Here is a 128735-nt window from a genome sequence, read left to right on the forward strand (position 1 = left end):
GACCACCTGTGACAGTAACTACCTTCTATAGGGATAAGCCCTATCTTTAAGCAACACACACACAAGTTGTGATTAGCAAAAGAAAATACGGTTCCACCATTTTGAAACTGAAAATTTAAAGATGTGAGGTGGGACTAGAGCAACTCATCCGGGAGATAGACTAAGGATTTAGTTTCCTGGAAAGTTGAAACTTTGCTGGTGAGATTACCTATGAGTAATTCCAGATGCTTGGCAAGAACAAACTTATTTTTTTAAAACAAGAAGGAAAGTATGGCCTCAGAGTGAAGAAGGCCTGTCTCCAAGTCCTATCTCTGACGTATATTGTGGGATCATGGCCAAGATACATAACCTTTCAGTGCCCCAGGCAGCTTTCTAAGTCCAAAAGGAATTGGTGATTAGAGTTTCCATACCAAGCATTTCCCTGTGCTGAGAAATACTAGGTCTGAAAAAGAAAAATAATAAATACAGAGAGGTTGTGATCAAGGACAGTGGAAGGAGTTCTGAAATCATGAGACTTCTTAATTATTGAAGAGTATGTATATGTGTATATTCCATTATATACAGATTGTCCCAAAAGTCTTAGTGTAGTTTTAAGCTTTAATAGTTTAAAATGCACTAAGACTTTTGGAATACTCTTTTTGTATACCTATGTATGTTTAAAGAGTTATACACATTTCATTATAGAAAAAGTCACCTTTTTATTCATTTCTTTTTTTCCATTTGCAGTCTGGACCATAGATGAAAGCCCAAGTAATTCCATTTTTTTTTCTGTTGGTCTGTCCATTTCCTTTCATTCCCTTCATTCATCACTTACTCTGCTTTCAAAAGCCTCCATGCTCTTTCTCTGCAAAGGAGAAATACCTTCATAAACTCTCATCTATTTTCTCTGCTTCCTCCTCACACACCCCCTCTGAAATCATTCCACATACTGATTGCAGATCAACTAGCCTCCTCCACAGAATTTCCCAGAACAAATGAACACATGCAGCCCTTTTTTTTTTCTCTTTTTTTGAGCCAGGTGGGGACATGTAAAACTAGCAGTAAGAAAGCAAAAAATTCTGTCTTGAAGGAGGAGTTTTTGGACCAAGATAGCTAACTAATGTTAGATAAAAATGATTATTCCTCTGGATGGAATGTTGCTATTTAGATTATAAACCACATGAATTATTATTTTCCACAAACAGACAGTCCTCAGCAGGCATGTTATAAAATCATATTACTATGATTGGGTGTTTGTGTTGCTAGAAATGCTTTGAAAAATAGCTTTGAATGTATGTGAGATAATACTTACAGGAAGGAAGCTTGTGTCACATAATGAGAATCTGAGTGGGAGTCAGGAGAGCTGGTCCTGGTCTTAGCTTCACTTTCCTAACTACGAGATCCTGAATAAGTCATTTAGCTTCTTTTTTTATTTGAAAATTTGAAAATAAACATTGGCTTTCCCCTTCTCAAGGTTTGTTTATAAGGATCAAATAAATCAATGAATGGGAAATTGATTTTTAAAAGATAAAGCATGATATAAATATTAGCTGCTGTTATATCAAACTCCATATTTACTCATACATATATGATATTTATACTGTAGTAGGTCATCGATAGATGGCTAGCCTTGAAATAATCATGAGTAATCACTAAACTCTTAGACCCTGCAGACAACTCTTTGGAAGACGCTAATTCACAGACGAGTAGCTGATTTCAATTGCTGGAAGGAGTTTGTTCAGCAGAAGTTACTCACACTGGTGAAATCTCAAGTCCAGCCTCGGCTCCTCCTAAATCTTATTATATATAAATTCTATCCAACTGTATGTGTACATGCACATATGTTTATGTAATATATGTCTCTATTGCTAAATGTAGATAATTTCCTAAATGAATACGTGGTTGATAATAACTGTTTATAAATCTACTTTACATAAGTTCAAGTTACTTTTAGCAGGAATAAATGAGCACTATTTAGGGAATCCAACTACCTCTTCTAGAATAACACCTACACACACACACACAGAGTCACACACATACATAGATGCATGTTTATACACACATACATGCACACATGACTGTAGCAATAGAAACCGGTTTAGTGTTTTCTGAGTTTTTAAGAACATCTAGCTATCAAATTGGATTATTCACTTTATGGATTATCTAAAGCAGATTTAAAACCTTGTTTTGGAATTCTCCTGCCACCTGCTCTACCATGTCCAATTAATGTGTTTTGGGAATCCAAACAAATTTTAACATCAACCTAAGCAAAGTGAAATTTAGATCTGATAGGTCTGATGAATTTAAACACACACACAGCCCCCCCCCCCCTAGAATTTATTCCCAAGTCAAGGAGAAATGGTTTTATACCACCCCTATCTTTTTAACTTTCTCCAAAGGCATTGATAATCAAGAACTGATTATCTTGTAAAATCAAAGCTTCAAGATGATTGTATTAGGTAGTCAATCAGTCAGGGATCATAGATTAAGTGCCTTCTGTGGCCTGGGTACTAGGTTACCTGGGCAAAGAAAGAAAAAAGAATCCGTGCTCTCAAAGAGCTTTTGCTGTAATGGGGTCCAGAGACTAAGATATTTAGTTCAATCTAGCAAGTACTTATTAAGCATTTATAAGCAATTCTAAATCTGGGTAGGATGTAAGAGTCAGCTCTGAGGAATACAGTCCCTGCCCTCAGAAAGCACATATTCTCATCCAGGAAACAATATATGCACTCAAAAAAGTTAAAAATGATCACAAGAGAGTATATGTTAAGTGCCCAATGACCTTTATTCCATGTAATTCACAGACATATGAATGTGGGTATGGTAGTTTGTAAAAAAAAGGCAGTTCCTAACGTTTTTCTGTGTCATGGATCCCTGAAGTATATGGATTTCCTATAAGAATAATGTTATTAAATAAATTAGAACATGTTAAATCTCAGCTAGAACTTGCTGAGAATAAATAAGTATTGTTTCCCAGCCAAATCTACGGATTCCTTTGGGGGCCTATGAACCCCAGATCATGAATGCCAGTTCTAAAAGCTTTAGCAAACGGATCTTTCGCCAGCCAAATTTCAGAAAAGCAGGGACCCAAGGCATTGTGGTGGAAAGTATATGTTTGCTCCATCCTTGAAAAGCCTGCCTTTAACTTATTGCTGATCCCACTGTGATGTGACAGGCCCAGTGCCCAGAGAGATGCTGTCTTTAAGATAAGACATAAACACTAGCTCTATGGAATGCCTCACTGAGAACCATGATAAGTGGTGTTGAAGTGAGTCATTAAAATTACAGCAGAAGAGATTTAATAGCAACTACATAAAAGACGAGATAAAAAGTTTTATTGAGACAATTAAACTTCATGGTAAAGATGGATAAGGAAGATAGAGCAGGAAAGAAATCATAACCAGTGAGAGTGAGGCACGCCACAAATTCTCATTGGCTAAGCAAGTTTCTAGATCAAACACAATATTGAGGTGTTTGAGAAATCCTCTCTTTACATAGAAACCTTCTTCCAGACCTCTATATCTAGCAATTTTGACATAATGAATAAGGACAGCTCTTCCTTGGCTAAGGAGATCAGAATGTTGGAGCTAAATCCTGGTGGGAACAACTCATCATCATTGTTATCAATAATGATGACTAATATTTATAAAGGTGCTTCAGTGTATAAGCAACCTTGCAAGGTGCTGAGGGTAAAAAGAGGGATTAGACATGATCCCCAACCTCAAAGGAACTGACTCTTTAAAAGGAGATAGAGAACATATACATGCAAAGACAATAATTATCTTCTTCATCCCTTCCCTTACTGTACTTTCAGCTGAATCCGTACTTCCACACAGGAGTCAAATCCCCTTGGGTTACAGATCTAACAGGATTCTGAACAACTGTTAGGTTAATTCAATAGGAGTTATAGACATGCACGTAGGCAAAGTAGTAATATTAACTGCTCTCACTTAGTTAGCCTTTTCCATGCAATTACCTTGTGAGGTGGATAAAGTGCAATTGTCTCTTTACTCTGGATGAAGAAATTAAAGTTTAGAGAGGTTGGGCTTATGCAAAGTCAATAAAATATAACTTGCCAGAGCTCAAATGTGAACCCTGGTCTTTCTAACTCTTAAATCTAGGAACTCTTTGCATCCTTCCATTCTCTTTCTCCCTGGATGATATGGGGACCATTAAAAATTATTCTTATCTGTTCTCTGATTCTTTAACAAGGTGTAAGGATTGAAGGATATTGTTATGGGAGTCCCTGATTTATTTGACAAGTTCCACCTATTAAGACTATGGCCATGTAAAACCCAGTGGAATTGTGCCCTGGCTACTGGAGGGGGGTGGGAGGAGAGGAGGGAAAGAACATGAATCATGTAACCATGGAAAAATGTTCTTAATTAGTCAAATAAATAAAATTAAAAACAAAACAAAACAAACAAAAACAAACAAAAAGACTATGGCATCTTTGTTTGGAGGCATCTGAGGGTCACTAAGTAGGTGTGCCCACTAACACTTTGCTGTCTGGAATTTTTGAAAAAAACTCTAGATAACTGGCTGATTGTAAATTTTTTTTCTGTCTAAGAATCTATTTTCTCCATTTTTTGAGGGGTTGCCTATCATTTGGGGATGTTGAACAAGTTGTGGCATATGATTGTAATAGAATACTATTGTGCTATAAGAAATAACAAGCAGGATCTTAGAAAAACCTGTAAAGACTTATATGAACTGATGCAAAGTGAGGAGAACCAGAATATTGTACACAGCAACAGCAATATTTTTTTATTAACAACTGTGAATGATTTAGTTATTCTCAGCAATTCAATGATCCAAGATGATTTCAAAGGCTCATGATGAAAAAGGCCATCTTCTTTTAGAGAAAGAACTGATAGAATCTTAATGGAGACAAAAACACAGTATATTTCACATTCTTTCTTCTTTTTTTGTTTGAGTTCTCTTCCACAATATGACAAATACAGAGAAATGTTTTATATGATCAAACATGTAAAAATGTATATCAGATATCTTACCATCTCAGGGATTGAGGAAGAGAGGGAGTGAGTGAGAAAAGGTGGAAAGGAAGGAAATAATTTGAAAGTCAAAATTTAAGAAAAAATTAATATTAAAATTATTTTTACATGCAATTGGGGAAAATAAAATACTACTTTTTAAAAGTCAGTTAACAGATGATCTCTCTTCCCCTGTCTTCCATGCCTCCTTATCTAACTTGTTTGCTATCTCCTCTTGCCCATTAGTCTTTCCTTCTTTTTGTTTCTCTGTTCTATAGCCTTCTTTTGCCTTAACCCTTACACCTTTCTTCCCAGAGGAAGCCATATTTCCTGGCAAATATTGGTACTATAGAAATACTTATTACCATTTCTTATAAAGTTGAGGGGTGGGAAGGACAGGAAGGAGGAAGAGATCTTCGTTCTTGCTTCCATCCCACAGTTATTGAAGTCTTGGAGCTAAAACCCATATGGTATGAAAGGAGACTTTCTGAACCCTAGGGACTGATTAATTATTCCCATTTCAGCATTAGTAAGTGACACCCTCCTAAACCAATAGGACTCAGGTAAAAGTCAGGGCACCAAAAGAATTTATGCAGAAGCACATAGCACAGACAATGCTTACAAATTCCCACCTATGACAGGGAGTCAGGGCATTTTGAATTTATTAGGTATTGTGAACTAAAATGAGATTTCTTGAGCTGCACAGGCTTTGGGGTATTACCTCATAAGTGATCCCAGGTTTAGTAGTTCCCAAATTGAAGAGTTCAGGGAACAGACTGCTTAGAGAGAGAAATAGATTTTCTTAAAAAGTTGGAGAATAAAGAGAATTAACCACATAGATCTAGATCAGTGTCCAACTTAGATCAAAGTTCACAATTTTTTTTTTGAATTGCTTGTCCAGTAGGCCTCAAATAGCACTTATCCTTTGAGGAGAATCTAAATAATAGGATGATAAAACAAGACTTGGGGAGGACTATAGAAGACTTTGTAGGAAAGAGGGACTTAGTAGAATGTCAAAGCATTGCTGAAAAGGCAGGTCCCAAGTTCAGTTTTCTTCTGAAGGGAACTAATGGTTCTGTATTTGTTTATGGGCTCATATGCATCCCTTGCATCTTTGGATCTGCATGTAGTGCTTTCTTTGCTTATATAGCAGCTAGGGAATGCTTTCCCATTTTGGGAAAACCTAGAAATAAGCACTATACCAGCTTTCCTTTGGATATTTTCTGGAGTAGCTTCAGGTATTGGCAATGAACAAAAGAAAAATGAAGCTCTTGGATAAGTTCCTAGGATGGAGCCAAGACTGTTCTGAACTCTTTGTCTTGGATGCAGAAAGCATCCTAGACCACCAGTTACAAAAAGACAAGGTGTTTCATTCCACTAAAATTAGATATTAGATTTAGAACATTTGGGGGTAAGAAATTGTTTTTAAATTAAATTTGTACTTTGGAAATGGCTATCATACCTTTCCTCTTAGAGGATACTTTGAAAGGTCACAGAAGCAAGGAGAAGAGATTTGGGTTAGATGACTTATAATGTCCTTTCCATTTCTAAATTCCATGATCCTGTGACCTGTTGAGCAAAGCAAAACTCTAGCTGGGAGATAATTATATCTATATGTGTGTATATGTAAACATAATAGTATAATACTATACCAGGATGGTAATGATAAAGAAAGAAAGAATAGATTCAAATGATTTTGTGGAGATAGGATTGATATGACTTTGTGATAGGAGTTTAGGAGAGGAAGAAGAGAGGATTAAAGATAATCCCAAGATTTTGACCATGAAAGACTAGGCGAATATGATACTAACAACAGAAATTAATCAGAAGAAAAAGATTTTGGGGAAAGATATGGAATCAAACTTGAAAAATGTGCCATTGGAATATCTTAGAAGAGGTATCTTATAAATCGTTGTAGACATGGATCTGGGGTTTCATAGGATATTCAAATTTGAAAGATACATTTAGGAATCATGTATGTAGACTCGATAGTTAATGTTACAAGGGTTGGTGAACTTGCCAAGATAAGAAAGAATGGGATTAAGGAAAAATCTTTTCACAATAACAGAATCACCAGTTGAAAAGGACTTCAGAATTTATACAATCCAAACCATATCTGAGCAAAAATCTCTTCTATATAATACTCATTGTTTGGCCATCCAGATTTTACTTGAAGACATAAGTGAGGAAGAACTTTTAAAACTCTCATTTTCTTTGTTCAGGAGAATATTTTGCTCCTGACATTCCACCTTAACAGAATGACCTTTCTATACCTCTCTGCCTATCCATTTTGCTATTCATGCTACACGAGCCTGCTCAAATATTTCCATTTCTGTAAAGCCACCTCTGTGCTTTCCTTCCTGATGTCATTTCTTTCAGGTAAATTCTTAGCACAATTATCCTCTGTATAATTCATTTGACAATTATGCATAGCTTTGTGACATCTATTCTACCGCTTACTTAAAATGCTGCTGAAATAATTTGTTATTTAACTTTTCAACCAATTATAGCTAGTCATAGAATCACAGATTTAGAGCTAGAAGGGACCTTAGCACCTATTTAGCTTAATACTCTCATTTTAAAGAGGAAACTGGGATCCAGGGAGTTTAAATGATTTACTTAAGGTTGCACAGATAATAAGTAGCAGAGGAAAGATTTGAACCCATGTCTTCTGACTCCAGGTACTATTTTCCTTCTGTTGTACTAGTCTTCCTCTCTACCTCCAATCCAATTGAGGCTTGAGGATATATACTTTTGTAAACCTCAAAGCAATTACCACAGGTCTTCATATATAGGAGGTGCTTAATATGCTCGGTATTCACTTTTTATATATTTTGTTTATACTTACATGTTTACATGTGGTTTAGTTTTATTTAATAGAATGTAGACTCCTTGAATAAGGTACTGTTCTTGGACCCCTAGCATCTACTACATAGTAGGTACTTAATAAATGCTTAAGGATTTGCAATTTAATTCAATAAATATTTGTTGAGTGCCTATAATGTGCCAGTCACTGTGCTAAGTGTTGGTGTTAGAAATAAGAGAAATAGAAACAGTACTTGCCCTTAGGGAACTTAGAATATAATGGGGGAAGACAACACACTAAAGGAGGCTGAAAAGTGGGGGCCAGTGAGGGAGTTATCAGGGAGTAACCAGAGTTAAACCCAAGGAGGAGCCACTGGACAGTTCCAAAAATTCAGGGCCCTCCAACAAGGAAGGCTTTGAGAGTTTACTGCTCTGCCCTCTAGCTCTGCCTCAAAGTGTTGCATTTCAAAATCTGGGGTGTATGGGGTATGCAGGAGGACTAGCACCTGTTGTAGGTGAGTTTCAAAATGTTTCAAAAATTTTTTCAATTCAATTTTCAATTCAAAAAATGTTGTAGGTGAGTATCAAAAAATCAGGTCTCCTGATTGGTTTATATAAGGGCCATTCCTGTGCTTAGGGAGTGGGGCTTGCTCTTTCATGAATGAGGGTGGTGAATGGGGGTAGTAGAAGTGAAAGTGTGAGTTAATTTCAGCCAGGGGAAACTCCCCTTGCCTTTTGGTTTTCAATAAAACTTTAGAAAGACCTGAGTGAGATAGGAGTTTTCTTTCTCATTTATGGGGTTTTGCTGAGCCCTTTTCAGGGCTGCTTTGGTGTTTGGTGTTTACCTATCACACAATTCAGACCTGTGGCTCTAAGAAGCTGTAGCATGCTCAGCAACCACATCTTGGTAAAACTTTTGGGCAATTTGCTGGTGATGCAGGCATTGAGAAGCACTCAGAGCTTGGTTAGATACAGAAGAAGCCAAGATTATCTACTGCATCCCAGGTCATTGCCAATCTTTCTGACTTTTGTCTTGACTGGCAAGTCAAGACATTACAGTGTGATGCCATTGATCCTTTTTGAAATAAAGGACGAACAACAATAATTAAAAAAAAAAAAAAAGTGAATCTGCATTACAGGTGATCGGCTTTTCCTGGGTGAAATATGATGCTCTGTGCAGTTGAAATCAGGTGAAATATTCTGCTTGAAGTTTAGTAGTTTTATTATCAAATCTTGAATCTATTCCTTTGCTGCCTGAAGGCAACTTGTCATATCTTGACAACATTTGTTCATTGCTTGCACGTCTTCATTTATGCTTTCAAGCTTCTCCTTTACTTTATTCAATATGCTCACAAATTCTTATTGATGGCTACATTTCTGTGTTCAATATCTCCACAGAAATTTCTTCTGGTTTGCCAGCTATTTTCCACAAAGAAGGCTGAAAGTGCCTTGAGAGATCCTAGCATCATCTTGTCATTGTTAAGCCATGTGTCCAGCATCTTACACCGCTTCTGTGATAACAGGACTATTGGTGAGGCTACCATGAGAAGGGTGAGATAGACACCTTTATGGTGCTCTCCAGGCTAGTCACTGTCTGTGAATTCATTACTTTCATACTCTATTTCTTCATTCTTAAGTGTTTTCCATTAAACATAATAATTTAGAGCTTAAAGGGACACAACTCTTGCCCAAATCACTAATTTTACAGATGAGAAAGTTGAGGCCTAGACAGGTTAAGTATATTAGCCAAAGTCACACAGCTAGGTAAGGAAATTATTTGGAATAGAAATGGATTACATTCCTGATCCAGTTTATTCCCCACTATAGATACCAAGCCATCTTCTGTTTCTGAAAGATTACCATGTTCCATGACAGAGATAGCAATTATTAACACACTAATTGATTTATTATGTGCTACGGTTTGCAGGTTTGCACATAGGAGCCAAAGTATTTACTGTGAAACACAGGAGATTCAAATTACATGGATCACTTTTCATACTCCTACAAATGTTGCCGTTGTTAAAAGAATTGGACACAGCATGTTTTTTTTTCTTTTACAGAATAACTAAAAGAGGGATTTCACATAGCTCATTATCTTACCAGGCTTATTGTCTCAAAGTAAAGTTTCTAGATCTCCCGAAAAAAAAAAATTCTATTTCAGTGACAGGGCAGCTCCAAATAGAACACAAAGTGAGAGACAGTCAGCTCTCATGGACATACCCAAAGCCTGTAAGAATATAAGAATTTGTGTCTAAACTCAGATTCAGCTCTTCGAGGTATCGTGGAAAAGCCATATGATAGAGTGGAAAGAATTCTGGATGAAGACTTGGGTCTCAGTTCTGCTTCTGACACTTACTGTGTGATATTGGACAAATCATGTAACTTCTCTGAGTCTTGGTTTTCTCATCTGTAAAAAAAATTAATTGCTATTAAGCATCTCCTGTGTGTATGGTGCTGTCCTAAGTGCTATGAATACTAAAAAAGGGCATACATTGTCCCTGACTTCAAGGATGGGACAGACAACATGTACACAACTAAATCCACATAAAACATATAGAAGCAAACAAAAGGAAACAACATTGAGCAGGGAGGGAAAGGAAGGAAGGGTATAACACATAATCCATGGTTCTTACATCATAAGGATGTTGCAAATTTCAAGTGAGATCATATATGAAAAGTGCTTTGCAAAGTTTAAAGCATTATAGTAATATCAATTATAATTATTGTTTGATTTCATATCTCACAGTCATCTTTAAAATATGGGCAGTAGTGTCTTCCTCCTGCTTCAGCTAGGTAACCAGTGGATAGAGCATCAGACCTGGAGTCAGGGTTCAAATCTGGTCTTAGTTACCTACAAACTCTCTGACCCTGGGCAAATTGTTCAACCTCAGTTTCTTCAGCTTTAAAATGGGGATCATAATATTATCTATTTACTTGAACTGTTGTGAGTTTCAAATAGGATACTATTTGTAAAGTGCCTGTCATATGGGAGGCACAGAATAAACTCTTCTTTGTTTCTAGAAAATTTTCAAGTACTAGTGAAACATCTACAATGTACTTGCTACTCAGAATCATTGTACAGTCATTGAAATCAGTATCTGGGTCCTCTTCCCAGCTCTGCTCTTTATTTCTAAGAAGATAAGCAAAGTTATTTCAGCTTTCTTTACCTTTGTTTCCCAATTGTGTATTAGAAGAGATGTTGTGTATTAGAATAAATGTTCACTTAAGTCCTTTCCAACTCTAAATGCTATGATTATTTTATGCCCCTTCTACATTTTATATTGTAAACTCCTTGAGGACTGGGACTATTTTTTGCCTCTTTTCTACTCCCAGTGTTTAGCACACTCCCTGTTACATAGTAGGTGCTTAATACACATCTATTGATGAATTGATTTGGGAAGAAAATGGAAGGAACCACAGTGCCCTGTCAGTTCTGTGCAAGGAGTCAAGTGTGCTGTTGTTAGGTCATATTATGCATCATTATGCTCCTTGGAATTTTGGGAGCAGGGTGGAAGCTAGAGCTACTGGCCTAAACATCATGGGAGAGGTTACATTTGAATTCATTAAACTCTGATTAGGGAGAGTAGCACGTTACACTATGTCTAGCATAAAACAGGAAAAAATAAATATTTTTCAAATTTAAGAGACTTGTTGAATTGACTTGAAGAAAATGAATTAAACCAAAAGTGTATGAGCCCACTTTACCAATCTTATTGCTCAGAATATCCTTCCAACATCAGAACTCTAATGAACATGAATGGATCTTGCATGGTAAATTTATTAACTAGAATATTTACTCTTTGGGGTTCTTGACTTACTTTAATCATCATGCTGTATAAATTCTGTTGGAACAGATTTTTTTTTTTTGTAAGCAGTGAGTAGTATTACAGTATGAGTCAATATAATTTACATAAACTCATTTTGTGGCCATGAAGATAGGTATTCTTGTGCTTCCTTCTTAAGAACATAGTACTTCAATAATCACCGCAACCTCTGCTGCCTCACGGTTCATAGTAAATAAGTGCAGGAAAGCAAAGGAAGAAAAATTATAGTCATATGCCCAAACTCAACGTGCAAAACCAATAAAACTTAAATTCTGAATAAAATTTTAGAGGCAGAAAGCCATCAAAAGATGTTTGTTATGGCTATAATTTCTAATAGAGTATGTTATCTTCTCATTCCTTTAGTGATTTTTTATCTCCCTGACATACAATCCCTCTTCTGTGCTTGCTTGAAGCCTAAAAGAAAACCAAAGCATTTTCTCTTCAAAAAGGTACTTTTTATTTATTGTTGTGTAGCTTTAATAATTTATTATCTTGCACTGCCACAGGTAGCCTTGTATAGCTATGAGTAATCTTTTTTGTAACATAATAGTTTAATAAATCAACTGTAGGGATAGATTAGGTCAGTCCAGTAGTCTTAGAATATAGATATTCAGCAAAGTAATTGTACTGAAGAAGCTTCTATAGTATCAGTTAGCCTTATGTCACTATGGGCTGTAGTACATTTCTTGAAACCTAATGGACACAGATGTACCACAAAGAAGTCTGAAGTACCATCAGAGGAGCATATACCAGTCCCCTTAAAGAATCTAAGAAACAAAAAAGGAAGACAGTAAGAAGTATTTGGCCCCTATGGGCATGTAAGCTTGCTATTTTTAGAAGGAAGACAGAAAAGAAGGAAGGAAGAAAGAAGGAAAAAAGGAAGGAAGATTGGGGCATTTCCCCTACCTTACTTTCATACTGTGTCTTTTCAGAACACAAGAGGATTGTTTGTTATTCTTGAATTGTCATTTACTGACACTTTTCAGCATATAATAAATTTTACAATATGTTCATAACTTATCTACTTGTAGTTTCTTCTGAACTTCTCTGTTCATTTAAAAACATTAATGCCCCTCTCTTCTTTTGCATCACTATTGTTAACACGGGCAGCTAGCTGGCATAGTGGACAGAGCACTGGGCTTGGTATCAGAAAGACATCTTGATGAGTTCCTATTTGGTCTCAGATACTAACTGTGTGACCTGGGGCAGGTCACTTAACTAATAGAGCATTATTAATATCTCTAAAACAAGGTAGAATGAATGAATGAATGAATGAAGGCTTGTCTTAGTTCCTCATCTGTAAAATGAGCTGGAGAAGGAAATGGCAACCACTATCATATCTTTGCCAAGAAAACCCCAAATGGGATGATGATTGAAACAACTCAACATCAACAAATTGTTAACTCCCCCAGCTAAAAATCTCAGAGAAAGTAAAGACATCAAACTCCATCTAACAAAAAAGTATAGTTAAGTAAAATGAGTCCACACAATGACAAATAAAAAAAAAAACATGTCTTTTTCTGTATGTCATCTTTCTGTCAGGAGGTGGGAAGCATTTCATAACTCTGGAAACAGGGTTGGTGATTACATAGATCAGAGTTTTTAAAACTTTCAAAATTATTTTTCTTTAAAAATGGTCATATCTGTATAAATTATTCTTCTAATTCTCATTTCATTTTTCATTAACTCATAATTTTAGGGCAAAATTCATAATGATTAGTGAATAACCAAAGAATTCAATTCACCCATCTTGAGCAACTTCATGGTGCCTGATTTTGTACAAAGGTGCTGTAGGTACTTTCTTATGCATTCATGTAACATTTATTAAAAGCCTACTATGTGCAAAGGAGTGTGCTAGGCATCAAGAGAGATATGAAGATAAATATGAAACTCCCTTAGTTCTCAGAGCTTATGTGCAAATAGAGAGTGTATCTATTGACTAAATAGGTAGAATGAATGAGTGAATGAAGCATTTATTACAGTCTTACAGTGTGCAAAGTGCTGGGCATACAAACAGAAAAATAAGACAGTCCTTGTTCCTAATGAACTCACACTTGAATAGAAAAGACAACATACATAGAAAGTTGTAGCTGCAAGTCCTATGGTCTGTAGAGTACAGGAGCAAAGAAAATGGTAATGCTTCTTCTTTAAAGTCACTTCCACTAATAAAATTATAAAAGTTTCTGATATTAAACCATCTTACATTGCCAAGGACTTTGAATAAAAATTTTCTTTTTGGGGCCTTCAAGAGATGCGACTGGAAACCAAGCTATATCCTCATCAGGATTGCTCCCCAGGATGATGACTTATGAGCACTGGGCTATTCCCAAGGCTCTTGGGTTCAAGGTCCTACACTATCTCCATCAGGGTTGAAGGGGAGATGGATGGTTAAGACTATTGGTAGTAGTTTGACTTGTCCGGCAAGTCGAATTGCTTTTTGTCTCTAGAGTGCCTTGCTGCTTCAGCTAGAATATGATACATGAATAAAGAAAGTATGGAAAAATACTTGTAAAAGCTTAGTAAAAGTAGAGACTACTTCCAAGGAGAGGCACCAAGGAAAATTTAATGGAGGAGGTGCCATTTGATTTAGGTAGAATTTTATTTAAAAAAAATTTATTTTAAAATATTTTCCATGTTTCCAGGATTCATTTTTTTTCTTCCCTCTGCTCTCCCCCTCCCAGAGCTGACAAACAATTCCACTGGCTTGTACAAATTTTATCACTTAATATCTATTTCCATATTATTCATTTTTGATGTAGAGTGATTTTTAAAGCCTAAACCCCAAGTTACATACCCATTTATACATGTGGTAAATCATGTCATATGTTTTGCTTTTGCATTTCTACTTCTATAGTTCTTTCTCAATGTGGATAGCATTCTTTTACATACGTCCTTCAGGAGTGTCTTGGCTTGTTGCATTGTTACTAGTTGCAAAGTCCATTACATTGGATTTTCCCACAATGTTTTACTTCTGTGTACAATGTTCTCATGGTTCTGCACATTTCACTGCATCAGTTCAGTGAGGTTCAGCCAATTCATACAGAAATCCTCCAGATCATCAATCCTTAGAACACAATAGTATTTCATTATTATCATATGCCACAATTTGCTCAGCCATTCTCCATTTCACGGACAATCCTTCATTTTCCAGGTTTTTTTGCTACTATAAAGAGTGCGGCTATGAATATTTTTGTACAAGTCTTTTTCCTTATTATCTCTTTGGGGTACAAGCTTAGTGGTAGTATTGCTGAATCACAGGGCAGGTGTTTTTTAAAAAGCCCTTTGTACATCAGTCCATATTGCCTTCCAGGATGGCTGGTTTAAGTAGAATTTTAACAGATAAGAGGTAGGGGAAGGATATTCATAGGGAACAATGTGAGAAAAAGCAAAGTGGCAAAGAAATAGGTATATATTTGAGACGTGGCAAAGTCTAGTTTGGCTTGAATAGAGAGTCTAGATGGCTGACTAATGATATTACCTGTAGAGAGCCTTAGATGCTTTGTAAGGATGTTGACTGTTATTTTATAGATGAAGTGGGAAGAGAATTTTGAAGCACTGGAGTTGTGTGATTCAATCTGTTAGGAAAATTAAACTGGTGATGTCAAGTAGCATATATTGGAGAAAAGAAAGAGACTGAAGATAGATTTAGAGGCAATAGTTCCTATGCCACAGAATGAGGGTATGGACTGAAGAAGTGCCACTCTGGGAATAAAAAGATCATATAGATGGAAGAATAGAGGTAGAATGAACAGGACAATTCTTTGATTTGAGGGACAAGGAAGAGGGAAGTACAAAAGATCATGTGAATGTTTTTGTTGTTATTGTTACAGGTATTATAATAGAGAAGTTTATTGGACTTAATTGTTGAAGATAGATCAGTATATCTCATGTGTCAGGTTAACTATAGGTAGTTGAGAAAATTGTCTTAACTATGACACTAACCTCCTGCCATTTGTACCTTAGAGAAGATTCCTCTTGGTCCTTCATTACCATTCAAAAAAGAAGAAGAGATCTATAGCTGACATGATTCTCATTAACAGGGGAAAAACTATTTGCTGGACAGAACTTAAGGGAATTCTGGGGGTGTGGGGTTATGACAGAAGTTGTGATAGCAAAGAAGAGGAAATTCAGGCAGTCAGTCTGATAAGCAATCTAGATTTCCAGAAAGAAAATTTAAAAAGTTATTTAGGAGAGATAGCTAGGATTCCATAAACTAAAATTCTATGGAAGAAATTAACACAGGAGGGGTGAGAGAACTTTCAAAAATATAACAGGAAAAAGGAAAATAGGAACGAATTCCTATGAAGAGGTAAAAGATATACAAAGCAACCAACACAGATGCACAGGGAACTCACCAGCCAACTTAGATATTTTAAAAAGATGTATGATCACCACCACCACCACCACTACTACAACTATGACTATGACTACTACTACTATTACTACTACTACTACTACTACTACTACCACTACTAAATAATGAGAATTTATATGTTTGTTTTTCAGTTGTTTTTGTTATGTCTGATTCTTTGTAACCCCATTTTCTTAGCAAAGATACTGAAGTAGTTTGCCATTTCCTTTTCCAACTCACTTTACAGATGAGGGACTGAGACAAATGGGATTATTCATTTATTTACCAAAGGTCACACAGCTAGTAAGTGTTTGAGGCTAGATTTGAACTAAAAAAAGATAAGTCTTCCTGACTTCAAGCCTGGCACTTTATTCACTCTGCCACCTAACTCCCCTTAGAATTTATATAGCACTTTAAGAATTGCAAAGTGACCTACTGATATTATCTTATTTTATGCTCACAAAAGCCCTGGAGATATGTCCTATTATTATCCCAATTTTTATTAATGAAGAAACTGAGGCAGAGATTGAATGGGTCACACACATACTAAGAGGCCAGATTGGACATCAGATCTTCCTAATTCTAGGTCCTGTGCTCTATCTATTACACCACTTAAGATTTTGATCAGAGGACAGAAACAAAGACAAGTAACTAAAGACAGCAAAAACATGACATACTCTTGTAAGAAGAGTATTAGCAGTTAAGGACCGTCAAAAGCTTTTTTTTTATTATAGTGAGGTTAAAAGGAGAATAAAAAATTTGCCAAGGAAAATCACTTTATGATTGGAAAGGACAGAACTAAAATGGCTGGTAGGGAACTGATACCTAGAATAAGTATGGAAATGGTAAAGACAGTGTCTATCTGCACTTGAATTCAATACCCTGCCTCTGGTGAACTATATCCTTGGGTCCTGAAAGAACTCATGGGTGTCACTCCTGAACTACTGTCAGTAATATCTGGAAGACTGGAGAAGAAAGATGTAGTACTAGAATGGAAAAGGCAAAAATGTCCTAATTTTCAAAAAGGGAAAGAGAATCAGTTCATCAATTCTAACTTCATTTCTTAGAAAGAATCTGAAATATGTCTTTAAAGATATGATTAGCAAGTTACTCAAAATCTTCCTCTTGGCATCCCCTCTATAAATAGCAAAGTTAGGGTATAGAACTGTGTCCAAGGTGCTGACATCTCAAACATTATTCCTCCATATGAGATGTTTTTCTTTCCCCAGAGAGTGTACTTCCACACTTCTTCCCTATATTCTTTACCAGAGCCTCTCTGGAAGGTGGAAAATTCTTTCCCCAGAATTACTTTATTCATAGTCAGATTATCTATTGCTCATCTATCCGTCCTTCATTGGACTCTTCTGTGGGTACTACACTCATTTAATCAAAATTTCCACTGGTGAAGTTTAAACTAATTATAGACAGTTGAGTGTTTGTAGTGGAGAAGTGCACTAGATTTTGGGTCAGTAGGAACTGAGCTTAAATCCTGCACCAGACATCTATAGCCATTGTTTAATTTCTATCAACCTCAATTTTCTCATCTGTAAAATGGGTATTATAATAATAGCCCCTTCTTTGAAAGATTGTGAAGGCTCAAACAAAATAATCCACATACATATATAATTATAGCTGAATGCTTTCATCATTATCATTATTTTTATCATTATATGTGACATTATCTTTCATTCTTGGACAGCATAGTGACCAAGACTTCCTACATAGCTCCGAGGAATGAATTTTGCCCAGCTTCTGGTAATTTTTATGTAGCTTGCATGAAGGGGATAAGATTTAGATGGAACAGCCCTTGATGAGAACTGGAAAAGAGAGGAGTGTGTTTTTGGTAATGTGACAATTAATAGTGATTTATGTATACTTTAAGCAATGATCTTTTTGGTTATATTTAGATAAAGAGATTGAAGTCTTTTACTTGTTTTCTTAAGGGAAAGAAGACATCATGTTCACATTTTCTTTTTGCTGGACAAGACACAATTCTCAATTTCCTTTCCCCATCCCATCAAAAGGAAAATTACTGTTATTTTAAAGTCACTCAACTGAGATCTTCAGAGAGCCAGCTGAATTTTAGCCTAGTGTTGAATGTTCTTTAGAGCAACAACTGTGCACATTTTCTGATTGCCCTAAACATGCCACTGTAGCAAAAATTACAGGACTAGCATAAGACAACATTTCTCCAGAATCTAGTGGAGTCGATCTTCAATTATCTTTCTGTTCACTGATGCCTGGGACTCAACTTTATTCACTGACTTTGAATTGCCTGCTTCATTCATGAACTTGTACTTTAGCCAAGTGCTTGCCTTTTAGAAAAGACTTTTGCTGAGTCAAGTTATTTTAAATGTGTCATTAGCTGCTCACAGAATATGACTTATTCTTGGTTGGTTATCACAATTTCTTAGAAGAGTACATAATGTTACAGGATGTTATATGAAGTGCAAAATGCTGGCGAGGCTGTTAAATAAAAGACACAATCACCCTCAAAAGCCAGAACTGCCCACACAGTACTGAGCACTAAAGAAAATTCTATGATTTAAAAATACTTGAAAGCATTAAAATTTGAAGAAATGCTTCGAGGAGACTGATTTTTTTCCCTTCTAGGTATTATACCTGGTGCTAATGCTTTGGCAGATGGAATATCTGCAAGATACTTAGGTTCTTTTCCAGAGGTAGTTGTTTGATATATGATAAAGCAAATATTTGAATGTTTTCTACATAAAACTACATTGTTGTATTAAATTAACAATAGAAGTACCTAATCTGCAAAGCAAAAGTAAAAGGAAATACCATTTGGAACAAGATTTAAGAAATATCAACACCTAGGAATTAATATGCATTCTCATGAAATTCTTATCTTTGATTAATTTACTTTTGTCCTATAAACATAAAGTGTAAGAAACATACAAGTTATGTTTGTAACTATTATTGCAATCTCATTGAAGATATGATACAACACATGAAACAAATGACAAAACATATAAATGATTAAGTAGCATGGTAAGCAATAGCAATTAATAAGTGTTTGGGGAAGGATTTTTACATTGACTCCTCTGTACTTTTCTTTTATATGAAATGAGAGGACTGAACTAAATGATCTTTAAAATCCTTCTGATGATGAATCTGTGATTCTGTGAGCACTTTTCCTCAACCTGAACATGCTACATTTTCTCTGAATAAGCTGAGGACAAGGGAGAAAGGCAAGACAATAAAAAAAGAGTTGCTAGTGGTAATGATGGGAAGGAATTTTGGCTAAATTGAGGAATGAAAATTAAACTGACAACAGATAAAATGAGGAGCCATTCAAATTCCATTTTGCTTCCCCCCCCCCCCCACAGAGAATGGTCTTTGAACAAAAGGGACAGTAAAAAAAAGGCCACCAAGAAGATGATACCAAGGTATGAAAGGAGATAGTGAAGAAAGTAAAGGGGTCCCTTCCACATCACAACTTCATCCTTCATGGTTTTGATATATTGTGGGTCAACATAAAAAATTAAATGGGAACTTTTGGGGGTTTTTGCAGAAGCCTCAGACAATATGAAAAAAACCTGTAGATGACAGAGAAATTCAGTAATGCATAAAATATATGTGGTATTGTATAATATAAACATATTTTATGTTTTAATTCCATAAATATACATAATTTCCTTTTTAAAATTAAAATAACTAAAAAGTTAAATTTTGTGAAAAAAATGTGAAAGCCAGAAGATGACATACAAAAGCTAGAAATGTAGAGATTTCTTTAAAAGTTTAGTAAATAAAAAATGCATAAAAAGTATGTATTGTTATGTATAATATTACCTGTATTGTATGTTCATTATTATTCTCTTCAAAATTTTCACTTAAAAATTCATATTTATTTAATATTTAAAATTTTCTTTCTCATATAGTATTTTTTACTTAACATTGACCTACATATAGCTCATGATCAAATACTTAATCCAAATTTTATAATTAGGTACTGTAAATACTCCATGTAAGAAAAAAAAAACAATTCAGATTTCTTGTCTAGTACAAAGGGAAGGCCAAAAAATTTTATGTAGATATGGAAGGGCCACCTGTACTTTCCTATCTCAGTCTCCAGACTGATCACCTGCCTAGATCATTGATCCTTAAAGAACCAGTGAATTTAATTGCAAAGCCACCATCAATGATATTTGAAAGATACCAATAAATAGTAGTACCATAAAACATGTTCAAATTCTGCTCTACCACTTCCTCCTTTTGTGGCCTTGGGAAAGTTATTAAAAGTTGCTCTATTTTAGTTTCCATATCTGTAAAATGAAGAGATTGGACGAGAGAATTTCTAAGATCTTTACTATCTATAAATCTCTAATCATCTGAACACCTGGCACAGTCTCTGGCACAGAGTAGGTGCTTAACAAATGCTTATTGAATGATTTTTTTTGAAGACTGAAGTATACTTTGCAGTTTAATAAAGGGAAAAGAATGGAATCTGCAAATAGTAGGCCAGCAAGGTTGATGTGATTTCTGGAGAAATTATAGAATATATGGTAAGTGAATAGTTAAAAAAGTAAACAGTGATCACAAAGAATTAGCATGACTTCATTAAGAAGTGGTCATGTCAAATTAACCTTATTTCCCTTTTTTTTGACAGAGTTACTGAACTGATAGTTTAGGGAGCATTGTAATTAGGTTTTTGCCAAGATTTTAACAAAATTTTTGATAAAATCTCATCATACTATTCTCATAGGAAAGCAAAAATTTATAATTAGATGGATTCTGGAGTGATCTGTTTGAAAAAGTAATTACTGATGATTCCATGTCATCTCAAATGGAATCTCTAGTATAATTCTTTGTTCTCTGATTTTTAATATTTTTATAAAAGACTTGAATGAGGGCAAAACCAATTTCTTTGTCAAATTACAGGTGACATAAAACTAGGAGATAGCTACTTCACTGCATGACATTAGAATCAAAAAAGTTCATACTATACTAAAAGGGCCAATTTTAATCACATAAAATTAAGGAGGGATAAATGTAAAGTTTTACACTTGGATTCAAAAAATAAACCTCAAAGAAAAAACTGGATAAAAGATTTGGAGTTTTCAGTGAACTTCAAGCTCAATGTGAATCAGAGATATGATATGACAGTCAAAAACCAATAATATCTTGGGTTGTATTTGATTTTCAAAGCCTCTGTGTATAAAAGTTGTTTGTCCTTGTATACACAAGGTTATAGGATTATTCCTGATCTCATTATCACCTCCATTCTTTTTAACTCTGATATTTTATATAATAATATAATCTTTCTAATCTTTCCAACTTTCTCTGTACTTCACCTGCCCTGAACCTTTTCTCCCTCATCATTTGAAGCACTAGACACTCTTTTTCTATCTTTCTAATATCATTAGCTCCCATGAGTTTATTAAATATAATTTTCAAGTCTATACATCCAGTCTCAGTCTCTCTTTTGAGCTTTAATCCCACCATATCAACTGCCTATTAGATATTTTCAATTCGATTTACAGGTGGAATATCAGATTAAAAATGTCTAAAACAGAATTCATTGTCTTTCCTCTCAAAAATTTCCCCTCCTCCTAATTTTCCTAGTTCTGTTGAGTCAAACCACCATCCTTCCAGTAACCTAAGTTCAGACTTAGCTGTTCTTGACTCTTTCCTTCTCCAAGCAGTTGCCATGTCTTGTTGATTCATTTTCTCTAATACACATCAATATATTATCTCAATATTTCCCTTTGCCAGGCACAATCCTAGTTCAGGTTCTCATCATCTCTCACCTGGATTATTTCAATATCTTTCTGGTTGATTTCCCCTGTCTAATCTAACCTCCACCCCTCTGCCAAATGGATATTTCTAAAACAGATTTGGATTATGTGACTTTCCTGTTCAAGAAGTTTTAGTGGCTCCTTGCTTCTAGGAGAAAATAAAAATTCCTCTTATGGAGTAATTTAAGGAGCAACTCCTTATGATACCACTCCTATTTTAAGGCCCTTTATAGTCTGACTACAGCCTACCTTTCCAGACTTATTTGCACATTACTTTCTTTTGGACATTTTGTTCTGTTTGTGCTGTTTTCCATTCTCCTTCCATTTCCTGTCTCTGTGCATAGAACGAGCTGACTCATAACTGACAGACATTTTCCCTTTTCTGTCTTAAGGCACTCTTTGCTATTGATGTTGGGGTGTATGGGGTGTTTGGGGGGTAGCACCCTTGGTATGGAGGGCTTGTCGTGCCCTCCTAGGGCAGCTTTCCAGCCTCTGACCCCCACCTGACACCCAGCTCTCACTTGTGGCTCCCAGTAGCTGCTAGCATGGGGCAGTGGCCACACCCCGGGCAATGGCTTCGACAGGCTGGCTAAACCTTGTGAGGGTAGCTATCAGGTCGTCATGGACCCCTGATTAACTAGGGCTTTGCTCACCCAGCATGTGAAGACTGCTTCGGCGGAACAGACGGAAGAAACCAACAAGAAGGTTCAACGGCTGAGATGGCGATGCAGCAAGGCACTGTGGAGTGCTTAGGGCATGTTGGAGCACAAAAGACAACACGGCCATCCAATGCAGCTGAGGAAGTCTCCAGGTGTAACAATTTTTCGTGCCACTGGACCCAGGCTTCCAACTCCGAGAGAGTGGGACTGTCTCTGTGCATCGACTTTTCCACTTAAATCTCCTTCACGCACAAGTGTATTTGTGCATGCTATTGATGTTGATAAGTAGTTTTTCAGTCATGTCTGACTCTTTATGACTTTATTTGGAGTTTTCTTGGCAAGGATTTTGAAGTGGTTTGCCATTTCAATCTCCAGCTCATTTAAGGGATGAGGAAACTGAAGCAAACAGGGTAAAGCGTCTTCCCCAGGGTCATGTAGCTAATCAGTGTCTGAGGTCAGTTTTAAACTCAGGTGTATGAGCTTTTTCTGACTTGAGACCTGGTATGCTGTCCATTGTACCATGCAGCTGCCTTAGTTCCCTCTCAAGCTCTGGTCAGGGCATTTCCTGAAGGTAGAAGAAAGTCTTCCTTCCCAACCAGGCACTGTAGAAGACATCCTCCTAAAAGTTAGCAGTGTTTCCTCGTTAGTGAAAACTTATTATGTATTACAAAATTCCTCTTGGTCCCTTTTGATTGATGGTGGCAGTTTCCCCTCTATTGGAGGAGAAATCCTTCACCTATGGTAAAAGCTCAGAGGGATTAGAGACTGTTGCTGTCATTTCATTAGAAAAGAGAATTCTTATTGGTACAAATTGACACTTCTGCCACCTATAATCACAGGATTAGTTAGAGCATAGCTGTCAAACATGCTCCCTCAATGCTTTCCAATGTGGCCTAGATAAAAATGTAAATGGAAAATATTTAACAAAATGAATTAGATAAATAAAAATGTAACAAAATAAATAATTTAACAGAACAGAAAATAACAAAAACTACTTAAACAATTAAATCAATATGATGCCATAGAGATCTTTATGTATTGATTAGTAGTCCTCATTTCTATTTGAGATTGATATCATTGGTCTAGAGTACTAGAGAGTTAAATGACTTGCCCAGTCACATATCCAGTCTAAGTGAAAAGTGAGACTTGAACCTTGGTCTTTTTGGCTTTGAAGCTTACTCTCTAAGCACTATATTATGCTGTCTCTCTTTGGAAATACTATTCTTTATTGAAGAAAGAATAGAATAAGACTGGTGGTAGTAGTCTCTCGGTAACCGAGGATGACGATTGTCTTTGTGTGTTTTTGTGCACAAAGACACCTGTGCATGAAGATTTAAGTGGAAAAGTCGATGCACAGAGTCAGTCCCACTCTCTCGGCATTGGAAGCCTGGGTCCAGTGGCACGAAAAGTCGTTACACCTGGAGACTTCCTCAGCTGCATTGGATGGCCATGTTGTCCTTTGTGCTCCAATAAGCCCTAAGCACTCCACAGTGCTTTGCTGCGTCACCATCTCAGCCGTTGAACCTTCTTATTGGTTTCTTCTGCCTGTTCCGCCGAAGCAGTCTTCACATGCTGGGTGAGCAAAGCCCTGGTTCACCAGGGGTCTATGGCCTGATGGCTACCCTCACAAGGTTTAGCTGGCCTGTCGAAGCCATTGCCCTGTGTGTGGCCGCTGCCGCATGCTAGCAGCTACTAGGAGCCACAAGTAGAAGCTGGGTGTCAGGTGAGGGTCAGAGGCTGGAGAGCTGCCCTAGGAGGGCATGACAAGCCCTCCATACCAGAGATACTACCCCTCCCTGAGCACCCCATACACCCCATAGAATAAGACTAATGGTAGAAATAAATTAAAAGAATGAAAGAAGTTCATCATAAACAAATTAATGTTTTATAAAATAGTCATAGAATTCAGATAAATGATGTTTTTTAAAAAAGCCATAATAATGTCTTAAAAAAGCTCTTACCTTCTGTCTTAGAATCAATAATATTTATTGGTTCCAAGGCAGAAGAATGGAAAGGTATAGACGAGGCAGGGTCACACAGGTAGGAAGGGTCTGAGCTCAGTTTGAATCTAGGGCCTCTCATCTCTAGGCCTTGCTTTTAATCCACTGAGTCACCTAACTGCCCCCATAATATTGTCTTTAACTAAAACTTCTATCATAAGCTAAATAAAATAAAATAAGATATTACATTAGGGTTAAGATCAGGAGAATAATTTAAAAATATTTAAGTATTTTTCCATCGTTACATGATTCATGTTCTTTCCTTTCCTTTTTCCCCTCCCTTCTCCCAGAGCTGACAAGTAATTACACTGGGTTATATATGTATTATCACTCAATACCTATTTCCATATTATTCATTTTTGTGGTAATCTTTTAAAAACCCTAACCTCACATCCAATATCCATATAAACAAGTAAAAAATCCAATTCTTACCATCAGGAGAATAATTTTGCTAAGATGGCACAAAATTATTTCCCATGCAAACATTTCAAGAAAGAGGACAAATGAAGTCAATTTGAATGAATTAGCCATTATCTATTAGTGCACCACCTTAAACAAAATTGCAAAGGAACAGTCAGTCTTTATCTCTTTGCACTGCTCCCCCATCATTTGTCTTCTTTTCCCCCAACAAAGCCTACCAGAAGTCTGCCCTCTTTGTCTTCATTGTGTCCTGCTGTCTCTGGCCTCCTAGGGCTAGCCAGGTCCAGGTTCCTTTCAACTCTTGGTTGAAGTTACCTGCCCTATATCTTAATGTTTTAGAACTTGAAGTGTGGATAATTAATCTGATGAAGGAATCCATGTTAATATACTAATTAAGGGTGTTAAAGGAATGCTCCCAGTTGAAATGTATGTATTCTAACTATGACATTTTATAATAAACATGCCAGTTTTTAATTATCTAATCTACTGATTGGAATTTCATGAGGAAGATTACTTGCGGGCAGGAAGGTCTTCCATGACCATTCCAATAACAATAGGAAATACACTGTTGCCTCCAGTTATGCCAAGGACTAGTCCTTTCTATAAGTCAGGATAACCCAAGTCTGCAAACACCTGGGAAAATGATCCAAAGAAACTGAGCTTCCATGGAAGGCGTCATACAAATTAAAAGCATTTCTATTTTTATTGAGTTTGTGATCTGTGAGGTAGTTCCTTATTTAAAGGCTAAATTTCTAGTCTTTCGGTTCAAGAATATTCAGTGCTCAGTGGCTAAACAGACTATTGAAGGTCTGCCTTCTGTACAGAAAACAGCTCAAGGAGGGGATATGTGGAGGAGAGGAGAATTAAAGGACAAGAAAATAAGCTGGTTTAGAAAATATCTCTTCCCTCTCTCAGGAGGGGGTCATTGATGTTAGAGTCATGTCTTCATTTCCTCAGCAACAAACTCTGATGTTTGCTCTGAATAATATAGTTCATAGACAAAGTGAACCTCCCCATGGATGCATGATCTCAGTACTCATGGCCAATGTTCTTTTGGGAAAGAGCAGACTACACAAAATCACTTTAAGACATACAAAAAAGGGTTTGTAGGTTTTCTGACTTTTCCAAGAAATATATTTGCTCTTGGGAGTTTGATCTTCTGGGAATTGTAAGACTGGGGTAGGGGTGATGGTAAGGTCAATAATGAAGGAGGCAGTAATTTCCCTGTTTTTCTATCTCATTTAGAAACATCTACATACATATATATATATATATATATATATATATATATATATACACACACACACACAAACACAACTACAATACCTATTATTTAGCATTGTTTTAAGAATTGCCATTATTTTAAAGCTAGTACTAATTAACTTGTAAGAAAATATTATTTTTTTTCAACTTTCAGTTTCTTTAATTCAATTCAACAAATATTTACTAAGTACAAGGGTACTTTGCTTGATCCTGGGAATATAAAGTCCTGGAGAAATCCCTCTGTGACCTGGAGCAAATAATTTTTCTCTATGAGCCTCAATTTCTACACATATAAAATGAAGATTTTGGACTAGATGATAAGTCGTTACTTCTAGCACAAAATTTTTCTTATATGTCATATAGACTGAATTATGTCTATAATGAAACAAATTTTTGAACATATGAAAAATTTTCACCAAATCACATATATTTACTCCATTCATATTTATAAATACTTTCCTTATTCTCAGCTGAACTCCTTTTTCTCACTATATATCTGTATTACTGAAGAAATTTATTTTATAATAAATTTATTTCATAATAAATATATTAAATTTATATATCACCATATATGCTTGTATGTTAATTTTATACATTTCTAATATTTCAGAGTAAATATATTAAATATAGAACATTTCATAATAAATTCATAATGAATATTTTAAATATGGAAATAATATATCCAATTTATTTCATAGCTGCTTAGTTTACTATACCTATAAGATAATCAAACATTTATTGAGTACCTTATATAGAGTGGGTAGCTTTTACATTCAGAGACAATTTAAGGATCAGATAAGAGATTTATGATAAGAGGGGAAGTTAAAAATCGTTTAGAGAAAGATACTAATTTTATACATGAAGAAACTGAAACCAAGAGAGGTTAAGTAACTTGTCTAAGGTCCCACAAGTAGTAAGTGATAGATTTCAGTTTTGAACCCAGGTCTTTTGATTCCAGAGAGTAGTATAGCACCAGTCTTGGAGTCATATGAATTGGGTTCTCATTCTAATTCTCTTAGCCTGTATTACATTAGGCAAGTCACTTAACTAGTCATACCTCAATTTCTTCATCTCTAATTTAAAAGGTTTGGATTTGATGAATTTTCAGGATACTTGCAGACATTTCTATAACCCTTCTTTCTCAGGTTCCCTTACTACTTTTAGTTCTTTTAATTCATTCAATGCTAGAGAACAAAATTTATGAAGTACTGACTATGTACAAAGCACTCTGCTTGATCCTGGGATCATTACTGAGACAAAATTCATGCCCAAAAGGATGGAATTTGGACAATCGATTGTGGGATTCCCACATGTACCAGATAAGTAAATATAAAGTAATTTAAGGGGAAAGTTTGCTGTGTGGAGTCAGAACAAGACTGATTCTTATTCTTGGTTCAGGGTTTTAGAGGTTATTATAGAAGATGGTCCCAGTAAAGCTCATGTGTTTAGAGTGATCTTTCTAGTAGTGGGTATCGGTGTTCCCTCTAATTTTTAAATTTATTAATCAATTTTTTGATGTTTATTTATCAATCAGAAACAAAATTACAAGAGCAGACAACCAAAATGCATGAACAACAACCTCTGCACCCTACATATAGATGCTGAACTTGGTATTAAAGTTAAAAGAAAGCATTTTAAAGTCAAATATTCATATGGCATTGGGCTATATGACAATTGGAATAAAAAGGAATCATTTCACAGGATTATAATTTGAATGACATTTTTACACAGTCAAACAGTGTTTTTTTCTCTCCCTCACTGATAGTTTTTGGAAACATTTTGGTGCTTTGAAAGCCTTAAGATTATCCATTACAGGTCAAGGTATATGAAGAGGCAGTTTTCATATGATGAAAGCAAAACTATCAATAAACACATGAAAAAGTGTCCTAAATCTTTCATAAAAATAATAGAGAAATGCAAATCAAAACAACACTGAGGCATCACCTCATACCTAGCAGATTGACCAATATGACAGTAACGGAAAATAATAAATATTGGAGTGATTGTAGCATAATTGGGACACTAATACGTTGCTGGTGGAGTTGTGAATTGATCCAACCATTCTGGAAGGCAATTTGGAAATATGCCCAAAGGGTTTTAAAAGATTGCCTGCCCTTTGATCCAGCAATACCACTACTAGGTTTGTACCCTTAAGAGATAATAAGGAAAAATGTTTGTATGAAAATATTCATAGCCGCACTCTTTGTGGGGTGTCCCTCAATTGGGGAATGGCTGAATAAATTGCGGTAATTAATATGATGGAATACTATTATGCTATAAGGAATGATGAACCAGAAGATTTCTATATGAATTGGAAGAACCTCTAAGAACTGATGCAGAGTGAAATGAGCAGAACCAAGAGAACATTATACACAGAAAGTGAAACATTGTGGAACAATACAATGTAATAGACTTTGCTAATACAAGACAATCCCGAGAGAACTAAGAGAAAGAATGCTATCCACATCGAGAGGAAAAAATCATGGGAGTAGAAACACAGAAGAAAAACAAATGACTTATTTGTTTATATGGATATATGATTTGGGGTTTTGGTTTTAAAAGACTGCTCTATTATAAAAATGAATTATATGGAAATAGATATGTGATAACATTTGTATAACCCAAGGTAAATGCTGATTGGATCTGGGAGGGGTGTGGGGGAGAGTAGGGAAAGGAAATGAAATATTTAAACATGGCAAAATATTTTAAAAATAAAAATTATAATAAAAACAAAAAACAAACAAAAAAGATTATCCACTGCACGTGTGCACGTGCACACACACACACACACACACATACACACACACACACACACACAAAGCCACACTCAAAACCACAGTAACATCTAGAGTTCTCTTATCCAATGATCACTGCTACTATTTGCCATGTCCCAGGACTAGGCATCATCAGTTTCATTTGAAGAAAATATTTGTTTCATGGCCACAAACTGTTTCTAAAGGTAAATTCTTAGTCATTAGAGGAGAAAGCATCTATGATTGAATGTGCCTGGTGGGATCTTAGTTCTAATAGTATGCAAATACTGCTAATTTTCTTCAAAGAACTCTTCCTTTGTTCCACAGATTATTTTGCCCATTTCACCTTACTCCCTTCTGAGCTTATTTTCCCATTCTACTCCCTCACTGATACCAACAATTCTGGAGAGCAGCAGAAACTTTTTTTTGAAAATTTTATTTAATTAGTCAATTTAGAATATTTTCCCTTGGTTACAAGAGTCATGTTCTTCCCTTCCTTTCCCCCTTCCCCCTCCCATAGCCAATGCACAATTCCACTAGGTTTTATATGTGTCCTTGATCAAAACTTATTTCCATATTGTTAGGAGAAACTTTGTATTGCCTAAGGACAGGAGTGCAGAAGAGAGATCAGTCATGATACTGCAAAGGGTTGAGGGTAAAGGTAAGGGGGGGATCTAGACCAGAGGTGGGGACACAAAGGATGGGGAAAAGAGTAACAGTGAATTGAGGTTCTAGATCTCTAGTACCTTGGAATCTTTGGTGGAATTAGTGCAAAGATAGGGAATGGTATTAAGGAAAAAAGAAAGAGATGGCAAAGGGAGGAGGGAGAGCCTTAGAAAATATTGCCCCTTATGTTGGTATGTGTTGCCTTCTTTTATGAAAAGTAGGATCATGCTTGCCTTTGAGAGATAGTTGGTAATGTTATTTGCTAGTAATTCATACACTACTGTGAATTATCTGAACCAATAGTTATAGATCTTATCCACCCCTCTGCTTTCCAGTTTTACAAAGAAGCTAAAAGTTCAGTTACTTCTCTAGATATAATTGTTCTGTCATTTGTTTTACTAAAGATGCCAAAGCTTTCTAGTTCACATTTTATCCAACTTATGTTTTCATTGCATTAGACCTCTTGTACTCATATTAATTATCAGCAATTTTTCAAATACTTATTATTCCAAAGTTGTTTTTCTCCTTCAACTTCTTGTTCTCCATCAGGCTATGGATGAATAATCCATTCATTAAACATTTATTAAGTGCAAAGCACAAGAGATATAATCTAAAAGTTAAAAGTTAGACAATCTCAGTTCTCAAGTGAAGTTTTTGACTGATGCAATTTAGCGCCAGTCAAATTTACTTTACTTTCAAAAATTTTATAATAATAATATTATTATCATTTTTGCTTTGAGTCTTTATATGGCTTTATATGGTTCAATTTTGTTCTGATTAAAGACATTTAGAATTTCTGATATGCTTCTGTTTTCTGGATTCCGTTCTTTCTTTTTGTTGTTGTTTTTGCTCTTAATTGGCTGACACAGAATCCCCCACTCCTGCATATACTAGCTAGATATTGCTGCAGTAATCCAATAACTTTCCTGAAGATCTTCAATTTCTTTCTCAAGTTGACTGTCGAAGGTGGTTGTATTTGGCTCCTTGTTCTTAGAAATATTTCTCTACAGCTCTTACCTTAGTAACATTCACAGAATATGTGCCTTGGTGCAAATCTTGAAATATTTTTATATTTTCTGCCAAATATGGTGGAAAATTATTCATTCATGATGGTAATAGCAATTCTAGTTAAGTTGCCACGTTTTGATATAATTGATCTACTAGTTGGAATAATATTATAAAATTCATTAGGAGATTTTCCAAATTCCAGCTTAAGTATGCCTGTCTCCTCTTTAAAATCATTGGAAATTGTGGTTTACTTTGTCTTCTAATTTATTTTGTAGGCAGAATTTATGGAGTCTAGGTTAAGTGAAGATTTCCAATGAACTGAGGTTCTTCCAATATGCCCTCTTTGAATTTTAATAATTCCTGTATTTAATTTCTAATTTATCTAATCTCTGTTTAGGGATGAAGTGCATTTGCCCTGCAGCATATGCAACATGGTGTTTTATGACTTGTAGTTGAAGGCATTAGTAACAAAAATGCAGTATAAGCTTTGCCTTCTAAACAATATGTCTTTTCTAATTTATATTATGAAATAGTCCTGGTAGATAATGAAGGTATTTGTATCTTGGTTCTGTGTCATGGGCACTCATGATTTGCATAATGGTTGTTACCTTCTGCTTTGAAACATTTCTAATAGGTAGAGTATTTTTATTTCTGAGTTGTCCCTATAAATCTTTCTTTCTTGTGGTACCAGGACACAAGCATGTGAAGACTTCCTTTGGAGGAATGGGCAGAGGGGAACAATTTGTTCCAGTAGTCATGAAAGGGGCTGAATCAGGTACTTTGAGCTTGGTCAGATGTGGGAGAAGCCAAGATCATCTATTGCATCCTTGACTCTGACAGTCATCTTGACTTTTGTCTTGCCACTGGATTTCTGTGTCTTTCTAAAAGAGAGTGAGGACGTCGACCCTGTGTACCTCTGCCTCATTTAAATCCAATTCAAGGGCAAGTCCAGAAATCACTCTGTGACATCACTGGTCCTCTCAAAAAAAATGAAAGACAACACCAGAAACACAAAGTAAGACTACCTGTTCCACTCTGTCAAGATGTTCATTGTACTACTTCCAAGTAGGAACAACCTGCAATACTATATCACTCTATTTACTTTTTAAAATCAGGACTAATTGCAAAGTTCTTAATGGAGATGAATTTGGGACTACAACATGTCAAGATTTCTATAATGTCTTCTTATATAGTTTAGAAGTCTCAGACCCTATTAAATCCCTGTTATACATAACTTTAGTTGGTGTTCTCCTACTTTGCCAATGCACATGAAAACACACACAATTAATGATAGTTTGACATTTGAGAAAATTATACTTTTATCTTCATCATCACCATCGTCATCCTCATCTTCATCTTGTTACTATTCTTTTCAATGGAGTCAAGACAGAAATCTTCTAGAGCTCTATAGGACTGTTATTATTCTGTTGTTTATCATTTGATGACCTATTCATAGGTAAAAGGAATAATTGCTTTTGGTGATTGACTAAGAATATTAAAATGTAGGCTTATATTCTGTAGGACCAGTAAATGTATCCTAGGTACAATTTCATTAGCAGACAGAATAATGGGAATTATATGTATCTCATTCTGTTCCTTATGCTTTTTATTTCTTCTGTGAAGTGTCTATATTTTGAAAGCCTTTTGTTCCTCATAGCTTAAAGATCGAGTATTTGGAATGATGACAACTATTAAAATGTTATTCTTATATTTTTATGGATCAAATGGATTTTAAAATTATATCTAAGTGACTGTAGGAAACAGTTTGTTCTGTAATAATGTTCTGATTTCAGTACAGTTTATTCTCAAGTTCACAAGGATATTTTAAAACATTTATTTGTATTATGGGTTATTTTTCACCTCTTAGCCTAAAAAGGATAGTGAGTTTTTGGAGGTATAATACTAGCTACCTGAAGTTTATATCTTTTTTTTTAACCCCTACTTTAGGTCTTTATATCAATTCTAAGAAGAACATTCTAAAAAGAACAGCAAGGCTGCCAGATTTGAAGCCAAGTACTCTTTCCACTGTGCTAATTAAACTGCCCCCAGGTTATACTAAGTATTTGTTAGGTACTAAATTTTGGGGGGGCTGAAATGCTATGCTCAATGTTTTCTACCATTTCTTGCATTATTGATAGATCCCTAAGTCCACATCAAGGCTAACCCTTTGGTAAATTCTGGTGGCTCTGGTTCTGAATTGATATTATAAACCTCTCCATTTCCATAAATCGATCTCCATAGCCTAAGCCATTCTTTCTTCTGTTGTTGTTGTTGGCTAAGTTCAAATAGATAACATGCACTGATGGCCTTTCCATTCTGTTCTTTGATCTTAGCCATTTCATAGGCCCCATCTACAAGTAAGCCATTTTATATTCGATAAAACTAATGACATTATTGTATTGTTATTCTCCACTATTGCTTATTTCTCTTTGTTCCCAAAGTTTTATTGTAGCTTTTGGACCTGATAATCACATGCTCAGAGAAACTCTTTCAATATGCATTTTTTTTCAAAGAAACATTTCTTTTTCTATTGCTGCCTTAGGGTAATAGGCTCTCTGTCACATTAATATTGTATAGGCATTTGTTAGGCTTTTCCAAATCTATTTTTGTTGTTATCATTATCATAGTATTTTAATGGAAACATCAACACAACCATATGCAATAGGGTCTAAATATATCTAAGAGGTTTTCATTATAAGATATACATTAGATACACTTTCTACAACTCATCCTGACATAAATAGCCGTTTCTTACCCAAAAGATGATCTTTCATCTCCAAAATAATCTCATTTAAATTATCTATGTCTCTTTCTCTCTTTTTCAGTCTGTTTTCAGTGTTGGTGGAGAATTAAATAACTCATTTTTTGAATTATATAATGACACGTCCTGCTAAAGAATAAGCCATCCTGGTTTTTTTTTTTTTAATTAATCCCATTTAACTGAATTTGCCACAAGTTAACGACCTGCTTCTAGGGTATAATTGATAAAAACCCTTGCTCTAGAGTCAAGAAGATCTGTATCCAAACACTGCCTCAGATACTTACTAGCTATGTGACCCCAGGCAAAACACTAAACTCTGTTAACCTTAGTTTCCTTAACTATAATATGAAGGCAAGAACAACACCTACTTTGCAAGATTATTGGGAGGATCAAATAAGATAATATTTGTAAAGTGCTTAGAACATTGTCTGGCACATAGTAGGCCCTTAATAAATGTTTGTTTCCTTCATCTTTATTTCTTAAATATTAATTAATTTTGCTTGATTCAACTGATTAGTAGACTACTAAAACTGGAAGAAACCTTAGAAATCATCCTGTCCAAGCCCTTTGAATTACAGATGGAGGAACTGAAGTTAAGAATGTTAAACTACATTTTTTTTTCTACTGTTGCTGAGCTATGAAATGTCAGAGCTGGGAGTCTCTTATTTCTCATCTAATGCATTTCCTCTTGTAGCACATTGCATGATAATATTACTCATTTAAAGACTAACCAAGGGAAAAAAGAAACCTTCTATTTCCAATTTTTGGACTCCTTATAACTATATATTTGTACTTGTTTCCTCCTAAAACTGAAAACTTTGTTTTTGAGCTTGTGTGATTTTTAAATGGAGAATGTAAAGACTGATTCCTGTTTCATATACACACCAGTTAATCAAGTCAAGAGAAATAAATTACAAATAACATAAAATGAGTTCTGTTTATGGGAGAAGTAGCTTTTCTGATCACAGAGTGCCTTCTTTTCTGACCCAGAAATAACATTTTTTAACTGATTGAGAAGCTGATATTAAAGTCTAACCTTTGATTACGCCAAGATAGGTTGGAAATCCTTAATCCTCCCTTTCATGACACAGATCTTCTGTTTTACCTAATTTTAAATTCTAGTTATTAAAATCATTCTTTTGGATTAACACACTTATCTAGACGACCATTACTAAAATGTATGTTTTAGGAAGAAGGAAGGAAGAAGAGGTAGACATTAACGCAGGTAATACCCATTAACCCAGTATTATCATGGCAGTGCATTGAAACAAAGTGCTTGTTTTGTAGTCAGAAATACTTGTGTTCAAATCCGGTGTCTGATGTATGTTTCTGGAGGGAGCTCTGCATGCTGAGAAAGTCAATCATACAGCCTTTTCCTAGGACAGCTACACAGTAGTGTGGATTAGTTATCATCTTGGAAAAAAGTGAGACTATAGACTTGAGGGAATAAGCCACAAGCTTCATGGTAGGGGGGACAGGCATGAGAAATTTAGGTGAGGTAAGATTGTATTAGAGCACCGTGGACTTTGGAAAGGAGAAAAAATAAGCCCTGCAAATACACATAAAACATCTGGAAAAGCTGGGTAAAATATTAAGGCCATTTAATTTTAAAATCATTTACTTGAAGTTACTCAATCCATGTGAAAATTATAACAACAAAAAGTCTCAAAGATCTTTTAAAATCATTTCTAGTGGCATAAATCTGGGAGCCAACTCATGGCCATAAGTTAAAAAAACCCACAACATTCCTATGTTTAGCTGCAGCTAGTTCATGCCAAAGATGCTGATAAACTGCCTCTGAGAAGCTAATAAAAAAGAATCTTGATGCACCAGTTAAAAGCTTCCTCCTCTCCCCTTGTCATTGCAACCTCTCTGCCCTCTTCTCCATCTGGTAGAGGAACAGAGTGTGTACAGAGATTCTACTCTTCACTGTCACTTAGTGGAAGTTCACAGGAAAAAACTGCAGAAATCAATATACCTTATTGGACATGCTGAAGATATTTCTCATTACAAAGCAATAGTGCCACATTTTATCCCACCAGTGTTCCAAAAAATGGGTTTCCTTAAAAAAAAGGCTCTGCAATATAGCTTGGTGTAGTTGAGCTACAATAAACAAACTGAAATAATAAAAGATAAGAAGCAGACAAGCAATATCCCCATGACCTTTTATTTCAGGGAGAGGTTCTGTTGCATTATTCAACACATGGCCTGTCCACTTCATGTTAATTTACTACTATATGTGTACACACAAAATATGTTCCCTTCTGACAATACCATGAGCACACAGTTCAGCACCACACAAGAAACCCAGGGATCAGTGGAGTTTTTGAAAGCAGCCTATCATTCAAATTGCAAGATTTACTGCTTCACAGTTAACTGCTTGGTAAACATGTTCCAAACTGTTCATCATTTCCCTCTCTCAGCATCACATTACTTCTTGATTCTGCTGGGGCCAACTTGAAAGCTCTCTTTTTACCACCCTTAAAAAATCAGGATTATGCGTTGGTGCTTTTTTTTGTTTGTTTGTTTCCTACTGTTCTAAAATATTTACTTTCTGTGTTAGGTAATCAAAAGTTTGATTTCCCAAAGTAACAGATACTGAAAAAAGCAAAAGGGAAGATATTTCCCCTCAGGAGTAGAAGGAGAAAAAAAATTATAGCTTTAAAGTCATGTCATTCATTTGTTACGTAATGAGCTTGGCTTCAGTTCTACTACTTCTTTGAGCCTTCTATGACTACTCTCCAGCCTTATGATAGTACCCAAAATATAAAGCTTTTGTGCCTCTCAGTGATCAGAAAGATAATAATATTACAATAAGCAGCATCTGCTTTGAACATTGAGTATTTTCCATTATCCTACCATTTTGTGTGGTTATGTCCACACCTGATTTTAGTATTCCTTATTTCAATCAGTCAGCAGGCATTTCTTTCTTTCTTTCTTTGGTCTGTCCTTTGTTTTTTCCTTTAAATTGAAATATTTTATTTAATTGATTAATTTAGAATATTTTCCATAGTTACATGAATCATGTTCTTTCCCTCCCCCCACCTTATCCCCTCTGCCCACTCCCAGAGCTGATGCTCAATTCCACTGGGTTTTACATGTGCCATTGATCAAGACCTATTTCCATATTATTGATAATTGTACTAGTGTGATCTTTTAGAATCTACATCCCTAGTCATATATCCATTTACTCATTTGATCAAGCAGTTGTTTTTCTTCTGTGTTCTACTCCCACAGTTCTTTCTCTGGATGTGTAGGACGTTCTTTCTCATAAGTCCCTCAGAATTGTCATGGGTCGTTGCATTGCTGCTAGTAGAGAAGTCCATTACGTTCAATTGTATCAGTCTCTGTGTACAATGTTCTTCTGGTTCTTCTTTCACTCTGCATCAGTTCCTGGAGGTCATTCCAGTTTCACATGGAATTTCTCCATTTTATTATTCCTTTTTGCACAATAGTATTCCATCACCAATATATACCACAAATTGTTCAGCCATTCCCCAATTGATGGGCATCCCCTCATTTTTCATTTTTTTGCCACCACAAAGAGTGCAGCTATGAATATTTTTGTACAAGTCTTTCCCCCCATTATCTCTTTGGGGTACAAACCCAGCAGTTCTGTGGCTGGATCAAAGGGCAGATAATCTTTTATTGCCCTTTGGGCATAGTTCCAAATTGCCCTCCAGAATGCTTGGATCAATTCACAAGTCCACCAGCAATGCATTAATGTCCCAATTTTGCCACATCCTCTCCAGTATTCATTACTTTCCTTTTCAGCAGGCATTTCTAAAATGCCTACTATGTGCTAGGAACTACAGTAGATGCTGAGGACACAAAGACAAAAATGAAATATCCCCTATCCTCAAGAAGCTTACACTTTATTGGGGAGATAACATAAATAGGTATATATAAAAAATATACAAAGTAATCTTAGGAAGACACTAATATTGTTATGCCATAAGAAATGAAAAAACTCAATGGTCAGCTAAGGAATGGGGTGATGGAGGCCTGAACTAATGTGTTGGACATGAGTGGAGAGAAGAGGACAGATTTGAGAGATGTAGAGATCTGAATTTTGAAGATGTGACTTTTGCCTTGTAAGTAGAGAAACTCAAGGTTTAAGACTGCCAGGGACAGGAACATGAGGGACTAGAAAAGGATATAATCTGGGTGGCCACTGGAATGATGCTGGGTTTGATGGTCTTTAGATCTCAGTAGGAGGAAGACAGTCAGGTCATTAACAATGGTATTTGGGAAAATCTGCCCACGGCACAGAACAGACCTTCCAAGTCCTCCATGGCTCTGAGGCAATGTGGTATACCTGGTTTGAAATCATCTCCCCATCAGAACAGCTCATTGAGTCTGTAGGATGTTAGGAGTCTCTCGGGGAAGGTTCTTAATCCAGGTAGGCTAGTTGATTTTCCATCTTTGATACTTTAGGTAAGATGATATAAGCAAATATGAACAAATAGATTTTTGGGTTTATTATACATTATTTTCTTTATCTTATGCTTCTTTCCAGCCACTCTAGCATTGTTGCTCCTTACACATTTAACACTTTAGCATTTTCAGAGCCAAGTCTTCCTTTCTGTTTTATTGCATCTGACTAAACTTTACATATTCTTCATTTCAGTCAAACTGGCCTAATTGCTGTGCCCTGGAATTTACATTCCAGTTCCTACCTCATTGTTTTAAACTTAAGCTTTACATTCTGTTGGTTCATTCCTGGCTTCCCCTCTAAGCCCTTGATTGTTTTATATAGCAGTCCACCCCTAGCTATGGGCAAGGGGAACAGTTGGTATGTACAGATTGCCTTAGAAGAGAGCATGCCCAGTCTTGACCATGCTCAGTATTGCACGTGGCTGGGGAAGCCTCTGACCCTTGACCCCAGCTTCCCCCAGGTTAGGCAGGAACACAGGTTTCTTTGTGCTCACCTGGTTAAGAGAAACCACACCTATACCTTGTCATTAACCAATGAGAATCATCCCTATGTACTGTGTATATTTGCATATCAAAGATTATATATGGCCCAGCAAGCTCCACCTCTATCTCTCTCTCTTTCAGGCTAGCTGATGGCTGTCCTGGCAGGAGCTTGGTCTCTGGCCAAGCTCCATCTTTAAACCTTCTCTATCTCTCTTTCATCTCTCCGACCTGTGTGGTATTAAATGTGGATCTCTGGACTGGTAAAAGCCTTCGGATGGGTCCTTTGATCAAAGCTTGGCTGTGGCTTATGGAAAATTAATAAAGACTCATTCCTGCCACCTCATATCTCTAATTTGACTCCGTCATCCCCCTCATGGTATCTAAAACTTCTATCCTGTCTCTATCTTCCTACCTTAAAGCTTCTCTCCCCTCTGAGGAAGCTTTATTTTCTCATAAAGATGAGTAGGATCTCAGAAACGGTCCAATCAGATAGGCTATGCCTACCTTGGACTGGATTCCTCATAATGGCTCATTGATGTTGCTTTAAACTCCAGCACACACTTATTATCTGTACAAACCACTCAGGCTCCAAGGTCCTGACACTTACACACACACACACACACACACACACACACACACACACACACACACACACAACACACACACACAGATTCTCTTGTTGGCTAAGGTAGTTGCAGTTGATAGGCTCTTTCAGTGTGAGGATGATTTTATATCAGTTAAATCCCTCCAGGAAATGGTGATAGCTAGAGTCAATATTTAACCTTCATTCATTTCTTGTTTGTCAGAGTCAACAGCTTGTATAAATAGTTTAGAACTTGATGCAAGCTGGGAGAAGACAAGAATATAGGTATAATCCACTTGTGTAGCCCCTGACTCCAAAGAAATCCTACTGTATCTGATGTTTATACTTATCCAATTTACACATGATTGTGTAGTCTAAAGTACCTCAGATCTTTTTATCCCAGTTTGCTGTTTTTATAAGGAGTTCTAGCTCTATTATTCTACCTCAAAATAAAACTACACAGACCACAACTGCCCTTGGGCCACTCTAAATCCTTCTAGTGTGTGCTCAGAGCTGGTTGTGGTTAAAAGTGTGGTTTTATTTTTCAGAAACAGAGATAAGATGAGAAACAAGAATGTTAGTGAAGTGGAAGCAGAGCTCTCCTCATATCCTTTTCTGTAAGACACTCCATGATTCCAAGTCCAGGGTTTTTCCTCACTATATTTCAGTCAAGATGATATTTGTAGACAATCTATAAATGCTGTGGATTTTATTACCTGCTTCTTTCTTTGTCATTCTGGTGAGTTTTCTCTCAGTGGTTTGCATGCTGTTAATAAACTCTGTAGTTAGAGCAGAAATGGACATGGCTATGCTTTGGTCCTTCAGATTCAGAATAAAATGAACACAGGTTGATTTTGGAAGGAGTGGGATAGGGGAAGGGGCAAACCACAATGGCAGAGTAGCACAAAGAAGTACATCCAAGCTCTACTTTGCAACTTGTCCAACCAGATCTAGAAAATGCACCATATGGGTTCTGGTCAAGAAATAAAAGAAAAATCATCAGTTTTTCCATCTGAGGTTAGCATACTGAAAAAGTCAGAGAGAAGAGAACTGGGGGCACTGAATTTACTCTGGAAATATGAACAGTCACACAGAGTATTCTAGTTTATATAGAGGCTACACACCAGGGCAAATCCTGTGTAGGGTACAGGAATAGTTACCAACTGGAAAATCTGTTGCTCACTACATATTCTTGTTTCACATGTCTAGAGGAGCTCAAAGAGAGGACTTGGATCTAAGCTCCATCACCCAGTCTAGTCTAAAACCTGCACACAGAGAAAAAAAGTTCCAGATTAAAAGGGAGGCTGGAGTTCTATCCATTTGGATTAGCAAAGCTTTCTCTCTGGCTAATAGTAGTTGAGTCCAGCAGCAGTCAACTGAACCTCCAGGTGGAGCAAGCTCACCAGCCTGTTGCTTGGACTAGGGTGGCAGAACTCAGACTTATCCCTGGATCAGACCACTACAAAAGCACAGAAATCTGGGCTCCCCTATTAGATTTTGAACTCCTTGAGGGTAGGGATATCTTTAGTCTTTCTTTGTATCCTTAGTACTTGGGACTGAGCTTAGTATATTATAGGCACATAATAAATGCATATTGAATGTCTAATAGAAATCTTTCTCCATCAAACTTCCTGAGATATTGAAATACTAAATACTAAACACAATACTAAATAGGCCAAGAAAGCAGCAGCAAGATTAGTCAGACATCCCCCGGGGAAGTTTGGATAGTTTGGCCTTACTATAAATTCTGAAATCAGGAAGTAGGACAGAAGAATGCGAAAACCAAGAAAGGATACCAAAATAAAAAGTTTTTTTGCTTATAGGGATGCTCAAGACTCATACTCAGAAGGAGAGAATGACTCAAAACATCTAAAAGTAAAGCTTTAAAGAAAAATGCAGCTGGGGAAGAAGTTAAATTAGAATTACTGGAAGAGATGAAGCCAGAGTTTTTAAAAAAATAATTAAAGATATGTTTTATAATGTAAATGAGTGTTAGATTTTTTTTACAAAAGGAAAATAAATGGAAGGCACATAAGGAAGAATTGAGAAAGGAATTAATTGCTTGGCACAACAGCTATAAAGCCTTACCCAAGCAACGAACTCCCTAAAAATTACAAGGAACTAAATAGAAGATAATGACTCCATGACAAAATTAGACATAATTAAACACAGTCAAAAGACTATAAAAATAGAAGATAATGTAAAGTTTCTCATGGCAAAACAACAACAACAAAACCCAACAAAACTGCCTTGGAAAAGAGATAGAAGATAAATAATTTAAGACTCATTGAACTACTTCAAACTTATGATAAAAAATAGCCCAGAAATCACATTTCAAGAAATCATAAAATAAAATTACCCAGAATTTAAAATACATTTAATTGTTTTAAATATTTTTTCTCATATAACCCTACTACAGGAGATAGTGATTTCCTTCTCCTTTCTTCTTTCCTTAGTTTAGTCCTTCATCCTTCCCATTTCTTCCTTCTCCTAAAATTATCAAAATATAACAAACTATTCCTTGATGTTCTCTCTGTTTCTTATTTCTTTCCCCTGAAGACATTTGAATTCTGAGAAAACATATTTTGCTGGTCCTTCTATTATCATCTGAACAATTTAGACCCACTCTATTTCCATTTCAAAGTTCTGAACTTTTATCAAGAATATTTTGAAAAATTCTATTTAATTAAAGGTTCTTCCTCCCACCTCAGTAGAATTGTATTCAGTTTTACCAGATAGCTTTTCTTTGTTGTAAGCTTTTATTATGGGGAATTTTATGTTCCAAACTCTACTATTCTTTCTGTTGACAACTGCCAAGTATTGTATATGGAGTCTTTATTTTTTTCTACTTATAATTATTTGTCTCTGATTTAGAAGCTATGGATCTTGGCTATGATATTCCTGGGAGTTTTCATTTTGAGATTTATGTCAGAAGATGACTGGCAGATTTTTTCTCTTTTTATTTGGGCCATCAGTTATAAGAAATCTGAATAGTTTTCATAGATTTTTTTTGACATATGGTTCCCATGTTTTTATCATATTTTTGCTATGTTATATTTCTTAACTTGTTTTCTAGTTCAATCATTTTTAATATAATTCTCACAATCTTTTAATCTTTTAATTTTTATATTGTTTTTTCATTGAATCATTTTTCTCTTTCACCCATTCTATTCTTCAGAGCATTGAGTTTTTATGTAAAGTTTTCCACCATATGTCCCTATGTATTAATATTTGTTGCCATTTCTTCTTTTTTCTTTTCTTTTTTCTTTCTTCTTTAATATTTTTCAGGTACTCTTATTGTCCTTGTGTCTAGGTCAATTTTTTTTCTAAGTTTCCAATTAAGTTTGTTTCAGAATAAGTTTTTCTTTTGGGTTTGTTTTTGGAGTATCTCTAGGTCCATTGTAAACCTCAAAATTTCTTAGACTTATAAATGTTGGAAATTTCACCATTGGGATATTTCATACTTGGAAAATTTCTTACTGATAGTCTATTGGAATGTGAACCCCATTGGCATGGGAGGATCCTCCTCTTCCCTTCTTAAGATTACTTTAGGACAGAAACCTTTTGCTGAACAATGGAAAGGACTTTGACCTATGCTTAAGCATAGAACAGGAATTTCTTTGAGTCATGATTGATTTTAGAATTGATACAATGGAGATACTTGGAATCAATCTCCACCCTATTCAGTCCTAACAGGATTGAGTAAGGGCTGCAGCCTAGATCAAAATTTAATTATTCCAATCTCTACCCTACTCAGGTTAACAGGATTTAGAAAGGGCTGTAGCAAAGGATCAAAGATTTAATTATTTGAAAATATGACCTTCAACAGACATGTGCAAAGCCAGAGACCTCTGGGCGGTCCTGGGTTAAGCTAGAGCCTCCATTGGCACAGGGAAATTGATGGACAGTGATTGGTAGATGTGAGGACTGAGGGGAGGGAACTTGGATGGTTTCCTTAAGGATAGGGGGGTCTGAAGACTGGAGGTGGTTGAGGAGTTTGTCTGGGTGGTTGAAGTGTGCTCTGAGAAGCTTGCTCTGAAGGAAGCTGAAGGTGGGGGCCTCTGAGACTGTTTCCCCATTTTGGTCACGTGAGTAATAGGGACTGATCTCCTTTCTTTGCCCCAGCTATCTAAGGGCTTGGGCCTTTTGGCCCAGCCTAAACAGAAGGGGTATTTAAGCCCTATTCCCTTCTCTCCCCTTTCTCTCTCCCTCTATCTCTCTATCTCTAATTCCTTTCTTCCTCCTGTTTGTAATTAAAACTCCATAAAAGGTTGACGGCTGACTTGAGTTTTCATTTAGGAATTACATAGCTGAATTCCTTGGCGACCTTAAATTAATATATATCAGTCTTTTAAAAGTGATTTCCTTGTCACACCATGTTATTTCTTCACTGTTTGATATTTTCCTTAGTTTACTCTTGTACTTACTAGTTTCAATATCTGATTTAGGAGCTTGTGCTTGGGTAAGACTCTACTACTCTCGTCCTAGATGATGTGGAGAGATACTGAATTGGGTGGGCTAAACCTATGCTTACTTTCTGAAGAAATTGTTTAATTTTTGTCTCCTGTTGTGCTTCAGACCCAGGCTGCCTGGACCTGGGGTGGGAAAGCTTAGGGCTTTTCTCTTTTTGTGGCCAGAGATCAGGGTCTGCCCAGATACTGGTACCTTTCTTTTACTGCTGTGGGATAATAGGACTTCTCCTTTCTGGTAGCTACTCAGGGCCTTTTCTTTGCTATGGCTAGTATCTTGGATCACCCTTCTTTATTCTTTGAGGAATAATTTAATAACTGAGTCTAAATATATCAAGTGTACTTTGGCAAACTGACTACCAAATATTTTATGTTTTTTGTAGTTACTTTACATGATTTTTTCATTTTCATTTTACCTCCTTAATTTTGATATTATTATGTAGAAAATCCATCAATATTTATGAGTTTATTTTGTGACTCCAACATTGCTAAAACTATTATTTCAATTAGTTTCTTTGTTGATTCCTTGAGATTTTCTATATTTTATTTTTCTTTATTTAGTTTTTCTTTAAAGAGGTTGTTGGTTAGTTTTTTCTCCTCTTTATGGAAATTAAATAAATTTTAAATTAAATAATATCAGGGGATGTACTCAAATATCATTAAGATAAAATTTTTATTAATTAGTCAATATATACAAGATTTCTATTCCAAAGCCTTACTCTGGCATGGAGTTGAACCTGGGATACCAAAGGCTGTGCCATGGGTGTGCAAATTCCTCCTGGTTCTACTGAAATAAAAAGCTTTCAAATATAGTTCCATTGACAGAGGGTATCTGCTATCAAAGGATGAGCTGAATTGAACACAGAGAGAATTAGAACCATAGACACTTATTTACCAGAAAAATACAAAATAGCTTATAAATTTGTGCAGCACCCTTCAGCTTCTGCAGGAATGGAGGCAAAATGACAGAAGAGAAAGGCATCTATAATTTAAAAAATCACAGATACATAGATTATTTGAATATAAGTTTTGCTGTGATGTAGTGAGGAGAAAACACTGGACTGGGAATCAAAGAGACTGAATTAAAATCCTAGCTCTGATGACTACTAATTATGTGCCTTAGAAAAGTCACATAATCTCATCAGGCCTCAATTTCCTTTTCTATAAAAAGAGAAAATTGTCTTAAATGATTCCTCTTAGTTTTAATTCTAATTGGACATTTTTCTGAGAAAAGTAGAAAGAACTCTATGAATTGATACACAGTGAGGTAGGCAGAAATCAAACAATTTACTCAACAATAACATTATAAAGAAAAGTAACTTTGAAAACCATTAAAATTTTGATCAGTGTAAGGATAATTCATGATTCCAGAGGAATTAAAATTAACTATGTTTTCACCTCCTGACTTAGAGATGATAGATTCAAAATGCAAATTAAGATGTACTTTTTGAGGCTGAATATGGGGGGGAACTTACTTTGCTTGACTTCTTATATTTGTTGTGAAGGTTTTATTTTTCTTTATTTTGTTTCCTTGTTCAAGGAGAGAAGGAAAAGAAGAGAGAAAATAAGTATTTGTATTTAGAAAAAGAAAAAAAATTGGATTGATTCCTCATAAGAATGGTGTAAGAATAATATTTTTTAGTAATTTAATTTAAATTCAACTTGTACTTAATGCATGATTTCTGTGTGCAAGATTCTGAGAATACAGAAATAAAATGAAAAAAATGTCTGCTACCACCCAAGAACTTATATTCTTCTGTTATGATGAAGAATATACTTTCCAAATTCTAGGTAACTAAAGCCCTTGCAATTTTAATCTATAAAGTAAAAACAATCTGTTTTCATTGCTTATTATCTTTTGGAGTTATATGATTCCCCAACAACCAACTATGCTGATATTGTAACAAGATTTAGTCATAGGTTGTGAGGCTTTAATGTGGTAATGAAGTGTTAAATTAATTGTAAAATTGTGGTCATGTCTGGTGAAAACTTGAAAATATTAAACTCTCTCTAATTGAGAAAGAAGGAAGTAATGTGATTGTTAGAACAAATAGATTCTCTCCGTGCCAGAAAGTTTTAAATAGCAGTACCCTGGGAAATCTGAGAAAATATAGCCTCAGAGCTCTGTGTAGGATGGAGGAGGAAGAGGAGTGGGAACCAATATTATAAGGCTAGATATTTTGCTAAAATGGGTTAAAATGTCCCCAAAATCTGTGAAGTTTTAAGTATAAGCTCTTATATTTATATTTATATTTATGTCAATATCTTAAATTAAAAAAATATGATGAGTAACCCTTTTAAAATTCTATTTGACTTGCAAAATATGGTCAAGTTCTCTGAAGAAAAGAGGATGCCCTTTTTCACACATCTTGTTTTTGGTATTAAATAAGACCTTCACATTGTCTCTATTTTTTCTAAGCAAACAAACAAAATAGAAGTAAAATATAGAGAGGAGTATTTAGTACAAGTGGCTAGGCCATGCTGATATAAAAAAGAATGACAATAATACCAAGGTGAATAAAAATTTAATGCTATTCTGATCAAACTACCAAAGCATTATTTTACAGAATGAGTCAAAATAATAAAATTCATTTGAAGAACCCCCAAATCTAGAATATTAATAGGTCACAACCATTTGGCACTGTTTTCAAAATGGAAAGTTGACCAGTAGGAGAGACTAGACAAGTAGGAATCAAAAAGAAATGAATTTAATACCATGGATGACAAATCTGATAATGCAAATTACTTAGGGGAAGCTTTCTCTATTTGATAAGAATTTATAGCAATCTAGCAGAAATGAAACATGGACAAACATCTTACATTTTATTCCACAATCAATTCAAAATGTTTATATGACTTGCATATTACCGGTCATATTGTTGAAAAATTACAAGAGAAATAGTCCATATATATATATATCTCTGTTAAAGTTTTATTATCCAATATATATAGACAACTAAGAGAAATATATAATTATGTCATTTCCCAATACATTAGTAGTCAAATGATAATAACACTAAGAATTACACATTCTTAATAAACTTTGGAAAGACTGTTTAATAACAAAAGAAATGCATATTGGAAGAACTCTTATTTTCACTAGACATTCAACAAAACAGCAAAGATGACAAAAGATAAAGATAGTAAATGTTGGATAAATTGTAGAAAGACAGTACTACTAATTCATTGTTGGGAGACCAGTGAACTGGTAAGACCATTCTGGAAAACAATAAGGAATCATACTAATAAGGTTACCAAATTGTCTATAACTTTGACCTAAAGACATAGTCTTATAACCAAAGGAGGTCACTGACAAAAAGAAAGGTTCTATATATACCAGAATATTTCTAGTGAAATTTTTTTGGGGTACAAAGTTCATGCCATTGTTTAAAGACAATGTGGTACATAAATGAATGAAACACTACTATATCATCATAAGATGACAAAAATGATGAATATAGAGGAGCATGAGAAGAACTTATATGAACTGAAGCAAAGTAAACAGTGTTGGGAAAAAATACAATGATTTCAACAATATAAAAAGAAAGAGCAGCAACTACAAAATAATAAAAACTGAATACCACAAAACTATAATGTCTAATTGGCACTGAAGAATAGACATAAAGAGATATTTCTTCTCTTTGGTTTGCATTTGGAGAAATATTTGCATTTAGAATTATGGAGAGAGGAATCCATAAGTGAGGAACTCTGAATATAATGTCAGAATTAAAAAAAAAAAGTATTGATTGTTTTTGATGATTAGTTTTTCCTCTTCTCTTTAAATGATTCTTTTTTTTAAAATAAGGGAATTCTCTTTGTGAGAGGGTAAAAGAAGTATCTAGGGAGAAATCTAGGTGATATAAAAGCAAAAGAGATAGTTTTACAAGGTCTAGGAACCCTCAGAAGCAAGGCATGCTTTAATTCTAATCAAAAGGAAAACATCATCACATTCCTTATCTTTTCCAATAAAGGTGAAAATTTGGTCCTTGCTGCATCAAATTTTCCCTCCTCACATTTTGTAACAGTTTATAGCCCAGGACAATTCCCAAACATACCTGTGGTATGGCAAATGACATCTTATGATGTTTTTCCAGAGTATTGCTCTCTTTTGTCTGTGTCCTAGGCTGAGGATTCAGTTTCTCCTTGAAGTTTGGCTGTTAGGATATTCTTTCATATTTTATGCCAGGTTTATTATTTGGGGGGAGTGTACGGCACAAGACTAGCTAGAACCAGAGCCTAACCCACTGTGAAACAAAACAAAACAAAACAATATCTCCTAAGGTGACTCTCTCATGGATTAGGGACTTTTTTTGCATGAAAGATAATGAAATTATCCTCACAGACCAAATTGGTCCAGAGAACTAAGACTCAATTTTTTTTGATGTTTCTTATCTCCTAATACAAAAGCCAAGTACACATGGAGCTGGCATTTCCTCTAACTACTTACTGAATTCTGACAAGAGTATGCAACCATGACAAACTGGAAGCAGGAGAGCCACTCCTAACTGGTCTTGCTGAATATCTATTTTCTTTTATTGTTAAATAAACTTTTCAATTAAATTTATTATTAATATTAAGTCATCTGAGTACCTAATTTTATTCCAATCTCAATTCTAAACCACTGGGCTGCTTTGAATTAGCTCTGACCTGGAATACCTATTTCTTAAGGAAAGCCATCTTTCTGTTCTAAGTACTTGCTGGATAACTCCTAACCAGTGATTCTTAGGTGACATGGTTTTGGTTAGGTATACCAGAAAGAAGGCTCCTATATTCCCAGGCCTGGCCAGAACTATTGTCTGCCATCTGCTCTTCCCAACATGGTTTTGCAAAGGTAACAGAAGTAGCTCTGTCTTTGGAAGTCTAAAGTCACATCTTCCAAGGCAAGACCTTAGGAGGTAAATCTAGTTTCGGACAAACTTCTTTCTAGTTTTCCCCTTCCAATTTTTAAACCAAATAGCGAATTCTTATGCTGAAAACTTGGATTTTTTTTATCAAACCTTTTATCAAATCCTTTTATCAAACCAAAGGTGACACTAATCATTTATAAGTGTTTGTTGTATATTTGTTCTGTTTCAACAATAATTGTGAAATATTTTTTAATATTTAATACTTTATAATGTAATTCAAAATATGGTACTGGTAGACCACTTTCTTTTATATTTCTAATTTAATTCTTTTGGTATTTTTGACCTTATATTTTTTCAAATAAATTTTATTACTATTTTTTTTTCTATTTCAATAGAATAATTATTTGGTAATTTAACTGGGATGTGATAGAATAAATAGATTTGTTTAGGAAGGATTGTTGTTTTAATTCTATTTATATATCTATATATAAATTCTGTCTACATATGAAAAAATATTTCTCCAAATATTTAAATCTGATTGCATAAAAATTGTTTTATAATTATATTCATTTAGTTTCTGGATTTGTTTTGGCACACACGTTCCTAAGTATCTTCTCTATAGTTAGTTTATATGGTTATCTCTGGACATTGTTGAAAAATATAGAAATCCTCATGATTCATGAGAGTTTGTTTTATATCCTGCTACTTTTCTAAAATTGATAGCTTCAATTCATTTTTTAGCTGAATCTCTAGGGTTTTCTCTATATCTCTAACATATCATTAGGGAAACGAGATGGTTGTATTACATCTTTCCCCATTCTTATTCCTTCAGTTTCTATTTTTCTCTTATTGCTATTGCTAACTCTTCTAATACAATATTAAATAATATTGATGACACTATGTATCTTTGTTTCAATCCTGATCTTATATGGAAGTCTTTTATTAGATCACCATTACAGATAAGTTTTGCTGATGGTTTTAAGTATATAAATTATTATTCTAAGGAAAAAGCCATTCATACCCATGATTTTAAATATTTTAATAGGAATGATTATTGTATTTTGTGAAAAGTTTTTCTGCATTATTGATATAATCATATGATTTTTGTTGTTTATTTGATGAAGTAATTGTTAATAATTTTTCACATATTAAACCATCCCTATATACCTGATATAAATTCTTTTGGTCATAATATTATTGCAGTTTCCTGGTAATTATTTTATTTAAGACTTTTATATCCATGTCCATTAATGAAATTGGTATATAATTTGTTTTCTCTTGTTTTGCTCTTCCTGGTTTAGGGATAAGCACCATATTTATGTCATAAGAGGAATTTGTGTCATAAGAGGACATCTTTATCAAATTTTCTAAATAAATTATTTAATATTATTAGATGATCTTCATATGTTTAGTGAATGTCACTTCTAAGTTCATCTGGTCTGGATGGTTTTTTCTTAGAAAGTTCATTTATGGCCTATGCAATTTCTCTTTTCTAAAAAAAATGTTTATTTAAGTATTCTATTTCCTACTCTGTTAGTTTAGGCCTGTTTTGGCAAACCTTTGGCACACATGCCAGATCATGCTGGAAGGAGTTGCTCCCTTCCCCCTCTCCATGCATACCTAAGGACATTTCTTACATGATTCGTCCCTCTGCCTAGTAATCAAATGGGAGCACTTCCTTCCCTGTCTGGGGTAAGAAGATGGTGGTGGTGGTGGTGGTGACATGCTGTGTGAGAGCTGCAATTTGGGCACTTGGTTTCTAAAGGTTCACCATTACTAGTCTAGGCAATTTATATTTTTGTAAGTATTCATACATTTTCCTTAAATTGTTAAATTTGTTGGCATAAATTGGGCAGAATAACTCTTAATAATTGCTTTGATTTCATCTTCATTAGAGGTATACTTGTCCTTTTCATTTCTGATGCTAGTGTTTTGGTTTTCTTGTTTTTTAAAAAAAATTCTTTTCTTCATTGGATTTTTGTGCTTCTTCTTCCAGTTGACCAATTTTTCTTTTTAGGCTGTTATTTTATTTTATGCATTACATTAATGCCTTTTCTCCATTTTCCTTCAATATGTCTTATTTGATTTTTTAAATTCCTTTTTTTAATTCTTCCAGAGCTTGAGACCAATTGCCATTTTTCTTTGAAATTTTGCATGTGGTTTCTTGGATTTCAGCATCTCCTACTGGTCCTATGCTTTGCTTTTTGTCCCCACCAAAATTTTTTTGAATGTTAAGTATGTCTTTTGCTATTTTCTCATTTTCCCAGCCTTTTTAGCCTGGGGACTGGGAATTCTAAAAGTTAATGATTCTGTTTTTTCTTCTCTGATGCTGGTTTGCAAGTTTCAGCATTTTGAGCTATTTTATCCTGGGGTTAGGTCTTCACCACAGCAGTGAAGGGCCCAATGCAATGAAAATGCAAAGGTAAGCCTTCAAGTAGTTCCAGGGCTACATTGGACCAGAGGTTATAGTACCAATGTAACTGATGACATCCTTATAGAGATATAGACAAATCATTGTTTCATAGCTTCCCAGGGTTCTCTGAATTGGTGTGTAGGTTTCCACATGTGACTTCTTAAAAAAATTGATTATTTTTCATGGAATTTCTCATTCTCACAGAGCTAAGAGTCAACCACATATAATGTGGTTTCAGAACTCACTAAGCAGGCAAATAATAAATAATTCTTTAATAATAGATTGTTAATTGATATAAAAAGCCTCTCTGGATTAAATTCTATAAAAGCAAAAACAGATGACAGATGATAGCTATGTATATAAATATACAAACACACACACACACACACACACACACACATATATATATATATATACATAACACATGAAAGTCCACAAAGTGTGTTAAAGACATTTCATTTGACTTTCACAATAGCACTGTGAAGTAAGGGCTTTAATTACCCCCTTTATAGATGAGGAAACTGAGACTCAGAGAGGCTAAATGATTTGTTAATGATCACATGGATTAAAAGTATCAGAAGTGAGTTTTGGAACTCATCTCTTTCTAAATTCTATTCAACATTCCACTCACTAACCCATACTGCCTTTCCAACTCTAAAAAGAGGAAAATCCATGAACACAGAATAAGAGCATCTCTCACACCTCTGTTAATCTCTTTACTCTTCATGAATGGTCATTCCTTTTCTTCTGTTGCTGATTAAGCTGCATATGAATCCTGGAATGCCATGACATGCTGAAAGGAAAGCCATTAGGAGACCCAAGTTACTAAACATCATATTAAATGAGGAGAAACTGGAGGTTGATATAGTCTACTTCAAACCTTGGGAATCAAGCATTATGAGTTGGTGAATAGTAAGGTTTTTAGTGCTAAAATAGAAGTGCATTTTGATATGAATTTACTAAATAGTTTGGAGAGCCAGCACTGGAGTCAAGGAGGCCTGGATTCAAGTCCTGCCTCTGACACAATCTGGCTATTTGACTCTGGGCAAGTCATCTAACCTCCTATTACTCTAGGCCAGAGAAGTTGCCTCTACTTGGTACATTGGTACATTTGTCACTGAGGAGTTCCCTACACCAAGGAAATCCCAAGTCCCCATCAAAAAAGGAAGGAAAGAATGAATTAAAAGAAATATCAAAATATCTCTGACCTAATATCAGAAACTGGAGTGTTTTGGCATATCAAACATTCTGAATAATAAAGAAAATATACACATACACACACACACACACACACACACAAATACATACACCCACACCAACATACATATACAACAAAAGCATTACTAGTTGTTAAAGAATTACACCAGTTGTAAAAACAAATACACCAGCACAAATACAATTAAACAAGAACAATCTCACTTTGATGATTTTATAGATACTTTGGTATTTTATATTATTTTGAATTAACTTTATGAATATTGATTAATCATTCTAACAAATAAAAAGAGAGGCCAATCAATAAAATAAAAATAAAACTAAAAAGAGAGGCTAATCAACAGGGAATTTACTGAGGAGGAGGAGGAGATTGCTTACCAGAAGTATTTGACTCAACATTTTGCCAGGACAGCATGCCTTCTAATATCAAAAAGAGAAGTTGGTTTTCATTAGGTCTTCCTTCCCTCCCTTGAAAAATGTTTAAATCTTTTTTCTTTCTTCCTTCCTCTTATTCTTTTATTCTCTCTATTCATTTCTTTTTTCATTCCTTTCTCCCATCCTCCAGTTTTCTCATCTTTCTCCCCCCTCCTTCCTTTCAACCTTCCTTCATTCTTTTGTTTGTTCCTTCTTTTATTCCTCTAGTTTTGTACTGATTTTTTAAATCATCAAAATGGAACTGATAATTATTTTCAGGATTAAAGGATAACTTATTAAAGTCAATGATCTGTTGGTACTTTATCTCAGGGTAGGCACTATGGAAATATCACAACCCTGAGCTCAGGTCTATTGACTATAGGATTGAGTGGTTGGCAGTTCAGCAACCAAAATGGGATAGATACAGGATGATTTCTCCTGTGCAATGCTCTAAGACAAAGCATAGAGGGGAACTAATTAACTCTGATTGATGATGTACATATTTTCAGGTTACAGGAAAGTGCACTAGATAATGGGCTTCTTCAGGGTCCCCTGCACATTTGAAGAGGAAGTCATCATGAAATGGTCTCGATGTGTCTCAAGGGCAATTTAATTCAATCCAATAATCATTTACCAAGTGCCTACTATGTATGAGTCCCTTTGCTATTAAGGATAAAAATACAAAAAAGAAACAATCCCCTTTCTTAAGGATTTTAGGGAGAGAAATCTGAATAATTAAGAATCAAAGGCCATTCTTTGTTCTATGGTTGTTTTTCAAGACTCAATTAAATGCACAAGGAGCCTCTTGAATGTTTTATTCTCCTCTGGGCTCCATTTGACTCTCTGGACTTCACCATTCTCTAGTAGTCTCCTTACTCTTAAAGATGACTTTACTACCACATCCCAGCAGTCTTCTAAGATCCCTCCATCCCTTCATGTCTTTTTTCTAATTTATCAGTTCTTATTGGAAAATCCATCTTAATGATGGGTTCACACCAGCTATGTTCAATCCTTTATTCTTCTTTGAGAATTACTCCTGACTGTGGACTTTTTTACTCTATCAACTCCTTGCTTTCTGATGCTTTCCTCTTTTGCATTAACATTTATTGACTTGGGCCAGTAGACACTTCAGATCATCAGTTTTATATCAGCTCTGAAAATAAGGCTATGCTCCATGTCTAAATCAAGAGTTCTTAACCTCTTTTTCTATCATGGAGCTCTTTGGTAGTCTGGTGAAAAGAATGGACTCTTTCTTAGAATAATGTTTTTAAGGGCATAAATTCAAACACATAGGATTACAATCAATTATATTGAAATATAGTTACCTATGTATTTTAAAAGTTCATAGACCTCAAGTTAAGAACTCTTGGTTTAAGTGGAATCTAGTGACTAAGGCATGAACTATTTAAGATAATTAAGATAGTGTAGTAGCTTTTTGACCTACTTCATTCCAAAGTGATGTTGGACCATGATGCCTTAGTTGGACCACTGAATTAATCTCTGTCAACATAACTGAGTAGTTAGTTCTTTACTTGCCGCAATGTATTATTGCTTCCAAGTAACCAGGCAGTGAGAAAACAGCAAAATCTTGATAATTTTGCTTAAACGTCTTAACTTGTTTTTAATACTTTCACTCCTGATTTCACAGAGCAAGTGAAACCAAACTAAGGTAGTATTGTCTAGTGGAGGGCACAGTGAGTGTTGTGATCTACATCAGTAAAGGAATGTCCATAATAATCAAATCATGGATCTTTTGAAATATTAAAGTAATAACAATTGGCACTTTAGAGTAGGAAAGCATTTGATGGGTCCTCCTTTCACCTTCACAATGTCTTTGGTAGGGAGACAGGTAATAAGAATATTATTAATCCTAAATGATAGATTAGAAAATGGAAGCCCAAATAAACTAAGAGATTTGTGACTTTTCTTGAAGCTAGTGGCAGCTGTGCCAGAATTTAAACTAGGGAATTTGTTACTTCAAATTCAGTCCATTTCCCATGAAAACATAGTTTTATTATCAGTCTTCCTTATTGTAATCAATCAGTATGTAGTAATTCTCAATGTATGATATCTTTTTAATCACATTCAATGATATTTTTCTCTCAAAATTTTATTTTATTTTTTGCTAGCTTTGGTTTTTACATAACTTTATTTCCAAACTATGCTCCTTTACACTGACCAAGCTAGCTGGCCATACCTTTAACAATAACAACAACAACAAAATTAAGAAGAGGGGGGAAAGTAGTTTAGCAAAATTAGCTAACACACCTACTGAATTTTATGTTCTCCTTTCATCTAATCCTAATCTCTCCTTATCTCAGTTCAGTCACATATTACTAACTGCCTATTGGACACACTGAATTGTATGTCTCATAGACATATTAAGCCTAATGCCTGGAAAGCTAATATTTAGCTTTAATATTCTCTTCTCCCCTTTCCTAATTCTCTCCTCTTTCCAACTTCCCTCTTGTAGTCATAGGCAACATTATCCTTCTAATCAGCTAATCTTGTAACCTCAGAGGCATCCTCAACTGCTCAGCTGAAATCCACTCCATATATTAATACATTTGTGGTCAAGTTTTGTTGTTTTTACTTTTGTCACATTTCTTACATAGCTTCCTTCTCTTTACTCACAGTTGCCATCCTGGTGGTAGTCCTCATCACCATTTGCCTGGCCTATTGCAACAGTGTTCTCTTGGTTTCCTGCCTCAAATCTCTCTCCATATTAGTCTATTTTTGACTTAGTTTCCAAAGTGATCTTTCTAAAGTATATCTGACCATGTCCCTCTTTTCCCCAACCCCTCCAATAAACGTTAGTGGTTTCTCATTACCTCCATGATTTTTAAAGCCCTTTACAATCTGGTTTGTTCCTGCAATTCTTCTTACACTTTATTCCTCTCCATATATTCACTTTATAATCCAGAGACACTGACCCTTCTTGCTATTCCTTTAACATAACACTTCATTTCTTGACTCTGTGGCTTTTCACTGGCTTTCCTTCCTCCATGGGATACTCTCAGTTCCCATCTCTAAAACTCAACTCAAATCCCTCTTTCTTCCAGACACCTTTCCTGGTTCCCCTTGCTTTCCCTCTGAGATGACCTTGCATTTATCTTGGATATTTTTTGTATGAACGTAGTTTTTTTTTTTATATACAGTCTCCCTTTTAGATTGTGAACTCTATGAGAAAAGCAATAGTACTTGTTGCTTTCTTTATATTCCAAGTGTTTAACACAATTGCTGGCATATAGTGGGAGCTTATAACTGTTCAAGGAGATGTTAGTTACTTACTTCAGCCTAGAGGGGAGGGAGATGCATTTTCTCACAATATTTTTTCAAATCATTATAATTATATAACATTCAGTTTCTGTTTTATCTTATCATTTATTTGTATTATGAGAGTATTTATGTATATTGTTTTCCCTGCTTCTACTCACTACTTTTTATCAGTTCATAGAAATTTCCCCCTACTTCCTTGAATTCTTTATATTCACTGTTTTTTATGATAAAGTAACATTCCATTACACTTAGGAATTAAATTTTTTCTTAGCCATTGTCCAATTAATGCACATAATTTTCTTTGTTTTGGGTTGTTCGGTACCCTAAAAGGTACTGCTACAAAGATTTTGGTTTATAGTGAACCTTCTTAAAAATCAGGCAGCATGGTAGCAAAGTCCATATGGGCCTGGATTCTGGCAGCACTAAAATCAAATCCCACTTGGGAAAATTACTAGATTGTGACTCAGGGAAAGTCACTTAACTTCTGTCTGTCCCAGTTTCTTCAACTGTAACTTCTGGATAAAATCACCTATTTCCTTGGCACATTAGATATTAATTAATAAAAGTTTGTTCTCTTCCCCTTCTCTGGCCTAGCACTGAGATCTCTAGGACAAAGAGTAATATTACTTCTTAAGTGGTCAAGAAGGGCTCATCAAGCTACAGATATTACACAGCATTTTCATATGCAAACAGAAACATTGAGCACAAAACTTTTTATATTTTGAACAAAATAAAATTGATTTTCAAAGTCCCAACTATCACTGCAGTGCCTAAAAGTATAGCTTTTAGTTGTGGGAAAATCACTTTGGAAACATAACACACTATATAAATGTGAACTTTTATGATTATTGTTATTATCATTATTTTGAAACAATGACAAATCTTTATTCTTCCCTGCTGATAGCAATTTTCTAGGTAATCAATGTAAAATTTCCCAAGGCCTTAAAGGACAAGGGCATAGTTTTTTATATTCCACACTTCATCAGAGTACCTAGTGGGAATATGCATTAATTGAATAAAAGAATGATTATTATAGTAAGAGCCTATAACCCAATGTGATTTAAAAACATAACCCTAATTTATTTTTTAAATCCTTGAGAAATCAAGATCACAAAACTTTAAAAAGTATGTGAGATATTAAAGAACTGTGCTTAGAATAAAAAAAAAACATATCTTTAATATTTAGCTGTTTGAATTTAGCCCAGTATTAACCAAGAGACAGAGTGATACATTTGAAAGAGAACTAATTCCAGAAAGCAGAGGAGTTGGGTTTCAATCTTACCTCTGGCACTTGTGCAATTGTACAAGTCACTTAGCCTTCCTAGACCTCAATTTACTTATGTGTAAAATGAGGAATTGGACTCATGGCTTTGTCCCTACCAGTTGTATACTGGAATTATCAGATTCTCAGATGTTTTAGCCATACTGCTCACTTCCATCACAGTTTATTCTCCAGGCTGCTCTAAATCTATCCTCCTCAATTCCATTTCAAATGTTTTTTTTCCTCTCAGAATGGGTCGACCCTGAGACCCACCAATGATCCTTACTAGTACCACCATGTCAACAGAAATTTCCTCCATACTCCTGATTTTCCTCCTGGCTCTTCAGACTGCTTCTCCACATCAATTACTTTGCTCCTGGATGGATTAAACCTTCCCCCTGCCTCCAGGTTTGGACCCCCAGATCTTAGTTTTTGGCGTAGTGCCTGGCATATAGTAAGTTCTTATTAAATGACTCCTTTATTTATTAATATATATCAATGATTTTCTGAAAATAAACTACAAAGTCCTTCATTACCTCAAAGACTATCATTCAATGAAATACTTTTATCAATTTGGTGTATTACATTCAATATGACTCACCAACAGACACATTAGGACCTGGATATTATAATTTTATAGGTTAAAGACCAAGAACTAATATTATATTAAGGCTCTTCCAAAGCTGGGCACCAATGAGGATAGTAAGAAATGTTATATATTATAGTTAGAAGTTTCATAAGTATATGTCATGAATATTTTCTTTAAGGATAAAACTGGAAGGAATTGGATATGGCAAGCATTTAATAAGATCAACCAAAAATGAAAATGGTTGTCTTAACAAATAAGGAACACCCACTGATACAGTAGTCATTTGTGATTTCACTGTCTATGGGAAGTCGGTGTCAATTCTGACAGATTAAATTTAAGGCAAGAAGAAATATATATTTATAACAGTTTCAACCTATTTAAACTAATTAATAACTCCTAAACATGGAAGACAGATAAAAACAAACACATTGACCCTGATTACTACCATTTTCTAAAGAAATTTAACAAATAAATGGCTGTCACAACAAGTAGGACAAAAAAATCCATTAACTTGTTCATCTAGCAAAAATTTGATCTCTTCAATAAGCAGAGGTATTTGACAAATAAGAGTTATGTCAGTCTGGGGTTCAAGTTCATTCATAAAAAATGAGGGAAGATGACAGAAGATTAAAAGTATTATTATTACATAAAAAAAACAAACAACCCAACCAAAAACAAAACGGAGGGGAAAGATCAGATGCAAGAAACTTTGCAGCAATTCTGACTAAATGAAATAAACTCCAGATTATATATGTATAAGCACATATGTTTATATGCATATATACACAAATATCCATACAGGTATATGCACACATATATATGTATACACACATATATTTCCCACTATATATTGTCCCTCCCTTAGCTTCAGAGACACTACACTCCCTGGTTGCCACTTATGCCCTAATTGAATATTCTCTTTTTCTTTACCTAAGGTTTCTCCATCTTCTTCCTGACTCTTAGGTTTTCCATAATAGATTCCTAAATACTTTCTTTTGACAATCTCATTCATTCTGAAGACTTTAATTACTATATCCATTTAGATGACTCCCATGTCTATAGCTCCAGTCCTCATCCTTCTTCTGAGATTCAAATTCATATATCCAACTATCCATATAACTTCTTCATTTGGATTATCTGCAAGTACCTTATACCTGACACATGTGAAACCAAACTTTACTTTCCTTCTTTACATACTCATCCTTTTGACTCCCTGCCTCCATGATACAGCCATTCACTCATTTCTCCATGTTCATAATCTTAGAATTATATTTGTCCTTCCCTTTATTTTTAAAAATAATTGTATTTTTTTCAAAATTATATGCAAATATGATTTCTTATTATTTGTTTTCTGATATTTTGCACTCTATGTTCTCTCACTCCCTCCTAAAACTCCTGCCTCTCCAAGAAGGCAGGTAATATGATATAAGTTGTACATATATTATCACATTATACATGTTCATCATGTTGTGAAAGAAGACACATGTTGCTTACACTAGACAAAAATTCATGGAGGAAATAAAGGAATTAAATGGTATATTTCATTTTACATTTGGACTCCATCTGTTCTTTCTGTGGCAGTGGATATCATTTTTTGTCTTGAGTCTCTTGGAGTATCCTGGATTTTTGCCTTGTTGATAAGAGTTGAGCATTATACAACATTATCGTTTATATGTATAATACTCTCCTGGTTCTGCTTACTTCATTTTGCACCACTTCATATAAGTCTTTCCAGGTTTTTTTTTTTTTGTGATCATCCTGTTTGTTATTTCTTATGGTACAATAGCATTCTATTATGAGTACATACCACAACTTGTGTGACCATTCCCCAATTTATGGATATCCCTTCAGTTTCCAGTTTTTGCTACAACAAAAAGACATGTTTTCTGTATTAGTAGGTTCTTTTGTCCTACCTTTAATCTCTTTGGGATACAAACCAAGTAGTGGTATTGCTAGGTCAAAGAGTATGCACAATTTGATGGTCTCTTGGCATGGTTCCAGATTGCTCTCCACAATGGTTGTATCACTTTGCAGGTCCACTAGTACTATATTAATTTCTTGATTTTTTTTTCCCACCTCCCTCTAGCATTTATGATTTTCCCTTTTTTGTCATGTTAGCCAGTTTTAACATTGGGGCAGTTTTCTTGGATAATTTTCTGTAGTATGATGTCTAGGCTTTTTCTTTAATCATGGTCTTCTAGTAGACCAATGATTATTAAGTTGTCTCTCCTGGAACAAATTTCTAAATCTTCTGTTTTGTGAATGAGGTGCTTCATATTTTCCTCAATTTTTTCATTCTTTTGATTTTGTTTTATAGTGTTCTGCTACCTTGTGAAGTCCTTTGCTTCTAATTGTTGTATTCTTGCTTTTAAAGTCTGGATTTCATCCCTTGCTTTTTGGTCATCCTTCTCCTTCTGATCTTTCATATCCCTTGCCTCATATTCAAGCTAATTAATTTTGGCTTTCAAGACACTGTTTTCTGTTTCCAGACGACTTATTTTACTTTTTAAATTCTTTTCCCAGTTGTCTTCAGCCTCTCTTGATTGTGTTTTGAATTGTATTTTGAGTTCTTCCAAAGCCTTTATCCAATTTGCTGGAGTTTCTATTTTTTTTCTTGGTGTTCCTTCATTCTTCTGTTTCATTTGCTCTTTGTTCATTGCCTGGACAGAAACTGTTGATTGTAATTTCTTTTTTCTTTTTCTGTTGTTTGTTCATATTTACCCCCTTCTTTACTCCCTATAGTTGCCTGCACTCTTGCTCCTTTTGTGTGTTGGATCTGTGGTTTTGGGCTTTTCTGTCAGTCTTCCCCCTTGGAGCTTAGTCAGCAAATCTCTCAGCACAGTCTGTGGGAGAGGGGTGTTGGAGCTTGAGCTTCCCTGCCCTCTGAAAGCTTTGATGAGATTAAGCCCAGCTGAGTTGAACTTGCAGAGCTGGATGTGCCCTGAGGCCAAAACCTCCCGGAAGGAGGTGTGGGGGGGGCAATATGGAGTTTTTCCACTGCTGCAACTAGGTTGCCTGCTCTGTGCTTCTTCTTCAACTGCTTCCCCACCACCTGTGTTTGACACTCTGAACCTGGCACAGCTTTGCCCACAATGGACTCCCTCCATACCAGCACCCTTGCTTGGCCAGAGGTTCCAGGTACTGCTGGAAGCTCAGTGCTCTAAAAGGGGGAGGGGTCCTGGGACCTTCCTTCTTCCTTCCCCTTAAACCCGAGTGATCTTGAATTCAGGCTTTTGGGGGGCATACCTTTTAAGTTGAGTCCAGCAGGAAGGTTCCTTGGATTTGTCCTGTTTTTAGGTTTGATTTTAAGGTCCTTAGGAGCATTTAGTTTGTAATTGGTAAGGAAGGGTTTTCAGAGGCCTGAACTTTCACTGCCTTTATGCCGCCATTTTGTCTCCATCTCCTCCATGTTAGCCAGCTTGGATGAGTGTGAGGTGGTACCTGAAAACTGTTTTAATTTACATTTCTCTAATAAATAGTGATTTAGAGCATTTTTTTCATATGGCTAAAAATAATTTTAATTTCTTCATCTGAGAATTGCTTGTTCATATCCTTTGACCATTTGTAAGTTGGGAAATATTTATATTCTTATACATTTGACTCAGTTCTCTTTATATTTGAGAAATGAAGCCTCCATCAGAGAGATTTTCCATGAAGATTTTTTCCTGGTTTTCTATTTGCCTTTCATTCTTGGTTACATTTTTTGTTTGTTTGTGTAGAAACATTTAAATTTAATATAGTGAAAGTTATCTCTTTTACATCTCAGAATGTTTTTTATATCTTGTTTTGATCTAATTTCTTCCATTATCCTAAGGTTTGACAAGTAAACTATTTGTGCTCCCTTAATTTGTTTATGAGATCATATTTTATTTCTAAATCGTATATCCATTTTGACTTTATGGCATGAGGAGTTTGTCTATGCTTAATTTTTGCAATACCTTTTTCCAGTTTTCCTAGAAGTTGTTGTCAAAAAGTGCATTCTTCTTCTAGAAACATGTATCTTTGGGTTTGTCAAGTAATAGGTTGCTATGGTGATTTACTGTTGAATACTTGGTTTATTCCATTAGTCCTCCACTCTATTTCTTGGTCAGCACCAGATTATTTTTATGGTTGCCATTTTATAATATAGTTTGAGATTAGGTATAGCTAAGGTACCTTTTCATATTTTTTTCATTAATTCCCTTGATATCCTAAGTCTTTTGTTCTTCCAGATGAAGTTTTAAAATAATTTTCTCTAGTTTTTGAAGACAATTTCTGGGTTTTTTGATTGGTATGGCACTAAGTAACTTAATTTAAAAAAAGCTGCCAGTTTTATTATATTGGCTCCCAATATTCTACCCAAGATGCAATTAATGTTTTTTCCAATTGTTTAGATCTGACTTTATTTGTATGAAAAGTGTTTTGTTGGTTGTGATCATATAATTCTGGGGTTTGTCATGGTAGGTATATTTCCAGTTATTTTATATTGCTTACAGTTATTTTAGGTGATATTTTTCTTTTTTATCTCTTGTTGTTGTTGTTTTGGTATTATGGAGGAATGCTGATGATTTGGAGGAGCTTATTTTAGATCTTGCAAGTTTGCTAAAGTTGTTAATTGTTTGGATTAGTTATTTTGGTTGATTTTCTAGGTATACCATCATATCATCTGCAAAGTGTGATTGATTTATTTTCTCATTGCCTCCACTAATTCATTAAATTTCTTCTTTTATTGCTGTAGTTAACATGTTTAGTATAATAGTGAAAAGTAGTAGTGATAATAGGCATCATTGTTTCACTTCTAATTTTATTGGGAAGGCTTCTAATTTATTCCCATTATGTATAATTTTGTTGATGGTTTTAGAAGGATGCTATTTATCATTCTGAGGAATGTTTCATTTATTCCAATATTCTCTAGTGTTTTTATAATTTTAAAATTAATTTTTAAATATTTTCCATGTTTCCATGATTCATTTTCTTTCCTTTACCTCTTGTCTACCCACTCCTAGAGCTGACAAGCAATTCCACTGAGTTGTACACTTGATACCTAGTTCCATATTATTCATTTTTGCTATCAAGCAATTTTTTAAGGCCTAACCCCAAATCACATACCTATATATACATGTGGTAAATGATGTCATATATTTTCCTTTTGCATTTTTACTCCCATAGTTCTTTCTCTCAATATGGATAGTGTTCCTTCTCATAAGTCTTTCAGAAGTGTCCTGGCTTATTCCATTGCTACTAGTACCAAAGTCCATTACATTGGATTTTTCCAGAATGTCTTACTTTCTGTGTACAATGTTCTTCTGGTTTTGCTCTCTCTTCACTCTGCATCAGTTCATTGAGGTTCTCCCAGTTCATATGGAAAGCCTCCAGATCATAAATCCTTACAGCACAATAGAATTCCATCACCACCATATACCACAATTTGCTCAGCCATTCCCCAAATGAGGGACAACGCTTTATTTACCAGTTTTTTGCCACCACAAAGAGTGTGGCTATGAATATTTTTGTACAAGTATTTTTTTCCTTATTATGTCTTTTGGAGTATAAACCCAATAGTGGTATTACTGGATCAAAGGGTATGCATTCTTTTAAAATCCCTTGCATATAATTCCAAATCACCTTCCAGAATGGTTGAATTAATTCACAACTCCACCAGCAATGCATTAGTGTCTCGATTTTGCCACATCCCTTTGAACATTTATTTTCCTTTCCTGTCATATTGGCCAATCTGCTGCATGTGAGGTGGCACCTGAGCATTGTTTTGCTTTGAATTTCTCTAATTATGAGAGATTTAGAACAATTTTCATGTGTTTATTGATAGTTTTGATTTCTTTATCTGAAAACTGCCGATTCATGTCCCTTGACCATTTGTCAATTGGGGAATGACTTGATTTTTTTTGTACAATTGACTTAGCTCCTTATAAATTTGAGAAACAAGACCTTTGTCAGATATTTTTTGTTATACATATTTTCCCAGTTTGTTGCTTACCTTCTAATTTTGGTTGCATTGGTTTCCAGTGTTTATTTTTTTTAAACAGGAATAGGTGTGTTTTGTTAAAAGCTTTTTCTGAATCTATGTAAATAACCATCTGGTTTCTTTTGGTTTTATTATTGAGATGGTCAATTAAGTTAGCAATTTTCCTAATATTGAATCATCCCTACATCCCAGAAACCTGGTCATGATGTAGTACCTTTGTGACATATTGCTATAATCTTCTTGCTAGTATTTTGTTTAAAATTTTTGTATAAATATTCATTAGGAACACTGGTCTATAGTTTTCTTTCTCTGTTTTTCACCTTTCTGACTTGGAAATCAACATCATATTTGTGCTATTAAAGGAATTTGGCAGAGTTCCTTCCTCAGCTATTTTTCTGAATATTTTTTATAGTATTAGAACTGTTCTTTAAGTTTTTGGTAGAATTTATTTGTGAATTCATCTGACTCTGGTTCTTTTTCCTTAGGTAGTTCATTGATGGTTTGTACAATTTCTTTTTTGGAGATATTATTATTTAAGTATTCTATTTCTTCTTTTAACTAGGCAATCTATTTTCTTTAAATATTCATATATTTAATTTAGATTATTAGACTTATTGGTATATAATTGGGCCAAATAGATCCTAATAATTTTTTAATTTCCTTTCCATTGGTTGTAATCTTATCCTTTTCATTTTTAATACTAGTAATTTGGTTTTTTCTTTTATTTTGATCAGATTAATTAATGGTTTATCTAGTTCATTGATTTTTTCATAAAACCAACCCCTTATCTTATTTATTAGTTCAATGGCTTTCTTATAATTTTATTAATCTCTCCTTTGATTTTCAGGACTTTTAATTTGGTCCTTAATTGGGGGTTTAAAATTTGTTCTTTGGTAGTTTTTAAAAAATATATTCCCAATTCAATCTGTTCTTTATCTGATTTATTTACGCAAGTATTTAAATATAGATTGTCTCCTAGGCCTTGCTTGCATCTAAAAAAATTCTGGTATGTTGTCTCTTATTTTCTTTAGTGAAATAATTGATTGTTTATATGAATTATTCTTTGACCCTATCATTCTTTAACATAGGATACCCTTCCTTTTCAGATATTACTCATAGCCAATGAGCATAGTGGCATTCCATCTCAATCTCTTGAATTGGACTCCTATCTATTTCCATTGCTACCATACTAATATAGGTCAGTATCAAGTATCTCTCATACTAGTGACAAAATAATCTTTTTTTATATAGAGAGCTAATCAAATAACTCAGAAGTGGCTCCCTATTGTCTAACAAATTAAGATCAAATTCTTCTACCTAGTATTCAAGGATACAATTTGGTTCTAGTTGGTTCCAAACTTATCTTTTATTACACTCCTCCATCTACTTTTCAACCCAGACAAGTCTATATCCCTGAACACATCCTGTATCTTTATGCAAACTATTTTCTATTCCTGAAATTTTCTTTCCCCTTCTTTTTCCTTAATTAGAAGCAGAGGATTACAGTGTATTAAACATTAAATTTGTAGCCAGGTGATCTGAGTTCTGTCTCAGATACTGTATAACCTTGGATTAAAGTCTTCTTATTTTCAGATTTTTAGTTTCCTCATTTATAAAAATAGGACAATCATGATGTGCTACCCCCTTCACAAGGTTGATGTGAAGAAAATACTATACAAACATGAGTCTTTTTATTTAATTAATGTCCATTTAAAAATTATTCAAATGACATTTTCTCTATGCTTGGTCTCCACCTGCCAGTAATGACTTGCCCTCTTCTCACTTCATATTGCTATTTTTGTAAACAAAAGCCATTAAGGCAAAAATAATGTAAAATAGTTATTATGGTTGTTTTATTACACTCTTACTATCCTTTAAGCTCCTTGAAGGCAGGGACTATGTCTTTTAAAAACACTTATCACCTTACTGCTTAGTTCTGTAAATTCTTAAGTACAGAAGAACAGGATAAATGCTTTGTTGTTTTTGCATTTATAGTTAACAAATAAATATGAAATGGGACAGATCTGGTGTCATTTCAAAAATAGTTATACAATATAATAAACATTTATTAAGTGACTATGACCAGGCATTGTTGGGGATACAAATAAAAAAAAGAAAGATAATTCCTGCTCTCAAGGAGCTTACTATTTAATAGAGGAAGACAATTCATAAAAGGAAACTGAAAAGGGAGATGATGATTGGTGAGAGATGAAGAGAAAGCTCAAAATTCTGAACTCTTTATAAAGGGAGGCTTTAGGAGAAGTTTTTACTTTACCCTCCAGCCCCACAAGCAGAGGAGCAGAGCAATTGAGGGTACTGATGAAATATCCTCATTATCATTATTAATTATACTATGGTTATTATAATTCAATGTAACTAGATACATATTACTATTACTAGTAGGATGAATACATTTAGATCCTCTCATTTCAGAACTTCATCTTATAGGATAAAGGGTAAATGACACTTAATTGGTCCTGACTAAACACATATAGAAAAAATCCAGTCTGAAGGCCATATAGTTTGAAAGATGTTGGGAATTTATTTAAAAATATTTCAAAGATGCAAAACACTCAAAAATAATAGAAAAGCTATAGGCAAACTTTTAAAATGAATAATAAGGTACCAACAACCATTAACCTAGCTACCTGGCTGAGTGAAGTGGCTCAGAGCATTTGGCTCTGCATGGATTAGTGGAATGCTGGTAAATGTTTAACAAATGGCTTTCAGAAAAATAAATTACACATAATATATCTTTAAGTTTAATCTGTATAATCCATATTTTCTCCATCACTTTAAAACAAGACAGTCAACAAAATAATAAACTAAGCCCTTATTCATAGTACTACCCATTTGGTATAAATGCTCAAATTGGAATTTTCCTATTGGCTCTCTGGAGCCACAGTCCTAAACACAGCTCCTCCTGTCAGGGATGACCTTCTAACCATTGAATAATTAAAAAAAAGAACCTTAGCAGATCTCAGTAGAGCATTGGCCTTGAAGAAGGTAGGTGGCTGGAGCCCAGAAGCTAGCAGCAGACAGTGCATTAGTGATCACATGTCTATCAGAGATGATGCAATGAAGATGATGGAAGCAGTAGTGATGACAGGGTGTATATACCCAGTGGCCAGCAGAGAGCAGTGATTATGTTAGAAGAAATCCACAACTCCTCAGGGTTGAGGATGCAGGTTGTTCTGTTTCCTGTGGATGTCTCTTGGCCACAGGGGGTCCATATGTGTATGGCCTTCTCAGATGCCTCTTATCTACCCATTTTTGCTCTTCAGGTATGTTCTCTCTCCATGGGTATGGTGGTGACCTATGGTAGGGTGTATACCAGGTATACCCAGGGAGATTTTTTTCTTGTAACTTTATTTCCTGAGCTATTTGATTGCCTGTCTATTCTCTTGCACTAAAGTATCCTCTGGGAGGCTCACAAAAGAAAACAGAGGAATTTTGAGTGATGGTGACCCACATGATGGTTTGAACTTGGTATAACTACTGGGATGGGGAGGCATGAGAGGAATGTGTGGGTAGGCACTTCAGATGTTATCCATTTGGGCATGGGGAACTACAAACACCTGCTCCTTCTCTCCTTCCTCCCCCTCAACCTCAGAGACACAGCTGCATTTGCCTTCTCTTCTTTCCTTACCAATGTTGTTCCAACCTCCTGACACTAAGTGAGCATGAGTTAATGAAACTCACAGGCAATCTAATTTGGGCAAATAGTGTTTTTTCTCCACTCCAAATCTCTTACCAGAAAAACTAACAAGAAACAAATTTCTATTCTTCTCCCTGCTCCAAGGCATAACAATGAAATGGCAGGAAAACAGGGAGGCAGTGGACCAGGAAATGGGGGGAGCAAGGAGGGAGCAGAATAGAGAGGGGTCCAGTCCCAGATCCCAGAGAATCAACAACTTCAAGACACAAGAGTTAAGGGGGCATCTGGGTGGCTCAGTGGATTGAAAGTCAGGTCTAGAGACCGGAGGTCCTAGGTTCAAATTTGACCTCAGACACTTCCCAGCTGTGTGACCCTGGGCAAGTCACTTGACCTCCATTACCTATCACTTACCATTCTTTTGCCTTGGAGCCAATACAAAGTATTGACTCCAGGACGGAAGGTAAGGGTTTAAAAAAACAAAACAAAAATAAAAGACGCTAGAGTTGAGGAGGTGGTAGTCGTATACCACCCTCTGTCAAAAGTCACCTTTCTCGATGCACAAACTTGTCTTTTTGCTTGTAGACTCCCTGAACTTCTTGCACTTCTTTAGCAGCCCTGATTTCCTGAGGGCTAGTTCCATCAGGGCTCTTCTTTTATTGTTTGGTTGCCAGCTACCTGTCTCAACTATACCTGCTTCATTCAGTCACTCATCTTTGGTGCCCTGACTTCTTCCTTTAGCATTGGAATTCCCAGATTACTGATGGAGTTGTTAATGATCTTGACCTGCCCTATCACTACTTTCCTTAATACTATGGATGATTAACCCTTTCTTTCTTTGTCAAGTTTCCTTTGCTCCATTCAAAGTAGAGTTGCATTACAAAGCCTTTTAATACAACTTTACTCTCTAACACACCATCAGAATGAACAAAGATCTCTAAAAATAGGGGGAAACACTATTAAAACTTTATTTTAATTAAAAGAAATAATATTTTAAAAAATGGAGGGCTTGGTTAAGTATATATCACCCTATAACAGCTTGTGCCTAGAAATAACCTCTAGGAATAATTATAGAAGAACCCAATTCAGTAACTTAATAAATATTCCAAGCCAATTCTTTCTATGACCCTTGTAACTCACTAGTCATGATGGTAAAATCTTAGCACTGCAGGACATCTTGTCTTTCTCCATTGGGGGGTGGTAAAGGAACAGAATTACACAACCGAATAGCACTACTGCTTGTGCTGTTGTGAAAAGATTGTGTGGTCTTCAGAAGTTAACAGCTTGACTGAAAAAGTATACTTTGATCTAGGATCTGAAGTGGATTCTGAGCCAATGGCAAATTGGAGTGGCCTTTTGGACCACCATGATTCTGGATAGGTTAACAATATTTGAGTAAATATTCCATCAACTTTGTTATAAAGCATCCAATGGTGATTCCAACATTTGTATTGATCAATTCTTCATTGGAAGGGAACATTATATTTTGCCTTCCAAAATCCTGTGTGAAATAGTGTAGATAGTCTAAAATAGTGGGGTTATCCTTATCTGTTATAGTGTCTTTGAATATTGGAATATCATAATTTCAGGAGAATCAGAATTATGGGTGAGATTAAGGGTGAGATAGATGGCTATTGGGGATAAGATAGCTGTATACTGACAAACTATCCTAAACCATGAATCTATCTACAATATCCCCAGTAAGTAATTACTTAGATTCTTCTCAAAGGTGAAGACAACTTGCTAATTTGACCACTAAGTGGTGATCACAAGCAGATCAAGTCTATTCTTTCTTCCATAAAACAATCCTTTAAATATTTGTCATGCCACACTACATCTTTTCTTTCTCTAAACTCCTATTAAAGCACTTACTGTTTACCATCAATTTACTAATTATATGTAATCTTGAATTGTTATCTAATTTTTCTTCTTATGCCAGTCTAGCCTCATTAATTAAATTGTAACCTCTTTGTGTTCATTAGGACAAAATCTTACTGCTCCTTTGGATCTCCTATAGTACCCAACACATAATTTGATTTAATAAATACTTATTATCCCATGTCCCTTTGTGAAACCTTAAAGTGCTAATTTATTATTATTATTAAGGTGTTATCTTATTAAATGTCAATTTATTATTGTTGTTTGCACACCTTAAAGTACTAATCTATTATTATCATTAAACTGTTATTAAAGGACAATGTATTATTATTGTAATAAAAGGCAGGCATAAACCATACCATTAAAATGCAGTGTGCTAGAAAGGAGTCAGTACTATACTTGAAATTAGAGTATCTGTGTTTGAATAGTACCTCATTTCCTTCCCTGGCCCCTACCATTTGAATCTTGGTGGCACCGAGTTCAAGCAGAGAGTTCAAAGAATACACAGAATCCCCCCTTCCACAAGTGTTCTTTCCTTACAGAAATTTTTCATTTGTTGTCTTTGTGACATTGCACACGTCAAATCCTTTGGTTCGTATTTTCCTCATCTGTAAAGAAGAAAATCAAAATATCTCTGATGTCCTTTTTAGCTTTAAATCCATGATCCTTTGAACTTTGTTAACATTTTCATTGACTTCTAAAGTTTTGCCCTAAAATTCAATTGGCTCAAAATAATGTCTTCAGGGAAAAGGATTTTTTACTGGTCCTCAAAGAAGAAAAAAAAATATTTCATAATTCCTTCTGTCACGGATAGGGGATAGGGAGAAGGATTAGACTTGTGCTTTCATTGCTGGGGTAAGAAGTACTGAAGACAAACATTAGAGTATCTATTCTGAGTCCATCCATGTTGGGAGCTTCTCTGCAGCTTACAGTTCTAGAGCATTTCCTAGAGTAATGAGAGGTTGACATGACCTGGCTAGGATCACCCAGCCAGCATTTGTCAGAATGAGGACTCTAATCCAAATCTTTTTGGGCTTCCAGGCTGGCTCTTTATCCATAGCGCCAAGTGGGCACTCCAAAAATTGCAAAAATGTTCACTCCTAAATACAACCATTATGCAAATAATCCTCCAAATCTATACAACCACTCAACCTCTTCTCTGAGGCTTAAACCTATTATAGGCAACTCTTTACATGACATTTCCACCCAGATACCCAATCAGAGCCTCAAACATTACATGCCCAAAACTGAGCTCCCACAAAAAGTGATACTCCTTCTGACCTTATTCTCAACATAATTTACTCTCTCTCAGTCTCTCTCTGTCTGTCTGTCTCTGTCTCTGTCTCTCTGTCTCTCTCTCTGGTTCTGAACATGATTCTTCGGGCTATCTCAGTTGTCAAACCAGTCAGTTACAGGATTTGATGAAGGTTTTCTGTGCAACATCTCTTGGATCCCTTCTTCTTTCCTGGCTCACTACCACCATTATCATTACCTTCTACCTAAACCACCTTACCTTCTCCTGAAATTATTGCCATGGTCTCTTAACATATATTTTAGCTGAATTTCCACTAAATGATGCTTCGTAGTGCTAGGAGAATTATCTTTCTAATGATTATCTCTTGGTCGTGTTAAGATGTGACTTCATTTAGCTTTTGTTATTTTTTTTTCAGTCCTGTCTGACTCTGCATGACCCTTCTGGGAGTTGTTTTTTTTTTTTCAAAGATATTGGAGTGGTTCACCATTTCCCTCTTCAGCTCATTATGCAGATAAAGAAACTGAGGCAAACAGGGTTCAATGACTTGCCCAGAGGCAAAGCGTCTTGGGCTGGATTTGAACTCATGAACATGAGTCTTCCTGATTCTAAACACAGTGCCTAATGCACTATGCCACCTAAAAGCCTATCCAAGTAAAACTCAAATGCCTTAAAAGCCCTCTACAACCTGGCACTATTCTACCTTTTAATCCTATCTGAAATCATTTCCCCTATATGTACCCTATTTTCCAGCCAAATTAGTCTACCTTTTGAGCCTAATATTTTATACCTTTGGACTCACACATCCATGCTTTTATTCATGAGTGACAGCATGACATAACAGATGGGATGCTAACATTTGAGTCAGAAAGAGGTGAGTTCAAATCCTGCCTTTGACACTAAACAGCTGTATAATCATGAACACATTGTCTTATTTTTCAGAGTTTCAGTTTCTTTAACATCCTCTGCCAAATGATACTAATATGTATAACCAAGGATGATATGAAATTCAAATGAAATAATGTATATGAAGTACTTTGCAAATGTTACATTTATATAGCAAAGTATTGTATAAATTCCAGTTAAGATTATTTATTATTTAATATTATTTAATAAATTATCATGTAAATATATTCAAAATATTATATAAATTCTGATTGATATTATGTATTATTATTTAACAAATTATCATGTAAATGCACTAAATTTATATTATATAGCAAAGAATTATATTAATTCCAGTTGATATTATTTATTATTTAATATTATTGAATAAATTATCATATAGACATTCTATTAAACACATTTAATATTATTATATTTATTTTATTTTAATAATTATTTATTATTATTTATTTTTTCTTATACCTAGAATGCTTCTTTTTATCTTTCATTGATTTCCTACCTGGTCTCTAAAACCCAAATCAAAACCCAAATTTGTTGATAAAATGAATAAATGACAACAATAACAAGAATAAAAATATCAAACATTTATTTCCCTTTGGGCTTCATATAACTTTTTATGAAGATAGCTCTTTATTATCACTATCATGTTATATGAGGCACTATAGCTTTCTGTGTAACATAGCTTTTTAATCTCTGACTGGACTGTAAGTTGCTTGAGGACAGGAATTATATCTTATCTAAATTCTGAATCTGTTTGGAGTAAAACATAGAATACTGCTCAGAGTAAGGACTTGATAGACACTTTTGCATTAATTTTTACGACCCTCGCTGTTAGTAAGTGTGGATATGGAATACATCCAAACTTCCTTCCTAAAATAAAAATAAAATTCCAAAAGCCACCTCAGTCCTGTGAATGAAGTGTGTGCTCAGTACTATGTAAAACATCTGCCTAATTTATTTATCTTTATTCTAAGAGCAATTATGCAGAAGAAAAACAACTTAGTAAAGCAAAGGTCTGGAATTGAGGTCTAATTTATTCAGACTTCATAATCTCCAAGGATAATAAAAGGTAGTAAATCCCAAACTAAACAAAGTCGGCAGCAGGAAGCTCTTTAAAATTTATTCTGTTCTAGATTAGAAGCGGTTGAATCATATAGTGATTTATCTTATAATTCAATGTTTTCAGTGCTGCCTATGTTTAAAACATTAGCTGTTTCCCTCATTCTAAAACAGAGAACATTTTTGATTAACAAGACTTTTCTTCTTCTCCATAATGGAGAAAGAATTTTATTACGTGACACAATATAACACTTTTATATTCCAATTTGTAAAACTTCTTCAGTAATAATAGGAGTGTAGGGCAATTTAAAAACTGTATATGTAGGATTGGAAATAAAGGATTTGGAAGATGCAGAACTTTCTACACCTCTAAAGGAAATGGTGGAAATAAGGGTTTTTGATGATGGACAGTCTTCAGAAATTGGGGTGGCTAGGTGGTACTTATAATCTGGAAGAGGTATCTTTGAGTTCAAATTTAGTTTCAGACATTTATTAGCTGTGTGATCCTGGGCAAGTTACTTAACCTTGTCTGCCTGAGTCCCTTCTCTGTAAAGTGAGTTGGAGAGGAAAAACGCAAACCACTCTACTATCTTTGTCGAGAAAAACCCAAATGAGGTGTTGGACATGACTGAAATGACTCAATAGCTCAGAAGTTTGCTCCCAAAGCTCCTCAACTCCCTGTGCTTTTTTATTCAGTCCAGTGGAAGGACTATTAGATTTGGAGCCTAGAAGACTTTATATGAATTCTGTCTCTGTCACTTACTAGTTGGAGACCCCATTTTCTCATCCATAAAATATGGATCATAGTGCCTTAAAGTTTGCTATTTGCTTTACATTCATGATCTCATTTGATCATCATGACAGATCTGGGATAGGTGTTATTATTATGATCATTTTATAAAAGGGGAAACTGAGGCTGAGAGAGTTTAAACGAGTTGCTCAGTTGCTCTTATATCTAGAAAGTGGCTGAAGTAGAATTCAAATTCAGATCTTTCTGGCTCAAAATCAAGCACTTTCTCCATGATAAATAGCTCTCAAATGGATAATGTCCAACTCATAGAGTTGTGAAGATCAAATTAGAAAATGCATATATGTGAATTATTTTGCAACCTTGAGCGGTTTTAAATTTTGAGCACTATTATTAATATGGACAATTAGGTGGCAGAGTAGATAGAGTGCCAGGCCTGGAGTTACTGGGACTTAGAGTTCAAACCCAGAATCAGATATTTACTAGCTATATGACCCTGGGAAAATTACTTGTTTGTTTGTCTCAGTTTCTTCATCTGTAAAATGACCTAGAGAAGGAAATGGCAAATTATTCAGTATCTTTGCCAAGAAAATCCCAAAGGGGATCACAAAGATTAGAACATGACTTAACAAATGGACAACATTATTATCCTTCGTATGATTGAGATTGTCCAAAATATGATGAGAAGTTGCAATGATGAGATCATAGGAAGATATAGAACTGAAGATCAGTAATGGGTATTTTAAAAGACATTTGGACTTTAAATATATGCATATTCCCAAAGGTCAAGTAGGGCAAAATAGAAATCTCCAAGTCTCGCTTAGCATCTTCCTGAAATTTTACGTTCTGTTCACCTCTTTGGACTTGATTATAATCCTGGCTTTGAATTGGCCTCATTTTTGAACTCCACTACAGCCTTGGACTCATTCACAAAATCAGTGATCAGTAAACTATGGCCTGAGGACCAAATCTGTCCAGGCCACTGTAGCTTCTTTTGGTACTAGATCTGGAGCGAAGAATGGTTTTTATTATAAAAATTCTGTTTTAGATAATAGATTCAAAGCTTGAAGTGACCATAGAAATCATATAATCCTGCCCCCTCATTTTATAGAAATCCGTTTTAGAGAGGTAAGTGATGTGCCCCAGGTCAGAGGAGCAATAGAAACTAATAGAGCTGAGATTCCAAGCCAAATTCAGCTCTCATGGATACTGTGCTGCATTCAGCTGTAAAATTGGGAGCTCTAGACAAATGACTTTGGCTTCTACTTCAGACAGGCTGATACTTGATTCACCAGACAGACGATGCTTAGACTTCCAAGACCTACAGCCCTGGACATTGACCTTTGCTTGCTCGTGCTACAATTCTTCTACCATTACCCTAGCTCTATGGCCCAATTAAAAAAGGAATGGGAAACTTGGGAAGGGATTTTGAAATAGTACAATAGCAATAAGGCCAAGAATGAAAACTGTGTTGGAGTTAAGTTTTTCTTTAATTCAAAACTACCAACCCCAATTTCATATAGATATCCTTTACCGTAGCTACAGTTTCATGTTGTAAGATGACCTGGTTTCTCTTGCTTTCCTTGTGTTACTGATTCACTCAGAAAAGTTGCCTAATTTGGCCCTCATATTACTTAGTGTAATAAGTACCCAGTACCCAAGAGGCTCCCCATAACTATGAACTAGATTAAATTTATTTCTTTTTGAGAAAATTGGAATGATTACGCTATAAAATATTTTCAGAGTTTTGGGCATTATTTATAGAAAGATCAGTGAATCTTTATTGATGCCAAGTTATTGGGTTTGTGGGGGAAATGGAAACCAGAATTACAGTGTTAGCACACAGAGATCAGTGGTCAGGGATTCAGATCTTGGAATAGTGGTCTGGTAGTAGCAATGTTTAAAATGAAATCTCTGGTCAGTTAAATGGGGCAGGAAAGGAAGGAGGGGGCAGCAGTGAAGAAAACATAGAACTAAGAGTTGAATTCTCTAATGGTCCTTCTCCAAATAGTCATTTACAATTATAAGGTTATCAGCTCTTCTACTTACTCTGAATTTGTTTATTTCCAATAATTATGCCAGAATGGTCTCAGAGGTTCATCTAGTACTAGAATCTAAAAATCATGTAGATAGATACATAGATTTGTAGCTAGAGATATAAATGATGAAACAGAGGCCTAGAAAAAGTTTATAATTTTCCCAAAATGACAGAGGAAGTAAATGGTAGAGTCAAGACTGGAATCCAGGTCCCTGATTTCAAATCTAGAATTCTTACCAGAATACCCCCCCCCACACAAATAATATAATTTTTATTTTTATTTTTATTTTTTGCTTTTCTATGATATTTATAGAGCAGAAAGCTTCAAGTAAAGAACATTGGATTGGCTCATCTGAGCACTGGTCTCAGATCTGACAGTTTCATTACCAAGAAAAATCATTTAACTTTTTTGTACTTTACCTGTAAGGATCATCACAGTAACACTCCAACCTACTTTCCTAGCCTTATTTAATATCTGCATGATTTCGTGCAGACTGCTCTTCTGGTACTAAAATTCATTTCTTTTAGATCTGTACTTCTTGAAATTTTTCTCTCCTTTCCAGGCCTTGCTCAGGTACCACCTCCTCAATGAGCCTTTCCTGATGGCCAAAAATGATCTCTTCCTCATATTTTATAGAATAATTCACCTTCATCTTTCTTTTGATGTTTATCATATCCTACAATATAATACTTCTTTCTGGGAATGCCATAGTCTCCCTTTTAGAGTCTAAATTTCTTGAAGAAAGGATCATGTGATCCTAAGCTCTTCTTGAGCTTATACCCAAAATGTCATACTCTAGTATTTACTCAATAGTAAATGCATAGTACTGACTTGATTGCTGAATTGAATTGGACCTTGGATCACTTCTCAATATCCTTTAGGCAGCCTGCCAATTAATCATCTAGTATTCCCATGAGTGAATTAGTTATCAGTTTACTCTGTACCAAATACTTAAGTAGAACATCCAATGATCCAGAGTCAGCCAGAACAAAGGTACCAGAAAGGTATTCAACACACATGTAAACAGTCAGACTAACAAAATACATGATGGAGTCAATTTTATTGCACATAATAGAAAATGTGAAGGGATTAGTCAAATCAACTCTTCTTTTCTCTCTAATTGACTTCCTCCTCAACTAGGAGTTATCAAGATTTCTATATGGTTATCTAGACCTTTAGTATTACCCACAAGAGAAAAGAACCCTCAGGTGCAAAAAAGATTCATGTAATCCCATCCCAGTTGGGCCTTAATCATTCAATGACTTAGTCCTCTTTGATTTATAACACTACCCTAAATTCTTCCCCCCCTGAACAAAGGGAAAAAAAAAGATCTAGTTTATTAGGGTCCTAAGTAATGACCCCCTAATATATTGGATGATTACATCAGGACTCCTAAAGAACATAGCTAATGATAACAATAATTTAAAACTAATAAGATGAAATTTATTAAACAGAAACATCTATTCTGGAGTTAAAAACTCAACTTTATAAGTATGGAATGAAAAAGGCAAGACTAAATAATATTTGAAAAAGAGTTGGGATTTTGGAGAATGAAAGCTTATTATCAGACAGTAGAGTTATAAAGAAATCCAAAAGCCAATGCAGGTATGCTGCATTGAGGCAGCATCTGTAAGATAAGTGATTGTCCTACTCTTCTCTGTCCTCATTCAATTACATTTGGAGACTGTTCTGTTCTTGGCACCATCTTTCAGGAAAAGCATTGGGAAAATGAAGCAAATATAGAGGATGGTGACTAGAAGAGTCATGCTACTGAAGACCTTGGCATAAAATGATCAATTTGAGTAAATTGACGGTATTTAGACTGGAAAAAAGCAAGAATGGGGAAGGCAAAGCAACCATATCCAGATATTTGAAGGTTTCCACAGAAGAGTGAATGATATTTATTTTGCTTGGCCCTAAGGGGCAGAACTGAGAATAATTATAGAAGTTGCAGAGAGACAGATTTGGATTCAACTTGGGGGTGGGAGAGCCTAACTAGAGCCATCCCAAAATAGAATGGATTATCTCAAAATGGTTCTGTCTCAATGAATATTCTCAAATGGAGACTAGTTAACCATTTGTCAGTAATGTAAAAGTCAAAAAGTACAACAGGAACTAGATGACTTCCTCTCCAACTCTGAAATTATGAGATTCTAAGAAGCTGCTTGAAGTTGATTAGCCTCAGGTTTACTCTTCTACAAAATAAGGAGGTTGGGAGAAATAATTTATAAGATTCTTTAATTTAAATTTCATTAGCATAATCACTAGGTGTGTGACTCTGGACAAGACACTTAACTTCTGTTTGCTTCAGTTTCCTCAACTGGAAAATGTAAATAATAATAGCATCTACATTTCAGTGCTGTTGAGAGGACAAATGAGACTTTTGAAAAGTGCTTATGTGACACTGTCCCTGGCACATAGTAAGTACAACATAAATCAGTGAAAGTGAACCTTTTAGTGGGGTGGATGATATCCTCAGTCACTTGGACAAGGTGAGGGGAGCAGTCAAGATCTATGTCCCTCTGGCTTTCTAGTAATGAACTCTGATGAACTCTGTAGTTGGCATGCCCATAGAGAGGGCTTCAAGTTCCCCCCTCTGGCATATGTATCATAGGTTTGCCACCACAGACATAAATCCTTATTCCTACAATTATTGTTAATAGTAATATTAGTATATCATGAAAAAGAGAAACACTGAATTTATAGCATTATTGAGTTTGGTAGTGATAGCTGTCCTCTAAATCTTTGATAGTGAATGCAGTGATGGCATAGTCCATAGAGCATGTTTTTTAGAGCCAAGTATAAACAATGCTAAAGGGCACCTGAATTTTTAAGAAAATATTTGCCAATCAAAGCATATATAGTCCATTTATGAAATGTTTGCTTATCCTGCTAGACAGAGCATCAATTCAGTAAATAATCAAAAGAAATGTTCTGAATTTTAAAGTTTACCATGTTATTCAGGTGGATCAATAATAAGAGCAGAAAAGTTCTTTGTTGGTTTTATGTAATCTTTGACATGGACAGAAGGGCATTTCCCACTTCTATGAAGTTTAGTGCAGATCAGCAAAAGTACTTGACAGGTTTTCAAAAGTTTCCAACTCTGTCAGAAACAAGGAGATCAAAAGAACAGGGCAGAAAGGACTCTGGAATGTCTTTATATTGTAGATTTGAGTATATTCTCTAACTTTTCAAATAAATGTTTTTTAATGAGAGGATCAACTTGTTTTTAAAGGAAATGATATTCTACTAATGCCTTATTAATAACAATTATACTATTCAGAAATTGATGTATAAGATAGAATTCATTGAGTTCAGAGAGATTCCACTTCAAATGTACCATTTGGCTAAAAGTCCTTCAGCCACCCAATGGACAATTACTGTAATTCACTTCCTTGCCTTAGTCTAAAATAATAGTGCTGATGTTCCTGCAATGACAAGAGCATTTTGCATAGTCAAAGGAAGAAAAGATGAGCTGTGGCCTGGAAGTCTCTCTTGATTTAAAGACTGCTGAATGCAGCTGCAGTATCTGAGCTGAGTTTCATGTCCCCACATTGTCCTCTTACCACGGTCCTGTTCTAGGGAGCCATGTTTTGATTATGGCACTGTTCACATGACTGATTTGGGATTCATTGATATTATTCAAATGGACAGCACTTCTTTTCTGTCACCATTCCAAGGAGGCTATGAAAGTGATCTGACCACAAATATTTGGGGCTCTGCAAAGTATATAAAGCTCACTTCAGAAGCTCAACAGGATTAAAATAAAATTTTATTTGATGTTTCAGTTATAATAACATAGTTTGTAGTGGTCTACACAAGGGCAAGAGATATGTGAATTCTTTTTTCCCAGGACTGGTAGATACTATCTCAGTAAACTCAATAAAAAAAAAGGTGCTAGTATTTGGGAGGCTATTCAGGAAATGACAGATGTGGTCAAGTCTCTATGGTTTGGCAACTGGACCAAGCATTTCTACTAGAGCGTATGCTCCATAAGGGCAAACTATAGGTGATGGTTATCTTGAAATCATTACTGGTTGATGACCATGGTGCTTTCCTCAGAGTAATTTAGTAATTACTGAAGACAATGCAATGAATGAATGAACCCAGGAGATCTGGTTCCAAATCGAGCTCTTTAGATATTATACTCCTGTTTTGATACACACTGACAATAGGATCCTGTGTGAGCCATTAATGTCTTCATGCTCTATGCAACTCTATAAGTTACAAATAAGATCCAAACTATATTAGGTAAATCTCCTCATCTAAGAGTTCCTTATATCAAAGAAATCACAGTACTAGTGCATATCCCATCCTTATTGAATAAATGAATGACATTGTCTCTTTTAATCTATGATTATCTTATATTTATTTTATATATATATATATGCATAGAAAATGAATAAATGAATGATGACTTTTAATCTATGATTATCTTATATTTATCTTACATACACTTATATGTATGCATAGAAAATGAATAAATGAATGATGACTCTTTTAATCTATGATTATCTTATATTTATTTTATATATACATATGTATGCATAGAAAATGGATAAATGAATGACATTGTCTCCTAATCTATAATTATCTTATGTTCATTTCATGTACACTCATAAGTATGCATATCCATTTCCCCTGCCTTCAAGGAGCTTATGTTCTAGCAGGGAAATGAATATGCATACACGTGTATATAAAATAAATATAAGATAATCATAGATTAAAAGAGACAATGTCATTCATTTATTCATTTTCATCTTGGTCACCTCATTGCCTGGCACCAATATAGAGACTATACCTGTGATTTCACTGATAAAGGTAACTACGATATGTTGTTGCTATTCAGTTGTTTTTCAGTCATGTTCTACACTTGGTGATCCCATTTGAGGTTTTCTTGGCAAAGATACTGAAATGATTTGCCATTTTCTTCTCCAGCTCATTTTATAGATGAGAAAACTGAAGCAAACAGAGTTAAGTAATTTGCCCAGAAGCACATAGTAAGTGTCTGAGACCATATTTGAACTCATGAAGTTGTGTCTTCCTGACTCCAAATCCAGAGGCAGCTGGATGGCTCAGTGGATTGAGAACCAGCTCTAGAGACAGGAATTCCTGTGTTCAAATCTGGCCTCAGACACTTCCCATCTGTGTTACCCTGAGCAAGTCACTTGACCCCCATTGCCTAGCCCTTACCACTCTTCTGCCTTGGAACCAATACACAGTATTGATTCTAAGCCAGGAGATAAAGATTTGAAGAAAAAGAAAAAAATGATGGATGCTGACTCTATCCATTGGGACACTTTAAATTGCCCTAACTACTTTATATACATAGTCTATATGTGGTGCATATATAGGGATACCCACTAACAAAGCAGGTTGGCATCTGAAACTTAGAGAATTATTTAGAAACTAAGAAGTTAAGTGACTTTCCCAAGGTCATACACCCAATATATTTCAGAAGTGGGACTTGAATTGAAGCTCTTGGTTCTGAGACCAGTTCCCTATCCAACATGCCTTACTACCTGGCACAGAGCATGCAAGTATTATACATACATACACACAGATGTGTGATCCATTTATAATTTATTATCTATTAGAAATGTGCTTATAAACATATATATGTATAGATATTCATATATAAATTACATATACAAGTGTCCCTTTCATATCATGGGAGTCAGGGGCATGATGCCCCTATGATCTGGAAAATCCATTGTAAAACTTTTGGCACTTCCTTTGTTCCAAAGAAGAAGTCTGAATTTTTTCTTTTTTCTTTGACGGGGTGTTTACAGTGTCTTATTGTAAAATTTGGATATTTGTAATAGGTTATTTTATGTATTTCTGAGAATCTAAAATTTTGGGGTTTCATCTGAAGCTTCTGTAAAACTTCCCCCAAATTCTCATTTAATTTCGTAAGTCAGTCTAAAACTGTGATGGGGAAAATTGCAATGTGGAAGAGATAAGTGTATTTGTTGATTAATTAAATGATGTTAATAATACTAATGGAATAAAAGAAGGAACCCTATCAACAGAGAGTCTAAGAAACAATTGCAGGTTATTATGGAACCTTAAGATGTGATTCTGCTGGGTCTAGGACTTTTGGTGCCTTTAAAGTAAGTAAGCAGCAAATCTTGAGCTAAAATTCCTTCTTTATATTATATATAATTTTGTTCTGAATATAAACTTGCCAGAAAAGATTGAAATAAAGAAGACTTGAGGAGGTTAACCTTCTGCTAGACCTTTATTAGTACCTTAGAGAAGAATAGTGGGAAGAGAACAAGAAAATCAATAGTCTTGGCTTATTATCTTTTTTTCAATTTCATTTGCAATACAAGGCAAGTCATTTCACTTCTCTGAATGTCAGATTCCAAACCTTAAATAAGAATGAATTGGACTAGATAATCTTTTACAACCCTCACAACTTTAAATTAAAAGTGATTCTGGAAGCAGCTGGGGGTTCACTGAGTTCAAAGCCAGGCCTAAAGACAGGAGGTCTTGGGTCTAAATCTGACCTTTTTTTAGTTGTGGGAGCTTGTGTAAATCACTTACCACCCCCATTTCACCCTCCCCACCATTGCTTAGTCCTTACCACTCTTCTCCCTTGCAACCATTAAACAATATTGATTATATGATGGAAGGTAAGGGCTTAAAAAAATCCTGATTCCCTAAGCAGTAGGTCTAATTTTCTTTATATTTTTACTTGCTTCTTTATACATTTTCTCAATTTAAAAATCCTAAAGCAAATTGTGAAGTTAGTAAAGTTTGTTCTTAGTGCCTTTTGACTACATGATGTCATTCTCTATTCCCATGTTGCCGTCTGATTCCATTTGACTTCCACTTCTAGCATTCCTCTATTGTTTCTACTCTTCTCTATCAAAAGTAGCTCCCAAATCATTTATCTCTGAAGTAGAAATTATATTTTATTTTATACATATGTATGTATATATACACATATATGTTAATTATAGCTTAAAGTGTTTCCCTTTTCAGGGGTAGTTTTATTTTAATAGGGACCAAAGCCATAAATTAACTATATGAAATCCTAGTGGTTGAAATTTTACATATTCAGTAGGTAGAAAAAGATTCTTTGAGGTTTTCCCATATGGAAACATAACACATAGGCCAGCCAATCCATACCTATTTAGGTTGCTCTCTAGAACAAAAAAGAGGAAGGAAAAATGCATACTAAACCCTAAATACCACCTGTATCTACTCATTTGGGCAGGAATGTCTAACATCAGAGCTATTCCCAGAACCCATTGTTCCCAGCTCTTCCCTTTCTTCTATGTTTTTCTTTGTTCCTTTCTCTGTATGGTCACCTTGAATTATGTGATGGATGACTAGCCCTAACTGCCAAACCTTAGTCTCATCTGAATCCTCATTCTCCTGGGCCTTTCTGCAGCATGTGATACTATTGGCAATCACCTTCTACTGAAAGTTTCTCCTCCATAAGAATGCACTCTCCATTATTTTCATCCTCTGAGGATTGCTTTTTCTGTCTCCATGAATTTCCTCCCCTCCATTCTAACTCTAAAGGTAGGTATTCTGTCCTCTTCTTTCCTCTCTAAACTTTCTCTTGGTTATTTCAGACCATTCCATAGTCTTGACATGCTTGTCTGGCAGACTTTTGGAATAACCAATGCCACTCCATTTCACTTTATTTCTGTTACTCTTCTTAGCAGCATCATTTGTAAAACTAAACAAGAAAAGAAACACACAATCATGAATCTCTTTAAAAAGGACAGAAGGAGGAGACATCCATGAGTCCACATGGAGTTTATTAGTAAGAACTTGTCACAGGAGTTAAGCACATGAGTAACCAATTTCCAGAGGTAATGAGTTTTTATTATTAAACCTCTGCAAGTCAGGATTCCTGAAGGAAGAAGAGAGGAAGAGGATAAAGGACAGAGAGAGAAGGAAGAAGAGAAGAAGGAGGAGATGGTGGTATACGATGTGACAAGAAAGACAGAGACAGAAAGAGATATAGATGGAGAGATGAGAATTTCTTTTCTAGAGAGTCATACATTTAGAGCTAGAAGGAACCTCAGTTGTCACCTAGTCCAGTTCCACCATTTTACAGATAAGGAGACTTAGACCCAAGTAGAGGAAATGACCAGTCCAAGGCCACAAAGGATGACTAGAACTTGAGCATAGGACTCTTGAATGCAAATCTATATGTATAAAACTATTGAGGATGACTTCACAAAAGTTTCTTTCAATTCAGAATTTATTTAGAAACTACTGTGTCAGCCTGGGGGAATACAAAGATCTTTATGAAAACAAAGAAATCCAATCCCTGCCTTCTAGGAATGAGACAAGTAAACAAATAAAGAAGTACATGGTATTTGAGGAGAGAGAAAATTATAGTAACTAAGGAGATTGTGAAAAGTTTCCTGTAAGAGCCAGAAATGTAAGGGGTTGGACTAGATTATTTATGAGTACAGTGGCCAGGAATTTAATCAATTCCAAATGATTTTTTTAGCAATTTATTTATAAAATATAAAAAGAGTGAAAGTAAGAAAATCAGAAGATATCTAATCTAAAACACCAAGCTCTGGCCTCTGGCTCAACCCAGGCAGGGTTAATTAGTCCTCAGCCAGAGGGGCCTCAGCCTTGAGCACAGGGCCTGGGGATGAATAGAGCAAGAGCTTCAGTCAGGAAGCCTCTCTCAAGAGGGGAGGCTTCTCCTGAGGCTAGTCCCTTCAGAAAATCCAGGAAAGGAGTTAGCCTTTTTCACTCACCCACATGGTAGTTCAAAGAGAGAGATTTAAGAACAGTCTCATCATGTCCAAGGTCTCAGGTCCAGTAAGCAGATTCTTCACCAGCCTTCAATTTAAACTCAGAACTCCGAAGAATGAAGAACTCCCTCATAGGAAGTTGTAACTCCTTTTAAAGACTCTTCTTTGCGTCACTTCCTGTGCCTTCCTCTACTTTTTTATGGGGACAAATAATAGTCTATTGTTTTGCTTAGGACTGCCCAGGGGGCAGTCAGTGGTTTCTGATGGATCCCAGACCTCTCCTACTCAAGTGCAAAGACAATTAGGAAGCTGTTGTGATGAGATCATGAATTAGAGTAGTAGTCATCTCAATGGAAAAAAAGAAGTCAGGTTGCAATAGATGTTCTGAGGCCACTATATGAACAGTGAGGGAGAGAGCAGAGATAAGGATGATTCTGAGGCTGTGAATGTGGACAGATCTTTTTAAAACACAGAAATGAGAAAGATTAGAGGAGGAATGGGCTTAAGGCGGAAATGAATTCTATTTAGGACATTTTGGTTTGAATGCTATTGGGACATCCAAGTGGAATACAGGACTGAACCGAGAGAGAGAGAGAGAGAGAGAGAAAGAGAAAGAGAGAGAGAGAGAGAGAGAGAGAGAGAGAGAGAGAGAGAGAGAGAGAGAGAGAGAGAGAGAGAGAGAGAGAGAGAGAGAGAGAGAGAGAGAGAGATATTTAGGCTAAATAGAGATTTGTTAAATGGTTGGAGCAGAATCAATTCTACTTAAACTAAAGTAAAAAAAAATCTGGGGTAGTAAGCATGATCTCAGGCATAGCAAAAGCAAAACTAGACCTTATCAAAAGACAATATCAAGGCAACTACATTTTGCTAAAAGTACTGTAGATAATGAGTTAATATTAAAAAGGACATATATGCACCAAATTGCAGATCACCCAAATTCTTTAAGGAAAAGTTAAATGAGTTACTGGAAGAAATAGATATCCAAGAAATACTTGGATAATTATAACCATAAAATAGGTAAAAAGGAAGAGATGAATAGAATTTTAGAAAAGCTACATATGATTCTGTGTTGGCTAACCCATGGCATGCATGCCTTCTGGTGCTGGAGGGGACTGCTCCATTCTCCCTCTCCACCATGCCTGAGGACATTTCTTGCATGTCTTACCCCTCTGCCCAGCAGCCCAATGGGAGCCTGTACTCCCTCCCTTGTCTAAGACAATGCAGGAGGTTCACAGGTGTCTTAAGGGGGCAGTTTGGGCACACAATCTCTAAAAGGTTTGCCATCACCATATACGTCTAGAGAATATTGCTCTCTAGGCATTTCAGACAAACCTCAGCCAGCTCTTTTAATAATTCTGCTTTACCTAATCACCTCCAGCCATTTTCTCCCAGAAATACAGTTGCAAAATGTATCTTTTCCCTTCTGTTTTTCTTCTTTAAACAAGAGAGAGCAGGAAATAGAAACCTGATAGTATTCTCTGAGATGTTTAATGTCTCAACCTACAGACGGAACTGGGAAGGGATAAATAGCTGAAATCACAACAGAACTTTAGCTTTCTTCCAATGTGCTTTCTGGTTATCTGATTCTCCTGCTGGCTTTCTTTACTCACCTCCATCTTCTCTATTCCTCCTTAACCCAAACTCTTGAAAAACAAACAAACATTGATTCATGTATAGGCAAGATATTATGAACTTTTATCCATGACGTTTCCACGCCAGTTTTCCCCTCTTAATTTCTACTTTTAGCCTTTGTGTACAATTAGAAAGAAGTCTTTTAATGATGTCTCTGCTATTATTTCGTTGTTGTCCTTAGGTGCTGAATTCACTTACCCCTCTTACTTTTCTTTTGCCTGCAGGATTTAACAAGTGAATAAATCTCTTTAGGTCTTTTTTATTCTTCTATGAATATTGTGAACATGTCTTTATTATTGAACATTCATCTTTTTTCATTGACACTTAGGTTCAGATTTTCAGAGATCGCTTGAAATATCTTGAGCTCCACTGTTCTTCAGAACACATTATTTCATTCCTTCCTCTGTTTTCTGATGGGTACAGAATTGTTTTGTATTATTCAAATCTCCTTTCTTTTATATTTCAAGGTCACCTGCAGAATATTTTGTTTCTCAATGGAGTTTTTTAAATTTAAATTTAATGCTAAATTTAAATTGTATGTATCTTGGATTATGCAGCCTCGGCATTTTGATGTTGTTGTTCTATAGATAATCTATGGATTCTCTCTATTGGCACCTTGTTTTCTGGGTTTAGACATTCTGGGTAGTTTTCTCATATTATATCTCAAGTTATTGTGTTTAAATAATGTTCTTCTGGGAGACCTTTAATTCTTAAGATGTATCTACATATCTTATCTTCAAGATCATTACATTTTGGTTGTATGGAGAGTAACTTTTTTTCCAATTTTAATGCTTTTTCAGCTCTTCTAGATTATCTTTCACTTTCATGTATTTGAATTTCAGATAATTATTCTCATTTTTGTTTCTTTGGTGAGGCTTGTCACAATAGACAACGTTTTCTATTCTATTAATTATTTTAACTGTTCAGGCCATAAATTTTGTTCTCAAAATTCTTATATTTCTATTAAGCCATTCAGAAATAGTATGCTATGCTTTCACATTCTTCTCTAAATCAACAGGATACTTTACTTAATCAAGTATTGCATCTTTTTCTTTCTTTTGCCACTAAATCATAGATGCTTTAACTTGATTTCTAGATCTGGAGAGCACATTTTCTTCTCCTGTTAATGTCTTCCTCTCAGTGTATCTGCTTGTGTTCAAGATCATTGAGTTTTCTTCCTCTAGAGATCTCTTCTAATTTCAATCTTTCCCCATTTATGCTCCCCTATTACTCATTTTTGGACTCCTATATGGCCAAGGAGTCCATTTTGCTGGTTTCTTAATGCTGTTCCTCCTGACTTCTAATTCATCTTCTTTTCAACTATTTTTCCCAGTACCTCTAACGTCTCAAGTAGAAGTCTCCTATTTTCCAGTAAATCATCTTTCCCTTCTGAGATAAAATTCATGAAATTGGTGTTTTGGGCAAGTATGAAACCAGAAATCCTTATTTAACTTTTCTATTCTCTCCAAATGCTTTAATTTGATGATTACTTTTTTTGTCATAGTTTCTTAAAATTGAAAAAGAGTCACATGCAAATGTAGAAAGGGACCATAGTATTCTGAAACCTCCATTATTTCTCTATCCTCCTGTCCTCAAATCGGTTCTTTCAGTACACTCATAAAAGGGGGAAATTTCTACCCCAGTTCACCTAACAAGTGTCTCCCATTCACATCTTATCTGAGAAACTTTTTCTTTAGAAGTTGATTTTATGAGGTTTTATTCACAAAAGTTCTTTTTTCTTCCCCTTTGAGTAGATAAAATTTTCAAATATGAAAGAGGCAGGGCATTACATAAGTAGTACTTAAAACTGAATGGAATGGTTCTTAAATAGTGGGAGACTATAGAAATTCCTAAAAAAAAAAGGAGTATCCATACTTTTCCCAAAAGTTTCTAGATTTATGGATTTATTAGTTTAAATTTAATCCTTTTTGTGTTAGCCAAAAACTGGAAACAAAGTTGGTGCCTACTACTTAGTGAAATGGTCCATCAAGTTGTGGCATGTTAATAGAACAGGAAACTATTGTACTACAAGGAAGAAAGATAATGAGGGATTCAGAGAAAGAAGAGACATAAACAAAATGATGCATAGCAAAGTGGGAAGAGTCAGAAGAATATACAATACACAACAACAACAATATTAAAAGAAAAACACTAATATGAAATCAAACAGATTAAATTCAAGGAATAATCAGCACAGGAAAAAAATGATACAGATTTCCTTCCTTAAATTTGAGAGGGATAATACTATAGCAATAGAACATTACTTACATAACTCTGCAGATTTGGTCATTTTTTTCCATTAATTTTCTATAACTTTTTCTTTATCACAAGGGTGAATTTAATATAGGAGTTGGATAGTGTGACGTGATTTAGGTAATGACTGGCTTAAAAATTAAAAGGTATCAATAGAACTATAAGATGAATGAAATAAAATGGATCTATTATATAGTGGTATTTAAAATAAGACCATTTACACAGTTAATATGTGACAAGGAGTATTTGAATTAAGGTCTTCCTTATTATCTACTATATGTAGTTCATTGCTTCGATAATTAAAAGAAAATCTTGTTGCACTGAAAAAAATAAAATAAAACTAAGACCATATTTTGCTCCCAAAATTCTTACAGAGTTTGATCCTATATGGAACTGATAACTGAAAGATATTATATTTATATCATTATTGTAAAGGCTCTTCTGTGATATGTGAAATTATACAAGATTATTTATTGTTTATCATTTGACTTGAAGACCACCATAGATGTCTGGTGTTGGCTCATGGTCCAGTTGTTCCTACTAGGGCTAATTGGTTCAAAATGAGCTTGGAAGACTCTACTATAGGTCAGACACAAATAATCTATTATAACATTTGGAATGGAGATTTACACATCTAGATTTGTGTATCTTACATTTCCATTGTGTTTTTTGATTCTTCCTTGCTCATGAGCACAGCATCTTCTTTAATTTAGGCATAGCAAGCTAGATGATTTTGTGCCAATGTCTCTCATGTCTCATGATTGATAATTAAAATTCTTTTTTTCCCTTTGTTATTTAATATTTTATTCTATTTTAATTAAGTACTCTTTGCATTGAATCAATGTGTCATTTGAACATGTTAAGCATAAACTACATTGGCAAGGAGCTCCTAGGTATAGAAAGCAAAAGGTGCTGACTCAGTCAATATCTCCAACCCGAGAAGGAACTAAGTGCCCTAGTCATGCAGGGACTTAAGAGGCCAAGGAATATCAAGAGTTTTAAATTTCTGAACGTTACTACTGTGCTACAGACAGCTTTTTTTCTTCTTCTTGCTTATACCTGGCTTATTCTTTGATTTAATTGATTAACTTAATGCAGAGTCCAGGTAAACTTTACATATACATAAATGAGGAAACTGAGTCCAGGAAAAAGAAGGTTTTCTTTTTACCCTAGAAGAACACATAGTGGCACTCAAGTCTAGAGTTTAGATATTTTGGCTCTTATTCAGTACTCTGCATAATATGCTGTCAGGTTTAAGCCACCCAGCAAAAAACTTTCCTGGGCCAGGAAAAGATGTATAGTTAGATGTTGATGCTGATGATGTTACTGATGATGTTGATGTCTTGATGTTGATGTCAATTTTGATGATGTTGTTGATGATTATGATATTGATGATGTTGTTGTTGATGATAATATTGATGATATTGTTGTTGATGATAATATTGATGATGTTGTTGTTGATGATGAGGATGTTGTTGTTGATGATGATGATGATAACTGAATTTGGAGTTAGAGGTTTTCCTTCTTTTTGTACCTTTCTGACCCTTCCCACTGTAATGATTAAAATTTTCTTGGAGACTATCTCCAACCTCTTTCACCCTTCCATTGTATTGATCCCCCTCTCCCTCTCCCATGCACTTCTTTATGCAATATATATTTACTCCATTTTGTCTTTTTTCCCATTTCTCTTAGTATTATCCTTTTTTCTACCCCTAGTTTTTAATATATATTTTGATATATCATCCTATACAGTTTGTCACTGTACTCTCTAAGTATACTTCTTATAGCTACCCTGATGATAATAATCATTTTAAAGAGTTATCAATAGCATCTTTTCTTATAGGAATACAAATCATTTGAACTTATTAGGTCCCTAAATTTTTTCCCCTCTTTCTTAATTACCTTTTGGTAATTCTCTTGAACTCTGTGTTTGAGCATCAGATTTTCTGTTTAAGTCAGGTTTTTTCTTTAGGGATGTTTGGAAGTCTATTTTATTAAATTACCATACTTTCCCATATAAGAATTTAGCCAATTTTGCTGGCTAGTTGATGCTTGGTTGTAGACCCAGTTCCCTTGCTTTCTGGAATATTATATTCCATGCCTTCTAGTCCTTCACTATGCATGCAACCAGATCCTGTGTTATCCCAGTTGTGGTTCCATGATATCTGAATGGTTTCTTCTTAGCAGTTTGTAGTGTCTTTTCCTTATTCTGGTAGTTCTTGAATTAGGCCATAATATTCCTGGGCATTGTCAATTGGGGATTAAATTGTAAGAGGTGATTTGTAGATGATTTCAATCTCTACTTTTCCCTCTCTTTCAAGAATGTTGGGGCTATTTTCCTGAACAATTTCCTATAGAATGATGTCCAGGGTTTTCTTTTGTCATGATTTTCTGGTAGTCCAATAATTCTTAAATTGCCTCTTCAGGATCTATTTTTCAGGTCTGTAGTTTTATCAATGAGGTGCTTCATATTTTCCTCAATTTTTTCATTCTTTTGATTTTGTTTTATAGACTCTTGCTGCCCTGGAAGTCATTTGCTTCTAGTTGTTTGATTCTAATTTTTAAAGACTGAACTTCATTCCTGGCTTTTTGATCATCCTTCTTCTAGTATGTTTTTCTTTGTAGGTCATCTTTCACTTTCTTTACCTCATGTTCAAACTGGTAAATTCTGGCTTTCAAGATACTAGTTTCTTGTTTTAGTTCATGTGCCTCTGTTTCCAGATGACTTATTTTGCTTTTTAAGTTATTTTCCCAATTGTCTTCAGCCTCTCTTAATTGTTTTTTTAAATTGTGTTTTGAGTTCTTCCAAAGCCTGAGTCCAATTCACAGGAGTTTCTGCCTTTTTGCTTAGTGTTCCTTGGTCCTCCTTTGTTCCATTTGCCCTTTGTTCATTACCTACACAGAAACTGTTGATTGTAATTTCTTTTTCTTTTTCTGTTGTTTACTCACATTTTTTCTTTCTTTGCTCCCTGTCATTGGCTATAATCTTGCTCCTCTGATTATTTGCTGGATCTTTGGATTTGGGCTATTGTGTCCTGAGTGGGGCTTCTTCACTGTTCTGCTGATTGACTAGATTAGGCTGATGGAATATTAATAAGCCCTGGAGCCATATCTTCCCTAGCTGGCAGCAGAAGCTAAAGGTGTAGGTGAAGGTGTGGAGGCTAAAGAGAGATGTGCTTCCCACTCTGTTATTAAGGTATTCTGTCACAATTGTAGTTCTTGCCCTGAGGTCTGAGCCAGCAAGATTCTTAAAGTGGCTTAAAGTGGAGTAGATAGAAGAGGAAGGGTGTTCAAGATTGAACTTCTCTGCCCTCTGAAGGCTTCTTATCTGCCCTATTGATAGACTAGATTAAGCCTAGGTGTAGCTGATCTATGGAGCTAGATGTGCCCTGGGGCCAAAACCTTGAGAAACAGGGGTCCAAGATGGAGAGTAGTGCCTGTAGTAGGCTGCCTTCCCCTCCAAGCTTCTCTTCCAGATGCCTCCCTGATGGCTGTGGTAAGAGTCCTGAGCCTGGCACAACTGGGCCAGCAAGGCATTCCCTCAGGGCTGGAGCCCTCTGCAGATTCCAGGGACCCCCTGGAGACTCAGCAGAGTAAGTGGGGTAGGGGTCCTGAGACTTTCCTTCTTACTCTTCCTTAAACCTAAGAATTCTGCCTTCTCTGTGTACCTTTTAAGTTGAATCAAGCAGGAGGATTTCCCCAGCTCTGTCCTGTTATTAGATTTGGTTTTCTGTACCCCTGAAGCACTTTGTTTTTGATTGGGGTGGAAGGATTTTCACAGAGATCTGGACTTTTGCTGCTTCTAAGCTGCAATCTTCACTCTGTCCCCAGTATTAAAATTCCTCAGAGAGACCCTGAGAGTATCTTCTTACTGCTTCTTTTGACCTCCATGTAAATGCTTTCTTTGTGCTAGTTATTTGTAAAACAATCTTTTAGGTCAACAACCTTTGGCTTCTGGTCAATGTGGCCAGCCTATTGGAGCTGTGCTTTCTGCAGTAGGGTTTGAATTCTTGAGGTTCAAGTTGAGAGAGGACCCTGGTGCGAGTTAATCTTCAAAATCATTCTGAGATAATTCAATTCTAGCAGGGTACCAGTATACTGTTCAGGTTTCACAAAATGAGGTCAACCGAACAGCTTTGTAGCCTTTCAGTTTGGCATGCAATCAGATGCTTCTCTCCCACACTTTGTTAGTGCTGGCAATGCATGTGACAATATCATCATCTATGTTGATGTCTCTGAAAAGTTTACTATCAAGTTCAGTGAACTTATCCACAGCAGTCAGAATTTCTCCATTTACTGTAGGCAATGGTTCCATATATGTATGGGGTAGTACTGACTGTTGGAGAACTCCTGTTTTCCCGATGTTGATTGTCAGTCCAAAATTAGCAGAAGCAGCAGAGAATTGATCCATACTTGGTTGCATCTCAGCCTCAGAGGCTGCATGGAGTGCAAAATAATCTGTAAATAAGTATGAAAAATGATTTAATAGATTTAGCAGTAGAGTTCACAAGAGTTCACCTTGTGCCCCAACACCCTGATGACTAAAATAAGTGAGAATCTCCTACCCAATGCAAAGTCCAAGTTGAAGAGTGATTCTCAAGAGAAGATGAGGCCTTTCAGATGTTCTTGACTTCAGACAATATGTTGATTATACCGAACCCAGAAAACCACAGATTCACTAAAATCCCTTAGAAAGATATTGGCACAGGAAAAACTCAAGTGGGTAAAAAAAAGTTTATTAATCAAGATATAATATGCACTTGAATGGATAACCTATAAATATAGTCTATTATAATATCCACTCTGGAAAGAAACTACAAACTGTTATAAGGGAATTAGCAAGAGCAAAGGCAGGGCAGAAGAGAGAATTCTGGAACACCGAAGAGGACAAAGGCAGTTTCTTCCCAAAGTTTCTTTTCAGGAGGAGACAGAGCAGTTGGAATTACTCTCTGGAGTAGGATTGTGTGATCCTCCTTCAAGCAAGTTCATCTTCTGGAAGTGGTTGAGATTGGTTAACAAACCACAGGTGGGCTGTGTGAGTTAAACCATTACTCCCTTTCCTGTTCCTGTGTGGTCCTACTACTGCTGTGATCTCTACTAGGGCTCCTACCAGATTTAAGAGGACACAGATGGTGAGACCATCCTTTGACTCTTGTTCCTTTTACCAAATTTTAATATATTAACTGAGGGGATTAATTTGAATAGTTATAGGAAGTAGACTTAGAGGTAGTGAAATCAGTAGTTAGTGGGATTTAGTACTTTGACCTTGGGTTAAGATGAGATCATCCCTATTCCCATCCCTCCTTCCCTTACCTTGAAATAAACTGTTATTTTGTTATAATTATAGGTTTTACCCATTATTTTAATATACCTATTTCAAAATGCACAATGAATTAGGCCCACAATCAAATAGGAGGAAGAGGATGGGCTGGATTGGCTGTGGGAAATTACAAAGTTGTTTGAATGATGCCAGTCTTTTACCAGAAGAAAAGACTTATCTTTCTAATATCAGTTTCTAATGATGTTTCATAAGTTTTCAATCATTTTGAAATACTGTCCATGAAGAAATGAGGTTGAGTACTCAAAGAGAAATGAAATACTTAGTCTGTGAAGGCTGAAACACATTATAAACAAGGAAATATAAAGAAGAAATGGCATAAAGGATGTTATCAGAATTTTTTATAGTAAGAAAAGAAAGATAGGCTGGTCATATGGTAAGAGTAAAGAATAACTGATATATTCATTGATATTCTTGAGATGTCAGAGGAATGCAAAGAAGGGTTCTAGTATGATGGGTGATCCCTCTATTGTGAACTTATGAAAGGATTTGGGCAAAAGTCATAAGAGATGATCAGGTATGAATATATAATGAACTCTATTATAGGAGGCCATACCCACCTTGATAAGATCATAAATCTAGTAGATGATTGGTGTCACTATAACACATTAAGGTTAAGGGTTTTCCTTACCCCAAGTCTGTGAAATAGATAAAACCATCCATTGTTTCTAAATAAGGATATGAAGCACACAGAGAAGCACACACTGAATTGCCCAGGATCAGAAAATGAGTAAAAGGAAGTACCAGAATCTAACTAAAGTCTCTTATTTCCTAGTCCAGAACGTTTTCCTAGGTACTATATAGAATCTCAGAAGCAAACCTTTTAATGCATTTTTGGTAACAATGCAATAATCATTTTTTATAGCAGCAAAATTCTTCTCATGGGAATCTAATCAAGAAGCATTATATAATGCACATTTGGTGGACACAATTGCAGTTTTGTTTTCAAATGTTTTTCAAATTTTAGTGAATCTGGAGATATAAAATGATGTTGGGGAAGGCAAAGTGACAATGAAGAGAGACAATGTCAATTCACATGAGCTTTTATCCATGCATTCTTTACCAGGTTTTATACTGTAGAATAGGGACAAAAGTGTTACTGTAGTATGATGTAAAGGCTGAAGGGCATTTGAAAATTAAGATGAAACATAACATAGATGCTAAAAGGTCCCTTTCCTGTTTACTTCTTTAATCCAAAACACCCATTGATTTTTACGATGAAATCTAACTGAAAATAATTTTTTATCCTTTTTCTTTTTTCTAAGGGCTAGACTAACTTATTTGTATCATCCCCTAAATTTCCTTGTATATCTCATATTAATCATTTCACTACACTAAATCACAAAGCTTATACCTACCACTTAAAAAATGAAATACATTGGTGTGTTTGAAGGATAAAATGTTGAGTGAGAACCAGATAACTTACAAACAGACTAATCTTAATATTTTGTCATATTTTCTTCCTTTTTAAACCATTGAACTCATTTTCATCCCTCAGAGGGCTCCATCCTCAACTTTACTTTAATGAACAATAATATGCCTAGCTCCCTTTGTAAATTTTCTTTTAAAAGAGAATTCTGCACATTTTCTAGGCTATACCTGTTTTTTTTTTTTCTTAAAATTTCTAGCTCAATACTTCATGGCAAGGTGGAGGTGGCTCTGGGTTCTGCAAAGTTATATCATTAGACTGCAAGAAGAGACCTTAAATTTAAGCTTTTGTTAGGCTGTGGTCAGCCATAAAAATAATGTCTAAAAGGCAAAGAAATCAGATTTATACCATATAAATAGTTAGCAATCAAACTAAATGATTTTAAAATGCTATTTAAACATAATAGTGCTCCATTCTTCCAATCTATATGGACATTCACTCCCCAAATGGAAAACACATATATTATGTATTTTACATGATTACTGAACATCTGATATAAATTGGCATTGGCTGCCCTTCAGACTTCAATGAAAAACCCCAGAGTGTATCTCTTAAAAGAGTTACCTGGATGAATAAGAAAAGAAACATATAACTATGTTGTGACAACTGAAAGAATAAACTGCTAGTTCAGTTGCCTCTAAATGGAACTATCTGAAGACCACTGGTCTCTATACTACCGACACAAAATGGTACTAGGGCTAACTTCAGATCTCTGGCACTCTGCTGACATAACCTCTCCGAAATCAATGGAGGTTATCACCATATTACCATGAAGCTAGGGCTTTTGAGGGGAATATACACATATACATACATAACATGTATATTTTTATGATTAGGACTATGCCCAGGATTTCCCTTTGTCAAAGAAAAGAAGAGGAAAACCTATGTATGTCTATTGAAACATACATAGTCATATATAAATATATGCTTACACACATGTTTGGGTCAGACCTGTGATTTTTTTGGTATAAGTAACACTCAGTGAGGAAATATATCAAAGCAGATTGGTATCTGCTCTTCACTTTACAACCTGGCTGCCTGGGGTCCTGAATGGTTCGGCATCTTCTTCCCAGGATCACACAGCAAGAAACTGGACTTGATCTTAGATCTTTCTGACTCCAAAACCAGTTAGGTATCCATCACATCCACTACATCTTATTATGATATAGTAAAATAATTATCCTACAAAAGAATTCTATTAAAACTTTTAAATAAATCATTTCTGAGCCCTGCAGGTACAAAGCATTTTTCATTAAATGGTAATTTGGAGAATTTAAGAGGGTTTCAGCTGAAGGAGCCCCATATGACTCCTCATCCAATAATGCCACAATATTCATTCTTTAATCCCCTGCCTCTAGAGTCTGTGGTCTAGAGATTATTCCATTTTTACTGTTCATACCACAGAGACTGTACACAGAAGCCCAGATGGCATTATAAAAAATGTAGGTATAGTAGTACATCAAACTTTCCATTTAACATAAAAAACAAGGGGAAGTATGGTGTACCATGGTCATAATAGAGTAGTGGAAGCCAGATTTGGGTCTGAATTAGTTCCTTTACCTTTCCAGACTTTAGAGATGATGTTGGATTTAATCATATCTAGAGAAAGGGTTCTTGATATTTTGGGGTCATGAACACCTTTGGCAGTCTAGTAAAGCCAATGGACTCTTCAGAAAATGTTTTTTAAAATTCATAATGGAAAGAAATGTTAACATTTCCATAAGGAGTTAATTTCTCCCTATCCAAATGGACCCTCTGAAATCTACCTATGGACCCATTTAGGGTTGATGGCTCTGAGGTTAAGACTCCCCGCTTTAGATGGTGTTTTGAGCAGCTCTAATTCCAATGATCCTTAATTTTACCAATAATATATGGGCACAGAAATATTCATTACTCTCTACATAACCACTCTAGTCTTTCTGAAACTAAAGCTTCAGATTATTCTTGGGATTAATTGAGCTTTCTATTTTCATAGTATCTTTTGCCTACTGAGCTCACATATTTCACTAACTATATTTCAGGTCATCCAATGTAGGAGAGAGCCTATGAGCAAAGTCATGGGAGAAATGAATGCAATAAAGAACCAAATCCTGTTTGAGAGAAAGGGGAAAAGAAATTTCACTTCCCTCCACTTTGCCTGGTTGATTTGCCCCATCATTGATAGAATTTCTGATATTGACAATCAATCCTTCAAGTCTGGTAAAGACACCCTCTTAACTCCCATTTGTTGTCTCCGCACAACATAAATCCCAGTGTCTAAGAAGGTGGCCCAATTTCTCTACTCCACAATAAATAGTACTCAATAATTATAATAATGTTAAAATCACGTTTGTAATAATATATCTTAGACTGTAATTTTAACTGTTTCAGAGTATTTTCCTAACAATTTCATTTTTATGTTCGTTCTCTTGCCTTTGGCACGTTAGCTCTTTGAAACAGAGAACATATGGCCGCTTTCCATATACTTCAATTAAAAAAAATTATCTCATTGACCCACAGAGAAGCACAAATTTGGTAGAGAGCTTATTAAAAGTAGCAATCTGATAAATACCAAGTCCAAAAATATATGAATCAGATCTTTTCTAGCTCAATTTGTCTGATATGGTTGTCATCCACTATATATGATAAATTAATGGCCAGCCTGTGTAGACAAACTGAAGTTGTGAAGGACTAGGAATGACTAGTGTTACCTCTTGTTTGTCAGTGCTTTCCTGGTTTCCTTCTTGCTCCTTTTCCAGGAATGACCTTAACGTTGTCATTTTTTCTCTTAATGTCAAACATCTGTGTCATCCATTTTAGTGCCACTTCTAACAAAAATGGTGGGTTGCTTGCTCTTTAGAGAGCTTCAAAATTATAACAGTTTTAATATTATTGGCACGTGCAGAACAATATGGAGATATAAATTTGAGAGCTATATAACATTATAAGTAGTATACTTCCATCATGTTTTCCTTAGAGAACTATTACCAACTTTTAGGATAGCATTGTGAGAGATTTTCCTTGCCCAGAATTGATACGTATCCATCGGAAGTATCTCTTCCCTAAAAGAGTAGCAAGCAAACTAGCTAGGCAGGTGGATATAGGGTTATTATTGCAAAGATTCTCAGGATAAATCCTTGATTCATTTGGCACCTGGAAAGTTCCAAAGACTGGATAAATAAGCACTTTCTCCATTGTGGCTGTAGTGCTATAATTTACTTTGTGAGCTTTTGAAGCTTTCTTGGGCTAATCATAGAAGTGTCAGCAGAGCTCTGATGACTAGATCTGAAGAGCAATCAGTTTTCTATCATTCAGTAGCCACATCCTAAAAGGAAAGATTCCCACTTATCCTTCGAAGACCATAGCATTAGGATGAAGAACAACACTGACGGGAGAGTCAAAGAGTAAATGGCCAGAAGTAATCTAATTATATTTCAGCCAGATTACTGCTCTGAATAATATGCATGAAGGAAAATTCATCAGAGTAAATGATGACTGAAGTAGTTAAGTATGAACAGATAGGTCTTATAGCAAGAATGATTAAAAGGATGCATTAAAATTAGGGTACCAAAATAGAGTAATTATAGATTATATATTCTCACATTTCCTTTATCACTATAATGGAGCCGACCTTGTCTCACTACCTAATTGACAAGGAATCAGAATGATAAGGAAAGAGGATGGGGTATGTATTTGGATGTATTTGATATGAATCATATCATGAATGCATTCATGCAAAATTATGTGATGGAAACATATGGTGAATTATTTTACAAAGTGATTAATTTGTATGAAAAACAATCATATTATCTAGTTCAAAATCTGAGTTTTTATGTATCACATTTGTATGATATGTATCACATTTAAAATTGTGTATACTTTGTACACCATCTATACCAATTACAGGATTCATATATTGGGCTAATTACATGAGAATAAATTGAACAGAAACTATCACATTAATATCACTATTTTTTAATAGCTGGAAAAATGCATATATGTTGATTATTGCCCCAGGACAAAACTTTTAACTGCTAAATTTGTACCCCACCCTAAAAAAATCCTCCTGTTGTGATATATCCTATAATAGAAGAAGAGAATGAAGAATCTATGTTGTTGATAGTTTTATACTCAGCTCTCATATATAATGTGAGACTAGAAATAAGGAGTTTAACTATATTCTATTACCATCGGCAGCCATAGTTATTTTGGTTACAGACTTAAAAACTCCTGTATATATAAAAGGAATTGATGGGTAGACATTATTTTACTAAATTCATATTCTTTAAGAGCCAATCACTGGGAAATCTATGTTCCTGTGAACTGCTCTACAGATTACGCCCATCTATCTCAAATTCTTTGTTACTTCCTAGGTTTGTGGTATCCTCTATGTTTCTGAGTCCCAACCAATACATCTTTATGCTAGACCTTCCCTTATGATGCACAAATTCAAAGCAAAACACACTTGATGAAATTGGATAGCAAGATGAAAGGGAAATAAATCAGATACCCATGCTAATGGGATGCTATCTCCAAATGTCTCCCAGTGCGTAAACCATCTCAAATGATATTCCTTTCTTCCTAACATGACAGAAGGACACCATTAGCTTTTTCACAGTAAGGTGTTGGAGGTTTGATTGAACTTCTCAATCATTTTTCTTTTAATTTGTCATGAGAGCCGAGCTGTTCACCCCTCTAATACTGGGCATTTCAGGGTTTCTGGGCCAAGTCTAAACCTCCTGGTGTCTCTCTCCAGGTTTCTGTCATCTCTGTCCTTAACAGCCTGTTTCTCATGGGTTAGGTCCATTCCATCAATGTGATCTAGATCCAGCTACCATTCCTTGCCAGTTCTTTTATCCTTCCCTGCCTATGCATCCTCTTCCTTGCTTCCATAACCCACAGCTTGCCACTCCTTTTAGAGTTTCATAGCCTGTCTGAAATTACCAGTACTAAAAGCATTCTGCACCAAAACTGAACCTGTACTAGGTGATGTTGCTGTGCTGAGGGCTGGTGCACAGACTTCTGGAAAATGTAACTCAGATTGTTTTTCTCAAAGAGCAAGAGTCCTTTCTCTGCCTCTAAATATTATGTAAACAAGGATTGTGACAGTGACATCTCTCTCTCCTAGAGCTGAAATTATTTCTTTCACAAGAGCCATGTTTTGAGCCCTTTATTTAAATGATGCCCCTGAAATACTTCTTATTTTTGTGTCTGAGGCAACTTTTGTTTTTCTACAGTTATTTATTTTATTTTTATCTTTTTTTTTTTTACAAAAGAAGGACCCTGTGAGGGAGTGACAATTTACTTGAATAGGGCATGTTGGCTTTTGAGAAAAGCAGTTGTTTGATTTAAGTTCTGTCTTGACACTTCCCTTGTCAGAGACTTAGGTTTGCTGAGAGTTCTAAAAGAAATAGTTATGCTGACAGAGTCCAGAGCCAGTTTTTGCACTTTTAGAAAATAACAATTTATAGTATATTAGACACTAGAACTGTTCTATGATGTGGCACAATTGTAATTTACCTGATCATAGACAGAAAACAAAAATTTGGTTACTAACATTAATATAGAATTATTTCCGGATATCAACTCAAGAATCTAAAACCAGAAATAAAAGAAACAACAAAGTAAAAGGACAGATTTCAAAACTGTAAGAGTCATTTGTAAGTGATAGATTCTATAGTTCTCAAAAGGAAAAGTGAGTCCAGCTGAACACAAAGAATCAGAGAAGTCACCAAGAATAACAGCTAGTTTGGTGAGAAGTATTGCTTAGTGAAGTAGTAGTCAATTGAACTTAGTACTGATAACATTTGTTCCACACAGAACATACTTTCATGAAGGAACTTTTATGAATAGTCTCACAGACAGAAAGAGAACACTAAAGTTTACCGTTTCAGAGTTATGAATTATCTCAAGCATATAGGTTTTCTATACTTACATGCCTCTTTGACAGGTTTCTGTAAGTGTGTACCTATTCTTCCCTACGGACACTAAATGCATTGGTGGGAGACAATAACCTAGGTTTATGTGTAGATTGCAATGTATTTACTATTCCTGCTTTTGCTTTAACACACAGGGAGCACCTGGATTGTTACTGTAACTAATTTTTTTGCCCCTGTGTTAAGTGTTTGTGTTTTAAATTCAAAAAGTGTCTTCAATCTGTCATTCAATCAACAAATATTGATTAAGTATATAGCATGTCAGGCAATGTGCTAAGTATTGGGGAAAACAAGGAGGGCAAAAAAATGGTACCTTAGCTCAAGGATCTCATATTCTAAAGGGGGTTGGGGAAGAGGAGCAACTGCAAATAACTATGGACACACAAGACATTAAAAGTGTAAATGAAAGGTCAAGGGAAGACACTAGTAGCATAAGGGAGGGTAGTGGTGGAGGGAATTGGAGAATGGAAACAGGAAAGGCCTCCTAGATGAGGTAGTATTTGAACTAAATCTTGAAAGAAGCCATGAAATACCAAAGAGATAGGGTAGTAGGGAGAGGGAGTCATGGGGGATTGGTATCTGAGACTAAGAAGATATGTAATGTACAGGGAACTGCCCAAGTTGGCCAGCGTCACCAGACCCTAGAAAGTGAGAAGGGCACAAGCACTGAAGGACTTTAAAATCCATGAGAGAAGTAAGAGTATTGTTTTGGTAAGCAAAGACCCATCAGTAGAGGCTCAATGACAAAAGTGTTGAGAAGGGGCAGCATAATTAACTACAACTGGGTCTCCTTTATTTTATTTTATTTTTTAGATTTTTGGAAAATTTTAATTTGTTCATTTAGAATATTTTCCCATGGTTACAAGATTCATGTTTTTTCCCTCCCCTTCCCCCAAACCCCTCCTGTAGCTGATGTGCAATTCCACTGGGTCATTGATTAAGACCTATTTCCATGTTATTGATATTTGCATATTAGGGTGATCATTTAGAGTCTACATCCCCAATCATATCCCCATCAATCCATATGATCATGTTGTTTTTCTTCTGTGTTTCTACTCCCACAGTTATTTCTCTGGATGTGGATAGCCTTTTTTCTCATAAATCCCTCAAAATTGTCCTGGATCATTGCATTGCTGCTAGTAGAAAAGTCCATTACATTCGATTGTACCACAGTGTACCATCAGTCTCTGTGTACAATGTTCTCCTGGTCTGCTCCTCTCACTCTGCATCAATTCCTAGAGGTCTTTCCAGTTCACATGAAATTCCTCCACTTTATTATTCCTTTGAGCACAATAGTATTCCATTACCAACATATACCACAATTTGTTCAGCCATTCCCCAATTGAAGGGCATCCCCTCATTTTCCAATTTTTTGCCACCACAAAGAGCACACTGGGTCTCTTTTATGACCTATGAGAATTTCAATATAATTGTATAGTAGCATCCCTATCTGGGGACCTAACCCTATCAGTGTGAGGGCACTTTAGAGAGAGAGACCCAGTCCAGAGAATTTCACCCTCCTTATGTGAGAGCTATGAGGTTTGTCTTTAGGTCAGACTCACTAAACCTTTATACTTTTATTTTAAAAGAATATAAAATCATTAGATGTGTGACACTGGGCATGCCATTGTGGTTCTTGGGTTTCCTGGTCTGTCAGATGAAAGAATGGATCGCTAAGTGCCTTTCAGGTCTAAAATGCTATGGTGTTTAGAAGAGTAAAAGATTCCTACTATTTAACTCAGTTTGTAATGTCAAAAATTCAATTTCTCTGCTCTTGAAAATACAAGTTTTCAATAAAGCCTCTTTTCCCCCTCCTCTTTTCTTACTATGATTTCAGAGTGATAATCAGCAATTGACTAAAAGAATGAGCTACCACTTATAAATTCTACAATTCTTATAAAGTAAAACGGAAACTTATTCCAGTGCTTTCTGTATTAAGTTAATCTCTTCTACTCATTTATATAGGTACTCTTTCTAATGAAGGAATTTCATTATGATTAGGTCTACAATGAATATTGCCTTCAGAACAGAATCTCTATGATCTACACTATTTTCAATTAATTTGTTTATGAAAAATTACCTCTCCTTTTATTGCCTAAATAAATGCGGCTTTCTTTATGGGAAAAAAATCCCAACCATTTAATTATTTGGAAGTAAATCCAGTAAAAACTATAATTAAATAGACTCTTAAGTTACTATCTTTTTTTTTTTTACCAACCTTAACAAAGAAGGAGGTTTAGCCAGATCAAAGTGCTCTCAGGCCTGGGTTTTGTTCAACATGAAATCTTGGTCTACAAGTTTCTTTTCTAATGATATTTTAAAGGTCACCTTGAAAGGGAATGTCAGCATTAGAAGTATAGCCTTTACTTTTTCAATTCTTTCTACTGTCCAGATAGTTAAGGGAGATACTGGAACCTCTGAGCAGTCACACTGTTACTAAACTTCTGAAAGCAGAGCTTTTCCCCCCACTGTCTATCATGACCATTTGGTCTATGTGCTACCTTAGTTGGGATGCATCAATCATCTCCTTTAAAAACAACAACAACAACAAAAAGTCTTAGTGTCTGTCTTAGAATTGAGGTAGAAGAAAGTTTCTGAGTTCAAATCTGGCCTCAGACACTTACTAGTCATATGACTGGACAAACCACTTACCCCTGTCTGCCTCAGTTTTTTCTTCTATACAAGGATCTGTTTATATTTATATAAATGCATATGTATGTATAATATATGCAATTTTACTGATTCTTACCTTTTATCTCTATTAAAGTGACTTAGTATTATTAGCTTGTCATGATGCCTAATGGTTATTTATTTTGATTTTTTCCCAAGTTTTGGAAAATTTCATTTAATTAATTAATTTAGAATATTTTTCCGTGGTTAAAAGATTCAAGTTCTCTGCCCTCCCCTTCCCACTTGTGTCATTGATCAAGATCTATTTCTATATTATTGTTATTTGCACCAGGGTGATTATTTAGAATATATATCCCCAATCATATCCCCATCAACCCATGTGATCAAGCAGTTGTTTTTCTTCTGTGTTTCTACTCCCACAGTTCTTTCTCTGGATGTGGATAGTGTTCTTTCTCACAAGTCCCTCAGAATTGTCCTGGATCACTTCATTGCCAGTAATGGAGAAGTCCATTACATTCAATTATACCACAGTGAGTGTATCAGTCTCTGTGTACACTGTTTTCCTGGTTCTGCTCCTCTCACTCTGCTTCAGTTCCTGGAGGTTGTTCCAGTCTCCATGGAATTCCTCCACTTTATTATTCCTTTTAGCACAATAGTGTTCCATCACCAACAGATACCACAATTTATTCAGCCATTCCCCAATTGAAGGACATCCCCTCATTTTCCAATTTTTTGCCACCACAAAGAGTGCAGCTATGAATATTTTTGTACATGTCTTTTTCCTTATTATCTCTTTGGGGTACAAACCCAGCAGTGCTATGGCTGGATCAAAGGGCAGACAGTCTTTTATTGCCCTTTGGGCATAGTTCCAAATTGCTCTCCAGAATGGTTGGATCAATTCACAACTCCACCAGCAATGCATTAGTGTCCCAATTTTGCCACATCCCCTACATCAGTGATTACTTTCCTTTGCTATCCTGTTAGCCAATCTGCTAGGTGTGAGGTGATACCTCAGAGGTGTTTCGATTTGATGTCTAATATTTAAACTTAAATAAAAACAAAAATAAACAAAAAATAATTAGGCATCCTGAAGGTAACACTTAATTGTTTGAACAGATATTAAAGGTTGGAAGTGGCAAAATTATTGCTGGGTGATAGATATTGCTTTCTTCATATAAAGTACTACGATTCTGCAGAGCGATGGTGGGCGAATGAAGCCTCTCTTTTCCATGTATCCTGTCTGTGATTTCCACTCCCATTTTATGCTTCAGGCCCCGTCCTCCACTTGACTCTTCTTAAAGGACATACATTAACTCCATGAGAGAATTCTATTCCCATCTCCATGTGATTTGTCATGTTGTACACTGCGCCAACTGGGTAGTAAGAATAAAATCATCTATACCTGAGGGTAAACTCCTGTGGTGAGATTGATTTACGATTCAAGCCTCTTATGGAATACTTTCCCAGAAAATTAACCCAGTTAATGTTTGTGATGGGGCTGGGGAAGTGGGGGAAGGTGCAGCAGGGATTTCTGCATGTGTTATATGTTATGTTTATATAATGAGAGTGTCATTTTCCCGTTTGTCATTCCAAGCGACTAGAAACATTCTTCAACCTCCCTTTTTGCAAATTTTATACTGGAATGACCTTTGTTGTCCTGCACTGTGTTTACACTATGCCAAGGTAGATACTTTTTCTATGCCTGGTGGAAAGAGCTGAGGACAGATATGGATTTTAACCTCCGTTCTGCCACTACTCATTGTGGGACCCTGGAAAAGCATTTACCTCTCAGAGCCTTAGACCTCTCACGTAAAATGGGGATCAAAATACTAACACTACCTCTAATAGGGGATATTGTAAGAATGCTTTTTGGAAATTGTAAAGCTTTATGGATATGTTAATGCGGGATTTAAAACACTTCTATTCTTCATCTCATTTCTTTAGATCACTCCAGCGTGAATTATAAAAGATAATATTATAGAATATATAGTATATAGAAAATAGAATTATTATCACTCATATGTCATGGGTGGGTAAGGGAAAGTTTGCCAATCTGCTCACACTAATTTTTAGTCCCTTTGATTCATCTGGTTTGCAATCAGTCAACAGACTTTTATTAAGCCGATAACTATGGGCCAGGCACTGTGCTAAGTGCATTGACAAAGGTTCCTCCTTCAAGGTTCTGATGTTGTTCGGTAGTGTTTGAATCTTTGTGACCCTATTCGGGGTTTTATCAACAAAGATACTGGAATGATTTACCATTTTCTTCTTCAGTTCATTTTATAGAAGATACAGAGGCAAACAGGGTTAAGTGACTTGCTCCCAGCATCATATAGCTAGTAAGTGTCTGAGGTCAGCTTTGAATTCAGCAACATGAGTCTTCCTGATTCAGGCCTGGCACTCTATCCACTCTGCCACCTAGTTGCCCTCAGGGGTCTATCCTTACTTTTTTTCTTCCAATTTAAACATTATTTTATTTGGTCATTTTCAAACAATATTCCTTGGAAACAAATTTCTTTTCCTTTTCCTCCCCCCCTCCCACCACCTCTTCCATAGCCGACGCACAATTCCACTGGGTATCACATGTGTCCTTGATTCAAACCCATTTCCATGTTGTTGATATTTGTATTAGAGTGTTCATTTAGAGTCTCTCCTCAGACATGTCCCCTTAACCCCTATAGTCAAGCAGTTGCTTATCTTCAGTGTTTTTACTCCCACCATTTGTCCTTTGCTTGTGGATGGTGTTTTTTTCTCCTAGATCCCTGCAGAATGTTCAGGGACATTACATTGCCACTAATGGAGAAGTCCATTACATTTGATTGTACCAGTGTATCAGTCTCTGTGTACAATGTTTTCCTGGTTCTGCTCCTCTCGCTCTGCATCACTTCCTGGAGGTTGTTCCAGTCTCCATGGAATTCCTCCACTTTATTATTCCTTTTAGCACAATAGTAATCCATCACCAACATATACCACAATTTGTTCAGCCATTCCCCAATTAAAGGGCATCCCCTCATTTTCCAATTTTTGGCCACCACAAAGAGAAAGGCTATGAATATTCATGTACAAGTTTTTTTCCTTATTATCTCTTTCGGGTACAGACCCAGCAGTGCTATGGCTGGATCAAAGGGCAGACTTTCTTTTATTGCCCTTTGGGCATAGTTCCAAATTGCCCTCCAGTTAGGTTGGATCAATTCACAACTCCACCAGCAATGAATTAATGTCCCTACTTTGCCACATCCCCTCCAGCATTCATTACTTTCCTTTGCTGTCATGTTAGCCAATCTGCTAGGTGTGAGGTGATACCTCAGAGTTGTTTTGATTTGCATCTCTCTGATTATAAGAGATTTAGAACACTTTTTCATGTGCTTTTTAATAGTTTTGATTTCTTTATCTGAAAACTGCCTATTCATGTTCCTTGCCCATTTATCAATTGGAGAATGGATTGATTTTTTGTATAATTGATTTAGCTCTTTATAAATTTGAGTAATTAGACCTTTGTCAGAGGATTTTGTTATGAAAATTGTTTCCCAATTTGTTGCTACCCTTCTCAATTTGGTTACTTTGGTTTTGTATGAACAAAAACTTCTTAATTTAATGTAATCAAAATTGCTTATTTTACATTATTGTATTTTTACATAATTGTTTATTTTACATACAAGACTCTTTCTATGTCTTGCTTGGCTTTAAAGTCTTTCCCTTCCCACAGGTCTGACATATATATTATTCTGTGTTCACCTAATTTACTAATAGTTTCCTTCTTTATGTTCTAGTCATTCACCCATTCTGAGTTTATCTTGGTGTAGGGTGTGAGGTGTTGATCCAGACCTAATCTCTCCCACACTGCCTTCCAGTTTTCCCAGCAGTTTTTGTCAAATAGTGGGTTTTTGTCCCAGAAGCTGGGCTCTTTGGGTTTGTCATATACTGTTTTACTGGGGTCACTTACCCCACTTACTATTTCACTACCCCACTTACCCACTTACTATTTCACTGATCCTTCTTTCTGTCTCTTAGCCAGTACGAAATTGTTTTGAAGACCACTGCTTTATAATAGAGTTTGAGATCTGGGACTGCAAGGCCACCTTCCTTTGTATTTTTTTTTCATTATTTCCCTGGATATCCTTGACCCTTTGTTCTTCCAAATGAACTTTGTTATGTTTTTTTCTAAAGGAGTAAAATTTTTTTTTTGAAAGTTCAATGGGTATAACACTAAATAGATAAATAAGCTTGGGTAGGATGGTCTTTTTTATTATATTCGGTTGTCCTGCCCATGAGTAGTTAATATTTTTCCAATTGCTCAAGTCTAGTTTTAGTTGTGCGGAGAGTGTTTTGTAGTTGTGTTCATATAGTTCCTCTGTTTATCTCGGGAGATAGATTCCAAAGTCTTTTATATTGTCTAAGGTGATTTTGAATGGGATTTCTCTTTCTAATTCTTGCTGCTGAGCTGTGTTGGAAATATATAGAAATGCTGATGACTTATGTGGGTTTATTTTGTAACCTGCAACTTTGCTAAAGTTATTGATTATTTCGACTAGCTTTTTGGTTGATTCTTTAGGATTCTTTAAGTATCATCCGCAAAGAGCAATTGCTTGGTCTCCTCATTGCCTATTTTGATGCCTTCAATTTCTTTTTCTTCTCTAATTGCTACTGCTAGTGTTTCTAGTACAATGTTAAATAATAGAGGTGATAATGGGCATCCTTGTTTCACTCCTGATCTTATTGGGAATGCATCTAGTTTATCCCCATTGCAGATGATGTTATCTAACCTTACTTTTAAAATAATTGGAACTCTCTTCTCCTCAGCCAAGGACAAATAGGGAAAGGGTGAGCTCCCTAGATTCTAGCCTAGAGTCACTTTTGTTTTGGAGATAAAGGTGAAGGAACTCTACTTCTGAACTAATTTCTTCCTTTTCCCTTCTCCCACTCTTCAATTCCTGCCCCCCAAAATTGAGCTTTTTCTGAGGTCTGGAGTATACCATGGGAAGAAATAAAACAAAGTAATAGGCTATAGAGGAAGTTAGACCTCACAGAAAAACCAGCCTTACTGACTAGGCAGTAGGACAACTAGGAAAATAATGTACCTCCAATATTGATGAATCATGATTTCTCCTGGTTTGGTTCTAAGTCTTACACTGTTCACATCCTGCTAATCCTTTCCTCATCCCTGAGTTGAGGACTATCACATCCCTTTCTGACTGGGTCCACTATAACATCATTTTTTCTAATCTGAACTGACCCACACTGATACACCCCTTTGATTCATCTGATTGATCTATTATCATATTCTCTGTAGTAGGTATTCCTAATCTCTTTATCCTCAAATGCTGAGCTCCACTTTTATCCAGCCCTCTCTCAACAGCTGACCTTCTCTTAATGAGACATTCACTATAAATTCCCTCACTTTTCCTCTCCACCCCAAATTCTTTCTACATCTTTATCCATCTTTTCTCCTTTTGTTTCATTTACAGGTTACTGCCTCTTTACCTATAAATCCTCCACTTGTCACCATGATTCTTCTGGTCCCCAAATCATCCCCGCAGGAATCTCTCTCTCCACCTCTATCCCTTTCCCTCCTTTTCTCTCCTTTTCTCTCCCTTTCTTTCTTTCTTTCTTTCTTTCTTTCTTTCTTTCTTTCTTTCTTTCTTTCTTTCTTTCTTTCTTTCTTTCTTTCTTTCTTTCTTTCTTTCTTTCTTTCTTTCTTTCTTTCTTTCTTTCTTTCTTTCTTTCTTTCTTTCTTTCTTTCTTTCTTTCTTTCTTTCTCTCTTTCTCTCTTTCTCTCTTTCTCTCTTTCTCTCTTTCTCTCTTTCTCTCTTTCTCTCTTTCTCTCTTTCTCTCTTTCTCTCTCTCTTTCTCTCTCTCTCTTTCTCTCTCTCTCTTTCTCTCTCTCTCTTTCTCTCTCTCTCTCTCTCTCTCTCTCTCTCTCTCTCTCTCTCTCTCTCTCTCTCTCTCTCTCTCTCTCTCTCTCCTTCTCTGTCTCTCTCCTTCCCTTCCCACTTCAAATATTTATCTTTTACCTTAGTATAAATTCCAAGACAGAAGAGCATTAAGGGATAGGCAATTGGGATTAGATGACTTGTCCAGGGTCACAGCTAGTATGTGTCTGAGGTTGGATTTAAGTCCAGGACCTCATCATTCTAGGCTTGGCAGTCTAGCCATTGTGGTATCTAGCTGCTCCAAGGATTAATTTTAGTTGTGATTAGTAATGAGAGATGGGTCAGAAGATGAACCTCATTTGCCTATAATGGCCTATGGGCTTTCCATAGCATACCCAGATGACCCTGCTACCATTGTGAATTTTCCATGAAAGGCAGAGCAATTTTTCCCATTTGGACGTCATGGGGAAGGAAATGGGAAAGTAAGTTAAAAAAAGGTAAGGAAAGAGCAGTGAGTTCATGGTAGAGATGCTCCATTATAAGGAGAGGTATAGAGACTGGACCTGTGATTTCATTAGTATAGGGAGCTCCAGAGAGTAAAGACGATTCTTCCCGAAGTACCAAATGCACCTTTTTTTTTTTTCAATTTACAATGTTACAGAGTTGCCTAGAGAAAAGTAATTTAATGGAATTGCCCAGGATTACAGAATTGGCATGTATTACAGGTGGAACATGAACCCAAGCATTCCTTCCTTCAAGGGTATCTCTCTAGACAATAGGTCATGTTGTCCCTCACATAATTGGTAAAGAATCCCCAAATTTAGCTTTAGACAACAGTTCTAAAAATAGCTTGAGTCAGTATAATGAAATACCAGGTTATATGCCTTAATTTTCATTTCTGCTACCGAAGAGTGCTGGATTTGTAGTTGGACAACCTGGCCGAAATTCCCAATCTGCCATTATGTCTGTAACCGCCAGCAATTCACCTTAAGTCTCTGAGCCAGTTTCCTCATCTGTAAAATGAACAGACTGGGCCAGATAATTTCTAATTTCTTTTCCATCTTTTGATTTGCAATTCTATGTCTTGGACTCTTTAAGGAGCTACAGAAACAGAATTATGTCCTTATCCCTTCATTTTTTATGCCAATGGTCAGTCCTTATATTAAGTTCATAGATTTAGAGCTGGAAGAGACCTCAGAAGACATCTAATCCAGCCCCTTATTTTACAGATGAGGCAACCAAGACCTGGGCAGATGAAGTGCCATTGTCCAAGGTCACATAACAATAATAGTCAGCAACAAGATTTAAACCAAGGTCCTCTGACTCCAGTGTCAGTGCTTTTTCAACTGCACCACATTGCTTGCCCTTGGCATAATCTGAGCCTTTTATCCTCCCATTTTTGTTTCCCTTTCCTATATTATGTAATACCTGACATCTAGCACCCCCAATTTGTGCATGTGTCTTATAGGCCTCCTGGCATAGGGAATGGAGGAATACACTTGGTGTCAGGAAGACTTAAGCCTCAGGTTCTATTCCTTATAAAATGGGGATAGGATAATACTTAGTATGTTTTCTATAAGGATGAAATGGGATAGTGTATGAAAGCAATTTGTAATCATCAGAGGCCAATGATTATTGAATGTCAGCTATCACCCTTTTCCCTTTCCCAGTGCTCAATGCCTGATCCTCTGGCTTCACATAATCTTCCACTGAGCTTCATTCTTAAGGCTGTTTCATTCCAAATGACCCTATGCTCCAAAAGTCCAAAGTGACCTCTCTTATCTTTGCTCTAGTCTACGTCACAAACATTGCTCTTTTCCCTATTAAAAAACAACAACAACAACATGCCATATACCACATTAGAATCATTAAGTACTTGATCTATGTCTGTAGATAACTAATTATAAGTGTGTGAGAAGAACAGTGGGAGGTAAGGAGGGAGAAAGAAGAGAAGCAAGGAAGGGTGGGAAGAGAGAAGAGAAGAGAAAAGATGAGAAGAGAAGAAAAGAGAAAAGAGAAGAGAAGAGAAGAGATGAGATGAGATGAGGAGAGGAGTGAGAGAGAAAGGAGAGAGAGAGGGAGAGAGGGAGGGGGAAGGGGAGACAGACAGTCAGAGATAGATACAGAGACAGAGAGACAAAGACACAGAGAGACAGAAAGAGAGGGAAGAAAGGGAGAGGGAGAGGGAAAGGATGAGAGGGAGACAAAAGAGGGAGAGGAGAAGGTGAGAGAGAGACAGAGAGAGACAGAAAGATAGAGACAGGGAGAGAAAGAGACAGAAAACAAGAAATATGCATAGAGAAAGAGGTGGGCGAGAGAGATGAATATGACAGTATGACAGCAGCAAGGCTATAATAACAGTACTTTGGAAGGGACTAACTTCTCCGGTAAGTTTCCTGACATTTTATCTCAAAGGGCAATGAAAAAATTGTCCTCCAGAAAAATGCACTGAACATATGAGCAAGGAAAAAAGGATAGAGAGGGAATTAAATTCTCTCTTCATCTTGCATGTCACCTGTGGAGCCCCAGATGTCCCTAAACTCTTTGGATGCTGAGAAATCCCTGCTGGAATGAGGCTGCCTGGATATGATAAACATCAGCAGACAAGGCAGCTGCTTGGGATGGCACAACATAACAGGCAGTCCTAGGCAACTGCTTCCTACTGCTGCCTTTGGGCAATGTTGGTGACCCTCCAAGTGCTTTGAGCCACCCCAACCCTCCTGACCCTTTTCTCCCTTTTGCTTTAGTATAGAGTGAGTGAGGCTGCTGGAGGGTTGAAGGAGGTCTTAAGGCACAGATATCTGCATGCTCTGAGAGCTGTCTCTTAAGTGGCCCTGGCTTGGCTTGCCTTGCTCTCACTGTGCCAAAGTCACTAGGGGCTCTACCCAAGCTTCCTTTGCTTTGCATAATTTACATTGGTCACTGAACCTTTTAAAATGAGGAAAAATAAGGGGATTGGAAGGGGAAGAGATGAATGGGGCATGCTATCTGATGGCAGGATTTTGCACAAAACCAGCTGGGCTAGTTTCCATTCTCTTTGCAATCAGGGCCTGGCACCACAGGCAGACGTAGAACAGCAGTTGTCAGGGCCTTGTTGCTGAAGACCTTGCACCCCTCTTCCAGTAGCTGCCCACATTATTGTTTCTGGCATGAATCAAAAGCCCAAACAATCACCACCTGCTTGCTCCATGACTTGCTTTGTCCACAGATTCAATACCTGTCATTTTTTCCAGCACACCTGAATGAAAGAGGAAAATGAAAAAGACTGACGAGAAATGTTGACAGGGCACTCCTGGCCCTGAATGCCAAAGGCACAATGGTCTAGTAGAAAGGGTGTTGTATGGGATCAAATAACTATGCCATCAAGTACTTGAGAAAAGAAATAGAAAAAAGACAACATAAGCTTTGGTCATGCTTAAAATCTGCCATGGTTTTGTGCAGAAAACAGTCCAATGAGCTGAATTCCTCTTCTGGTTTTATTTGTTTCTAATTCAAGTTTTTAAAACATTCCATCTCTCTCCTCTTTGAGAGCTAGCTTCTCCAGACATACTCATCACTAACTCTGTGACTCTCAATTTTTTAATCTGTAAAATGAGAATAATTACAAGAAGCAAAATATTTTATAATAAATACTTTTAAATAAATTTATTTTAAAATAAATATTTAAAAATTTTTAAGTAAATAAAAATATTTTCATAATAAATAAATACTCATTATAGAAATTTGAACTGCCATTATTAGTCTTCTCTTGCTTTTCTAACTAGGTAGCATTCCTTCTTTCCTCCTTTTCCTTCACCAAGCTTAGGAGATTGAGACAAAAAGTTCATGCAAAGGAGAAAATATCAAGTATTAGATCTATATTTAGTTACAGTACATTGACAGAATGTGGAAAATACATAATTACCAAATTTGTTTAAATTACATGACTGCCTGAATATCACTCCCATGCTCAAGAAGCTTCATTAGCTCCCAGTTACCTCTCAGATAAGCTATAAATTCATCTATTTAATATTTAAAGATCTCTATAATCTGTCTCTGTTGCATCTTTTCAGGTTTCACATTATTCCTCCTCATGAATTATATATTCAAGCCAAATAGATTATTTGTTCTCTTCCATTCTGCTTCTTGAAATTCTAAGCTCCCCTACAAGACCCAGCTCAAAAATCATTTTGTACACAAGGCATTTCTTGATCCTGACAATTACCAGCAGTCTCTGTCCCCTACCCCACTCCTTGTCCCATTAAAAAAAAATTATCTTGGTTTTCCTTTATGTGTGTGTGACACCTCTCCCTCCCTCTCTTTCCCCCCATACTTTTCAAGGTCAAACCCGAGAATCAGTTCAGGTATATGAATTAGATTAAAATTTATTCTCTCTGGCAAAAAAGACTCAATACTAGAAGAATTCCCAATTTGTCCGAACCCAGGTTTATTTTATTTTGAGGTTATTAAATTTATTAAATTTTTACTGTATGTAACAATATAACTAAATAACTATGATTTACTCTAAAGGGCCAATAACAACAGAAAGTACAATGTCTTTCCCTATTTTTGAATTATTATTTTTTAAATCCCTTTCCTGTATGTGATAAGCCCAAGAGGAACATAACAGTGACAAAAAATCCCTACTGGACCACTCTAATCACAAGAACTGCTACTTGATCTATAATGAAATGTGAAGCATTGCCTTCTTTCTCCTCTAACCCTCAATATTGGAATGGGGAGCAGCTCTGAAAATGAGCATCTTTCCTACCTGTTTCCTAAGTATACTAAATATTTTTAGTGAAAATGATAAATCCTCTTTCATGTGTCAGGATGAGCGTTTATTTTTAGGCATAAAAGCTGATCTTGAGCTATAGCTAATACTTGAGATTTCATATACCAGCCCCAGTGAACACTCCCCAAAGACTACAGTTACTGAAACCCAAGTGTGCTACACTCATAGCCCCAAGACTCAGTAAACAATAAGTTGGTGTGGGCCAGGTCCTTCCTTTGAACCTGGTTTTGACTTTGTCTGGAGTTTCCCAAAAGATCTAGAGAGTCCATCCGGACTTTCTCCTCATCTGAACCCTGATGGATTGAGGAGAGAGAAAACAATGCTTCACTTTCATTGTAGTTTAAGTGGCAGTTGCCATGATTTGGAGGGTGCAGTGGGAATTTTTTTCCTTTCTTTTTTCTTATGTTCCCCTTGGACTTATCCCATTCAACAATGGGAAAGAAGTCATACTTTTTCTTGTTATTTGCCTTTTAAAGTAAATCACAGTCATTTAGATTTATTATTATATTTAGTACAATAATTTAATAACCTCCCAGAGGAATAAATGTGAGCTGCTGCCTAAATACAAGTGATTCCATTATCTTGTTTGATACCAGAGCTTTCCTTTCAATTTTTCTCATGGTGCCAGAAAATAGGAGAGAAAATAGACGATTTTCTACTTTTATTCAACCGTGCAACAAAACTTTTACCATCTGGGGCCTTTCTCTATAGCACAGCCTTGCAAATGTCTTTTTAAAATAGTCATAAGTGTATCATAATGGCTTCCCTGTCAAAGGCACGAGAAGCAAATGCTCGTCATGTCTCCAGAGGTGCTTGGCGCTGAGGATCTGTGTTTAGAGTCAGCAGGTAGGCAGGCATATTTATGGTGCCCATAATGCAGGGGGTAAACAGAAACATCAGCATAGTGATTTTCCAGTACTGCTCCAGGACCAAATTTCTCTTGCATGACCATCCCCATGGCTCCAGCAGAACGAATGATAGGGCAAGTGAACAATTTGGTCATGGAGCAGTGGCCAAGGGAACCTTATTACTACAAAAAGCGGAAAGTAAATGTCTTGTTCTGGGAATGTGGGTGGATGGAGTTTATAAATCTGCAGGCAAACATACAACTTAGTAGCTTATCTTGTCTGCAGCAGTGATTTGCTATCCTAATATATATATAGCAAGGGTCGAGACTTACTAAGAAAATACAAGGTCTAGGAATGGCGAGGGAATACAGAGTTGTAGGAGGTATAAAGGAAACAAAAGGCAAGAGGAACAATTATTCATTTTCATTACAAGGTTCATAGACCAGTTGCCACCAAATTTATCAGCATGCAGTTAATGTGACCTTGAACAAAAATATATGGTTTTTGAAAAAGACACTGCATTAAATAAGACTTTTGCAGTTCTTTTCATTTAGCTTAATAATGCTAACATGGGCACCATTTGTTTTCATTCAACTAATATTTATTAAATACTCATAGAGTGCAGACTGACACACTACCACTCCCCGTCCTCCCCAAAAGTCCAAGACACTTTACAAGGTTTATCAAGATGCAAATAGGAAAAAAAAAATGACAGTCCTGAGCTTCAAGGAGTTTGGATTCTATTGCAGGATTCATAACTAAAAAAAAAAATCATGGACACTATTAACAGTCTGATGGTACCTATTTTGCTTCTCTGAAAAATAAATTTATAAATAAATACATATGATGACAAAGGAAATCAATTATGTTAAAGTTATCAAAGTATTTCATAAAAACAAGTTTGCAGACCTCATGTTAAGGATCTAGGCTATATTTACTAAGGTAGAAAAAAGTGAATTACTTCCCATTCTGAAAAATAATAGGAGATAAAACAACCAATACTAACCACTAGTTGACCATAGGCTAATTTTAATACGGGGAAAGAATTTATAGGTGAAAAATACTAATGAAGTCTTTTTTTTCTCTAAGGATTCCACCTTCTTTATTAAATTTACCTAAATGTTAATCCTAAACCATCATACTAAAAAATTGTTTTTATTTCAATAGTGCTTTAAAGTTAACAGATATTTTATATATATATATGTATGTGTGTATATACATATATATGTAAATGTTACATCATTTGTACCTCATACCAACCTTATGAGATATATACTACAGATAGTGTAATTCTTTTTACAGATGAGGAAAACAGAGGCTGGAGAAATTAAATGACTTGCCTAGGTCACACAGTTAAAAACTATCAGAGATTAAATTTGAACCCAGGTTTTTGTGATTCAAAGTTTAGCACTTTTTACACCACACCATGATAACTCTGGTTGATGCGTGTTGTATGTAACCATCATCACTATGATAATTTTTTTCCTGTGGTTTATGAAGTAGAGGAACCAGTATTTTGCTTTTAATTCTGCTCCCTCCGCCCCCCCCAAAAACAAAAAAACATCAACAACCAAAGCTAGAGAGCAATTTGCCAAGTAATATTTGGAGACAAATTATAGTTCAGGTAAGTGACCTATTCATTGTGAATTCCATTTGTGTGTCTATATACAAAGATGTATATATTTTTGTATGTATAGATAAACCTAAAGGTAGAAATAGATAGGAAGTGAGAGGCATAGAGATATGACATAAATTCTAATATTCCTTTGCTTGTCTCTGTATGACTCATTGTTCAACTTTGGGAGAACTCATTATCTAGGCTGTATTTCCTTAGAAGTTAAGATAAAAGGGGGCAGCTAGGTAGCTCAGTGGATTGAGAACCAGGCCTAGAGATGGGAGGTCCTAGGTTCAAATCTGGCCTCAGACACTTCCCAGCTGTGTGACCCTGGGCTAGTCACTTGACCCCCATTGCCTACCCTTACCAGTCTTCTGCCTTGTAGCCAATACACAGTATTGACTCCAAGACAGAAGGTAAGGGTTTAAAAAAAAAAAGAAGTTAAGATAAAAGTCTCTTAGGAGGAAATGCTTGAAATTCCCAGGAACAAAAAAAAAAGTAATTTTGTCACTAGTAGGCCTAACCCAATGACTAACACATAGTAGACTCTTAAATGCTTGTGGATTGATAGATCCTGAAAGTTCATGCCTAAGGTATCAATGTATGATAAAAGCCAATCATGATGGAGGCTGCCTTTAGGGATATCTTGAACATATTATTATTGGCCCTGAAAGAAATATGCCCCTTATCTGGTAATACTCAAGAAGTTTATTCAATAGACACATTCCCATTTTTCCATTTTTCCAAGAGTTCTCTGTTTCACTTACATCCTCAAATAAAAGCTATCATTTCACCCTAAAATCATCTGGGTTTTGTCAGCTACTCTGTCCTTCATCCTAAGGGCCACCAGGCAGCCAAATCTTCTTATATATGTTGTCTCTCTTAAATAGAATGTGAATTGCTTAGATTAGGAGAGAGTAATTACCTTATTTTTCTCTTTATATCCTCAGTACTTTAACAAAGTTCTTGGTACAGAATAAGCAACTAGTACTTGCTTTTACATTTTATTGCATCTAAATATCAGGCTACAGACACAAGAGACTGATTCTGTGATCCCAGGTTACTAATTTGATAAACATTTATTAAATGTCTACAATGTAGCAGACATGATGCTAAGTGTTGGGGATACAAAAAAAGGCAAAAGATACTCCTTGCCCTCAAGGAGCTTACAATCAAATGGAGGGAACATCATGTAAACAAATATACACAAAACAAGCTATATACAGGACAAATAGAGCATGATTTGAAGAGGGAAGGCATTGAAATCAAGAGGGTTTAGAAAAAGCTTCTTACAGAAGATAGGATTTTAGTTGAGATTTAATGGTAGAGAGGTCAGTAGGTGGAGATGAAGAAGGAAAGCATTGGAGGTAGGGGGGAGCCAGAGAAAATGCCCAGAGCCAAAGAATGTCAAATCCATGCAACCCAATGTCATGGAATCAAAAGGTACATGTTGGGGAGTAAAGGGATTAAGTTATGAAGAGCTTTGAAGGTCAAATGGAGCATCTTATATTTGCTTCTGGTGGCAATAAGAAACCACTGTAGTGTATTGAGCCATAGGGGTGATCAGACCTGTGTTTTAGGAATTACTTTAGTGACTGAATGGAGAATGGACTGGAATGTCCAGAGAGTTGAGGTAGGCAGAGGCTGAGCAGACTATTGCAAAAATCCAGGCATGAGGTGATCAGGACCTGCCCCAGAGTGGTGATAGCATCAGAAGAGAAAAGGGGGAGTATTTGAGAGATCTTGCAAGGGTGAAACCAGCAGGGTTTTGGCAACAGTTTGGACATGGGGAGGGGTGAGAAATTGTGAAAAAAAAAGAGATAACTCCTAGCTTGAGAGCTTTAGGGACTGGAAGAATGTTGTTGCCCTCTATACAGTAGTGAAGGTAAGAAGAAGGGAGAGTGTAGGAAGACATAATGAGCTCTAATTTGACTATGTTGAGATTAAGATGTCCAGTGGACAGCCAGTTCAATATGTCTAAAAGGCAGTTGGAGATAAGAGATTGGAGGTCAGCAGAGAGTTTGGGGCAGGAAAAGTATATTTGAGAATCATTAGAATGATGATGGTAATTAAGTCCATGGGAGCTAATGAGATCACCAAGTAAAGTAGTATGGAAGGAGAAGAGAAGAAAACTCAGGATAAAACCTGAGGGATCATAATGGATAGAGGGTGTGATATGGAGGAAGATCCAACAAAGGAGATAGAGAAGGATCAGATAGTAGGAAAGTTCAGTGATAGTGGTATCCCCAAAACCTAGAGAGATGAGAATATCAAAGAGGAGAAGGTGATCAAGGAGTGTCAAAGCTTGGGGAGAGAGACAAAAAGAGAGAGTGAGAAAGAGAGAGAGAGAGAGAGAGCCAAAGAGAGAGACAGAGAGTCAAAGAGAGAGACAAAGAAAGACAGAGACAGAGAGAGACAGAGAGACAGAGACAGAGACAGATATATATATATATATATATATATATATATATATATATATATATATAGAGAGAGAGAGAGAGAGAGAGAGAGAGAGAGACAGACAGACAGACAGAGACAGAGACAGATAGACAGACAGACATAGACACACAGACACAGACACAGATACACACACAGGACAGAAAGATAGAAAGAGACAGGGTCAGAGACAGAGACAGAGAAAACGAATGAATGGAGATGACAGAAGGGGCAATCTGTTAAAAGGAAATGAGATGGAATGGGATCACTTGAACAAGTAGAGGGACTAGCCTTTGTAAGAAAAAAAAAACACTGCATAAAACAGGGGTGAATGAAGACAAAGTGGCAGATGGCATCTGACTGATAGGAGATGAGGAAGAAGGGAAAAGAGGGAGCTTATGGCAAATGACTTCATATCTTTCTATATTATTTGAGGCAAAGGTTATTTGCTGAGGGGGAAAGGAGGGTGAGCTATGGGAGTACTGAGAAGGAATGAAAAGGTCTAGAAGAGCCACTGTAGAGAGTGGGACAGAGAATTGATAGAGGAGGTAGAGTAAGATTGTCTAGCAGCAGTGAGGGCCCCATTGGGGTTACATAACAAATTTGTAGTAGATCCAGTCAGAACTGCTTTGTGGTTTTTCTCTACCTTCATTCAGCAGCACATGGGCACACACAAAGATGATAAATGGTGGGAGTAATCTAGTGATAAGGGGACAAGGGATTTGAGAGAGGAGTTGATTTGTATATAAATATAAATTGAGATGATTTGATTTACTAAGAAATCAAGACAGGAAGAAGAGAGTGACTAGTGTAGGGGAACTGGCAGAAGAAACTTGTTTTTTTTTTTTTTTTGGGTATAAACCAAGGATTGTATTATTGTCGGGAACTCCTTATGAAGACCCTCTACTCATTAAGATAGGCACCTGCTCTGCAACTTTTAGTTTTTGAGAGTTGCCTGAGGCATTGAGAGGTTAAGTTACTTGCCCAGAGTCACACATTCTGAATTAGAGGTGCCAGAAATTTTCCTGACTTGAAACTGACTCTCTATTGCCTGCACCAAGATGACTCTCTTCCCCTTGAGCTTATCACATATTGGTAACAGTCTATATGAAAAACATCAAGTCATTTAACCACCCCAGATCCTAGTTTTCTTATTTATAAAATTAGAGCATTGAACTACATGATCAATGCTCTTCCTCACCCCCTTCCAATTACACTACTTTTGAGGATCTCATTAAAACTCTCCTTTACCTGATTTTTCTGGCTTTATGATATAAAAGTACAAGCAATAAATATTGTGTCAATTTTAAAGAAAAAGAATTTTTTGCTCTTTATGTGGATCTATCTTTCTCCAGGATAGTCTTTTTTGTTTTTTAATATTGGACTGAGTCACCTGCAACCATTCTGATATCCTTTAGATAAAAAAGACTTGACCCAATCTTCATTTTAAGGATTAATTTTTTTTTCCTGTCAAGCAGGAAGAGTCTATGAAGATGACTCATTGTGATTTCTTATTTCTGCACTCCATCCTAGAAGGGAAGGGGAAAATTGAAGAAAGAAACTGGAAATGCAAAAAGTGAGGAATTAGACAATATAATAAATTTGTGCACATATGCAACCTTCATCTAAGGTTTTCTGATTTTTTTTTCCTGTTTCTTTGTTCAGTAACTAATTAGAGATGAGAGGGTTTAAGTGACTTGCCTAACATCACACTAGGATTGGAGGTAGGATGATGAACTTGGATCTTCCTGATTCTAAATGTATCACTCAATCAATAGACAGAACTCCTAGATCCTTAGGAGATATTAAGAAGCCCAATTTGGTTAAAAGGTTGTTACTCTAGTTGAGAAAGGTTATGTTAATCAAAACATAATTGTGACATTTTTCCCTAGACTTAAAAAGCCATATGTGTATATTTGATGTGCAGGTTAAATAGTTTGTCCTATTCAATCTTTGTTGGTTCACTATCTAATTAAAAACAACACCAAAACAATGCACTTTACTATTCTAGCTAGAAAGAGAAATTCACATTTCTACTTTCCAGATTTCTTCTAAAAGCATTCATCTATAAAACCCAAGCTGTCAAAAATGTAGTCTCCAAGTCTATAAAGCAATAAAAAGCTGTGTTTTTGACAAGAAGCTGCTGTTGATCATTAAAGCACTCCCAACCCTCTGCTTATAGAAATTCTTCCCTTGGAAGACAAAGCTCATACCCTAAAGACTCAAGACAGTTAATTCTCTCTTCTCTGACAAGTATCTTCTGTAGCTGGGGGGTGTGAAGGGGGAAAGCAACAAGCCATATCGAAAACTCCAGAGTTCACAGGATAAAATGCAAACACCTTTTTTCTTTAAAGCCCCTTTCCATCTGGAGGAAGCCTCCTTTTCCAGACACTGTACATGACTTGCTCATTCTTCATTCCTCATTCTGCATTCAAATTCAAATTCCTATTCTTCATACATTACTCCATTACTTCACATAACCTGTTCTCTCTACCTGGATCCTAAGTTCTCCTCATCTTCACCTCTTAGAACCTCTAGATTTTTTTCAAGGCTCAGCTGTTGTCACTTTTTACATCAAATTTACTCCCATGTCCCCAATTGCCAGTACTCTGACTCTGCAAATTATTTTGCATTTATTTTGTCCATATTCTGTACTGATTTTTCTGTGCCTTTCTTGATTCCTTAGACAGAATGGAAGTCCCTAGGAAAGAGGAACTGGTAGATGGGCTTTTGCTCAGATATGTGCTAATACTTCTTTTGTGGGACAATTTGCTAAACTTAACAAAATCTTCTTTCATCCCTTCTGAGCTTTTAGTGGTGGTTTTGGCACATTATGCACAGGCCAAAAATACATTAGTGAAGTTTGATAATTGGCTTGCTGTGATATTAGTTGTCACAGTAAAATAAGGTAATCTTTCTCCTCTGATTTCTTAGATTCCTAAAGGAACAAGTTGGAAAACTGCCTGATGATTCTCCCTGCGACTTTGGGAGAGCCCAGATGCATTCAGCTTTATGTTCCCTAAATTTGTGTTAGAGATGAACCAGCATGTACATGTGGACTTGAAATCCTTCAAAAAGAAGCTGCATAACCCCCTATTGGATATTGTTGAGGACTCATAATTTGTATGGGGGTCAAGTGAGATCTCATGGATTTGAACCATGCAATTCTATGACTTTATGAACCCATAAAGAAACACAAACTAAAAGCCACTCAGTTTTTGATTATTTTTAATATATTGGCTTCAAATTCTTCCCAAAAGGAATTTCTTAAGGGGGAGGGAAGACACAGAGCTTTTGGAGCTACTATCAAGACAAAGGAGTTTTATGAACTGGGAAGTGGCATAGTCATTTATGTAAGCAAAAATTTTTATTTTGCCTCACATTCACTTCTTTATGGTTTAGATGAGAATTTTCCTCCTTGTCATAACTTATACTTTAGCAATAAATCATGTTTTTCTCAAATTGTATCATGAATTAGTCTTGGATCTTTATTGAGAGTGTAAGCCTCTTCCTCCCTTTCTCTTTTCCTCCTTCATTGCCCTTTCCCTTCCCTTCCCTTCCCTTCCCTTCCCTTCCCTTCCCTTTCCCTTTCCCTTTCCTTCCCTTTCCTTCCCTTCCCATCCCTCCCTCCCTCAATCCCTCCCTTGTTCGTTCGTTCGTTCGTTCGTTCCTTCCTTCCTTCCTTCCTTCCTTCCTTCCTTCCTTCCTTCCTTCCTTCCTTCCTTCCTCTTCCTTCCTTCCTTCCTTCCTTCCTTCCTTCCTTCCTTCCTTCCTTCCTTCCTTCCTTCCTTCCTTCCTTCCTTCCTTCCTTCCTTCCTTCCTTCCTTCCTTCCTTCCTTCCTTCCTTCCTTCCTTCCTTCCTTCCTTCCTTCCTTCCTTCCTTCCTTCCTTCCTTCTTTCTTTCTTCTTTCTTTCTTTCTTTCTTTCTTTCTTTCTTTCTTTCTTTCTTTCTTTCTTTCTTTCTTTCTTTCTTTCTTTCTTTCTTTCTTTCTTTCTTTCTTTCTTTCTTTCTTTCTTTCTTTCTTTCTTTCTTTCTTTCTTTCTTTCTTTCTTTCTTTCTTTCTTTCTTTCTTTCTTTCTTTCTTTCTTTCCTTCACTAGATGTGCAATGGCCATTCATGCACCAATTATATTACTGATTGGTAAGGGGTTATGACTTGCTCTATTTCCAACCTGGATTAGTTCTCCTTTCCTTAGGCAGTATAGTGGCTTTAGGCACTCGAAATGCCTAATTGGTTCATCATAACGCAGCTGAGATCCATTAGCCTCAGTGTTCCAGGCAGCAATCAGTGAGTGTGGTACAGTACTTGCTATATTTTTCCAAGACTTGAATTTCCTGCCTTACCACCCATTCACTTCTCAGACCTTTATAATCAGACTTCTATTTCTATTCATCTCCTGAAATGACTCTCTTAAAGGTCACTAATGACCTCTTAATTGTTAAATCTAAAGTATAAGGTCAGTAGGGTGGATATGCCCCTGCTCCATAACCACTCCTTAATAAAGATTTTTATATATCCCTAGACCCATAAAGGCATATTAACTAGATTTTCTGCAATGCTTTTCTTCTGACATAAACCTTTGAAGGACAATGATTTGGAGTGTTGGGTCATGAAAATCAAGAAGTAGAGACCATCTCAAGTCGCAATATATGTAGGCAATACATGTGTAGCCTGGGAAAGTCTACAGAATTCCCCCAAATTGTCCCAATTTTTATGCCCTTGATCACACAACTCTGGTTTCTTTTCTTTACCAAACACTGTTTTCCTGGTGATATAATATTGATACAGGTCATTTTCCTTTTCATGGAAATATTATAAATTTAAAAAATATCCAGATGTTTTCTGTCCTAAAATTTTGCAGTTCAAGAACAATTCTATTGCCACCTTTTTCTGTTTTGCAATATATAAATTGGCAGAAATTATTTTTTCTCATTTCAGCATTCTGTTATACACAGAAACAAAATTTAATCCTTCAATTTCTCCCCTTTGAAACTATTAGTAGGTTCACAATTTTCTAGCATCACAAAGTTGTATCAGTCTGACCAGAAATGATATAAAACTTATGCAATAGGGAGCAGGCCCTTAATACAAAGAACTAATAAAACAGACAAAATTACAACAGAGTGAGTACAGAAAAACAGTATAGCTAAATCTTTAGGGGTGTCAAGTTCTTTGTCAGTATCCTTGATCTGTTAATTCAAATGCCTAGTGAGCACTTCCCATGTATGTCCTTTTTGACCACTCCCCAGTGGCTGCATTGTAGGAAGTTCTCACTCCCCTTTGACCATTATTTATATTTCATGGACGCCATCCAGATCACTTGTGGAAATTTTTAAAGTAATGCTGCTAAAGCTTGCTAGCGATAAGATTTAGTACTAGTGATAAGGATTAAAAACCTTGCACAATCTAATTAGATTGGCCTTCCAGTAATATAGTTCATATGGTTAAAACCAGTCCAGATCCTACTTAGCCAACTTAAAAAAAAAAAAAACCCAAAACAAAGCTATAGAAAGAACATCAAAGTAGGCCACCCATTAACATGCCTTGTACTTACATTCCATTATGGCAGTCAGAGATGCCAGAGCATTATGACAATACTCTTTATGTTTTAAAAAAATTAGTTCTACTTGCCATGGTTAGAAAGATTTTCTATGAAATGAAGGAGGGATGTGGCTGTAACAATATCAAGTCTTTTCCTCCAAATTTAAGCCTAAGGATACAGGGTGACTTCACATAGGTATAAGAGGATGAAGAACCCTTCATTTGGTTTCATTTTAGGTATGAGCCATATATCTTTTTGGGGTGTATGGGGTGTTCAGGGAGGGGTAGTATCTCTGGTATGGAGGGCTTGTCGTGCCCTCTTAGGGCAGCTCTCTAGCCTCTGACCCTCACCTGACACCCAGCTCTCACTTGTGGCTCCCAGTACCTGTTAGCATGCAGCAGCGGTCACACCCCGGGCAACGGCTTCAACAGGCCGGCTAAACCTTGTGAGGGTAGCTATCAGGCCGTCAACCGCTGGTGAACCAGGGCTTTGCTCACCCAGCATGTGAAGACTGCTTCGGCTGAACAGGCGGAAGAAACCAATAAGAAGGTTCAACAGCTGAGATGGTGACGCAGCAAAGCACTGTGGAGTGCTTAGGGCATGTTGGAGCACAAAGGACAACACGGCCATCCAATGCAAATGAGGAAGTCTCCAGGTGTAATGACTTTTCGTGCCACTGGACCCAGGCTTCCAACGCCGAGAGAGTGGGACTGTCTCTGTGCATCGAATTTTCCACTTAAATCTCTTTCACACACAAGTGTCTTTGTGCACACTCATCTATCCTAACCCAGTCCACCCTCTTCAAGACCTGCGGTGATGGGGGAGTGGTGATGCAACAGGTGGAGGTGACCACTGGCAGTTGTAGTCACGATCCTGCACATAGGCGGCCCGTGGACCAGTGGTCGCTCAGCCCTGTGGGCAGCAGGGACGTTCGGCAGCATCCTGGGCGACTGAGCAGCCCTCTCTAGGACAGCATTGCTCACCCTAATCAAGGGAGGGAACTAGAAAAGGTGTCCCAAACATTGCCTGCCCTACAAACACCCGGTCAGCACACCGCGGCTGGTGGGTCATCCCTTTAAGCGGTCAAAATCAAAGAAAAAATACAAAGAAACTCCTCCTAGGAGCATGGAACATCAGAACATTACTTGATAGAGGGAATACCCCAAGACCTGAGAGAAGAACAGCTCTAATCGGTAAAGAACTGGAGCAATATAACATTGACATCGCAGCCTTAAGTGAAACACGCTTACCAGAAGAGGGATCACTTAGCAAACCCACCACTGGCTACACCTTCTTCTGGAAAGGTAGAGCCTCAAATGAAGACAGAATCCATGGTGTTGGCCTGGCTATCAAGACCAGTTTGCTCAAACAGCTGCCAGACTTGCCTGTGGGCATCAGTGAGAGGATCATGAAGATCTGTTTGCCTCTTAGCAAAGACCGGTATGCCACAATCATCAGCGCATACACCCCAACACTGACCAGCACCGAGGAGACCTTTGAGCAGTTCTACTCTGACCTGAGTGCCGTCCTGCACTCAGTACCCACAAATGACAAGCTGATACTCCTGGGAGACTTCACTGCCCGCGTTGGCCAGGACCATGAAAGATGGAAAGGAGTGCTCGGCAAACACGGCGTGGGCAAAATGAACAACAACGGCCTACTGCTACTCAGCAAATGCTCAGAGTTTGAACTCACCATCACGAACACTGTGTTCAGAATGGCGAACAAATATAAAACAATGTGGATGAACCCACGATCAAAACTGTGGCATCTCATTGAATATATCATTGTACACCGGCGAGACATCCAGGATGTACAGATCACCAGAGTCATGAGAGGAGCTGAATGCTGGATGACCACCAATTGATTAGAGCGACTCTTCAAATGCGCATTGCGCCTTGCCATCCAAAACACGCCCAGACAGTTCACACAGTTTACAATGTGAGTCGTCTTAGAGATCCATCTTATTTGCAAACATTCCGGTCCTGCCTGGACGACAAGCTGTCTGCCAAGGGACCACTCACTGGAAGCTCAACCAAGAAATGAAACCAGTTCAGAGACGCAGTGAAGGAAACATCAAAGACAGTCCTAGGCCCCAAACAAGGCAACCACCAGGACTGGTTCAACGAGAACAACACTGCTATTGAAGACCTATTGAGCAAAAAGAACAAAGCCTTTATGGAGTGGCAAAATAACCCAAACTCTGCTCCTAAAAAAGACAGATTCAAGTCTCTCCAAGCCATGGCACAGTGTGAGATCAGGAAGATGCAAGACCGATGGTGGGAAAAAAAGGCAGAAGAAATCCAGCACTTTGCTGATACAAAACACTACAAACAATTTTTCAGTGCCCTCAAGACTGTCTATGGGCCATTAAAACCCACCACCACTCTCTTGCTATCCTCTGATGGTGACACTCTCATAAAAGATAAAAAAGGCATCAGCAACAGGTGGAAAGAACACTTCAGTCGCTTCTCAACCGACCCTCTTCAGTCGACCAAAGCTCCCTTGACCAGATCCCCCCAAACCGCACCATTGAACAACTTGATGTCCCTCCTTCAATAGAGGAAGTCCAAAAAGCCATTCAACAAATGAGTGCAGGCAAGGCACCCAGTAAAGACGGGATCCCAACCGAGGTGTACAAGGCCTTAAATGGAAAGGCGCTCCAGGCATTCCACATAGTGCTGACCAGCATATGGGAAGAGGAAGACATGCCCTCAGAACTCAGAGATGCCTCCATCGTAGCCCTATATAAGAACAAAGGTGCACGAGCAGCCTGTGACAACTACAGAGGCATCTTACTATTCTCCACTGCTGGAAAGATCCTCGCCCATGTTATACTCAACAGACTCCTGTCATCTGCTTCAGAGCAGAACCTGCCTGAATCACAATGTGGCTTCTGACCAGATTGTAGCACCATCGACATGGTCTTTATGGTGAGGCAAATGCAGGAAAAATGCCTTAAGCAGAACCTGAGTCTCTACATTATGTTTATAGACCTGACAAAGGCATTCGACACAGTGAACAGGGACGCATTGTGGGTGATCCTTAGCAAGCTTGGTTGCCCAGCAAAATTCGTCAAACTGATCCAGCTCTTTCATGTCGACATGACAGGGGAAGTCCTATCTGGTGGAGAGACTTCCAATCACTTCAACATCTCCAATGGCGTGAAACAAGGCTGTGTCCTCGCTCCGGTACTATTCAACCTATCCTTCATCCAAGTATTACAACATGCTGTGATGGATCTAGACCTGGGCGTCTACATCAAATACCGACTGGATGGCTCACTATTTGACCTTCGCCTCCTGACTGCAAAAACAAAGACAACAGAGAGACTCATCCTGGAAGCTCTCTTTGCAGATGACTCTGCTCTCATGGCCCACCAAGAAAATCATCTCCAAACCATTGTGGACAGGTTCTCCACCACAACAAAACTGTTTGGCCTGACTAGCAGCCTCAGCAAAACAGAGTTGCTGTTCCAACCTGCACCAGGGAGGCCAACTAACCAGCCATGCATTACAATCGACAGCACGCAGCTTTCTAACGTCAACACTTTCAAGTACCTGGGCAGCACCATCGCCAACGACAGGTCCCTAGACCATGAGATCAATGCCAGGATCCAAAAGGCCAGCCAGGCACTCGGGCGGAAGTGCTCCAAAGTCCTCCAACACAGTGGTGTAAACCCTGCGACGAAGCTCAAAGTGTACAACTCAGTGGTCCTCAGCTCGCTCCTGTACAGTTGCGAGACATGGACACTGTACCGGAAGCACATGAAACAGCTGGAGAAATTCCACCAACGCTCTCTCCGGTCAATCATGAGGATCCGATGGCAGGACCGAATCACCAACCAGGAAGTCCTCGACAGAGCCAACTCTATCAGCATAGATGTCATGGTCCTCAAAACCCAGCTACGATGGTCTGGACACGTCATCCGCATGGACCCACAGCAAATACCAAGACAGGTATTCTATGGTGAACTGTCAGCTGGACTCAGGAAACAAGGTCGACCAAAGAAAAGATTCAAGGATCAGCTAAAGTCAAACTTGAAGTGGGCTGGCATTATAGCACAGCAACTAGAACTCGCTGCCTCTGACAGAAGCAGCTGGCGAACCCACATTAACCATGCCGCCATCACCTTTGAAGATGAACGACGTCGATGTCTTGCCGCTGCGCGTGAACGCCAACACCAGGCCACAACCTCACCTCCCGTAACAACTGGAGTCCCATGCCCTATGTGCCACAAACTTTGTGCCTCAGTCTTTGGACTTCAAAGCCACATGAGAGTACATCAATAGATGATAATGCACAAAGACAATTGTCATTCTCGGTCACCAAGAGACTACCACTATACTATACTATCTTTTTGGAATAGTTTTTCATAAAGTAAACAGAGAGAAAGAGTATAATATTGGACAACTGAACTGATTTTCTTCTTTCTTAAACACCGAATTCAAAAACAGTTCTGGGAAAAGGCATAGAGGAAAGATTAATTTTCCCTCTTGTTTCCAGCAGGTATATGGATCCATAGGCAATTAGGTGGTACAGTGTATTGAGTACCAGGCCTGGAGTCAGGAGAAATCATCTTCCCAAGTTCAAATGTGGCATCAGAAACAAGCTGTGTGATCTTGGCCAACTCATTTAGTCCTCTTTGCCTCAGTTTCTTCATCTGCAAGATGAGCTGGAGAAGGAAATGGAAACCAGTCCAATATCTCTACCAAGAAAACTCCAAATGGAGTCACAAAAAATTGGACATGACTGAAAAATGCCTAAACAACAAAAATATGGATCTATATCCAAGGATTGAAACCAGAGAACAGGGTAATTAGGTTCTCTTCAGACGGTTCCTTTTCCTCCTTAGCACTCTAGGAAATTATTCTGTTTAGAAGTATGTCGTCTAATATCTATAAAAACAACTGGGAAAAATAATTTTAAATGATTCTATAATAATCTATGCTTATTTAGAATTGTGGCACAAAACTTACTAACCT

General features: G+C 36.2%; 1 long non-coding RNA gene across 1 annotated transcript; it reads left to right on the forward strand.

Annotated features, from left to right (window-relative positions):
* The first annotated feature begins 59757 nt into the window (after nt 1-59757).
* On the forward strand, nt 59758-121674 carry LOC130458374 (uncharacterized). Its single transcript, XR_008917654.1, has 2 exons — nt 59758-60367; nt 121142-121674. It is a non-coding gene; the product is annotated as an uncharacterized LOC130458374 (long non-coding RNA).
* Nucleotides 121675-128735: the final 7061 nt, after the last annotated feature.

This window comes from Monodelphis domestica, chromosome 3 (genome assembly GCF_027887165.1).
Source record: "Monodelphis domestica isolate mMonDom1 chromosome 3, mMonDom1.pri, whole genome shotgun sequence".
Classification (NCBI taxonomy): Eukaryota; Metazoa; Chordata; class Mammalia; order Didelphimorphia; family Didelphidae; genus Monodelphis; species Monodelphis domestica.